The 123,439-nt window shown below is 39.7% G+C and overlaps 2 protein-coding genes across 2 annotated transcripts; both read right to left on the bottom strand.

Moving 5' to 3' along the window:
* Positions 1 to 15,402: 15,402 nt before the first annotated feature.
* On the bottom strand, positions 15,403 to 69,631 carry mindy4b (MINDY family member 4B). The gene is made up of 13 exons (XM_039757991.1): positions 69,463 to 69,631; positions 51,426 to 51,560; positions 50,348 to 50,375; positions 49,131 to 49,310; positions 47,760 to 47,879; positions 46,710 to 46,807; positions 41,584 to 41,749; positions 40,662 to 40,727; positions 39,327 to 39,397; positions 34,105 to 34,177; positions 33,836 to 34,012; positions 29,018 to 29,198; positions 15,403 to 15,819 (listed from the first exon to the last, which is right to left on the bottom strand). The coding sequence occupies exons 2-13, from the start codon at positions 51,536 to 51,538 to the stop codon at positions 15,677 to 15,679; spliced, it is 1,416 nt and encodes a 471-aa protein (XP_039613925.1). The 5' UTR covers positions 51,539 to 51,560; positions 69,463 to 69,631; the 3' UTR covers positions 15,403 to 15,676.
* Positions 69,632 to 92,774: 23,143 nt separating this feature from the next.
* On the bottom strand, positions 92,775 to 107,043 carry clrn1 (clarin 1). Its single transcript, XM_039758006.1, has 3 exons — positions 106,428 to 107,043; positions 95,662 to 95,841; positions 92,775 to 95,175 (listed from the first exon to the last, which is right to left on the bottom strand). The coding sequence occupies exons 1-3, from the start codon at positions 106,678 to 106,680 to the stop codon at positions 94,910 to 94,912; spliced, it is 699 nt and encodes a 232-aa protein (XP_039613940.1). The 5' UTR covers positions 106,681 to 107,043; the 3' UTR covers positions 92,775 to 94,909.
* Positions 107,044 to 123,439: the final 16,396 nt, after the last annotated feature.

Raw genomic sequence — 123,439 nt, 5'->3', positions numbered from 1 at the left:
GGAGGATATTCCAGGAGACAGGCAGTTACTCTAGGAGAGCTGGACAGAGCTATAGAATGTCCATGTCCTTCACCCATCAGCAGGACCGGTATCTGCTCCTTTGAGCAAGGAGGAACAGGATGAGCACTGCCAGAGCCCTACAAAATGGTCGTGCATCAGTGATGGTCTGGGGAGGCATATCCATGGAGGGACGCACAGACCTCTACAGGCTAGACAACGACACCTTGAGTGCCATTAGGTATCGGGATGAAATCCTTGGACTCATTGTCAGACCCTATGCTGGTGCAGTGGGTCCTGGGTTCCTCCTGGTGCACGACAATGTCCGGTCTCATGTGGCGAGAGTATGCAGGCAGTTCCTAGAGGATGAAGGAACTTATACCACTGACTGGCCCCCACGCTCGCCTGACTTAAATCCAATTGAACACCTCTGGGACATTATGTTTCAGTCCATCCGACGCTGCCAGGCTGCACCTCAAACTGTCCAGGAGCTCAGTGATGCCCTGGTCCAGATCTGGCAGGAGATCCCCCACGACATCATCCATAGTCTCATTAGGAGCATTCCCCGACCGTCGTCAGACATGCATACAAGCACGTGGGGGCCATACAAATTACTGAGTACAATTTGGAGTTGCTGCAATGAAATTTCGTCAAAATGGATTAGCCTGCTGCATCATTTCTTCATTTTGGATTCAGCCCTCTGTAGGTTGATAATTATCATTTCCATCAAACAATATGGCATCCTTTCATTCCTATCAATATGGAAATTCAGCATGATTTTATTTTCCCATTGAGATCTGATGTGTTTTCAAAGAATTCCTTCATATTTGACAGAACAGGTGAAGAGGAAATACTAAAAGATATTGATGAAAAAACCAGAACATTTAGACTCATACCCTCTTTTAAAAGGCAATTAAGATGGCAGTGTCCCCTAAGTCTAGAAGAGTAAGTCCTTCTAATTCTGAAATTCTGTATTAGTGTTTTTCTTTTTAGAATGTTCTACGAGACTCAACACTCAGTACTTCCTCAGTAAGCAGTTTAGTTATCAACATGTGCAATGCAGTTTATAACATGGCCCACATGCAGTAAAGCACTTTGAGCTACATTGTTTTTATGAAAATGTGCTATATAAATAAATGTTATTGTTATTGTTTTCAAAGGTTTTCATGCAACTGTGAATTTTCAAATGGGATTGCTGCTATTAACATATACTCATTAGGATTAAGTCTTCCAGTGATAAGCCTCAGAACTATTTTTGTACAAAAGGATCCAGTTTCTTAAATGTACAAATCATTTTTGACTCCAAGCTTATTAAAAGTGTAATGATTTTCTGTGTTTTGTGGTTTTGCGCTTTATGTTGCATCTTTGTGTCTTGCTATATGAAGTTATATCGTTTTCCTTTCCTTAAAAATCTCTAACATTATTTAAATTTTTTATACCATTTTATGTTTTTGATGAGGCTGACAGCCATATTGTTAACAGCAGTGCATTCATTTGCTGACATGTAAAGGCCAGAAGTTGTGTATTGTGATATCATTGCTAGAGTCCACGTTTTATTCAAAAAACTAAAAACATCATGATCAGGCTCAAGAGAGGCCATTTCACCAAGACAGCTCTACTTCAGGCTCTGACTGTCCTCTACCTTTGATGGTTAACCTCCAGATTCTCCTTGCGACTCTCTGACATTTGGTATCACTGAAACAACCCTCAGGTAGTTTGAGTCCTACATCTTTTGCAAATCCTACATATGTCCTGGTGAGGAGGGATGTCAGGGGTACACCAAGTAAGTGTGAGGGTGCTCCAAGGATTGTTGCAGGGCCCTCTCCTCTTCTCTCTATACTCCATCTAATTAGGTCCGATTATCATGTAGCATGAGTTTGCTCATCGGTGCTATGCTAATGATACACAGTTGTCAGAGGGCCACACAATATCAGTCAGAATCTCTGTATTTCTTACGGATATTGCAACCTGGATGAAGGAACACGATTTCCTTTTCAATCTGGCAAAGATTTAATTTCTTGTTATCCCAGCTCTGTTCAGCTCAACTTATCATTAGTAACACTCACCAAGTCTTGCACATCCTTGGTGTAGTGATCAATGACCAACTGTCCTTCAAGGACCGTGTTGCTATGGATTCCCGGTCTTCCAGACATCCACAAGATCAAAACATATCTGATGGAATATGCACAAAAACTTTTGGTCCAGGCTTTGGTCTTATCACATCTGGATTACTGCAACTCTCTCTTGCCAAGAGTACCAGCATGTGTCACCAAGCTTTTGCACATGATTTCAAAATGTAGCGGCACTTCTGGTGTTCAACCTGTTGAGGAAGGTACATGTGACTCCTCTTTTTAAATAGGTACATTGGGTCCCTGTAGTGGTATGTATTAATTTCAAATAAGTGATGCTTGCCAACAGTGTAGTCAACGGTTCAGCCCCTATATACAATATATGGAGGTAATTATCAAGCCTTATACTCTTTCTTGACCACTCAGGTCTACTGATGAATGGTGTCTGGTAATGTCACCTTTGCATTTTCAAACCTCAATCCAGGCTTTTTTTTATGTGTAGCTCCTTGCTGGTGAAACAAGCTGTGCAACTTCATTCGGGCTTCTGAGTCCCTCAATATGTTCAAGAAGTGTTTGCAGACTTTTATTAGGTGTTAGGCTTTTGTAACCTAGGAGTTGTACCTAGCTTCTATTTCACTCTGAGCTCTTTTCTTTTGCTGACCAATTTTGTACTCTTGCCCCGTAACACTTGTTCCCAAACAATCCCTCAGATTGACGTTTATTCAAGTATATTGATGTCTTTTGTGAGTCGCTTTGGGCAAAAGCATCTACTAAGCAAATAATGCAAACAGTGCCAGTAAGTGGTTCCTGTAGGGCTTCAGGGTAGCAACTTTCTATTTTAAGTATTTTGACTTTGATTTATGGTTTACATTTGGGTTTTTGTGGTTTTTGCTCGTTGGTTTTTCTGGTTTCTGACTACTGCCTGATTATAGGTTGATTGTGATTTCCTGTCATTTTCTTAGTGTGGCCTTTCCCTACTCAGGCAGTAAAGAAAGGAACAAAATCAAAAGAAAAACTCTGGGTGTAGAAAAGTACACAATCTGTAAGATATTTTACCAAAGTTTTAATGACTAAACCAAAAACTTGAAAGCTGAAACAAAGCAAAAGTCAATACTAGATAGTTTACCTTAAGTGATTTGTTAGTTTATTCAAGCTGAAGCTTCTCACAAGGTTAGAAATATTTTAAAGTTTGAATGTTGTGCAGTGTGCATTGTCAGCTTTATGTCATCTGTGCCATGATATCACAGATCCGATGTTCTGAAACATTCCTTATAGACAAAGCAGCTTGGCAAAAGAAAAATGCATCTCAAGTGAGTTCTGTAATTTTGTCTCAGGTTTTGCTCACTGGGTTTTTCCACACAACTCCCATACATCTTTTTTTTTTTTTTTTTTATTTTGCTTTAGCACTTTTAAAAATGAAGGTGTTAATCTTACATCATACATATTTTAAGGATATTTCTTAAAATTAACTGTATGTTAACCAAAAAAAAACTGTCTAATTTCTAAGCAATAATCTGGCTTAATTGAAATCCTTGATAAGGGATTCTGGAAAAAGGAGAACTGTGAAGTGGGCTTATGCAGGCTATGTTGTCACTCTGTTATTATCCTTGCTCTTGTATTTTTGTAACTGTTGGTTCAGCATCTTGTTTAGAAGTAAATGCAATTTTGAAACAGCAAATGCACAGGATACATTATAGATATAATTGCATTATCCAGATTATGAAGACAGTAAAAGGTTTTAAGTAATGTGAAGACCCAGGGCCGCAAAGCTCCCCAAACATCTGACACAACAGTCACGGGCACCAATCTCTGCAACACAAACGTTTATTTCTGTCTGGAAGCACTTTCCCTTACTCCCCGCTGTAGCCCAGTACAAACAGTACATAAGAATAAGGCACCAATTTACAGTCCTTTTTTTTATCCTCCGATTCCAGCTTACTTCTGCGAAGTAGATGGCTCCTTTTGAGCCGCACCCAGGAAAACTCCAGGTGGCTCATTAGGGAGGTCTGGAATTGTTCCCAGGTGTTGCAGAAACCCAAAGTAGGGCTCTGCAGCTCCCCTAATGGCATCCCTGGAACCCAGCATGGCTGACCAACCAATACCAAGTCCCATATAGCCCTGAGGCACTGTGAGGGGCCGCTACACCCCAGGGGGTCTGCCAAATAGCAGTTTGGGGGAGACAGCACCCTTCATAAGTCCTCTTTCCCTGTCCTTCCATTACGGAGGTATCCCGGTCGGGTAATGCTGCCGCTGCCATCTGTCACAGTAATCTTTGAAAATTTATTGTGTGCTTAATTATTGCCGATCGTACACTACCAGATTGTGTCCTAATGCATCCATAATCATCAGAGAGCAATTGCAGTAAGTCATGTATATAGGGACATTTTTGCTTTGTGAAATCTTTGAATTTGTACTGTAATGATAATCAAATATTCAAGTTAACGGCCCCTGCTCGAGGTTTTCGCACCTTTCTAGTGGAATATTTCTTCTAAAAATAACTCAGCTATCGCTTGATGCCAGTAAATCAGCTGAATATGCTGCTGTTAATGTAACCCCAGCATCAAAGTTTATTAAACCTCCTGGTTGTAAACCAACAATGTCTAAGGGTTTATACATATACTGTATTTTTTTTTTTTTTTGTCAACCACAAAAACCCGACCTGTACCTCACAGTGGTGTGGGGGTGTAACGTCAAGTAAGGGATAGCTCTTTGAGGCTATGCCATCAGTGGGGAAGGCCTTGGCTGAAGTACCGCTTAAGGCGTTACGCGAGGTGGACAGGTTCAACGAGAACCCTGAAAATGGCAGCTAACACTGGCAACGGTGAAGTAAATACAGACAGCTTTGACAGAATACATGATCAGAAGGGTGGTTCGGCACGTCGACTCGACTGCAGTTTTGGTCAGCCTGCTGCGGGCACACTCGATTTTCGTGCCTGTGGACATTGGTTCATGTGCCAAGAAAGAGTGGGATTTGTTGCACAAGCATCTCTCACTATAATCCACTCCAAGTGAAGGTATATTATTGGTGGTGTGGTGTTTCTTTTCCAAGTTCTGTGGCGATGGGAGAGTGGCGACAGGCACAGGTGGAGGACACCACTGGGAGTGTCTAGTCGCAAACCTGCACGTAGGTGGCTGAAGTGTGATGGCCGCTCGTTGTAGACCTGGAGCTACTGCAATGTCCGTGTCCTGCTTGAGTGGCAGAGCAGCCCTATTTAGGGATAGCACTGCTCTCTTCGAGAAGAAGGCGAGGATAGAAAAGATTCCTCAAACAAATGCTAGTTCTATCTTCTCCTACTGGTGGACTGCGACCAGTTGGATATCCAGTTTGCGGACGAAACCTGAGAAAGAGTACAAATAATCACCAAGAGCGGCCAACACTTTGTTTGGCCACATGGAATTTCCGTACCCTTCTCGACAGCACAGATAGTCATGAGCAAAGGACAGCAATAATTGCCAGAGAGCTATCTCGATACAATTTCGATATTGCTGCACTCAGCGAAACACATATTTCTGGTTACTCACAGTTCACAGAAGCTGGAGGTGGATATACCTTTTATTGCATTGGGCAACCAGAAGGCATACCTAGACAGGGTGGAGTTGATTTTGCTATTAAACAGTCCATAGCTACGAAGCTGTCTGTTTACCAGTTGCCATCTCAACTCGCCTGATGTCCATCACAATCGATCTGCCTCAAACGGGGCAAGCCACATTGTTGTCCATTTATGCACCAACAATGACAGCAGTTAATGAAGGCAAAGAAGTATTCTACGCAGAGCTGACCAAAACCATTTCTTCTCCATTTAAGGACAAGCTGTTTGTGCTTGGAGACTTCAATGCACGTGTAGGCCGTGACTATAAGACCTGGAAAAGAGTACTTGGGCACCATGGTGTTGGTAACGAGAACTCAAATGGCATCCTGTTACTGGAGTTGTGTGCCAGAAATGAACTGGTGGTTACGAACAGCCTTCCAGCAAGCAAACAAGCATAAAACAACATGGATGAACCCTCTCTCGAAACACTGGCACATACTTGATTATGTATTAGTACGGAATTATGGTGCTAGAGAAGTTCGTTTGACACGGGTCATGTGTGGTACATCATGCTGGTCAGACCATAGACTAGTACGCTCACAACAGCAAACATTGCACTGACAAAAGACAGGCATATGCTGCTTCAAGAAAAGAGGTCCAAGCCCAGCTTCATGCAATGAAGGAATGGTGGTGGGCAGCTAAAGCTATGGAACTTCAAGCAGCAGCAAATCGTCATGACATGAAGGCATTCTACAATGGCCTGAAAGCCGTGTATGGACCACGTGACTTTGGCAGTGTACCTGTGCGATCCAAAGATGACAGTTCACTGATCACGGATCGGAACAAGATCTTGTAACTTTGGGCCGAATACTTTCAATCAGTATTAAACCAAGAATCCTTGTATGATGAGAGTGTGCTAGCTGACATACCACAGTGGTAGATAGCTGACAACCTTGATATACCCCCATCTGAGCATGAAGACAGTACCACAAGATTTCAAGGATGCAGAAGATAGTTCACATATTCAAACGTAAAGGGGATCGCTCAGTATGTGATGATCATCGAGGCATAGCCCTATTATCTATCCCTGGCAAAATACTTGCATGCGTGATCATGAACAGATTACACACGCACGTGTACGAAAATGGCATACTACCTGAGAGTCAGTGCGGCTTCCATCCTGGGCATAGCACCATGGACATGATATTTGCTGCAAGACAGCTTCAGGAGAAGTGCTGCGAACAAAACAAAGATCTGATGGCTGAGTTTATTGATCTCACCAAAGCCTTTGATTCTGTAAATAGAAAAGGACTTTGGCTCATTCTGCATAAAATTGGCTGTCCCACAAATCTGGTGAATATTGTCTCTTCATTTCATGATGGCATGAAAGCTTGCGTCACTGATGGTGGCAAAATGTCACAGCAATTCATGGTCTCCAATGGCATGAAGCAGGGCTGCGTGCTTGCCCCACTCCTGTTCAGCATCTTCTTCTCATTTATGCTGTATATAGCTTTCAAAGATTGCAACATTGGTATTCCAGTACAGTTCAGGACAGACGGTGACATTTTCAATCTTAGCCACTTACGGGCCAAGTCCAAGGTCCATAATGGTATCATATGTGATCTCCTATTTGCCAATAATTGTGCTCTAATGGCTCATTCTCTGGATTACCTACAGGGCTAAATGAATTGCTTTGCCAGTGCGGCCAAACGTTTTGGTCTCACTGTCAGTCTCCAGAAGACAGATGTCATGGTTCAGGCATCTTCCAGTAGTCACCTCCAACAACAAGCAGTGACTGTTGATGGGACAGCACTTGTATATGTAGACAAGTTTACTTACCTAGGCAGTGTCCTGAGTAGTTTTGCAGGCAATGACCACGATATTTCTGCAAGACTCGCCAAAGCCAGTGCATCTTTTGGTAAACCAGAATCACCTCTGGAATGAACATGGACTTGCACTGTCCATGAAACTGGCAATATATAGAGCCATTGTCCTAGTGACTTTATTATATGGATGTGAAACGTGGACACTGTGTCGCTGCAATCTGAAGAAGCTAGACCAGTTCCATCTACGCTGTCTCCGCAGAATCATTCATGTGAAGTGGCAAGACATGGTCCCAAATACAGAGGTGCTGCGTAAAAGTGGTATGCATGGCACTGAGGCAGTCATCAAAGCTGCACAGCTGCAGTGGGCAGGACATGTGGCGTGCATGGCAGATACTCGGATCCTAAAACAAATCTTCTTTGGACAGTTATCAAATAGCCATTGCTCAGTCGGGTGTTCTTTACTCCAATATAAGGACACTCTCAAAGCCAACCTGAAGACGTGTGGTCTTACAATACAATTTTTCAACTTGCTCTGAACCAGTCCACATGGCGACAAATCTGTCATGAAGGTGTCCAGCACTTTGAGATGAGCAGACTTGCACAGCTGGAAGCAAGGAGGATGCAAAGGAAAGAAGCAGCAGGACAGCTAGCCAGTGGTGTATTTAGCTGTGATGTCTGTAGCAAAACCTGCAGATCCCGAATTGGCCTACACTCCCACAAAACTACACACCAATGACGAGATCCGTTGTATGGATGGCTCAGTTCATATGTACATATGGTTTTTGTGATCTCTGTGTGATGGTCTGGGTTAGCTCCACACTCCCTGTTGTATCCAGAGGGCCTCTTGAACCTTATTTTGTGGATTGTTAGTTGTAACCAAGATGAGCTAGGCATATGAGAACACATACATCCAGACAAGGAGTAGGTGCAAAAGTGAACAGCGCTTTTATTAAAATCAGTCAAAAACAGAAGTGTCAAACAGTGCAGTGCATTCAAAATTTTCAATAAGTAATTAATCCATTAAAATTGTGATTGTGTAGGTTAAATCAATGAATAATCCATTGAAAGCGAGGTTAAAAAACGCAGGTATGAATCTTTTCTTCAAAATGCAGTTCCTGGTGCATCCCTTTAAAACTGATGTCTCCTCTACTCACCCCAAATGCAATCCTGCAGACAAAGGAGACACATAACTGACAGTTACAGTCAATATTCTCTGCCAGGTTTGGCACTGCTGCCCATGGCTTCCAGGAGGGTGCTCCAGTGAACTTCATTGCTCCTGGGTTGTCTGTGGCCCCAGCAGGACGTCGTGCCATGCCTCCCCAACTCCTGCTGCCAGGCTTGTGTCCCTGCAATCAATGGCTCCCCTGCAGGGTGCAGTGCTGAGCTTTTCATTATGCCTGCAGCTCCCACTGCCTCTCCTGGACTTACACAGCGAGTCGCTCTGACGAGCACTGCCTCACTCCATCTCGCTGAGGTGCTTAGCTGTACTGATCCACTTCAGCAGCCCTGAGCATCAGTCTCAAATTTCCCAAAGTGCTCTCCTCCTGGCTGCCTGCTTCATCTCTCCTTTCCTTTTACTTTTTTCGTCCTTTCTTTAACCTCCTTCCCCGGTCTTTCTTTCTCTTCTCTGTTTTTCATCTGTTTTTTGTCTTTTCTGTTCTTTTCCCTTCCATCTTGTTTTCTCCCTCTCTGCTGTCGGGGCTCCTATTACAGCCAGGTTTTGTAATTGGGTACAGGTGTAATGCACTGCTCCCTCCTCCCTTGTACGTGCAATCAGCCAGGCACCCCATTTTTCTCTGGAGCAAAGCCGCAGTACCAGTCCTACATGATAATGAAATGTGAGATCTTCAATTTTTCTTACCAGTAAGTGTCCAATTGTCACTCATGACAAGATAAAATAACCTTACCAAATACCATACTTCAAAGTATTCCTTGACTATAAGGGTACAGTGTTATACAAATCATTTGTAAATTTTAAAAAGCAAAATCATTGATTTTAGTATTATAATTTAACTAGGGGGTTTCCCACATTCGCCAGCCCCCCGGCCTGCACTACGCACCAGCCACTTCGTGTCTTTGCCGTTTGCGTTGTGAAGAGGGGGGCTGAACGCACCCCAAAGAGACGTGGTTGATTCTCTGAAACCCCATCTTAAACGGTGATACAATGGGAAACAAATACAGTTTTTTTTTTACCTCCTCTTTGCTTGATCAGCTGTTGGCTTGCTGTTGCTGCTGTGCCGTGTGATCTGCATCTCGCGCAGCTCTTCGAACATTTAAAAGTCTGCGCAGCAGCTGTCCTACTCTTTGTCTTTTATTTCCATCCCTGGGTGTGGTTAAATCTTTTGGTACAAAGTCTCGTCTCACAGGACGTACGGTCTTGATATTTTTTAGTTTATAATTTAAAAATGGAATAAGAATCTGAAAATCTAACAACATCACATTAAAGTTCGATAAATTCTGAAAAGAGTGATACCAAACATATATATGTACGTTTTAAAATAAGCCCGATTTAAAGCATGACAAAAAACATCACATAAAATTGTGACACAAAACCGTTGCACTTTTAGGCTTAGGATTTTATGTAGAGAGAGTAGATAAGTAGATAGAGATGGTGTTTTAAGACATTTACAATAAATTGCAGTTAGTGATTCATAAAAAAAAATGGAAAAAATAAGTTCTAGAAATTTTAATGTAGCAATGAATCAAGAAACATATTTTAATTTTTAATAAAAATAGTATGATGTTTGTTAGGACAGAGGGACAGGTCTGTTTTATTATTATGGCTTAGTATAATTTAATTCTTATTGCTGTTAGGTGTAAATCACATGAGGATTTCCCATATATAAAGCAGGAAAGGAATTATCTTCTAGTTAGGGTGAGGAAAAAGACAAAATAAGCCCCCCATCAAACTTATGTATCCATTTTTTAAACTGATCTATCCTTCTTAGAAATCAGTCCTGGGCAGAGATGCCATCTTTTGAAAGGCACAGTCATGCTCATCACGATAGAGCCAACTATATCCACCTACTAAAATGCATGTCTTTGAAAGGAATCTGGAATCCCATGTAAACATGGCAAATACATGAAAGCAGCCTCAGTGATCCACCATGACCATGAATTGGATGGAGCAAAGTTGAAAATATTATGTTTTATAAATTGTTACAACGGGAGTCTGTAAGGGTGCTCCAATTATCTCTGCCACAACCACATATGGCCAGAAGAGGGTAACAGAGTGCCATGGAAGGGTGTCAGGGATAGACAATATGAAGATAATAAAACAGAAACATTCAAGTATGTTTTCATAATTATCAGGTTTTTTTATCAATGGGTTCAATCCTAGAAAATAGTGCCATCTCTATAAGCAGGTGTGGTTTTAACTTCATCTGTCTGGATTATATAATGGAGTACAGTCGGTGGACCAACCATCAAAATACACATCTATACATCTTCTAACCCACATATCCAGTTTAGGATTGTGAATAGTGGCTTCATATCTCATGCAGTATTGGGCACAAGTTGGGAACCAACACTGGATCAGGTGTTATACTATTGCAGGCTGTAATCATGCATACATCTTCACCCACTCACACAGGAACAATTTCTAGTTAGCGATTAAATTTATCATAGATGTCTTTGGGATATGGGAGGAAAATTGGACTTCCTGGGAAGAGCTCATGCTGAAACAAGCAGAATGTGTAGAATGTGCAGCGACTGTACAGTATTAGATACCAGAACTCTAAAGCTATTAAATGGCAAGAATAATTACTCTCCCATCCTGCCACACCAGCCTCTAAATGTATATGTGTTTTTTGTGAAATTGTACAGCAAAATGCATGAAAATTGTTTAGCTAAATAATTTGCATTTGTTAATGGTATTTTTCCATTCCACCATTTGCCTGTAAACTTGGGAGCAGTCTAATGTGTTAACAATTTCAGGTGATGTCTTCTCATCTTCCTCCCTGAGTGCTGATTGTTTCTTTTTGTGAAACCTGCTGACTGTACCCAAAAGTGTAAACTTATCAAAGGAATAGTTTTTTAGACAAGGGAACTTTGAGGCCCTAGGCACGTCAGTGGCACACTAGCATAACTTCTAGTTGGAGAGCAGTTAACAACTTCAAGTTCTGGATGACGTTGCCTTGAGGTTGTCAGATTACACCACTAGGAATTGCAGGAGATGACAAATTTCTGAACTACTGAGAGCTTGACACATTTTGACAGCTAATTAATTTCCTGTCTGACAATGGCATTGCCATTACAAATGCTTTCCTAGTACGTTGAGTTCAGTGGCTTGCTTTTACCTTTCTCCATTCTGTTGTGGTATGGCAAGCTCAGGACATCATATAGATAAGCTTGTCTTCTGTCTGCATATTACAGAACACCCATTTTTTTCTTTATTTGTGGACGCATTGTGTGGATAATTGGTTTGGGTGAATGCTCATTGCTTGTTAGCTCTCACAAGCACACAAACCACCCCATAACCTAAGACAAAATAAAATCTGTTTTATTTTGTTGGAACAAGTCACAGACCTCTGTGGTTGAGTTTTCGGAAATGTTAGACTACACAACTGGCGCTCAGAGGAGCAAGCTGTAACTGCCCTGACTTGTTAAGATTAAATGAAGTCTACAACTGAAAATAATTGGAGACGTTGTGTTATGTGATGGCGGTTTACCTTATGTTCTCCAATTTTCAAAACAAAAGCAAAAAAAAAATCTGCAAGTAATTGTACTGTGTCCTGCTTTAGTAAAACTCCTCATATATATATTGTCTTCCCAATATATTTTGACAATAATTAAAGAGATTTGAAGTGCTGTATAATATGCAGAGCCTGGAAGACACTCATTAATGTATACATGGGTTTGCTTTTAAACTGTATTTTGTAAAAATATTCCAGCCCTTTCTTTGGTTCTGGGTATGACATTAGTCTGCATCCAGCCCTACGAGTAGGCCCTCCAACCTGCAGGGAAAAACCTGGGGGTTGGCGGCAGAATTGGCACTCCAGCCACCATAAGAAACCTCACACAGTTCCATTCCATTTGAACTAGTGTGGTGCTGAGGTGCCACCCATTGCATGGCTGCACTTGGGTCCTAATCTGGGATTCTGATTTGGTTTGTCATGTGGTGAGTGCAGCAATGCGCTGTATCAGCATGTGCTCCTCTTCTCCTCTCTCTCCTTTCTTTGGTGGCACGTTGGGGGGAAAAGAGGAGTGAAGTTAAAGTCAGATAAACATCATTGATCTGAACACAACACAGTCTAATGTGTAAGTGATGCTTCACAGCCAAAGAGTAGAATACAGTCAGGTGATCTTCCAAAAAATGGTGTTTAGGCATTTGATGTGTCACAAAGCCAGATGAGATCTGTAAGAGAGAAGTCAACATAAACATATTTATCTTTTAGACACAACAACCAGGTAAATTTTAGCAAGGGACCATTTCCTAAAGGATTTATTTTTATTGAGAGTTTGGATGTCCACCATTTTCTTGCACTCTATAATTATGATTTCTGTCTCAACTTTTAAAGACAGTCATTGCACATTGGATTTTTAAAATGTTCACAGCTAGTTTCACAGGTAAGCTGGTTTCTGTTTTTCTATTACATTATATCATGTTGTGTATTTTAGTACAATTGGCGTGAAGGGTGACTTGGTGCAGATCAATCCATAAATTAATTAGTAACTTTCCTTTTGAAGATATCTTCAAACAGTGAGACATTTTGATAAAGCTCACAGTTTATTTTCTTACTCTTCTCTGTGAGTTGCGACTCCTGGCTATTTTTTCCCCTTAATGTCTGTTTTAATAGTTAGCTGTTTGTTTCCCCTTTTCTCTTAAACTAGAGGCAAAGTAGACAGGATCTCCCAGTACAGACTACATATTGTTACTATCGATTACTCAGATGCACTGCTGCATTGTCCTAGTAAGGGGCTGTCTTCGTCACAGTTCTAGGGTGAGGCATTCAATGGCTTTACAGTCTTCCTTGTGTTGAATGGGATTCCCAACATTTAGATTGCGCTATTGCTAATCCAGGTGTTAAATTTTACATTCTTTATAGTTTCTGGCGTCATTTTGATTTCTCCCCTTGGGTCAAAGTCTTAGCTCTAAAACAGTAAAAGTAAAGAATCAAGTGCTTTTTTTCTGGGCTTTGATCGTTCTTTTATTTTGCCAGGTTTAAAGACCCCAAAAGGGTCTTAATTTGGATTTTGTTAACTAATAATTTTTACTAAGCAATCTGTAATTATTGTTTATTTCCTTTCTTCCATTTTCTCAGTGTAATTTTATTTATTTAATTAATCTCGATTGTTATAATATATATTAACTTGTAACTGCTAAATTTGTCTTTATAGTATGATTTATTAGTTTAATTATTTTGGCTGAATTATTGTTTAATTGTTCAACAAATATAATTAGTTAATTATTTCCTTGTTTTTCAAGGAGATTTTGTTTTATGGCTTTGGCTTTCCATTTTCCTGAAATTTATTACACTGGATGCATTGAAGGTAATCAAATCATTAAGTACCAGTGTAATATTTATTTGATAAAGATTAGAGGTTTTGATAAATTTCAGAGGTGTCTTGATTTTTCAAAGCTTTTTTGTTTATTTTTTTTTCTTATGGGATATTCAAGTTATTCTACAATCAGGTTAGGCTTTTTTGCTGTAATACAGTACAATGGTTTAGTGAGGGATTTAATGTAATGCTAAGACTTGCTGTGATTTTGGAGAGTGTCCAGACCCAAGAGCTCCAAAGACAAGCAACTTTTAACCTACCAGTAGAGACAGAGAGACAAAGATGTCACTTCATCTTTTACTAACATCACTGGTATTCAGAAAAAAATAACAAGGCACATGTGTGGGCTACAAGTAAGACTGCAGACGAATCTTCATTCTGCTTACCAACTTAGTCAAGTCCCCATGTGGCTTGCTGGAGTGGGACATCATTGTAACAAAAACGATGATAACCACTTCATACAATATTCATTCTCCTAGCAAACCTATACTGGTCAGGATTTTAGCATTCAGAGTCCATTACAGCAGTACACAGAATAAAGGCAGAGCTAAAGGCTGCCAGTACAATTTATTCAGGTGGTCTTGAAAGTGTGTAGGTCATCTTGGGACTTTATACTGGATTTGCTAAAAGGCAGGCAACAATTTGAAAAATAATCAAGAACGATATTTTATATGCTAATGCAATATATCTGAGGTTCTACTGATGTGAAGTAGCCTTGTAATAAGATGCTGCCATGAGTAACCAGTAGAGGATAACATTCAACTGGTGTTGGTGGTGTTGGATTTAGCCCAGATGTAGTCAAACAGTCTCAAACCACTTCATCCAATTCAAGATCGCAGAAAGCTACAGCCTATTCCAAAAACTCTGAGGAAAGTGAGGAAATAACCCAGTACAGCATACTGGTGCATTGCAGGGCTGACTAATGACTTGTATCATTTTAGAGTCACCAGTTAACTTAAACTGCAGGTCTTTGGAGAAGTGGGAGGAAAATCCACACAGACATTCAGACACCAAATAAGCTGAGACTTGATCACAGATTTTTGGATCCATTAAGCAGTAATACTAATCATTGCAAAATCAGGCTGCCCTTTGTCTTGACACATGGCTGTAAATGTTTTGTTTAAACGTTTTAGGTTTTCTGCAGTAAAAGTCTAGTCGTGTGGAGTACTTCCCATGTTGAGGACACCAGGCATTTGTTGTTTCCAACACATCTACTTTAGTTTCTCAATACTTCAGTTCCACCTTTAGTCTCTTAGAGGCGAGTATCCAGCTTATCGAGCAATATAGTCTAATCAAAGTGGGTTCTGAGCATCACGATTTTGGAGATTCTGGGTGCATGCTGGCCAAACAAAATAATGGCAAGGAACTGATGAATTTTCAAAATGGCATAAGATCATGAAACATAAAACATCACTTTAATAGTAGCCAATAAACACACAAATTCATACATACTCAAAGATATACACTATCATCAAAGACTGGTATTAATTAAAATTTTATTCATTTTTTGAAAAAATAGCATTTAACAGAAAAAGAATTCTTTGCATATAGTCATTTTTATAAGAAGGTAAATTCAATATTTGTCAGATTAATGGAGTGGCTGACAGCTCACAAGTCTAAATTCAGCTCTAGAGCCGTGGAGTTTTTTGTAACACTTGTATGATTCTATTGACTGGAGGACAAATAAAAGGAAATGATTCCAATCAAAAAGAGAAAAATTAAAACCTCCAAGAAAAACACCTTGTTTAGTAGATTAAAAAAAGGGCACAGTTCCATTCCAGTCTATAGCTGCTCCTTCCCATTTGGTTCGAATTGTCATCTCCACAGAGGGAAATCTTTTCTCAATGTCTCCTTCCCCTTCATGATGACCTTCCTCCCAATGGTGAGAATGGGTGTCTGTAAATATATAAATCAATAAATACATAGACAACACAGAGAAAGGCTAGATGAAATAGTTTCAAAACATTTATTTGAGTGCAATATTCTCCCTTCATGATCTGGCATGGTGATTCAAATGGGTCCTTATATGAACTTATGAGTGCCAAGCCAGCAGCAGTAAGACAAGAGTTTTAAAAAAATCAATATAGTGGGACTGGCATAAACATGGTCTACTCATAAGACCTTTTATAGAGAACTTATACTAGTGACTGAAAGAAACATCTGTGAGTAGCTTGGGGTACTAGTCATTAGTTACTGTGTCATTTATCTGGATCTGAGTAGAAGCATAGTATCGGTACAAATCCCTCTTTCTTTTCAGGCAGGCTGAAACATCCAAGCAGGTAGTATTGAGTCCTATTCTGCCCAGGATTGGTTCCTGCCTTGTGCCCTGTGTTGGCTGGGATTGGCTCCAGCAGACCCCCGTAACCCTGTATTCGGATTCAGCGGGTTTGAAAATGGATGGATGGATGGATGATGATAAGATAAGGGAAGGATATGAAAGGGATTACCTAGATACCACCTGATCATTTGAATGGAACAAACATTTGACAGAAGCGAGTCATGGAGGCCTGAAGTAATTTTGGAATAAACCACAATTCTATCACAAAAGTTACTAGTGAGCCATATAAAAATGACCTTAGAACAGAAAATAAATCTGTATTACAGAAGTTAAAAGGGAGCATGATCAGAATGTTTGATGACAGATGTTGTGCTGAGAATGGGAGAGGCCACTCTATCCCCTGTGTTATTAGGTCCAGTGTTGCAGCTCCTTTTCTTAAACATATGTTCCTTTGTCACTATCTATGTTCACCCTTTCCTTACATTTATATTAAAAAGGTGTTTTTTCCAAGTATGTAGTTCCCTATAGAATCAATAATTCAATTTCTTAATTATCTTAATTAAACAAAAGTTCTCAGTGAGCCTAAGACAATTGAAGAAGTATTAGAGACAAAGCACTAACCATCCCACATTGAGATGCCAGTCTGTTGCAAGATATGGTGATTCATGTTAAGCTATTTTACAATTAACCTGACACGGCTGACTTTGAGAAGTGGTAGGAGACAGGATTACTTGAACAAAAAACAACATAGATAGGAATAGAATGTGTTAATTTCACAGATACTGTATATTCTCTAGCCTGGAAATCAAAGTTAGGTTTGCAGCTGTATTGCATCAACACTCATTACTATATATATGTGTGTGTGTGTGTGTGTGATGCAGTATCTTCCAAATAATACGAACAGTACACAACAAGTGTTTCACCCTTATTAGGATTTGTCAGGTGTACGCACCTTTGAGCAAACCTCGGTTGTCAGCACCTGAGTTAAAGCCTCTGATACTGTGACACAGTTGCTGGTTTACTTATTTGGCAGGGTGATGATCAGAGTATTAGATTCTCAGACTGCAATTCAGATTAAAAAATTATATATATATATATACAAGGGGGCTGTGCCCCCTACTCGCTTTGCTCGAACACCCCTCAACCCCCACCCCCTTCGCGTTTCTGCCGCTCACGTTGTGAAGGGGGGCCTGAACACAGCTAAGGAGATGCAGATGGATAAGCTGCTGGCTGTCTGCTAGCTGCTACCGAGATGCGTGATCTGCATGTTGCGCTGTGTGTCGATCATTTAAAAGCCTGTACAGCAGCTGTCCTATTGTCTCACTTCCTTGTCTCATGGGATGTTAAAGTGTCTCATAGAAATTGTTTGTAAGTAGGGCGTGATGTGCAAGAAGTCTCACAGGACTTCAATGTGTCTCTCCGAGATGATTACGTCTCAACTCAAGATTTTTTTATATTATATATATATATATACTGTATATATACAGTACAGACCAAAAGTTTGGACACACCTTCTTATTCAATGTGTTTTCTTTATTTTCACGACCATTTACATTGGTAGATTCTCACTGAAGGCATCAAAACTATGAATGAACACATGTGGAGTTATGTCCTTAAAAAAAAGGTGAAATAACTGAAAACATGTTTTATATTCTAGTTTCTTCAAAATAGCAGAGTGAAGGCAAAGGGGCCAACAAGTGCTAAACACCTCTGGGAACTCCTTCAAGACTGTTGGAAAACCATTTCAGGTGACTACCTGTTGAAGCTCATCGAGAGAATGCCAAGAGTGTGCAAAGCAGTAATCAGAGCAAAGGGTGGCTATTTTGAAGAAACTAGAATATAAAACATGTTTTCAGTTATTTCACCTTTTTTTGTTAAGTACATAACTCCACATGTGTTCATTCATAGTTTTGATGTCTTCAGTGAGAATCTACCAATGTAAATGGTCATGAAAATAAAGAAAACATATTGAATGAGGAGGTGTCTCCAAACCTTTGGCCTGTACTGTATATATATACCTGTATATATATATACAGGATGAGTCAAAATAATGTAAACATTTGAATGGCGGAAGCATTTTGTTCACAAAACATATTTCATATGTGCAAGATGATTTACAGGAATGTGTCAAGCTGTTCGCCATCATGTTCAACACATGTACCATATGTGGCACATAAACTGTCCACAAAAATTGTATATAAGTATATACATTGCAGTACCATTAGTGTTAACATAATTTTGACTCACATTGTATATATATTCGGCAAACATCACATGCTTTACCTGGTAGGTAACCACCCATACAATCAGGTCGGGACTCAGACTACGAATGAAATTAATATAATTACTCCGATCTACAGGCCGTCAAATAAATGAGCCACATGCCATGGCGCAGCGTAAAGGGACTTTGTCTCTGACGTCCAAGGTTTGATCCCTGCAAGGGGAGCAGTGAGTGTGTACGCCTGATAAGCCCAAATAAGGGCGAAACACGTGTTACATACTGTTTGCATTATTTGACAATAAACTATGCTATATATATATATATATATATATATATATAAACAAACTGCTCAAAAAAATTAAAGGAACACTTTGAAAACACATCAGATCTCAATGGGAAAATGAAATCCTCATGGATATCTATAATGATATAGACTGGGTAATGTGCTAGGAACGAAAGGATGCCACATCGTTTGATGGAAATGAAAATGATCAACCTACAGAGCCCTGAATTCAAAGACGCCCCAAAAATCAGAGTGAAAAATTATGTGGCAGGCTAGTCCATTTTGCCAAAATTTAATTGCAGCAACTCAAAATTGTACGCAGCACTTTGTATGGCCCCTGTGTTCTTGTATACATGCCTGACAACATCGGTGCATGCTTCTAATGAGATGACAGATGGTGTTGTGGGGGATCTCCTCCCAGATCTTGACCAGGGCATCACTGAGCTCCTGGACAGTCTGAGGTGCAACCTGGTGGCATTGGATGGACCAAAACATAATGTCCCAGAGGTGTTCTATTGGATTTAGGTCAGGAAAGTGTGGTGGCCAGTCAATGGTATCAATTCCTTCATCCTCCAGGAACTGCCTGCATACTCTCACCACATGAGGCCAGGAATTGTCATGCACCAGGAGCCACTGTACCAGCATAGGGTCTGACAATGGGTCCAAGGATTTCATCCTGATACCTAATGGCAGCCAAGGTGCCTTTGTCAAGCCTGTAGCGGTCTGTGTGACCCTCCATGGATATGCCTCCCCAGACAATCATTAACCCACCACCAAATGCTACCAGTAGTGACACTGACTGTAGCCAAATGCAAAACTAGTGACGAAACAGTCAGAAAAGATGGGGAGGGAAAAATGTCAGTGGCCTCCACCTGTTAAACCATTCCTGTTTTGGGGGTCATCTCATTGTTGCCCCTCTAGTGCATCTGTTGTTAATTTCATTAACACCACAGCAGCTGAAACTATTAACAACCCCCTCTGCTACTTAACTGACCAGATTAATATCCCATAAGTTTCATTGACTTTATGCTATACTCTGATTAAAAGTGTTCCTTTAATTCTTTTGAGCAGTATATATATATATATATTTTTTTTTTTTTTTTGTGACAGCAGCTATGGCCATTACACGGATGGGATGCCAGCTGGATGGAAGGCTCCTCCAGGACATTAGAGGATAGACCTCCTGGGCACCCGTGGCACCATGGATTCCCTCAGGGCACACTGGGAGTTGGAGTTTGGCACAGCTGTGTTGGGTTCTGTGGAGGTTGCCAGGGGGAGCTGCAGACTCCTACTTTGTGCTTTCACCACACCTGGGAGTGATTCCAGATTCAACTGATGAGCCACCTGGAACACTCCCAGGGCCTCACTCCATTCAGAGAGCCAGAGTCAAGAGGAGGAAGGACAAAGCTTGTGAGGGAGGACTGGAGGTGGAAGGACTGTGAATTGGGCTGTGGTGCTGTATGTACTGTGCTGTGCTTTTGGGAGCAAGGTACAAGCACTAACACAGCTGTAAAAAAACGTGTGCTGTGCTAAATTTATGTGCCTGCCTGTCGGTGTCAGGTTAGGGTGGCTGTATGCGCCCTGGTGGTCCACAACTTGCATTTAAGTTTTTAAGGATGGACTTTATTAACATTCTCAGTTAATTTGTATGTTGTATAATGGATTGCTCAGATGTCAGAATTTCTAGTTGTCCTGTGAAGAAATGAAAAAGAAGGAGCCAGTCCAGTGTGTACAAGGCAGAAACTGCTGCAGCTGTAGAAACCTCCAAAGAAAATGGATATGGGTTGCCAGCAGGTTGCAGAAGAGAAATTCCATCTGACACTGGTTCAGCTGTGTTGCCCAATACAGAAGGAAGGAGACTGCTAACATCTTTACATCTCATGTAATTTATACTGCAAGAGTGGACTCAAAGATAATTCAAGGGATTACCAGAAGGAACCGTAACCTGTCTTTGCTGCAAATTTATGTGGCAATCCTGAGATCAATTTCAAAGGTTACTAAGAATGAGAAGTTAAACTCATGCTAAAATTTAACACATTACACCATGGTTTCAATAGAGACAAGAGTTTTATGGCCAGATATGAGGGTTGTTTGCATCTCTAGGGCTGACAGAGACAACCTGACTACAAACCCACAATGTATTGAAAAACTCATCAGAAACTTCAAAAGACTTTGTTGGACAGTTATCTTATCCAAAGATCATGACCATACATTGTTCTCCTCTCTTGCTAATATGAATCTTAGCCTGAAGAGGTCTACTATTTTTTTACATTTAAGATGTGTCACTTAAAGGTTTTCAAATGTTGTATCTGTCCTGGTGTTTATATAAACACAGGGAACTCCAGTTTCTGTATTAAATCTTCCCTGAAGAAGGGGCTTGAGTTGCCTTGAAAGCCTGCATATTGTACTCTTTTTTAGCCAATAAAAGGTGTCATTTTACTTGACTTCTCATTACTGACAAGGAAATAATTTTGCCTGCATATGATAGGGACAGAAAACAGGAGGTGTAAGGAAGATTACATCTTATATATTGTAGTGTTCTGGGGACTGGGCAAGTGGGGTTAAATAATCTTATGAAGACAATGAATAATTTACTGCATAGCAAGACACAGTGACACATGAACACTTAACACTTTTGTCTCCCTCTACTTATACCTACTTTGTGTTTTCATTTAATAAATTGTGATTCTTAAGCAATATGAAACATATTCATCTTTTATCCCAAGCAAGGGTTACACACAGAGGAACCCTGATAAAGTTGTGAACCACCTTTCTTAGTGAACAGTGTTCAAATTATTTTTCTAGGCATTTACTAGTAATGCAGAGTTGACAGATATAGGGAGCTTGCAAATGTTGGGACCACTCCAACAGAATAAAAGATAGAGCATATCAGTGACAATAAAATACAGTAGGTGTGATTTTAGATGTTTTTTTAAAGGTTTAGTGATTATGATGGCTCATCATGCTAGCTTTTTATTAGCAATAATGTGGAAGGAGATTTTGATTTGAACCTTGGAGAGAAGAACATTATCAGTAAATTAACCTGTACTTGGCAAAGACAAGTACTAGCCCTAGAGGCTTAATTCACTTCAGAAAAATGGGAGCATTCAAGTGCGTGAAGACCGTGTCCAGGTTTAAGACACCTGGTCAAGGATGGAGAGAAAAAAATAAATGAAGCCTGACAAAGAACTCCAGCTGAATGTACACTCTTAATAATACCATTGAAAAATGAAAAAAATGAGTTGAGTCATGGCAAGCCAATCTAAACAAAAATGATCAAATCAGTAAATTTGATTTTGCCTGCCATAACCAGACAAATCTATCTATAAAAAAGATCTATAAATGTATACAGATGAAAAGATTTCAGAGGCAGTTTATTTCATTGCTAGCCAAATCACAGAAACTTCTCCTGTAAGGTGGTCAAAAATGATGGACCTTCTTGTATGTCATATCCTGAAATGCTTAACATGTCTAATAGGAAGATTTGTCACACATATGTTTAATGTTCCCTATCACACAAGTTTATATACTGAAGTACACGAACCAGGCAACCATCTTAAAATGCCAACACTTGCAAGTGAGCTAATATTGATAGAAAGCAAAATAAAAGCAAAAGAGTAATACATTTATTTTCACATTACGTATAGGTAGAAAATTAAAACAACTTTGCAAAACCATACCTAACGATGACCTAATCTTGATGGACTGCTATATGGTCAGTTTTTCAGGGAAACAGTTTTGTTGTTAGACATAAAGTTCTTTTGGATCAAAGCCGTGGTCTTTCTTCATCTGTATTGGTTTTTAGCTTAACTGAAATTAATTTGAACCTGGTGATTTGCCTGCAGCTTTCAGATTTTTTGTTTGTTGTCAACAACTGAATTATTTTGACTGTTAACATATTAAACATGTCCAGAACAACGTCTATTTAAGTAGCACCTGATACTTTTGTTAAAGCTTTATATTGAAAAAGGAGACTTGAAAATGTCCACAGCAAATTGTTCAGTAGCAACTTTCTTCAGGTAATTGATATTTCTATGAAGATATGTGTCCTCCTTAACTCTGGGATTTCCAGGCAATGGCCGTTACACACAATAGTGAACAGGTTTGATGGGTCTGAAAGCCTCACCTTGAGGGGAGGGCACTGAAACACATTACACTTTACCATGTCCTTGGCTGTACCCTCTCCTTGCCATTGATTTGTGTTTGAAGTTTCTTGGCCATTACATGAAGATGTTTGAGCCTCATTAGTACGATTATTTCACATGGTTTCTGGCTTATAGTGCTTGTGCAGACATTGACTAGGCATCCCTAGTTACTTGGGGGTTTCAGATTTTTATTTATCTGTAGTGTGTTTTGATATTGGAATGCTTTTTATTAACTGATCTTTGTCCTGATCATTGCCTGTCAGGGCCTGTCCTGGAAGATAAAAACCATATATTTTTTTAAACTGCTGACTGCCTATATTAAGTTTATAATTTTGCTCAAATGAACTGTGATGAACAATAAATGACCTAACTTATTAACAAAGGCAATTCACCTTGAAAGTAAATGATCTAACTACATTTACGTTCTTTCTTTCGTGTGGCAAATAATTAACCAATTTATAACCTTAATGTATCAGTCTTGTTATCTAAATAATTGATGGTGCTTTTAGCTTTAAAATGTATGTGTAATAATAAAAAATAATTTTAAAATAGTAAAAAAATGGAGACAAATATAATTTCATCTGGATATAGGAGTAACCAATTCATGCATCAGCCTGCCAGCTGCATCTAAAAGCCGCCCAGGACAACATCCACACCTGACATTGGTACCAATTTCACCAGCAAGCTTTCTAGGACAATTTACATCTAGACTTTAGCTATCCATTTATGTTTTTATTATACTTTCTTCTATTGGCATTATTCTACTTCAATAAATACCTTTTTGCTTTTGCATTTCTGTACTTTGTCTTTATATCTAGAATGATATGGTTTTCAGGCTGAGGGGAGCAACTCATGAATAGAGGAGCAGTGCAGTAGAAATAAGACATTTTTGGTTGGCTAGTGGCACATAACTAAAAGTGTGGCTGTGTATCAGCCTTCACTTGTCTAAGATATTTCTGAGGGCCAAAGTAACATTTAGGTCTGAGTTATATTTGGGGACACCTACATGTTGTTCCCACCAAAGGTAATGGAGTACTGAAGAGTGACTGGCAGTGGAGGACTTACTTGTACCTACTTTTGTGGACAGGATCCCTGTGTGTGTTAAGCTTTAGGTGCTAGAGTAGACCAATCTAATAACAAACTTGGTGAGTCGCACTCATCTTACAGTAGTATAGGGTCATAACCAGATTTTTGATATGTGTATTTTACCATAAATGTGACAATAAATGTGGTGCTGTCCGGTATGAAGAATCATTTCTGCATGCATGCAGGCAAGAGACCAATATTTAGAAATAATGCTATTTAAAAGTATCTACTGTAAACTAAAACAGTTGATCAACTTCAATGTGTCGTAGCAAGTTTCACAGTGTAGGATGAGAACAGGTGTCCCAGCTGGGAAGGAGGATGGTTTCTTACCCGGATGGGAGGCCAGAGTCGAATGACAGATGTAGTGGCTGGTGGGACAGAAAAATAACTTTATGTCTGGCCGGCGTGATATAATGGATGGACTAGAAGAAGCCAAGAGTCTGGACCGGTTTCATCCACCATACACCAGGTGGCAGTGGTCCCCATATGGCAACCCAGTCAGGACACCTGCTGGTGCTTGGGTGCTGGAGTCTAGAAGTGCAGCCCTGTCACGATCCCTGGGTACCAATAGAGGATGCCGTCGCAGGAGGACCTCCCTACTTTCCCGGAAGTGCTTCCAGGAAGACACAGCATAGCATCAGAAATATTTCTGGATCTTGCTTAAAAGGGAGCCTGTTGCCTTATATCAATGAGTCAGAGTCAGGAGGCAGCAGGCAAAACTCATCGAAATTAGAGAGGAAGAAGAATTTTATGGTTTTTGTATAATTATTGTGGCTGATCCTGGAGAGGAGATTGTGAAGAAGTGTTTGGGAGAATAAAAATCCTTTATTTTATTCCAGTAACATATGGTGTATTACTGTGTGGGCGGCATGGTGGCGCAGTGGTAGCGCTGCTGCCTCACTGTAAGGAGACCGGGGTTTGCTTCCTGGGTCCTCCCTGCATGGAGTTTGCATGTTCTCCCTGTGTCTGCATGGGTTTCCACCGGGTGCTCCGGTTTCCTCCCATAGTCCAACAACATGCAGATTAGGTGCATTGGAAATCCTAAATTGTCTCTAGTGTGTGCTTGGTGTGTGTGTGTGTGTGTGTGTGCACTGTGGTGGGCTGGGATTGGCTTCAGCAGACCCCGTGACTCTGTGTTAGGATACAGCGAGTTGGATAATGGGTGTTTATTACTGTGTTTTGGGCTTGGGGCTCAGTGGTGCCTCCTTGTGGTCACAAGAGATATAAAATCTTACAGTCTATCTTAAATGTGGAAAGCAAAATGATTAATAAAATAAATGCATTTGTACTGTACTTTCAGTGCCAGGAAGTGAGCTATACGTAGATGGGGTCCTAAACACCTGTGGTCACTAGGGAGTACTACCTTCTGGATGCCCCCTGCAGCCCCTGTGTTTTGTGTATTACCAGTGTGTTTAATAAGATTACAGTTATTGCAGATTCCTATTTATAGTAGTCAGTCTCCTTCTTCTTACACCAGACAACATTGGAGAGTAGCTTTGGTTGATCTAATTCCTCTCTCTGCTTGTTTGCGTTTTCCTCCCTTGTGATCAGAAATACATGCTTGCTAGATTTCTTGGATAATTATTACAAGCCACACTAGACATTAAGCGGTTCCTTTCATCATATTTTTAAATTCATTTGAAGTTTACACTGGGTGGTGACTTAAGTGCATGTTGCCTGTGACAGACTAATCAGAGTTCGAAATAAGGACACCAAAGTCATATTGTTAATGATCCAACTCTTCTAAGCTTCCCTGACCTCAATATTATGTTAACTTCAAGTCATAAATAATAATAATAATAATACATTTTATTTATATAGCACCTTTCCCATGCTCAAGGCACTTACAGAATATAAGAAAGAACGGCAGAGTATACTGTATATAGCATAGTACAAACCAAATAAATAAATAAAGAAGATTAAGACAGTAAATTCAGAGAAAGCCTAACAGACAACATAATTGATGGTCTAGCACACACACACAGGTTACATGAGCATCTTGACAGAGGTAAACTGAAAGAAGGGTAATAAAGTCAAGTAGAGCTAAAAGCCTTCCTGAACAGATGAGTTTTGAGTTGTTTTTTAAAAGAATTCATGGAGTCAGCTGATCTGATTAATTTCGGTAGGTCATTCCAGAGTCTGGGCACTATACAGCTGAAGGCCCTGTCACCTATGGAGTGTAGATTAGTGTGGGGCACAACAAGATTGCCAGAATCAGAGGACTTTAGTGGGCAGCAGGCACATAGTGATGGAGAAGGTCACAGATGTAGTTTGGCGTGAGGTTATTTAAGGCTTTGTAGGTTATTAGTAGGATTTTATATTCGATTCTGTAAGACACAGGGAGCCAGTGAAGACGGAGCAGGATGGGTGTGATGTGCTCGCTGCTGCTGGTTCGAGTAAGGACTCTTGCAGCTGAGTTTTGAATAAGCTGGAGCTGTGATATAAGATTAGAAGGGGCACCTGCCAGCAGTGAGTTACAATAATCTATGCGGGATGTGATAAAAGCATGGACAAGTTTCGCAGCATTAGAAAAGGAGAGAAAGGAGCGAACACGGGATATGTTATGGAGGTGGATGTAAGAAAGTATCTTAATGTGATTTATGTGGGTAAAATAAGAGGGAGGAATCAAAATGACACCAAGATTCTTTGCAGTAGAGGCAGGTCTGATGAGATCACCACCAAGATGGACTGGGAAGGAGCTCATTTTATTAAGTTGCATTTTAGTCCCAATTTGCAGGAGTTCAGTTTTGTTGCAATTTAATTTTAAAGAGTTCTGCTCCATCCAGGTTTTAATTTCACTAAGGCAGGTTGTGAGCTGAGAAAGCTCTGATGAAGTTCCACTTTTAACATTGAAGTAGAGTTGAGTATCATCTGCATAAAATGATAGCCCAGTCCATAGCTACGAATAATATGGCCAAGGGGAAGCATATAAATACAGAAGAGAGAGGGCCAGGACAGAGCCCTGAGGAACTCCTTGTGTGACTGGCCTGAGCTGGATCTGCTGTTGCCAAGACTAACAAACTCTTGCCTATCAGTCAGATAGGACTTGAACCACTGGAGGGCAGTGCCAGAGATACCCAGCATGTTCTCCATTCTGGACAGTAGAATGTCATGTCTGACAGTGTCAAATGCTGCACTGAGGTCTAACAGAATTAATATGCTGGTTTGTCCAGAGTCTGCTGCCATAAGCAAATCATTGGTTACCCATAGCAGAGCAGTTTCACAGCTGTGCTGCACCCTGAAACCAGACTGAAAGGGTTCCATCAAATTATTAGTGGTTAAGTAATTGGTGAGCTGGGAAGGCTACAACACGCTCAAGCGCTTTTGACAGAAAAGGTAAGTAGGAAATAGGCCGGAAATTGTTAAGTTTGTCAGCATCAAGACCAGACTTTTTTAACATTTGGGTTACAGAAGCGATTTTAAAGAGCCAGTGTAAAGGGATGAGTTTATTATTGCTGTAGCATTCGGGATTATGGCATGAAGGCAGGATTTAAGTAGTGTGCTGGGGATGGGGTCCAGTACACAAGTAGTCGGTGTCATCTTACAAAGCAGGTCATTAACAAAAGCAGATGTGATTGGTGAGAACTTAGAGAAGGAGCTGGATGGAGTGGGAAAACAGGGAGAGATATAAACAGATGATGTATTTATGTTAGTTGAATTATTTAGATCTTTAATTTTGTTACGGAAAAAGTGGAGGAATCCTCACAGACTTCAGTAGAAGAGGTAGTTGGGCCAGATGCAGGTTGAGTAGTTTATTAACTACAGAAAACAAAACCCTTGGGTTATCGTGGCCACTTTCTATTATTCTGCCATAGTGGGTGTTCTTAGCAGCAGTTAGTGCTTCTCTTTAAGCTCTTTGGTGGTCAGAGAAAGCCTGGATGTGCACGGTGAGGCCAGTCTTACGTGACATTCTCTCAAGGCGTTGGCCAGCTGCTTTCATAGATCGCAATTCTGAATTATACCAAGGAGCTGAACATTTAAAGGAAACCTCCTTATGTTTTAAAGGAGCTGTTTTATCTAATGCTGAATGAAGGGCTGAGTTATAGTGGTCAACAAGACTATCTAGTGTTGACGGAATAGGTGCAGACAGTAAAAGATCAGAAATGGATCCAGAAAGGATAGAGGGACAGATATTTTTAAGGTTTCTGTAAGAAATTTGTCGTTTACAGGTAAGAGGAAGGAAAGGGAGTGAGACAGTGAAAAATATTGCTTTATTTTTAGAGAGTCCCAAATCAATGCTGTAAATGTTGGCAACAGATAGTCCAAAAGTGCAGATCAGATCCAATATATGACCACCAGAGTGGGTGGGAAAATCAACATGTTGTGTCAAGTCAAAATAGTCCAGTAAGGATAGAATTCATTTCTCAGTTTAGATGTAGTAGTGTCAATATGGATGTTGAAATCAGCGAGAAGGATAATTCTCTGAGAGTAAGAGCTTAGGTGGGTTAAAAGTTCAATCAGATCAGATAAGAAGGATGCATTGTATTTTGGGGGACGATAAAGAACAATGAGTGAGACAGGACCTGTTTCCGTTATTAGTTTAAGAGCCAGGCACTCAAAAGACAGTGGACAGTCAATTGGGATTTGTTTGATATTTAAGTCTGCTCTGATAATTACCGCTAGCCCACCTCCTTGTCTAGAGCTGCGAGGTTCTGTATGGAAAGTGGAACCAGGTGAAGTCGCCTCCGTGAGAGACGTCAATTCGTTTGGTTTTTGCCAAACCTTTCATTCTTGCAACTACATCATGTCATGAAGTCTAGCACTGTGGTAATGGGGATATGAATAAGCTCAACTACTGGATGAAAATTCTTCACTCCAATATGGATGTTTAAATAATTCCAGCAAAATTATTACTCCATTAAAAAACTGTTTGATTGTTAATACATGTGAATGAAAACCAGCAGACAAAAGGGGCAGGATTTGCTGCCTTCATCCCTTAAAACCAAACTTCAGTGTCATTTGTAATGAATTCTTATTGTTATTGTTGTTTTTTAACATGACAGTGCTATGTATTCAGTTCAGTAACCTTTGAGAAGAAAGAAGCAACACAATTTCACAGTATAGAGTATCTCTGAATTTACCTATGGTGAGAACAACTGTTTTCTTCTGCGAAGGTTGCCCATTGTAAAAGTAAAGTTCAAACAAGTGCTCCATCTTCCAGTCAGACAGGAGGGAACGGTTGCTGCTGAAGAGGACGCTGTAGGTGCCATTGATATTACACAGCCAGATGGGTAGCTTAGGTGTCTTCAGCATGCTGCCAACCTGAAGAGAAACCACAGAACAGAACAAGGGTAAAGAAGACATTGCGGTGGATTACTGGAGTTTCTAGCATGAGCTGCTTTGTGTAAAAGGCAACTCAAAGTGTTTGTTTGTTGAATTTTAAACAGAACAGAGTCATTTCCCTTTACATCTGGATCCTTTTAATACCTTTGATGGCTTATTTATCTCTGTGGGGAGTTTTATCTATCTATCTACACATGTGTGTAAATGAGAGGGAGGTCAGTGGAATGGTGAGGATGCAGGGGGTAGAGTTGGCGAAGGATGAGTTAAAATACTTGGGATCAACAGCACAGAGTAATGGGGATTGTGAAAGCAGGAGACAGAGCTGGAGGTAACAGAGTTAAAGATATTAAGATTTGCATTGGGTGTGACAAGGATAGACAGGATTAGAAATGAGTACATTAGAGGGTCAGCTCAAGTGGGATGGTTGGGAGACAGTCAGAGAGGTGAGATTGCTTTGGTTTGGACATGTGCAGAGGTGAGATACTGGGTATATTTAGAGAAGGATGCTAAGGATAGAGCTGCCAGGGAAGAGGAAAAGAGGAAGGCCTAAGCAAAGGTTTATGGATGTGGTAGAGAGGACATGCAGGTGATGGGTGTGAAAGAACAAGATACAGAGGACAGAAAGATATGGAAGAAGATGATCCACTGTGGTAACCCCTAAAGGGAGCAGCTGAAAGAAGAAGATTGTGAATTACAGGAAAAAATAGATACAGTACATATTGCAATTCACCCATCCATTTTGTAAACCAGCATTGGAGCACACTTTTGAAGTTCACTTTCCACCTTGTACGGGTCATCTTCGAACCTGTTTTATTAAGTTCAGGGTTGTTGGGGTCATAGCCTTTCCTGACAACACCATGCAGGCACCAACCCTAAATGGGGTGTGATCACAGTCCACCTTATACAAAAAACCACATCTGCTGCACCTAATAATCCAGTTCAGTACTACAGGGAGCTAAAGCCCATCCTAGCAGCATCAGGTACAAGATAGGAACCAACACTGGATAATGCCAATCTTATGCAGGGCACACTCACTCACACACAGAAGGCCAATTTAGAGTTGTCAATCAACCAAATTGGCACATCATTAGGATATGGAAGGAAAAAAGCAAATGAAAACACAGAGGGACATGCAAACTCCTCACAGACAACCCAAATTTGTACACTGTATTCTAAAGCTGTGTAGCAGCCATATGTAAAAATAGGATACAGCCATTGTAAATCTTATTTTGCATAATGTATATGATAAACATCTGTTCTTCCACACTTTTCTTTTCTGGTCATTCCCTAAATACAGATGTTACCAAAGTGGGTCACCATTCTCCAAGAAGTTATGTCAAGCACATCTGTTTTTTTCAAAATGTAATTCTCTACATCTCCTCCATTTTTTTTTAGCCTTACTCTTAATCTGTCTCCTGGTCCACCAATCTTCTGCCTCCATAGTCTGTCTCACTTCTTGTAACATCTTCAAACCAGCAACCCCTTGATTCTAGCACGTTTCTTGAGATTTTTTACCATGCATGCAAGAAGGATGGGCAAGACTGAAGATGTTTAGTGGCATGGTTATGTGCATGGTTATGGTGTCAGAGGTTAGTGTATGAATGTATCAAAGAATACAAACCCTGCTAGTGTTAATGGTACCAGGGGTGTCCACATCCAACCAATAACAGCCCTAAAGCTGAAAATAGATGATTGATGAAAGGAAGCAATGGAGACTGCCATCACCAAGTAGAATAATACGCGGGTTAAATTCATTCATGACAAAGTACCATAATAGTGTTGTTGTTAAAAAGACACATCAGAATGCACAGTTCATCAGAGCTTCTCGCATATTGAGTAAAAAACAAGAAGGCTTGCTTGCAATTAGAGAAGAAACACAAACTCTAGACACTAGAGAAAAACCTTTGGTTTGATTCATCACTGCTACTGTTAATTTATGAGATACGCAACATAAGGAAAATCTCCATAGGTATGGTAGCAATACAAAGTTGTGGTGGACAAGTACTAATTAAGTTGCATGTTCCATAAACTAAAAGAATACTTTGGCACAAAACACTCCAGAAACAAAGTTAACGCTTTAGTTGCCAATACAGTACAGTTTTTCTTGAATGTCATACATGGCCACTAGGTGGTACCCAAGCACTGTTTAGGATAAGTTGGCTAATGATTAACAGTTTTTATTACTTGTTTTCAGTCTTTTTTGTCAATTGTTTGTGTTTGCTTTGTTTGTGCTTCTCACCTAGGAGAATATGGATTCACATTATGACCTTTAAAATGATATTCCTATTGGCTTTTTGTCACAAAAGTAAACTGGATGGTATACGTGACAAACCTTAATTGTAAACTTCTAAATATTATATAGTCTAATAATGTAGCTTTCTGTGCCAGTTTGTTAATTTTTATATGATATTTGCATTCTATCCTAGCATGTATATGGAGTAGTAGACCTATTGGGAAAGAGGTTTACAATTCATAGTTTATTACTTTGATAAATGTATGATATTGTATTATTAAGCTAAAATACTGGCAGAAGTACAATGCTGAATTGGATTCCTAAAAACATTATAAAACCTAATTGTATTGACATTATGGTTCTCTTTGTTCATTTGTAAACAGTTATGTTATAATTTCCTGCAGACTAAGAAATACAAGAGTACATATTTAAAATACGAGGACATATCTCTCAGTACAGTACATGATTTTTATCGGTCTTAGTGTACAGCGGAAAATTCACTCTGTTGCCTGCATTGATAAAATGCAAAGATATATATAAAAAAAATGCATCTTTGTTGGTGAAGTGAAGTCCATCTGTTCTTGTTTTTCCTTACAAGCTGAATTGAGTAAGTGAATTGAGTTCTCCACATTATATTGATACTGCAGTTATTTCACATACTAGTTCACTAATAAACTAGTGTGACAGACTTTCCTATTATCTCAGCTTGTCCGTCTATTCAGAAACCCACCATTGTTCAGCTCAGCTCATTATCACTAGTACCTACCAAGTCTGTTTGCAACCTTGGGGTGGTGCTGTCCTTCACTGTTCATGTTGCTCTGGTCTCTTGGCTTTGCAGATCTATTGTATACGGCATCAGCAAGATCAGACCATATCTGACTGAATATGCAGCACATTTCCCAGTCCAGGCTCTGTTATTATCACGTCTTGATTACTGCAACTCTCTTCTGCCAGTAGTACTGACATGTGTAACCAAGCAACTGCAAAGGATTCAAAATGCAGCGACATGTCTGGTGTTCAACTAGCCTAGGCAGGCACATGTTACTCCTCTTTTCAGATCACTATATTTCCTCCCAGTAGTAGTATGCATTAAGTTCATATCATTGATGCCTGTCAACAGAGCAGTCAGTGGGTCACCACTCAGGTCTGCTAATGAACGGCGTTTTGTGATGCTACCTTCTTGTGGCATTAAATCTCAATTCAGATTCTTTTCATTTGTAGCTGCTATCTGGTGGAATGAGCTGCTCATCCCCCAGGCTGATGCTTACTTGATTATGTTGATCTCTTTTGTAAGTCACTTTGGGTAAACGTGTGTGTTAAGCAGATAGATGCATATGTAATAGTGAAAGGTTCTACACATGCTGACATGCAGAAATTGCATATTGAGGATACTCTGTGATGCTACCAGGTTAGCTGAGAAATCATTTTGCCTGAGTCTGTTGCTACATTTCATTACAGAGGATAATGCCCAGCATCCAGTAAGCATTCTCAGTAAAGGTCCAAATGACCCAAATTGGGTATTCTCAATTCATGGCTCCCTGTTTGGACTGTTGAATTGTCAAACTTCTCTCTGTCTCATTCTCCTTGTTCCTAAGGATGTACCTTATTTTGATCATTTCCATCTCACTTTTTAGTGTTCTACCCAAAACCTATGGCTAGTCAAGGTTTGCTTTTCTTCACTAATGCTGAGCACATGCTGGACAGGGTTCCGACTTTTCAAACATTGACAAAACATTTGAAATAGTTTGCCACAACTATTATGAGGCTACTCGAATATCATTCTCCATGCATTCTCTTAACTCACCCAAACTTGGGGCTATTTTGGCCTGCTTGTACCTCTCAGTCCAGTCTGGAAAACCTTTCTCCAGATAATGTTCAAAGGAAGAAATACTTCTTTGACTTGGTGGCTTTCCTTACCCTTAATGACAGCATTCAACCATCTTTAGGCCATTTCTCCTTACCTGCACTAATATGGCCTTTGGAACAAGGTGCTCAGTTATCTGGAGCTCTGTCTTTTGCAAGGTATGTTGGTAGAATAATGTTGGTAGAACATATATTTTTGTTCCAATTATAACAAATTAAAAGTTAAACTGAATAACTAATCAGTACACGACATAGTAGAGTTCTTAAAATAAAAATGTCAACTAAATTGAAGAGCATAACATTAAGACAGAAATACTTATGGGGGCATTTACCTAAAGAAGCCTTTACAATGCTAATTTACCTATGAACGTTTGTAAAGATTGTGGAGTTCTCACCAGCATATAGAAAGTTAAATATTGTCACGTGTCACGGCTCGTAGTATCAACCATAGGAAAGACAGTGTCACATTAGCTAGCTCATGCTTGCTAATAATAATCTTTATGAAGAATGCTTGATTTACCCTTGGAAGTCTATCTTGCTCAAGCTGATCCCGATTCCAATGAAGATAACCAACATCACATCGAGTTAGGACTCCATGTAGAGGATGGGGCAACTGATTGCCTTGGTCATCATATAACAAGTTACCATTGAAGACATTAGGACTTGCTTTGCCGGTCATCATGAGGTTGAGTAGGGCCTGGAAAAAAAGGTATAGAAGAAGGAATATTGTAAGAATTTTGGAAAGCCAAATACTCAGTGTAAAATTCAGAAAACTGAGTTTGGCCCCACCTGTCTGCACACAAAATTTCCCAAACTTAAAGTTAGGAGGTGTGGTGTCGTAAAGTCAAGGTCTTCTTTTAACCTTTCGGAAGAAGAAAAACATTTCACATACAAGTACTGCTGGTCAAAAATAGATAAAGATGACAAAATTCCTTAAAATTACATCATACAAAAATACTCCTAGGAAAGATGTTATTTGCAGTTTGACATTTCAGTTGACTGAATCTGCACAATAATTAACTCACAAATATTATTCCAAAGTGAACCTTCTGTATAAGCAACAAATATGCACATAACCAAGGAATTTTCCTACTATAGTGGTTGTAATAGGGATAAAAATTTAAGTTTGGTTTGTTAAAAAAACTCATAATATTTTACCTGTGTGTTTTTATTTTAGGACAATTTAAATAAGGTGTACCTTTTAAGTGAATAAACTGTGTGATGAAGACTTTATTATAGAGAGCTCATAAGGAAAAACTACTAATACTTGTGATTTTGTGTATTTTAACAGCAGTTTAGCAAATCTTTTTGGGGAAAAGCAAATTTAGGGCACATGACAGCTTGTCACTGACAACATACTGTCAGGGGCTCTGACAGCAGGGGAATAGGGTGATAAGGTGCTGAGGCTGAGACAGAGAGGATGGACTCCAAGGTTTAAAGGCTAGCAAGAAAGGCTGACTTTGTGGGCCAAGTCTGAGACCACTTTAGAAAAGGGGGGCTTTAGATCTGTTCTTTTGAACTAGCAGCTAAATAGATTAACAGGAATAACAATATGGGTAAAAGTATGAAAAAGTTAAGAACAAGTATTTCTGTCAGATTATTTATGTTTAAATTGGGATTAACTCACCGGTGTGCATATGCTCGTAAAGAGATGTAAAATGAGGGCTTTTGTTGTTTAACCTGTATCTCATATTTAGCTTAAAGTAACTTACAGCTGACAAGTGGCAAGTCCAAGGAAAATTCTCAGTCATTCGATTTTTTGACCGATATCATTTACTAAAAGTAGTCATCAAGCCTCATTATAAAAGAAAGCACATCTCTTGTCATGTAGCAGACAGAGAAGCAGATGCCATACAAATTTTAATATGGAGAGATAACCCACAGCTTTTAAGAGAAGAAATGTGAAACTTGATGTTTGGTATAAAAAAGAAAAAGGGCATAGGCAATTCTGAAGATGCACCTTAAAACCTTGCTGTCGGTGGATGAAAGTACAGTGACACCTACAGAATGGAGATGCAACCCAACAAAGAAGAGGACAAAGGATATGCCATGAAGGCGCGTACTTTTAAAGAACACCTTAGTTGGATTAAGAAGATTGAACTTTAGAATTTACATGGACATCTCTCTCTTGATTATATTGAAGTGAAACTCTCTGGTTGTATTGGATTCTTCTACTTTTGACCTCAATATCTGATGCCTGGTTTCTGCACAAATAGATGCAAGTAGTGATTAAATTAAAGTTTGAATATTATCTCACTGAAATGGCCATGTTTATTGATATCATCTGCCCCAAGTGAAGAGTGGATAATTGTGAGCTGTGCTTGTAAGTCCATCCAGCCAACCATTATCCATCCTGCTATATCCTAACTACAGGGTCACGGGGGTCTGCTGGAGCCAATCCCAGCCAACACAGGGCGCAAGGCAGGAAACAAACCCCGGGCAGGGCGCCAGCCCACCGCAGGTGCTTGTAAATGATTTGTTATTTGTTTGGCCCTTTCAAATGTAACATTGTGGGAGTCAAAGGATATACTGTAGGTATCCCAGCAGCAGTGCAGATCTTGAAGTGGCTCTTGACCTTTGCTAAGCTAGATTGAAAATGTTGCTCTTTCTGGGGTAACGATTTCGGTACCGAAGGATATAATCTTACCGACAGGAGTGCAGCTTACGAGCAGAGAGACCTTGCTAAGGAACTGATGCTGAGATAGTCAGTCTCAGCCAATGCTGAGGTTGCCAGCCATGGCCATTGGCCATCTGTGATGAGAATGAGTGATGAGTGAATATTAAGAGGTTTTATGGGGTGTATATGTAAATCATCCATCCATCCCTCCTCTTCCACTTATCTGAGGTCAGGTCGCGGGGGCAGCAGCTTGAGCAGAGAGGCCCAGACTTCCCTCTCCCTGGCCACTTCTTCTAGCTCTTACAGGAGAATCCCAAGGCCAGCCAGGAGACATAGTCCCTCCAGCGTGTCCTGGGTCTTCCCTGAGGCCTCCTCCCGGTTGGACATGCCCAGAACACCTCGCCAGGGAGGCGTCCAGGAGGGATCCTGATCAAATGCCCGAGCCACCTCATCTGACTCCTCTCAATGCGGAAGAGCAGCGGCTCTACTCTGAGCCCGTCCAGGAAGACTGATCTTCTCACCCTATCTTTAAGGGAAAGCCCAGACACCCTGCGGAGGAAACTCATTTCAGCCGCTTGTATTCGTGATCTTGTTCTTTCGGTCACTACCCATAGCTCATTACCTTAATTCAGGGTAGGAACGTAGGTCGACTGGTAAATTGAGAGGTTTGTCTTACGGCTCTGCTCCTTTTTCACCACGACAGACCGATGCAGAGCCCGCATCACTGTGGATGCCACACCGATCCACCTGTCGATCTTACTCTCAATTCTTCCTTCACTCGTGAACAAGACTCCGAGATACTTGAACTCCTCCACTTGGGGCAGGATCTCTCCCCCAACCCTGAGAGGGCACTCCACCCATTTCTGGATGAGGACCATGGTCTCGGATTTGGAGGTGCTGATTCCCATCCCAGCCGCTTCACACTCAGCTGCGGACCGATTCAGAGAGGGCTGGAGATCATGGCCTGATGAAGCAAACAGGACAACATCATCTGCAAAAAACAGTGACTCAATCCTGAGCCCACCAAACCAGACCCCCTCAACACCCTGGCTGCGCCTAGAAATTCTGTCCATAAAAGTTATGAACAGAATCGGTGACAAAGGGCAGCCCTGGCGGAGTCCAACTCTCACTGGGAACGGGTTCGACTTACTGCCGGCAATGCAGACCAAGCTCTGACACTGGTTGTACAGGCACTGAACAGCTCTTATCAGGGGGTCCGGTACCCCATGCTCCTGGAGCACCCTCCACAGGAAGACACGGTCGAATGCCTTTTCCAAGTCCACAAAACACATGTAGAGTGGTTGGGCAAACTCCTATGCACCCTTCAGGATTCTGCTAAGGATGTAGAGCTGGACCAGGACGAAAACCACACTGCTCCTCCTGAATCCGAGGTTCGACTATCGGACGGCCCCTTCTCTCCAGAACCCCAGAATAGACTTTTCCAGGGAGGCTGAGGAGTGTGATCCCTCTGTAGTTGGAACACACCCTCTGGTCCCCCTTTTAAAAAAAGAGGGTGACCAGCACCCTGGACTGCCAATCCAGAGGCACTGTCCCCGATGTCCATGCGATGTTGCAGAGACGTGTTAACCAAGACAGTCCTACAACATCCAGAGCTTTGAGGAACTCCGGGCGTATCTCATCCACCCCTGCGGCCCTGCCACCAAGGAGTTTTTTGATCACCTCGGTGACCTCAGCCCCAGAGATGGGGAAGCCCACTTCTGAGTCCCCAGGCTCTGCTTCCTCATTGGAAGGCATGTTAGTGGGATTGAGGAGTTCTTCGAAAGTACTCACCCCACTGACCCACAACATCCCGAGTCGCGATCAGCAGCGCACCATCCCCACCATATACGGTGTTGACACTGCACTGCTTCCCCCTCCTGAGATGCCGGACGGTGGACCAGAATCTCCTCGAAGCCGTCCAAAAGTCGTTCTCCATGGTCTCTCCAAACTCCTCCCATGCCCGAGTTTTTGCCTCAGCAACCAACAAAGCCGCATTCCGCTTGGCCTGTTGGTATCTATCAGCTGCCTCCAGAGTCCCACAGGACAAAATGGTCAGGTAGGAATCCTTCTTCAACTTGACGGCATCTCTCACCGATGGTGTCCACCAACGGGTTCGGGGATTGCCGCCACGACAGGCACCGACCACCTTACGGCCACAGCTCCGGCCAGCCGCCTCAATAATAGAGGCACGGAACATAGCCCATTCGGACTCAATGTCCCCCACCTCCCTCGGGACATGCTAGAAGTTCTGCTGGAGGTGGGAGTTGAAGCTACTTCTGACAGGGGACTCTGCCAGACGTTCCTAGCAGACCCTCACAACACATTTCGGCCTACCAGGCCTAACCGGCATCCTCCCCCACCATCGAATCCAACTCACCACCAGTTGGTGATCAGTTGACAGCTCCGCCCCTCTCTTCAACCGAGTGTCCAAGACATGTGGCCGCAAGTCCGACGACACAACCACAAAGTAGATCATCGAACTGAGGCCTAGGGTGTCCTGGTGCCAAGTGCACATATGAACACCCTTATGCTTGAACATGGTGTTCGTTATGGACAATCTGTGACGAGCACAGAAGTCCAATAACAAAACACCGCTCGGGTTCAGATCGGGGGGGCCATTCCTCCCAATCACGCCCTTCCAGGTCTCACTGTCATTGCCCACGTGAGCATTGAAGTCTCCCAGCACTACGAGGGAGTCCCCAGAAGGTATGCCCTCTAGCACCCCCTCTAGTGACTCCAAAAAGGGTGGGTACTCCAAACTGCCGTTGGCATACGCACAAACAACAGCCAGGAGCCGTCCCCTCACCCGAAGGCGGAGGGAGGCTACCCTCTCTTCCACCGGGGTAAACCCCAATGCACAGGCTCCAAGTTGGGGGGCAAGAAGTATGCCCACATCCGCTCAGGGGCCTCTCACCGGTGGCAACTCCAGAGTGGTAGAGAGTCCAGCGCCTCACAAGGAGATTGGTTCCAGAGTCCAAGCTGTGCGTTGAGGTGAGTCTGACTATATCTAGCCGGAACCTCTCGACCTCGCGCACTAGCTCAGGTTCCTTCCCCTTCAAAGAGGTGACATTCCACGTTCCAAGAGCCAGCTTCTGTAGCCAAGGATCGGACCGCCAAGGTGAATTGTGCTTCTTAAAAAAAAAAAATAAATTGGTAAGACTACTTTCAGTTATTCATGTTAAGCTTTTCATGACAAGTGAAAGAAACACCTTCAATAGAGCTAAATATAAGTTATTTGCTGCTCTGTAATGTAAGATATTGATAAAAAATAGTAAAATAAATTATGCAATCTCAGCAAATTGACTTTTTCTTTTCTCTATTCTTACTTTGTAGATCACTTCAAGCTTATGGACTACTTGAGATTAGTTACAGAACAGAAGTAGATGCGACTTACCTGTCTATAGTCCTTGAGAAAATGAGACTGTACAGAAATAAAATCACTCCATGGCTTCCCTCGTCTTTAAACTGATTGAAAGATATAATAATTTTTTAGGCAGATCTGTACTTTAAGAATTTTTCCATACATCAATTTTTAAATCCTCTTACATTTAGCTGTAAACATTGTATTTTATAGTATACTCCAATACTGCAACAGAGGTGGTGTGGTGGTAATACCATAACTTAATCAACTGTAATATGCCAAATGAGGGCAAAATTCGTTGAGGGGTGAGATAATACAAATATCAGCATAGAGAATCAGTAGTGTCTTCCTAAAATGGCAAATAAAACAGAACTAAAGACAGCAAAATATGCATTACTTAAATGTTGATTTGCCTTTTCCACAATAAATTCTTATTTGCCAGACACCGTTCATTAGATGATTGACCCTGTTGATTCGTGATGGTAACTTGTTGCTTCCATTACCAGCATTCACGTGCACTCCACCCTTATATGTTAAGTTCATTTTAGTTTATTTTTACATGCATAAAGATATTCACTCAGTACATAAGCCTATAAAAGGTTCAGAGAGGCTGTTCTACATATTCCTAAACACACTTAATGGCAACTACCTCAGAAAATAAGGCTTTTAAATAAAATGTAATTAAAATATCTCTCTTCAGCATTACACAAACAATAAATAGAGTTAAAATGTAAATCTAGAAGAAGGGGCCTTGAGCTTGCATACTGTAATCTTTTTAGTTAGCCAATAAAATGTGTCATTTGCTTGACTTTTCTCTAAATGTAAATCTAGAAATTTAACTGCTAAACAGTTCAAGGGAGTCATGATCATGATAATCACACTGTTCTTTATTAATGGCTTAGCTGCAGCTTTTTAAGCTACATGTAGATTCACCAATTAATGGCAAAAATTGTCCTGGGAATCTTCACCTTGCAACTTTGCGCCAGTGATCCTTAGAACTTGCTTAAGGTAATGAGATTAGGCTACTGACCAGGAAAAACAAAATCAAGAGCTGTAGAAATGAGATTTCTATTCAGAGCTGCCAGGCTCACTCCACTTGACAGGTTAAGGAGCTCATTTCTCAGCATACACAGAAGGCTCAGAGACATTACAATGTCTTTCTTTTTCTCTCATTACCTGTAGTTTCCAACTTTCATTTGCAAGAAAGACTGCTATGAAACAAGCCGGTATGTGGTAAATTGATAATTTCTTGTTTTTTTTCTTGATATTTCAAATAAAATATTTGAAATCTTTCAATGACCTCATTTTAAAATATTTGTACACTCCATACTTTGCTGTTTCAAAGTCAGGTTTGGTTTATTTACTTACACATTGTATGTTTCCATAAATGAATTTCCATGTATCCTCTTTGTCTTGAAATGTAAACAGCTGAATCTGAAAAAGACAAATCCATCCAAGTTATTTCAGCATTTGTGCAATTTATTATAAAGGCCTTCCTTAAAGTACTATGAACAGCAATATTTCTGCAGGGGACTGAATGCAGTGAAATGCATAACTATTATAGGGTGTTTGCTGGATGAGGGAGCAGAACTTTTCTTGTAATGTTTGAAAAGTGGACTTGTACAAGATGCTTTATTCCTTTCTATGCTGAAACAGCCTTTTATGCTAAGAAAGCTTAGTGCTTTTCTACTGAAAATCGTCTTTGGTCAGTTAATGCTTTTGTGTTTGCTTTAGAATTATGTGAATATTTTGATAATTATTTTAAGTAGAAAGTGTAGTAAGCTCTGCTATATTAAAGCTAAGGTATTGATTGGCTATGTATGTATTTCTTGGTAGACCCTGTGTAAATCAAATGTATAAAGCAGACCCACTACCATAATGCACATATGTCGGAGGTTTCTGGTGTGCCCCCCTTATTTGCTGAGATACTTACTGCGCTACTGTCCTCTGTGAACCAGGCAACTATGCAGCTCAACTACCATTTCTTCTCTTTTTCTATCGTGTGACCATCTGTTAGAATACTGTAAATACCGTACACATGCTCAGTTCATATTGGGCAGAATAAGTTATAATGGAGAAGGCAAGTTTAGATTAAGAGGAATTGTAGAACTAGAAAACAAATCGTAGTTCAAAGTAAAGAGGTTTCCCCACTTTGCTATGGTCAGTGGGTTCCACACTTTGAATGCAGGTGTCTTCAAGGCAATTGCTTTATACAGCTTTTGTAAAAAATATAATAACAGCAAGATCAGAAGTATAGAAGTGGCACTGAATTACAGGTGACTGGTCTTACTCGTTCCGTGAAATTATCTGTTTTGTAGTCTTTGTTTGGACTGAAGTAGGAGTCATTGGTCACAAGGCAGATGATTGCTTGTTGGCATTCCCCTGCTGCCCACAGAATATCAGTCAGTGCTGAAGCCAAAGACTTTTCTTGATCTTTCTGGCTTATCTCACATAATCTGTAACAAAGCATTAAATTAATCTCAAAACATTTGGATCTAATGGCAGCAGAGTCAACACAACATAATAAGGTACTGAAACTAGGCAATAGGTCCCTGATAGGAGCTACTGTTTAAATTTCACTCATGCATAGGTACAAAAAATTGATTAAACCAATATGGGGATGTACCACACTCAAGAAAAATAAAAATATCTTCCTGAGTCAGTAGTTACTAAATAATTCCGAAGATGTATACAAATAATATTTGAAAACTTACAAAATGCAGAAATTAAGTGCAAGACTAAATGACAAATGTAGTTATTCATGCCATTGGAAAAAAGATATTTCCTTTATAAATTTAGCTAAGAGCACAAAATGGCAGAGGTCTATTGTTTAATTATTAAAAAAATTATATGGTATGCTTGATCAAATGTAGAAGAACTGCAGTGAAAGGTCAGGACCACAGTAACTCTTTGAGGGCTGAATATTCTTTCCAAAAAGCATAGTTTCTGAAAAAGCAATGGTTTCACAAAGAAATCAATATAAAATGTCTGTTGCTGCATGCTGCGGCTGCCACTTTGGGCTTGCTGCCAGGCTGTCTTCGCGTCACGGTCGCAGTGCATTGCAATCTGATTTCTACCTCTTATCATTGTTAAGTGGCAGTCCTCCTGGCGAATATGGCTGTAGGCGTATCAGCTACATGAATCCGTTCAGCACCACGATTAGCTGGGGACCAGTCAGCTGAAGCTGGAACCTCACATTCGTTTTTAATCACTTGTATCAAAATCGGAGTCCGGTAAGTCATAGTCCCAGTTCAGAGATAATAGGCAAAATGTCATCCATGGGGTATTTTGCTTTATGTATTCGCTTTGATCTCTCGCCATTATGTCATTGCCATTTTTTCTCTTGCCTGTGCCTTACTAATCGGAAATCTCAGTCAAACCAATCAGCCCTGAAAAAGTTAAGATTTGATTATGCCACATATTCACTGTGATATTGTTTCAATAAGCTTATACAATTTCAAAACTTTTATTTCCCTCTAAGTATCAATGTTAAACAAGCCTAGTGCATGTTGTTAAATGCCTATAGGTACTCCACCACTAAATTAATACATTTAGGTGTTCCACTGCCCCCTTCCCTTGTGGGTCTTCCTACCTCTAAACCTCTTTGTGTCTGAAATTCCTTGCCATCCCTTTATGCTTACATTAAGTTATTTACCTCTTCTGACTCAATGCTTTCTTTACCTGCATAAAGCAAACTTTCCTGAAGCTAAAATATTATTAGAAAGCAAGTCAGTGACTTCTGTGACTCAAAATTAAATTCAGTTGTCTGTGATCTTTCATTCCACTGAGTCTTTCAAAAGAATGTCTATTATCCAAAGAATGGCATTTGTGAGAGTGCCTAGCTACTGTTGTGATTCTGTACCTACAATGTACAAAAGCGGGCCAACGGTCTAAAAACTCCAAAAAGGCTGAAGACCTAAAAAAGCAAAACCCACAAAGGAGAGGGAGAACTGCCCAAAACACCTGGATCTAATAAAAACAAGAGTAAAAGTAACTAAATATCCAGCAAAGTAAAGTCTAAATTTCAACAAAAGTCAACATATCCACAAAGAATATATGTGAAATAAAAAAATTAAATATCAAAACTAAATACTAAATAAACAAGCAGAACTGCATGTGAATCATAATTCTACTATTTCACTCATCACTAGTGCTGATTAAAAAAAATATCCTAACAAGAAAACAACTGTCAAGCTCAAAGAAAACTAAAAATCCAAACAAAAATATTTTAAAGACAAAAAGTCTTTAAAGAGGAAAACTGGAAAAGGGAAATCAAATAACATAAGTGTGACGGTCCAGGTTGGCTGTAGCTGCCATACTTTCTTGAAGACTCGATAATCATAACAGAGATGAGCTGGGTAATGATAACACGGACAGCCAAGAGTATGACGCAAAAACTGCTTACTGCTTTTGTTATTCCAGTGTTATAAAAATAAAGTGCAGAGCAGTCATACATATCTAAATAATCCCAATAAAAACACTGTTCATTATGAAGGCTAAAATAAACTAGTTGAAAATATGAGGGTAAAATCACAGTCAGAAACCATTCATTAAATCGACAAGCCTCAGTGCATCTTTTTCAAACCATATTCCTGGTCTACTCCACAGCAGAAGATTCCCCCTGGCCTACTACAATCCTTGTTTGCCTCCCAATTTTACGTCATTTCCCTTTTTTATGTAACAGCCCAGCGTGTCTTTCACCTACTGTCCCACCTTCACATCCTGCAGCCGGGCTGAGACGCAGATAGCTGTGGACCCTTTTCCTGGATCTCATCCCAGCCACCTTAGACAGTCCCTCCATTGTCCTGTTACCTGACATCAGTCAAGCAGGACCACTGGAGATCTCCAATCCTCCGGCTACTTCGGAATGCTTAATGGAAACAACACACCCCAGAGCACTGTAACTCTCGCCCCTCTGCATGGCTATCAACCGCTCTGCCTTCCTTCCACCACATTGGCTTATGCTCCCAACACTTTCTCAAACATTTTACCCCCCGATCTAACCACTTCTGTCTTTTTAAACTATTTGGGAGTGCAGGTGCTTTGATTGTGCTCCATGGAGTGTCAATGGAGAAGCTGGACGAACCGACTGCATCTGCACATGAATGCAGTTAACCGATTCCACCATTAAACACCCTGGGGACACATGGCTACACTATCATGCCATCCACACCCACAGAACCTGAGCACACTGTTTTTATTTTAAAAACCAGACAATGCCATGAACACTTTTTCATCAGAGTGAGAAAAAGCTAACACCCACACACAGACCTGAGGAAAACAAATGACATATGCAGGCTATTTCAGGTTATTCCAGAAGACCCAAATTATAATTAAGGGGGAGAGGGACTGAGTAAAACTACAAATATTACAATAAACATAAAAAGAGAACAAAGAAGGGAGCGGGGGAAAATTACAACATTTACATAATGTGAAAAAAAAAAACAAATACTGTACATAATTATAATAGTTACCTGCTTATGAAAATTAGAGTTTTGGTGGTTTGGGTATTGATGAGAACTTATGAACATTAATAGTAAAAAAGAAAAAATCAGCCTCAACTCCTAATACTCACTTGAGTAGTTTATAAAGGATTAGTCTGAAAATCTGTGGAAACTGTCAGGTGTAGTTAGCTAGATCAGCAACATATTTGCAGTATGAACCAATGGATTAACAAACTATAGCTTTTACTGGGCAAATTGGTAAAAATGTCATGAGAGATTGACATTATTTAGTGTCAAAAGCAGGCTAGGGTTTGTCATTGCCTAAAACGTTTCATGATGTCTGAGGAATTTTTAAATATTCCTTTTTTAATTACTTTTTTTTTTAATTTTGAGTGTTGCAACTCCCCATGTGTTGATGTACTACATGTCTGCCATAGCGTATAGGCGTGCGTGTCTGTTGTTGATTCTATGTCAGCCCTTTTCAGTTTAAACACACTTTTTCCTTCAGAGACTTGTCTAAATTTCTTATTTTGTCCATTGTTCCAGACACTTAAGATAACACTGACATTGTACCTTTACACAGTAAATGTAGCTGCACACTTCAATGTTTGACGTCACAACAGTCATTTTTCACATGTGGACATTGCCCTTGTTGTGATTCCTTAGATCTTCTGATCTATTTTAGAAAATTAAACTTTGTAATTTTGTTGTTGTTACTTTATGATCTTTGCTGAATGGTGTTTCTTCATTTTGTTTTAGGGGATGGGAAGCTATTTTTGAAAAGGTTTGTTTATTTGTATTGTCATCTCTCTTGTTCCACCTCTGTGGGGTTTTGAGTGCTCTTTAAACACTACTGCAGCTAAGCAGGAACACTAGTGTGTTAGCATAAGAGCAGGTGAGCTAAGCAAAACCTTGTGGGTATGGATATGACATCCATCCATCATCCAACCCGCTATATCTTAACAACAGGTTCATGGGGGTCTGCTGGAGCCAATCCCAGCCAACACAGGGCCCAAGGCTGGAAACAAACCCCGTGCAGGGCACCAGCCCACCGCAGATGGATATAACATTTTTTTTAATTCTTTCATGGCTGGTGTTATTTGATGTAGGGATTTTTGCACCACATTCTGTTTTTTTCTTATCTTCCTTTCACAGCCTAAGTGATAAACAATTTACCTGAATTCTGTGTGTCCCCTTATTTTGCTATTTTTCCCATGCAACTGATTTGTGCCAGCAGTGCTCTAGAACAAATAAGTTGAAATAAAACTAATTAAGGCAGTATTTTTTGACAATGACTGTATTAAATATTTTGGCTTGGTGATCTTTTTGAATTTCACTTTGTAATGATCATTTGACCATACATTTGTCTAATATTAATCCATCCAGTCTTTGCCACTCTAATAATGAAATAAATATTGATATATCAAACATATTTGTTGGATACAGAATTTCATGAAAAAGCCATTTTTTTCATATTGAAGTCATCATCCACCTTAACTAAAAGGACAAGTGTCCGTGTGTTTGCCTGGTTTTCTCTGTTATATGTCATTTAGTCTAGAATTTGTAAAAGCAGTACTAATGTTTATGATGTACCATCCATTGGAATGAAAAATGCAAGGAATTTTATTACTACTTGCATTACAAGCTACATTCCAATAGATGGTGTACACAGCAAACGTTAACAATGAATACGCTGAGATTGTCTGTTGACCGGTAGCACAGCTAGTCTTGATTTATTTGACCAAATACTTTTCCCAAACAGCTCCCATTAGTTATATTTGCATCGTCTACTGGAAACATACCATTGTATTTATTATTAAATTTTATCAAAGTTTTATATACCAATTCTGAGCCAAGAGCTCCACTAGCTGCAGAATTTGAAGAATTGATTTGACTTTGCAGCAGAGTGTTTGTGTCAAAATACTACTCTGTATTGCCTCCTAGTGTCTCACACTATTAAAACATCCTGTACCTTTGCAAATTGGTGTTTTCCATGACATTGTTTCTGGTGAATAGCAGGTACTTGATAATATTTGCTTGTACAACCATCTGAATGGCACGAGATCCTCCCTTAAATTAAAAAAGAACATAGCCTTATTACACATTGATATCAGGATTTTCACAATGAATCTTGCAGAATATCCATCCATCCATTTTCTAACCCGCTGAATCTGAACACAGGGTCACGGGAGTCTGCTGGAGCCAATCCCAGCCAACACAGGGCACAAGGCAGGAACCAATCCCAGGCAGGGTGCCAACCCACCGCAGGACACACACAAACACACCCACACACCAAGCACACACTAGGGCCAATTTAGAATCACCAATCCACCTAACCTGCATGTCTTTGAACTGTGGGAGGAAACCAGAGTACCCGGATGAAACCCACACAGACATGGGGAGAACATGCAAACTCCACACAGGGAGGACCCGGGAAGCGAACCCAGGTTTCCTAACTGCGAGGCAGCAGCGCTATCACTGCGCCACCGTGCCGCCCTCTTGCAGAATATGCTTACATGAAATATCTTTCAGTAGTTCTCAAAGGTGCTGTGTTTTGAGTATGAATAATATAATGGATAGGTACATGATAGTAGGTAATAAGGTCTGTTTTTCACAATATCCTATTGGTGCAGACACTGCCAGGCTGTAGGATGAATTCTTTCATTGTAATAATTAGTTTATTGGGAATTACCATTCAGATAGTTGGAGTTTTCATAACTGTTGACTAACTGATGCTTGAAATCCTTTTTTTCTAATAACACATTTGGATTATTATCAATAAAGTTTAGTACAATCTGTATGGAGCTGCACTAATCCCAGTGAAGTTGCTATTATTATTAAATAAGTACATGGAAATGACACTACATGTAAGCAATTACAATATTTATTATTGCTAAGAGACTTTTTGAAATATTGTATAATTTGTTCTGCTTTTAAATTAACTTCTTCTGCTGAAAGGAGATGCAAGAAGAATTTCTCATTTTTTTATGCCCTTGCTCAAATTTTTAGGAGAAAGACTTACCCTTTCTGTCTCCAATGCATATGATAATTCAGAGTAAGGTTCCCGAAACTTGAAGTGTGATTTCTTCCATTCGAAATTAAAAATGTGGAATGTGCTTCCAAAAAGGATATTTCGTAGTTCCTGTAAAACAGGTATTTAAGTAATAAAGAAATGATAAAATGACAGAAAACTCCATTAAAATGTATGACATTCTCATTCATAATGATCATTACCTTTCATTGGGGGTTGAATATTCATTGTAGAGAGAAAGATAAATCTATGCAAATATTTAAAGTCCTCAAAACAAACCAGTTAATTTGCTTAAATATATAATGAAAGGGATCTTTTCTGTTATTAATAATCATTGCCAGATGTTTAACTTAACTGTGCTAACTGTTTACCTTTAACATATTCATATGCTAACCATTGAAATGACACAGAAGAAACAGTAATGTAGGTTCACTTGAGTTAAAATAAATTCAATGTCAAGTTTAAGTAAGAACTACTGCATCTGGCTGCAAAGCATTGCTTACAATCACAAGGGTGTAGTTCTAAAAAAATGCTTTCCCATATTGATAGATCATCCATTAATTTTTAAACCAGTACAGGGTCACGAGGGCTGGAGCCCATCTTGGAAGAATGGAAAATGCAGTAACCCCTGGGCAGGCGTTTATCAGTTGAGACACTCACTTACAAAACTTAACTCATTTGGGGTCAATTGAGAGTTGTCAGTTAAACTAAACACACATCTTTAGAATGTGGGGAAACACAAAAGTGAAAAATTCATTCATTCATTTGTGAATTTCCCCTGGGGATTAATAAAGTATCTATCTATCTATCTATCTATCTATCTATCTATCTATCTATCTATCTATCTATCTATCTATCTATCTATCTATCTATCTATCTATCTATCTATCTATCTATCTATCTATCTATCTATCTATCTATCATTCCAAAATGGGAAGAATATGCAAACAGACACAGTGATGTGGCTGGTTTTTGAACCCAGTATCCTGGAGCTATGAGCTAGAAAAGCTAACCACAGAGCCACCATATCACACACTTAACATTCTACTAAAATGTTTGTTATTTAATTCATGGCTGTAATGTAGTAACCAAGCAGTTATTGAGTTAAATAAAACTTTAGTGTTTCCATGCATCAGATTAAATATCCTTCTGCCCCCTACACTGTGTGTTTCTTGAATTACAAGCAGTGCTCTGCTAAAGAATTCCATGAATAAATTATATTTCCGACGTGCGAGCATTGTTTTAACAAGACATGCAGCCAACATTCAACCCAGCAATACAGGGCTCAAGTAGCACCCTTTGTTTTCTTGGCACAAGCAGGTCAGGTTATGGTTTATTTGCCTACTGACAAGCCACACTTACCACTGCCATGCCCATTGTGATAGGCACACCGCCCAAATTTGAAGGTGCAACAAGGTACTTGGGAATTGCGTAAGGGACATTGTAGAAGGAAGCCTGCCCACGAGACTTGTTGACAGATGGCTGAGGTCCTCCCACCCCTTCTTCACTGTCTTCGTCACCCTTGCGGCTCTCTTGGTGTTTCTATAGTAAAAGAAGGGAAGAGTATCAGTCGTTACGATGGTGCCTTTCTGTGGATAAATATGAGAGGTATTGAAGGACTTATTTTTTACATTCATAACTTATCTTGTATTGCTCACATGTCCGGTTTAAGAAAGAAGAAAAGTTTTCTGTGCTTTATAGCAGCGGCCATTAAAAAATGAGCAGAAATAATAATTACTTGTACAAAATGTACATGCTTTCTTTATACAAAATTAGCCATTTTTCCTTGAAAACAAAACATACTTGTTATTGTAAAGAAAGAGAGGTGTGAGTGTGCAAAGATCTGCCTGCCTCTTAGCTACCATTCAGCACCTACTCACATCTTGGCTCTTTTTCACTTCTTCCTGCAGTATTTCAATGTAGCTGAGCTTTGACTGTTCCAGTCTCCTCTTTGTCTGTAGCACCTCGTGACACAGGTCCATGTCTGATGTGGGTGTCAAAGTCAGAGGCTAGTAAAAGCTTGGGGAAGGTTATGTGACGACCCAGGAGGCTATCCTAGTATTACTGTCTCTTCCTGCCTCCCAGCTATATAGCATGTCATTGCCATGGGCAATTAAGAGAAGATTGCATTTTGTGGCCAACAAAATTAAAAGCCAGTGCATGTGACTAATATAGCGAAATGAATACCAGTGAACTGATACACACTTTCATGTTGGGATTGACTTCTCCGAAGAGACCAGTTAATTATTTTTATTGTGTGGTTTATATATGTAGATGCGCCTTTGTTTTAATTTTAAACTCTGAGTGTGTTCATCACGTAGCCTTTATCTGGGAGATTTGTGAAGCTGGACAAAAGAACTTGTAAAACTAAACCATGGCTATAATAGGTGTGTCCATCTGCATTTTTAAAAAGCGTGTCTTAATTTAAATGCTTTTTTGGAAATTATATTACATCTTATTACATGGTAAGGCTCTGCTTTTCCACATTTTATCAGGAACTCACGGTAAAAGTGATTTAGTTCTATCAGTCACCAGGTTGGGAACACAGAAGAAATGATTCTAGAATTCAAGGAAAATACCTGGTTGTTGATGTCTGTTAATTCAAACCTGTAAAATCAAGAAAAAGAAATATTTAATGATAGCAAAATCTTTTTTTAAATACTTAGATATACATGTATATACATCCTTGCAAAAATAGTACAGTATATAATATAAATCAATATTTATTTAGTCATTTTCATAATGCATAGCAACACAAAGCAAAACAGATTATAACAGAAACCGTTACTTCAGTGCTCTGCAATGGGCTAGCACCCTGTCCATTTTGAGGCCATCACTGTTAGAATAGGGTCCAGTTCTGTGTGACACTGAACTGGATAAGTGGGTCTAAAAATGGGTGGATAATGTGATCAGTTAAGCTATGCACTACATGTTAATATATGTGACACACAATGTGTATTCAGCATGTGCATGTAGATGTATATACAGTATGCTCTATATGTGCAGTATATGTATATAGTTTTACTAAATTCAAATCATTATTTAATCTGGTTTACAAATGTTTTTTATATGAGAGCTCTTTAATTGAATATAAAATTAATAAAGAATATCCAAAGCTTTTCCTGAAACTCTTAGCCCCAGGACCACCCCTCACAAAAAAGCACCCTTTCAAAAAAAAAGTACTTACAAATAAACAATGAATATCAAATTTATAACCCAAGTCATAAGGCAGAAATATATATTTTTTATTTTGATTGATGAGAATTATGTCATTTAAAACCTTTTATTCAGCCCTAAAAAAACATAGGAAAAATAATTTCCACAGAAATGAAACATTGCATTGAAGACAGGCTTTATTATATGTAGATGCTCTATGGTATCTATAGCATATCTACTGTATAATATATTTATATCCAATATATAAATGCTTTCCTTATGAGCTCATGCTAATCAAGATGTAAGTAACTCTCAGAATGAATAATTTAATGTACAGCAACAAAGGTTTAGTTTACATCAGCCAGCAGCTTAGACTTGCCTCTCTGGTGTTTCATCAACACAGACAATTAAATATTTTTTTTCTTCAATTACCACAACACTACACTTAGGGGACAGCTTTTAATGAATTTCCTAAAACATTAACTGTTATATGCTTCTTACCCCCGACTGCTGAAAATGTCTCTCCATTTGTCCAGGTCTGTAATCTTGTTGGCAATCTCTTCTAATTCCATATTATTAAGTCCTTGTGTGCTGCTGCCAATTTCCTGCTCCATTTGTTAATGGTGCTAAGTGGTCCTAGTAAAAAAATATAAATTATCATTTGCATTTGTTAAAAATACTAATGTGAGAGTGATGGGCCTTTTCTTTTGAAAAGAAGTCATTCAGACAGCCTTGCAGACTTGCAGTAGCCTGAGATGGGGACATTGATCACTCGCAGCATCAATCACAGGCTGACAACTCTGAGCTCCCAGAGCCCAGTCATTCTATCAGGCAGTGATAAATGTTTTATTAGTGTGAAATGCTGGATGAGTTTGTAGACCTCAGGCAGAGGCATTGCCAGTGTATGAAGGAGAGTAAATACACTTTACCATTTAAACTCAGCTATGTGGGGCTTCACTATAAACTACTACAGACAAGCTTTGCAGTATAAAAGAAATGCAAATAATCATTGCATCTTATGCATTTCACTTGTTGGGCAATAGCAGCAATAAAAGATTAGTGCTTTATCATTGTTTGCTGGTGGGCCAAATAAAATTCTTTTTGGCAGTGTAATGTCTTAAGATTATCTATCTATCTATCTATCTATCTATCTATCTATCTATCTATCTATCTATCTATCTATCTATCTATCTGTCTGTCTGTCTGTCTGTCTGTCTGTCTGTCTGTCTGTCTGTCTGTCTAACTTATTAAGTAACAGGGCTTTGAGATCTAACTGCAATCCCTAATTTTTGTGTCTCCTACTTATCACTCTTATCTTCATTTCTTGGGCTGATATTGTGGCTTTTCTTCAGGACACATACTACAATTCTACTTTCTCTACTGTTCTTTTTCCGGTTTTCTTTGGTGACGATTTGCGCCACCACCACCATATGATCAAAGCCCTGTGGAGTCCTTATATTGATGGATTGAAGGCCAGAGGTCCACATGACCATTATCATCTAATTCTTCCATGTTAACCCTGAAAACCATGAGGACTGATTGAGATTATTTATGTTGGGCAGAATGCCTAGTGGGGTCTAGGCGGTCTCACGGCCTTAGAACCCCTGCAGATTTTGTTTTCTCCTCCAGCCCTCTGGAGTGTTTTTTTTTTGTTTCTGTCCTCCCTGGCCATCAGACCTTACTTTATTCTTTATTAATTAGTATTCCCTATTTTTATATTTTTCTTTTTTTCTTTCTGCATCTTGTACAGCACTTTGAGCTACATTAGTTGTATGAAAACATGCTATACAAATAAATGTTGTTTTTGCTGTTCTCACAGTTTCGAGAGTCTTTTCTTATGCTAGAATGTATCATACCTGACCTAACTGCCTTGGCTTAATAGTCATCTCATTTTAAAACTGTCCTTTCTGTCAAAAAGCTAAGTTAATCCTGCATGCCTCTAATTCAATGATATCAACAGAAATAAAGGGAAATACAGTATTTTAATATCACTGGATGAGCGAATAATTATTAGCTAATCAAAAAAGCCAGATGTACTAAATGATCTTCTCTTCTTTCTTAGGTGCTGATGTTTCCTGTCAGATAATGAGATGTATGAATCAAAACCCTCTCTTTGATTGCTTCCACTCTAAAAACTGTCTAGACCACAATCTAGAAATGTTTCACCACCAGAATATGGATGACCTTCTGAATGCTGATACTGAATCACACTCTGCAGTCGCTATCTATCCCAATATTATATCACATCCCATGTCAAAAATGGTACCTTGTTCAGGATATAAAATTACAACGTGAAGTAAGCCTCACATACATTAACACGCTTAAAACTTTAAATTATGAAAAAGTATCCAAATACCATTAACAATATTTAAATGGCAGAGAATGCTGCTTTTTAAAATTTCTTTGTCTACTTCTTGAAAAATAAGTACTTTCTTATTTTTTAGCTAGTTAAAAAATGTATGTATGGCATAATATTCCAATGTGTTTGGGGCAGTGTTTTCTGTTATTTATTTGCTTCATTTATGAGATAGATACAATATTTATGTGTGATGTATAACATAAACTTTCTCAGGCCACCACAATTCTATTTGTATAGGCAGGTACAGTATAAATGCCTGGCATATACACACTAATGTTTCAATTCTCTACTGATTACATGAAGATCTGTATGCCACCAGGAGTGGCTATCGAATGTAAGAAAGATTAAAGAACTGTCTCAAAAATATACAAGTCAAAATAACTTCTCTCAAGTTAATTTCTGAAATAGCAAACTAATCTGTAATTGAAATTGTACAGAATATTTTTCTGTCTGTTTTAAGGGTAGGTGACGAGTTGCTTGGGTCAGGGTTGATTTTCTTGTTTACTGATCCTTCCATTTTCTATACTTGCTTATCCAGGGTGGTGCCACGGGGCAGATGGAACCTATTCCAGCAAGCAACTGATGCAGGCAGGAACAATCCCTAGACAGGGCCCCTGCATGTGTTTGGGTTGTGTCAAGAAACTGGAGGAGACCCATGTAGAAACACATGTAAAGTCCACACGGGGAGCACCTTGGGGGAAATAAAAAAATGTAATATACAAATGTATAAAAGGATCAAGATACAAGACATGTTCTTTCAAATGTGTCACCTAGACATTTTATTTCACACATAAGAAACAATTCAATATTTATGTCAGTTTACCAATGCAAATCCAAATACTAATTTTCCTTAATTTAAACATAGTTTTGTGATATAGTACAAAGTTTAAGGAAAGCAATTTTGGATCTAGGAATAGCTTGATTTTACACAAACAGACTCTGACCCTGAATTAATGGGTTTTGATTATGAATGGATAATATTTTGCTTAGGTTTATGTTGAACTTGTAATGTCTGCCTACAGCAAATGGATGGATGCTGTTTAAAACCAAAGCACAAGCACTCAGTGGCAGAGTGGCAGGAGAATAAAGAATTTCAATTTATGTATGATAGATTTAAAATATATTACTACATAATATACCTACACAGTTTCTTGTGTAACAGATGAATGTTTTGTTGTTATCCATCCATCCATCCATCCATTATCCAACACGCTATATCCTAACTACAGGGTCACGGGGGTCTGCTGGAGCCAATCCCAGCCAACACAGGGCACAAGGCAGGAAACAAACCCTGGACAGGGCGCCAGCCCCCCACATTGCGTGCACACACACACACACACACACCAAGCACCCACTAGGGATAATTTAGGATTGCCAATGCACCTAACCTGCATGTCTTTGGACTGTGGGAGGAAACCAGAGCACCCGGAGGAAACCTTTGCAGACATGGGGAGAACATGCAAACTCCATGGGTCCAGGGAGGACCCAGGAAACAAACCGTGCTGCCCTTTTGTTGTTATGTGATTTTGATATTTACAGTATGGAATCTGTAGACCACTGATTTCCACTGAACTATAAACTTTGGTTACTCTTTCCCACCTCAATATTTTTTAAGGTATAAATATAGCTGATTTTTTTTTACTTTTTCAGAAACAATTGCTTAATGCAGGGGTCCCCAACTCTGGCCCTGGAGGGCTGCAGTGACTTCAGGTTTTCATTCTAACCCTTTTCTTAATTACTAACCTGTTTTTACTGATAATTAATTTCTTTTGAATTAGTTTTAATTTGCTTGGTCTTGAAGACTCAGACCCCTCAATTGTTTCTTTTTCCTAAATTAGCAGTCAAACAAAAATGAGATGTTCAGTAAAATGAGCCAAAACATTAACAGTGAACTGTGTCCATCACACAATATCTGAAATTAAAGAAAGATGAAGATCTCAGGAATGCTGATGTTGCTCAGGTCCACAAAACATTTTAACACTGCTCTTAGAAAAGAGAAAATCAATAATTTTCAAAATGTATGCTATTGTACAATAAGAGCAGCAACAAGCTTAAACATGGAATTAAAGAACGGGTTCAATTAACAACGAGAATAAGCTCCTAATTAAGCAATTGATGTGAGTGAAATTGGTTGGAGTTTGAGGCCCTGACTTATTTGGTCTTCTGTTGGCTCAATCACTTCACGTTTCATTTCTGTTTGGGTGCCATTTATGGAGAGAACAGAAATGAATCAATTTAGGGGAACAAATCTTTAAAAACCATATCAATTAAAATGAAAGTAAAAGGACTTAATTAGCAAGAAAAACTGGTCACCAATTAATAAGGGTTAGAATGAAAACCTGCAGCCACTGCGGCCCTCCAGGACTGGAGTCTGAGACCACTGGTTCAATGCTAACTGCTCTCTAACTTAACACTAACGTTTCCTGAACATAAAAATGAAGACCACTTCTAGTTGATTCAGAAATCAATGTGTAAAGACACATCAAATGTGTAAATCATGAGCCTGAATAAGCATCTTAGACTGAAGCATCAATTGTTTAAGGAATTACATAAACATACCCAACCCATCCAACTACTGAGTTCAGTTCTGTGTCTTAGGGAGCTGGAAAGCCAAAGCCTTTCTAGTCAACAGTGTACTCAAAAAAGCAATGTGTCCTAGTAGTGATGTCAGTGTCTATCAACACAAATACACTCAATGACCTGACAGAAAATTGTACCTATATGACTCTAACTATGAATTAATTCATGATTTTATCTATTGATCTTCACAATAATGCACAGATGCATTGAAGACCTTACAGTTTTTATCTGCAAAATATGACAAAAAGTAATAAATTCAGCTGGATATATGACAACTTGTGGCCTTTAAGAATTTCACTGCAGTCTGTGCACATGACAGTTTAGCAAAACTGCTGCTACTACTTATTACAACTGCTGCTACTGACCTTTTTAATGCAGTTCCATCCTTCCATCCATCCTCTTCTTGACCGTGCTTAATTCACATTCAGGACTAGGACTACATGAGGTCAAAACCTATCCTAACAACATTACCCTGCATGAGATGCCAGTCCATCAAAGGCTGCATCCTTACTTCAGAATTTCCTTTCAGGATCTGCTCAGGCTGGTTAGTTACTTGTTAGAAAAAACAACTTATAAAAGTGATGAGAATACATTGCCATGGATATCATTTGTCAAGGAAATATTTTGGAGTAATTGGTTTTTTTCAACACACCTTATAGATACAAAGCTTTATTGCTGTGATATGATATGATTTATTACTATGTTAATAATTGAACTTTCTGCTTTATGTTATTGTTTAAACTATTTTCTGATCTCACACAACTAAACAATCAAAGTCTTGCAGGGAGTTTTATATTTCCTTATTCTGCGGTGGTGTAAGTGACACTCACTGTGTTTTCACATGCATTCTTTTATGTACCAAATGTACAAAGGCTAACTGGATTTCAAACTGTATGTTTGCTTTATAAAGATGAAAGTGTTCAAACCGAAACAGAAAAAGTTACAGATAGCATAGTTACTTTCATAATGTCTTAAAGTAAATTTGAAAAAACAACATTGTAAGCAGTTTTTAATTTCGCAAGAATTATTTAGCTAGTCAGGTTAGTTACCTGGACACGACCAGGTTTATTATGCTGTAAAATTGATTCATTAGTGTGAAAGCTTCAATGCTGTCTTACTTGTACTTGAATAATGACATGCGCTCTTTGGGATGTGTGATACTTTGACTGAAATATGATCTTATTCAAACTGTATATTTTAGGGAGAGAACAACCTTTATATACATATCTATATATATTAAATGATTTTATGTTCATTTTAACCTCAGGTTTCTGGCAAAATGGCATAGTGGTACAGCAAGTAGTGCTCCAGCATTACAGTTCCTGTCACCCAGTTTTAACTCACATGCATTGTCCTCCCCATGTGTGTGTTTGAGTGGGCTTTCTCTGGATGCTAACATTTCCTCTCTCATCATAAAAAACTGGTGACTATCGAATTAATGAGTATAAATGAATGTGGATATGTGTAGTGATGTGCCCATCTATACTCTATGCTTATTCTTCCCTACAGCCATCCAAAGTTCGCTCACCCATCCATTAGTGTACCCATTTAACCCAATCCCAGGTTGGAAGGCCTAAATAAAACATTGGATGTAAGGCAAAAGATATCTCTGTGATGGGGTGCCAGCTGATTGTAAGACACACTCATTTAGCCAGGGGCAACTTTACAGTTGCCAGTTAATCTGTCATGATGATTTTGGAATGCAGGAGGAAAACTGAAATACATTGAGGGGAAACAAACATAGACATTGGAAAAAAGAATCAAGAAACTTCAGGATAGACACTAAATAGTGCAGGACTTGAACCCTGGACTCGGGAGCTGTAAAGCTGCAGAGCAAACCACTGTAATACTGCCCCTATAATGGCAAACTCTAGTCTTAAAATGGGTAAATGATGACTATTGCATTCCCTTTTTTGTAAATTGCCATCAATCATTCTTCAGTTTACAGTATATGGTATATTTTGAGCTGAGCAGCCCCACAAAGTACTTTAAATGTTTATTTCCTATCAAGTTACACATGCATGTCTGTATCCAAATTAAGTGACTTGTTCAGGATCAAATAGTGAAAGAGCAGTGACATTTAAACCTACCATCCTGCATATTTCATTCCACACCTCAGCGACTACAGGCAATTGTAATCACAATGTTTCTTTGATCCCATTTTGTATTGTGGAGAAAAACATAAATCACAATAAACAAAACGTCCAAATAGCATGGGATCCACTTACAGGTGCAATTTATTTTTAGCAGCCCCACTGTGGTTATGTCTAGGAAAAAGTCTGTTTGTAAAGTGAGGCATTATGGTCAGAGGTAGTTGTTGCCTTGCACAGTGATAATGAGATGGGGCCTCATTGTAGACTTGAAATCACTCCATAATTGTGGTAAATTAGATGCCTGATAATTACTACCATTTCTTCTAAAAGAAGTTCATTTGGATTGATATCTGGTGAATGGGTTTTCTGCATTAAGCTGAACTCATGGTCATGCTCCTGGAGTTCTTCCAGGCATATCTTAGCTTTGCAGCATGGAACAGTTTCCTGCTTTAAAGGCCATTTTCTAATGGAGCTCCTGTGACTATGACAATTGCCAATGCTATTTTATGTTGATACATTTTATACACTGACAGGTCACTTTGTTAGGTACAGCTAATTAATAGGAAATTGTTCCTCAATACAAACATTCTTCTACTTTAATCAAAGGACTCAGTGTGTGCCTAAAACATTTACCCAGCAGTATTATATCACCGGCCCTAGTTAATATTGTTAACACCATGCAGGCCCAGTGCATGAACACTAATTTTTTTTTTTCAGATCCTCTTCCTCACATTGGTTTAAACTATCAGGAATCATAATTTACCAGGCCAGCTAATGTTCTGCCATTGACCAGTGTTTGTGTTATTATTATTATTATTATTATTATTGTTATTTGCTAACAAAGCGGAACTAAGTTCTGCTGTCTGCCGCCATTCCGAAACAGTGAAAAGATGTGCTGAGTTATGTCATTTGGCACTGCTGTTGTTCTCATGCATGTAATGTCCACCTCCAATTGTTCCTTTCATCAATTGTTTGCTTCTGACCATAAGATGTCTGCTGGATGGAGGGTTTTTGGAGGTGACTCAGTCTCAATTCACCTTTCATGCTGGAATATGTGGAAAGCCCAATGTGGTTGCTATTCTTGGCACCAATCAAATCTTTCATTTTGGCAGCATTAGCTTTGTTCTCTAAATTACCCCAACAATCTGTTGGTATCTGCGTACTTGCTTTAAATAACATTGCCCACATATACTATGCTGTTCTCCCCGTGTCTGCGTGGGTTTCCTCTGGGCACTCCGGTTTCCTCCCACAGTCCAAAGACATGCAGGTTAGGTGGATTGGCAATTCTAAATTGGTCCTAGTGTGTGCTTGGTGTGTGGGTGTGTTTGTGTGTGTCCTGTGGTGGGTTGGCACCCTACCCAGGATTGGTTCCTGCCTTGTGCCCTGTGTTGGCTGGGATTGGCTCCAGCAGACCCCCGTGACCCTGTGTTCGGATTCAGCGGGTTGGAAAATGGATGGATGGATATATACTATGCTGATGCTGACTGAGCCGTCACTTATGTGGAGATGAGATGTATTCTGCCTGAAAAAATGACTGCTTTTGAAATAAATCAGTTGTATGTTTTGGAAATGTGAGTGTAAAAAACTCTGTACATACATTAGCTGTGTTACCTTGCTTCCCCCTGGAAATTTCCTATGACAATATGAATCAATTAAAGTACTGTCGGTTAATTGGATATATCAGAAGTAGTATGTAACTAACTAAGCTCTTTTCTAAATACAATATTTGTAGTTTATTTTACCCAGGGCTAATATTATTAGTTCACTGTACTCCTTCTTTTTAAAAATACTACACACAATCACAGATCTTGGTTGATCTTCAAGTGACATTTCCCCTCATTTCAAATGCGAAAAACCACTTGTAGACCTGTGTTTTACTTAACGCTTCCTCTTTAAAAGCAGTTTCAAGCATCACTGCACTTTCAGTAGCTGTTTTCTCTAAGAGAAAACAAAACTTAACACAGACACGCTGTTCTTTATGATCACAACATCACAAATAGAACATTTTTAATAAGCACCAAGAAAACTGACGAGGAATGGCATACGAAAAATACAGAGCAATGCCACATGGCAAACTGCCATAGAATGCCGTAAGTATGCTACACCTAGCGGCGAAATCCACAACTAAGTCCAGATTGCGCACCAGGTACAAATTCCGGTTATTTTTGGGTACCCCCTCATATATCATTAACTATGTATAGTGTCAATCAGTCCCTTCTATGTTCTGGCAATTTGGGACCTCTTTGCTGAGATGTACTAACATTTAAACTGACCAAGGGATTCTGTCACTCCTGGCTTGTCTTGGGCCTGAGGATTCCACTTCTTCCTCTACTTCTCTCTCCCTCCCTCTTTGATTCTAGTAAAGCAACACCTAAACTTACAGCCACAGCACCTTGCTCCTGGACTCGAGGTTTATAGCATGCTTGGTAACCACATCTTGCTTGAGCTTATCCAAATTTTTCTTGTACTCTTTGTAGCAATTTTTCATTATCTCTGTTTGTGCTTGTTCTTTCAGCTGACTTTTTTTTTACCAAGCAGTGGGGAATGGATGTGTCTTTGGTTTTTGGTTTTTAATAATGCATCTGCTCTTTTAAGTAATTTTAGATTTGTGTGTTGTTTATTAAAATATTTAAGCATGAAGTGAACTTGGTGGGTAGTTTGTTGGGTTGGCATAGGGCCCTTTACCTGCCTCTCTGAGATGGCTCCAATACAACCAATTGATAAAGACTTACCTCCCACTGAACACTGGCACCTTTAGTTTATTATGAATGCATTTTTTTGAAAAAGTACTTTTTTAAACAAAATTAAACTTATAAAGAGAAACTTAAAATGTAACCTAACAGAAAGCTTTCAAAAAACATTTTATTCTAAGACAGTGATAATCTTTGTACCATTAGAAGTGTCAATAACAGATTAAAGTAAAATTGAAATTCTTACTGCCTGTTATCACAAGATAAGATTTTGCTTTTGTTCTATATGAGATTGTTCTGTAATTATCATTTTTAAAAGTCTATTAAGTGTATTTCTGTTTAAACTATGTATTAAATATCTAACTCATTTTAATTTTTTTACTGAATTGGCAAATATCAAGGTCTTTGTGATTTTATTATTGAAACACTCCTCATACTGTGTGTACATATATATATATATATATATATATATATATATATATATATATATATATATATATATATATGTAGATATCTCTTTAAGTAATTTATGTACAGACAAACAAGAATTTGGTAGTGCAAGTGCTTAAAAATAATCAATCCAGCTACTCATTTTTAGCTAAAAGAATTCATTTAGATGTTAAGTACTTACTGGCAAATCTACAATGCTTTGTTTCCTCACTATGTGCCATAAGGCAGTTAGTTGTGTTTTAAATATTAAAAGTGGGTCTGTGAAAGTTTCATACAAATTATTATATGCATGATGTTTATTTGGGTGGTGCAGTGGTAGTGCTACTGTCTAATCACAAGCAGGCTGAGGTTCACATCCCGAGTACTGTCTGAGTGAAGTTTGCATGTTCTCCTCATATCCACGTTGGTTTTCCTGCCGGTGCTCCGGTTTCCTCCCACATTCCAAAGACCTGCGGATGAGGTGGTTTGGCAATGCTACATGGACCCCCATTGAATGTGTGTGCATTCACCCTGTGATGGGCTGGCACCCTGTCTATGGTTTTAGCTGTATTGCACCACGTGCCTTGTAGGATAGACTCCAGCTTCACTGCAACCATGCTCTGGATAAGCAGGTTTGAAAAAATGGATGGATATTTATTTACATTATATAAAATCTACACTCCGTCTTACCTCAGTTCCTTTCTTTGCATATATTGGCACTTCATCCTCCTCCTCCTACTTCTGCCACACAAGCCCTTTCCACTCACTCTTCTACTGACCCTAAGCTCTCTAAACAATCTTTTGGAAGCCTTTAAAGCTGATATTCAGAAGTAGTGCCAGGGGGTGCTATAATGTCTCTTTGAAGCACTCCTGTCAATGTAATTACAGTATAAAAGCATAAGAGCTTGAACAACAATAACAGCAAATGCCTACTGCCATCTTTCAGCTCATGACACTTCTTGGCACACCTATCTAATGCAGAAATAGTAACATGTTCATACCTTTCTTTTGAATTACTGTAATTCAACTTTTTAGTGGTCTTCTTACATCAGTATGACACGATTACAACAAGAATTCTTCTGCTTGCATCCTTACTTGGAGTATATTTAAAGAACACATCACCCCCTCAACTGCGCACAGAACTCTTTTACTGACTTACAGTACTGTAAATTCAAACATCTGAGATTACCTGTTGTTGCTACCTGCTTTATGTCAGCCTCCTAGACACCCGATATCTTTTGGGATTTGTGTTCTAACTTTCTCAGAGACTCATTATGCAACTCTTGGTGAATGCTTATTTATCTTTGTGGCTCTGACGCTCTGGAATTCTACTCTGTCTGTGGTGCTTTGCCATTGTTGACATTCAAACTGTACCTGTAGCTTGGATTGGTTGTTCCTGTGTTGTTGTATTTTTGAGCACACTCTTTTGCATTGTACTCTTCCATAGTTCTTCCTTTGTACATGCAGTTCATTTTTAGGCATTTATTTTCCTATAATTTATAATGCATTTCAGTTCTGTTTTATTGTACTGTTAACTTGCTGCTTTCTATTATTTTTTGTACTTTTGTTGGAGAGGTCTGTGAAAAGTGCTGTATAAAATAAGTATTGGTTAAGTAACTAGTAGCTGTCCATCCATTATCCAACCCGCTATATCCAACTACAGGGTCACTGGGGTCTGCTGGAGCCAATCCTAGCCAACACAGGGCGCAAGGCAGGAAACAAACCCTGGTCAGGGTGCCAGCCCACCGCGGGGCACACACCCACCCATACTGGGGACAATTTAGAATCGCCAATGCACCTAATCTGCATGTGTTTGGACTGTGGGAGGAAACTGGAGTACCCGGAGGAAACCCACGCAGACACGGGGAGAACATGTAAACTCCACACAGGGAGGACCCGGGAAGCAAACCTGGGTCTCCTTACTGCGAGGCGGCAGCGCTACCACTGCGCCACCATGCCGCCCACTAGTAGCTGTACATGTACAGGTATTTTATTGAATATAATGCATTTCACAAAATCTACCAAATAAATAGCTTTGAAATGCTAAATAACACATTTGGCTTTAGTGCATGAAGTTCTCCGTTAGTTGTGTAGTTTTCCTCTTTCCATTTTAGAACATCCCCCTTCCCTCTGATAAAGGCCCATTCTTACTCTGCAAAACTTCATCTTCCCTCCTCCCACTTCCAAAGAGGCATTCATTGTCCAACAAAAGTTCACCAGGGCAAAACTCCATCGCTCCTCCTGCCTCTTTCAAAGCAGCATTAGTCTTCTGACCTCCCACAAAATGTCATCCCCATTCCTCATCCAACAAAATGCCATGCTTCTGCTTGCCTCTCCCCTCCCTCCTACTTCAGATACCAAAATGAGAAAACACTCGAGCTGGAAGCATTGGAAGGGGGTTTGGTAGCCATTAATCATGTGTACAATGACAGCAGTTAGCCCGCCCAATTTTTGACTACATGCCAATGATTACAAATGGGTTGCACACCTTTTAATTTGTATTTCAGGCTACACATCTACATGTGTGGTAATACAGTTTCGACAGCCAGTTGCATTCACCCCTTTTGAAACACAATGCAGCTTTATTTCATGATATGCCATTTTGTAAATCTGCTTTTTGCATATCGTAAATGATTTCAGTTGTAAAATGCTGACTTCTATTTCCTTGGTGTTTACAATGTGGAGGCAGCATTTGTTTTCTTTTGTCTATAACAGGGACCCCCAACTCCGGTCTTGGAGGGCCCCAGTGGCTACAAGTTTTCATTCGAACCCTTTTTTTTAATTTAGTGCACTGTCACCGTTTTTGCTGCTGATTAACTTCTTTTGAATTAATTTTAATTGAATTGTTTTTTTAAGATTTGCTTCCCTGAATTTCTTCATCGTTCCTCTGAATTGCTTAATTTCTTTCCTTAAATGGCACCCAAACAGAAATGAAATGTGAAGTGAGTGAGCCGACAGAAGTCCAACTAAGTTAGGGCCTCAAACTCCAACCAATTTCACTCCAACCAGTTGCTTAATTAGGCTCTGATTCTCATTGTTAATTAAACCCGTACTTTAATTCCATGGCTTTTTGCTGTCTCTCATTGTGCAATAACATACATTTCTGAAATTGTTGATTTTTGTTGGCATGAGCAGATCAACACTCCTGAGACCTTCATCTTTCTTTATTTTCAGATACTGTATGATGGACACGTCATGTTTTGGCTCATTTTGTATCTCACTATTGTTTGGCAGGTAATTAAGCAAAAAGAAACAATTAAGGGGTCTGAGCCTTCAAGAGCAAGTCAAATAAAATTAATTCAAAAGAAGATAATTAGCAGCAAAAACAGGTTACTAAATTAAGAAAAGGGTTAGAATGAAAACCTGCAGCCATTGGGGCCCTCCAGGACTGGAGTTGGGGACCCCTGGGGCCTCATGTATAAACGGTGTGTACGCACAGAAATGTTGCGTAAGAACTTTTCCACGTTCAAATCGCAATGTATAAAACCTACACTTGGCGTAAAGCCACGCACTTTTCCACGGTCCATAATACCTTGTCGTATGCAAGTTCTCCGTTCGGTTTTGCAGACTGGCGACACCCAGCGTCAAAGCAGTGCTACTGTTCCTGAGTGGTTACTCTTTATTTTCCTGAGCCGGCTTTATAAATACACTGAAACTAACAGCATATTTTCTATTAGTGTAATACATCTGATTGTAATGAACTTGTAACAATATAATGGTCCAGGGAATTGCCATAGTATTCCAAATACCATAACTGCTTTAGCGTTGTTACTCTCACTGCACCTTCTTCTTCTTCTTCTTCTTTCAGCTGCTCCCGTTAGGAGTTGCCACAGCGGATCATCTTTTTCCATATTACTCTCACTGCACCACTCAGAGTATTTATATCACTGCATCTGAGTGGGGAATCACAGCAGCAGTTGATCGCAAAGAGAATTATCGGTATACAGCATCAAGCCCATGCTGCCTCAGTCACGGTAAAACGTTTGAAAGCCTTTCCTGTACGGACCTCGCGGTTCAGAAACAGTTTCATCCCAAGAACTTTAAATGCACTCAATCAATTGCTCCTTGTAGAACTGTTTGTACTTATAAGTACAATCACCTCACTGTAAATTTGCACTACAGTTATAATATTGCACAACCTGAGCCACTTTATAAAGCGCGTATTTACATGTGATAAAAATACTTTGTATCATTTTTAAGATGAAATGCAGCAAAATATGTTTATTATATTATACAGATAAAACTTTAACTTCATTTAAATAATCTGTATTCTTCACTGGGACTATCGTGAAGGATAGAGTAATTAAACATGTACTACAAAGATATTTCAATATTCCTTAAACGTTTTGAAGAATCGGCGCTCTAAGCTTACAGATGGCTTAACATCTATTACAGAGCTGATTGTGTGGCGATCGGTTACTTGGAGAAAGAAAAACAAGGACTGCAGGGGCGGCTACGCCAATATATATTGAATATAAAACAGAATTTTTCTGTGCGTAAGCACATTTTGGCTTTTGTGCTTACGCCATGTTATAGTGCGAGTTCTACGCACAGCGTTATACATGAGGCCCCTGGTCTTTGACTTAAAACTGAAGTAGCAGTAGTAGTAGTACATTGCACATTTAGGGCACTGACACATTTTCTTACTATTTTAATCTTTAAGATAAACAGTTCCCATATTTCAACAAAAAAAGTGCATACATACCGGGCAAGTTTTGAAATATATCCAAGCAAATACATTCTGTAACCAGATAAGTTTAATGTAGCTTCTTATATAGTAAACATGATCTTAAACAGCACTTCACAATGTGCTGCAATAACTTGTATTCATACAAGATAATGTAAAATGAGTAAAAGTCAACCTATCCATTCAGAGGACAGAATCCATTTTGACAGAGGTAGGATGAAGGATGGTAATTTTTTGAAGGATGGAGGATGTCCTAAAATGGACAGCATATTCTACAAGTTAATGTGCAAATGTGCAAAGCATTCAGTCATTCAACTTAAAATCTTTTATCAAGCATGTTTATCTTGTTTAAAATTATCCAAAATTTTTCCAGGGCAAGATTCAACCTGTGAACATTGCATTCTAGCTCCAGCCTCACTAGGCCATATGTGTTGGACGTGCATCAAATTAACATAATTCTGGACAAAAATCTTTGCCTATTAGACACCCTTGGTGTCACAATCCCTCCTAATCCATCAATAGATGTGTTTGGTGAATTCCCTTAAGTGGAGAAGGATAAACAAATTGCCTTTACTTTACTATAGGCACATAGACTTGTCTTACTCAACTGGAAGAATCCCACCCACCATTTTTAAGTCTGTGATTAACTGATGCTCTATACGACTTGAAATTGGAAAAAATCAAATTCTCACTTACAGGATCTGTTCAAAACTTTTTTTTTAAATATGGCAGGATCTAATCAGTAACATTTTACAACAAGCTTCCACTTTGGGGAAAAGGATACTGTTCTTTTCTTGCTCTTCAGTTGCTGATCCTCTCTCTTTCTCTTGGGCGAGGGTTGAATTTTGATTTGAACTGATAAATTTGACTTGACTCTATGGAATGTTATGTTTCTAATTAAAATAAATAAAAAAAAGAAACTCGAACATCAAAGTTGTAAGTTTAAATCATCCCTGTGGCTATCTTGGTCATACTGGACACATCATTTAAAATGGCCAGTGCTGTGACCTTGAAAAGATATGTGTTCTTATCTTAATTTGGCAGTGCTTTGAAATGGTGTTAGCCATAAATTGCACAGGAAAATACTGCTTGATTGGCAGACTGACTGAAATCTCACTGAATACACTGGCCATTGTTATAAGCTGTGACTAAATGTTGATCTGCTCAAGACAAGTGTGGCATTTTGTGAAGAGAAAAAATAGAAATCAGAATATTGTTGGTTTTAAAAATATCCATAAAAAAGAACTGGTGCCTCATTTAGGGTTTGTACCTGTCTTGCCATCTAATGTGCCTTTAGACACTTCAGTTTCATGGCCGTGAATAGAACAAGAGAATACTGATAATTAACAGATTGATACAGGTTTATTTCTAATAAAAAAATAGTTTTGATAATGCACTGAAGGATGTCTAAATGACTTTACCATAGTAATTTCAAACATTAGAACCAAAAGTTCTGGTTTGTAGAATAAATGTACTGTGTCACTCTGCTGACCTGAGTGAACTGCTAATGCTGAAAACATTTTGCTCACAGTTAGAAACCAAATATTGATTTTGAAGTTGTGAGTAAATTCTGAAATAGATGGGATGAGATAATGATCAGTTAGGTAAAGCGAGAGAATTGCCCTGCTTAAGGCCAGTAGCTGGCCATTTGGTGCATAGGACTTAATGGGGGAGAGTCATTTAAGGCAGTAATCATATTAAGCATGAGTGCAGTCTAGAGTGGAAGGAGACGTTTGGTCCAGCCCACCTTTCACATTGAGCCAAGTATTCAGGGCAGCTATTGAAAACCAGCGTTTCCTTGGTTGTCACAACAATGGTAGCTTGCAGAAGGAATGCTGTTTGTTTTACTCCTTTACACCAAGCACTCTAGCTAGTTACAGCAAGACTAGCTGCAAGGAAAGCTCAGTCTACACTGGGAAACTTATACAATATTTTTTTTCTGAAAGGGTAACATCTGAGAAGATCAAGGTGAATAACCCTGCTAAAATCAATTAAATTGCCCAGCCTTTATGGGAAATAAGAAGAAATACCATGACTGATAACTATACATTATAAGAGAGCAATAAGAATATAAAATGAATCGTGTTGTGCTTTTAATATTTGTTATAGTTGTAACAGATGCTGATTGCAGTGAGCTACAATAGGTTGTTCAAGAAGATCAATCAATGAATCAATCAGCAACTCCTTATATATTTCCATTGACTTAGTTTGCAAAGGAGTTTCTAGTAGTTTGTTGTATTTTGCATTTTGACATAGTGACATAGAATCCTGTATTCAAATCACAGTCTGTGTGGGATTTGCATGTTCTCCCTATATCTGTACTGCTTTTCTCCAGGTACTCTCGTTTTTTATGATGTTAGATTGATTTGTTAGCTCTAAACCAGCCCAGTGTAAGTGATTATATTTTGTGATGGACTGGTCTGTCTTCCGGTTTGTTTCCTGTAGTGTGCTTCATGAATGACTTTTGGCTCTGTTGTTGTCCTGTTATGGATTTAATGAGATTAGACAGTAGACGAATGGTGGACAAGCATTCTAGATCACTATTTCAGTCAATTGTTAAATACGATTTTGGCTTTTATAGTTTTAAAGTCTTTAAAGACTTTACATCATCTAAAATCTTTGTAGGTATAGAGGCTAAGATATATGACTATAAACCATATCATGAAGTGACCCTGTGTAACCGCTAAAATTATAAGAAAAATGAACTACATTTCATTACCTGTGTGGCACACTGTGTTTGCTTTAGAAGGATACTGTTTAAAATGAAATGTATACATTAATATACAATTGTAGCATTTATTTGTTTTTTATATTTGGAAGAATATTAGAGAACGTAGCAAGACATAACATGGCATAAAATGACATTCCTCAACCTGCATAGTCCTGTTCAGAGTTTCAGGAGGCTGGAGCCTATTCCAGCGGCATCAGACTCAAGGCAGGAACCAGCTTTGAACAGGATGCCAGGCCACTGCAGGGCATGTGACAAGACATTACTTTACACATTTCAAAGTGATATATCCTTTCTTTCATTTATTCTTTTATATTCTCCATTTCATGATGCTAAGAAGCCAGAGGCTCACCTGGCAACAACATGCTAAATACAGGATAGCTGCCATAGACGGGAGGTCTGTCATTCATTAATTGTAAAATATACTGTATATGCATATGATAAGAGCATATTCATAATAATATTCTTTGCTAATTAAAATTGTCCATCCATCCATTATCCAACCCGCTATATTCTAACTACAGGGGCCCAGGGGTCTGTTGGAGCCAATCTCAGCCAACACAGGGCACAAGGCAGGAAACAAACCCTGGGCAGGGCGGCAGCCCACCACAGAGCACACACACACACACACGCTAGGGACAATTTAGGATTGCCAATGCACCTAACCTGCATGTCTTTGAACTGTGGGAGGAAACCAACTGTGGGGGAGAACATGCAAACTCCACGCAGGGAGGACCCGGGAAGCGAACCCAGGTCTCCTAACTGTGAGGCAGCAGCGCTACCCACTGCGCCACCGTGTAGCCCTTCAAAATTGAAATAGATATTTTCAAATTTATTCAACACCTTTTACCATTCTAAATACATTTACTGTGATTCATTTAGGTAGGTTAGAATTTTTTTAGGTAGTGCTCAGGGAGAAGCACACAAGCAGCAACAGCATTCTTCTTATCATTTGAATGTTGTCTGACTTACCCTTTAGATGTAGTAAGTTGAAAGTGCCAAGGAGCTTCACAGCTAGAAGACAAGGCACCCCAAGCTGTTAATTGCCTGTCTACTTCGTCGACTTGCCAAGCCGGCGCTCTCAACTGCAATTGCTGCTGACACATAAACAGTGCAGCATAAGGTTGGTTATGTTAAGGAAGTAAACCTTTCCTTTCACTTGTCTTCAAATGGGCTGGCCTTTCTGGCAGAGTTTTTTTTTTTTGGATTTCAGAGCTGTGTGCTACTGCATACTGATACAGGGACCAAAGACAATAGCCAAGGACAAAAAAGTGAAATGCCATCTCTCGAAAGGAGGGAGACATAGAATAGCTGCTTTAATTAGCCCAGTGCTTCTGGTAATCCACAGTAACAGTTGGTAAAGTAATATATTGACTATTAGTGTACAGAAAAAATCCTCTACGGCTCACTGCTTGAGTGCATATTACTAATAAGAAATTCATTTCTCAGTACTTTTTATGCATGGAAAGCCTCACACATGTGCAGGATCTCTCTTGGCAGGTGGGAAAAGAAGAAGTGTAGTGTAGGAGGAGGCATGTTCTCAATGATTAGCAGGTTATCATAAGGCATGTTTATTGTATTCTGTAATAAACTCTCCTATGATTATGTTTAAACAGAATATAGATATTCTTTTTCTGGTCTCTTCTGCTCATTTAATTATGAAAAATCCAAACCATGATTTTTACAGTATATAAAGTCAAACAGGCAGATATATTATGCTAAATGGTTGTGTCACCTTTCCCTTTTTAAATAAAAATAAATTGAAAACAAGTTGTGCCTTGACATTCTGAAGTCTTAATAAAAAAAAAACAAAAAGACACACAAGTAAGTGTGTTGAACAGTTTTTAGCATTTTATTTTATTCACAAGCTCCCAGATTGTCACATTTCATGACTTCTACTCACTGCCCTTGTCATATTTACCAACTGATTGCCAATCTTCCAGGGTGGCGTTCTCAAATCCTTTTTGCGACTGTCAATAGAATGGTACCAAAACATTGGCAACTGGACGACAGTCAACTTGGCGAAAAGACAACTCGGCTTAAAGACAAACTGGCAAAAGACAACCCGGTGAAAAGACAAGTCGGCGAAAGACAATTCGGCGAAGAAACAACTTGGCGAAATACAACTTGGCGACATCCTTTACCAGTTAGGTAATAGTTAGGTTCAAAGAGATTTTTTAATTATATTTAAATGACAACGTGATTTAAAATGTGGAAAATAAATTTATATAATTGACGAACAAACTTTTATCTGCAGATGGAACAAACTCTATCATACATTATCTTCTGCAACCAAAATTGCTAATCCATTATATAAATTATATTGATTGTAATCATATGATAACATTATTTAGAATACAAAAGGTGACCTGCAAGTATGGCTTAAAGAATATTTTTACTCTCAATGTATTGGGACTCTCATAAAGCAGGTGATTCTGTGGATTTTCATTTAAATATCATTAAAAAATCTCTTTGAACCTATTACCTAACTGGTAAAGAATGCTGCCCAGTTGTCTTTTTGCCGAATTTTGTTTCGCCGAGTTGTCTTTTCGACGAGTTGTCTGTCACCCAGTTGTCTTTTCACTGAATTGTCTTTTGCCCAGTTGTCTTTTTGCCGAGTCTGTCACCCAGTTGCACCTGAACGCAAAAGATCCTCCAAGAGCAACTTTTCCCCACCATCCAAGAACAGTTTGGTGATGAACAATGCCTTTTCCAGCATGATGGAGCACCGTGCCATAAGACAAATGTGACAACAAAGTGGCTTGGGGAACAAAACATTTCAATTTTGGGTCCACAGCCAGGAAACTCCCCAGACCTTTATCCCATTGAGAACTTTTTGTCAATCCTCAAGAGTCGGGTGGACAAACAAAAACCCATAAATTCTGACAAACTCCAAGCATTGACTATGCAAGAATGGGCTGCCATCAGCCAAGATTTGGCCCAGAAGTTGATTGACAGCATGCCAGGGCGAACTGCAGTGGTCTTGAAAAAGAAGGGCCAGCACTGCAAATATCGACTCTGCAAAATCTTAATGTAATTATCAATAAAAGCCTTTGAAACTTTTGAAATGTTTGTAATTATACTTCAGTATACCATAGAAACATTTGACAAAAAGATCTAAAAACAGTGAAGCAGCAAACTTTGTGTAAACCAATACTTGTGTCATTCTCAAAACATTTGCTCACAACTGTACTTCTGGATGAGCATTCATTGGTTGCCAGCTCTCATGCACACAGCCCGCCACTGTCATGAAAGGCAAAATCAAACCTGTTGGATTTTATCAGAGTGAGTCGAAGACTAGTTAGACTGAGTTGTTGGGCATGTCACATTACACAGCTGCCTTAACAGGAACGTGCTGCCAACTGCCTCTGACTTGCTAAGATTATGTAAATGAAGGCAACAACTAGAAATTGCTGGAAAAGTCACATCATGTGACATAGACTTAACCTGTTTACTCTTCTACTTCTAAATGTGAAAACATTCTTTCTCCAATCCTACCACTCTTTCTTTCAAGAATATATTAAAGATGGTACTTTCACAACAGAAGGCAAGTCCTTTTTTTTGCAGTCATAATCAAGCATGTGAGATTCTGAAGCCTGGAGACAATCTTTTAAAAAGAGCGTGAAATGGTAAGTCGAGTTATCTGACGGTCACAGATTGATCTGTGAGTTCCTTGCCATCTTCTATGACCCTCTCCTTTGCTTAGTCCCACTATGCATGTGTGAATCATCACACCCTTAACAACTCCTATAACCCGTGATCATGTCCATCCCTGACATCAATTTAATTCTGCTGTTATGTGTAAGTGAGCAAAATGTTGAGTGGTACAGCAGTGGTTAGTGCTGCTTTTTTATGCGACCGGATTCAAATCTGAGGTCAGACTCTGTCTGCTGGTGGCAGTGTCTCGATTCGTATAGTGGAAAGCAGCTGTACCCGCCAGTGAAGTTCTGCAGTATTGTAACTGAATATCTGTGATACTGAGTAGCACGGTCCAAAGAGTGTTCAAAGTGCAATTATGTATGCACATTTACAATGTGATTGTGATTTATTAAGGTAATTTACCCAGAAATGTGCATACTCCGATGTATTGGCTTTTACTGTTTTTTTGGTGTGCACATATTGAATCCACACAAAGTTTTACAAATGAGGCCACATCTGAGTCTGATGTCTGTGTCTGATATGTCTTTCTTGAAGTAACTCCACCACGCCTTATAATTAGGGCAAATTTGCTCCAAACTGATTAATTTCAACTACTATTCTCATGTATGAACAAAAAAAAAAGAATTTTGGAAATTTGGTTTTTATATATAAGGTACTGTATGTTTCAGGTGAGACTCTGATTAATGCTGCTGACTCATATGGTCTGGACTTAGTATGTTCTCCCAGTGTCTGGGGTGTTTCACGAAAACGTTAGTTTTTAAGGGAGGAAAAACTCCATGCAAAGACTTATGTGATAGGTTAATAGACAGCCCTAACTGGAAGTGAAGTGAGTAAGTGTTGGTGTATATACTAGCATGGCACGTGGTGAATTGGCACTCCTTTTGTAGAATTGCTACCTTTCTTGCACCCAGCACAGCCAGGATAATCTCGTCCCCCTTTGGCAAGAGAACTGAAATAAATGCATTTATGAATGGATCTATAGCTGACTTAAAGTATCTTAGTGTGTGTATGAATTTATGTGTTGTAACTGCAAAGGAAAACCATGAAACATGACTTTTTATTTCTTGAGCTGCAACATTCTGACTTAAAAAAACAAATTAAACCAAGCTCCCTTTTTCCTCTATCCTTGTGGATTTTGTTTTTTTATTTTCCCTCAGGAATACCAGGAGTTGTCCCTTAGGCAGAGTTTCTGGCTTTAAGATGAGGTCAAGTGAGCTGGTCTCCACTTTGGCCTTTGGCCTTTCAAATTGCCCTGCAGAAGAGTAACCAAAAGGGTTAGTCGTAATAAAGGCCTATGTCTTCATGGGAAAGGCTTTCTGAGTTTAGTATCTCCCTTCTTAGGTTTGTTATGGCTCTTGCACTTGTAGGGTCTTTCTGAAAAGGAAAGGCATTTGAATTTCTAAGTCCTACTATTATATTAGTAAATGCAAGAAGACAGAGCAAACTGTGAAAGTGTACATATAAATATTTATTAATTGTATTTACATATTTTGTGATAAATTACAGAAAAAAACATAATTGAGAAGACACACTGAGGGGTGGCTCTTCTATATTTCAAAATATTAATATAAAAACACGAATAAACATTATTTTTTTGGTGTTATGTGCTGTATGATTGCTTTTTTTATTATGGAGGATCCATTATGTGTAGTTTTGAGATCTTTTAGGTTTCTTCAGATAAATACAAAGATTTATTTTGCTGTCTTTTGTTTACGGGAGTATGGGGTACCGGACCCCCTGATAAGAGCTGTTCGGTCCATGTACAACCGGTGTCAGAGCTTGGTCCACATTGCCGGCAGTAAGTCGAGCCCGTTTCCAGTGAGACTTGGACTCCGCCAGGGCTGCCCTTTGTCACCAATTCTGTTCATAACTTTTATGGACAGAATTTCTAGGCACAGCCAGGGTGTTGAAGGGGTCCGGTTTGGTGGATTCAGGATTGGGTCACTGCTCTTTGCAGATGATGTTGTCCTGTTTGCTTCATCAGGCCGTGCTCTTCAGCTCTCTCTGGAATGGTTCGCAGCTGAGTGTGAAGCGGCTGGGATGAGAATTAGCACCTCCAAATCCGAGACCATGGTCCTCAGCCAGAAAAGGGTGGAGTGCCCTCTCAGGGTTGGGGGAGAGATCCTGCCCCAAGTGGAGGAGTTCAAGTATCTCTGGGGTCTTGTTCACGAGTGAGGGAAGAATGGACCGTGAGATCGACAGGCGGATCGGTGTGGCATCCGCAGTGATGCGGGCTCTGCATCAGTCTGTCACAGTGAAAAAAGAGCTGAGCTGTAAGGCAAAGCTCTCAATTTACCAGTCGATCTACGTTCCTACCCTCACCTATGGTCATGAGCTATGGGTAGTGACCGAAAGAACGAGTTTGCGAATACAAGCAGCTGAAATTAGTTTCCTCCGCAGGGTGTCTGGTCTTCCCTTAAAGATAGGGTGAGAAGCTCAGTCATCCAGGAGGGGCTCAGAGTAGAGCCGCTGCTCCTCCACATCGAGAGGAGTCAGATGAGGTGGCTCGGGCATCTGATCAGAATGCCTCCTGGACGCCTCCCTAGTGAGGTGTTCCGGGCACGTCTAACTTGGAGGAGGCCCCGTGGAAGACTCAGGACACTCTGGAGGGACTATATCTCCCGGCTGGCCTGGGAATGCCTCAGGATTCCCCCGGAAGAGCTAGAAGAAGTGGCCGGGGAGAGGGAAGTCTGGGCCTCTCTGCTCAAGCTGCTGCCCCCGCGACCCAACCCCAGATAAACAGAAGAGGATGGATGGATGGATGGATGGATGGATGGGTCTTTTGTTTATACAACACGAGTTATGAGATGCTTTGATTATGTTCATGGAAGTTGTCTTTTAAATTCTGTTGCCTAGCATCGTATTTTCATCCCTCAGTAAATAACTTCTGCATATTAAGTTGATCAACCACAACATTAAAACCATTGACAGGTGAAGTGAATAAAACTGGTTATCGCATTACTGTGAAACCTGTTAATTGGTGGGATGTCTTAGGCAATGTTGTGAAGCATGTTTAGGTCCATGGCTTTAGGTGGGTTTCTTTGAAAAACTGTGCAACTCTGGCTCTTTGGGTGCATGTGAGACTGAGGAGCTGGGCAGATGTGAAGTATTCAGTGTGGTGGTGAGATGATTGTTTAATTAGGTCAACAGCCCCCATCGGCACTTCACAGTTTGCAATTAGGGCAAAATCCCCTCAGGTTTTCAAGGGGAGAGCCCAAACAGAATGACAAGAAGAAAAAGAAAGAAGTCCTGAAAAGAAACCAGACAGAATGAAGGCAGAATCGGAGGAGTTTAAGCCATTGAAGTGATAGGAAGCAGGTGGTCAGTGGGCCCATGGAGGAGCGAGTGATCAGTGCCCCAGAGCTGGATTGACACTCCAGGGACAAATTGTCCCCACTGAGCTCTACAAGGAGTGCAGATCTAGTAGGTACTAGAAAGGCGTGAGGAAGACAGAGGGTCTGACTCAGAGCATCACGGCAAATGCCAACCAAGACAGTTGTGGCGTGAGTCAGAGGTTGTAACCATGGCTGCTGGCATCTCCATGAGCTGCAAGGCCCAAGCAGGATGAGTTAGAAACGCAGAGTTGAAGATGCAGGGTGAGACAGAGAATCCTGGTGTCTGCACGGTTTAAAATAACAGCAATTTTATAATTTATTTCAACTTTCACGAAAGAGCATCCTTTTTTTATGGAAGCACTTTACACCACCTCCTGCTTGTTCTTGTATCCTCATTTGTCCGATTCATCCATTATGAATATCAATGGCTCCTCTTCTATGCTACCAAAGGATGTGGTGAAAATCCAGACTGTCACAGGGAGCAAGTAAACAGTCATTTCTTGAAGGTGATGTACTGAAAACAGGAAAAATGGGCAAGCGTAAGGATCTGAGAGATTCTGACAAGAGCCAAATTGTAATGGTTTGATGACTGGGTCAGTGCTTCTCTAAAATGGCAGGTCTTGTGGGGTATTCGCAGTGGTTAGTACCTACCAAAAGTGGTCACAACCAAGGGCAGCCAATGAACTAGGGAAATGGTAATGGGTGCCCGAGGCTCATTGGTGACCATGGTGAGCAAAGCCTAGCTTGTCTCATTCAGTCCCACAGAAGAGTTACTGTAGCACAAATTGCAGAAAAATGGAATGCTGGCCATGAGAGAAAGGTGTCAGAACACACAGTATGGGGGTCCTGCAGAACTTTCTGCATAGCCACAGATGAAAGCACCTATAATGGGCACAGAAGCATCAGAAATTGACCATGGAACAGTGGAAGAAAGTAGCCTGGTCTGATTTATCACATTTTCTTTCAGGTTATGTGGATGGCTGGGTGAGTGTGCATCGTTTACTTTGGAAAGTGATGGCAGCAGGATGCGCTATGGAAATAAGGCAAGCTGGCAGACGGTTGTTCTGCTGAAAAACTTTGGGTCCTGGCCTTTATGCGTATATTACTTTGACACATACCACCAACCTAAAGATTGTTACAGACCCTGTACACCCATACATGGCCATGGCATTCCCTGATGGCAGTGGCCTCTTTCAGGAGAAGAATGCGCCCTGCCACACTGTAAAAGTAGCTCAGGTATGCATGGAGGAACATGACAGACTTCAAGATATTGGTTTGGTCTCCAAATTCACCAAATCTCAGTTTGATTGGACATCTATGGGATGAACTGGAAAAGCATGTCTGATCCATGGAGGCCCCACCTCACAACTTACAGAATCTTCTGCTAAAGTCTTGGTGTCAGATACCACAGGACACATTCAGTGGTCTTGTGAAGTTAATGCCAAGTAAACCCTTCACAGATAATAAGCTTTAAAAAGTTTCTTGGGTGATTAAAGGCAGTACTGTAGGCAGCACAGTGGCTCAGTCGTTAGCGTTGTCAGATCTCATGTCCTCAGCCTGAATTCTGTGCCTGTTCATTAACTGTGGGAAGTGTGTATTTGTTCCCAATGTGTGTGCATGTGAGATTTCTTTGGATACTTTGCTTGTTAGCTTAATGTCCGTTTCCATGGTGATTCCAGGCACAGGTGAGTTTGTGTCTGAGTGAGCCATGTGACGGACTGCCACTCCTGTCACAGTCGGTTCCTGGCTAGTGTCTGATGGTGTTGGGCAGGTGATGTTCCACTGCGCCTCTGAATTAAGTTAAGAAGGTTTGACATTTTTTATTTTATAATGGTCTTGTCTCTAAGATTAGTTTTTCAAGTAAATACAGCACCCTCAGAAACATTGGATTCTTGAAATCAAAACTTTTTTTTGTAGTCTTAAACAATCTAATTTTGATGTGAATCTGGTGAAAAAAGCTACAGAATGCTACCTTTTATTTATGAACTTATATGTTTTATTGTTTTAGAGTAATATAACTCTCTAAACTCTAACAACAGATTCTAAGTGAGTATAAGGTGTCTGCCAGATATTTTTTATTGCTCAGCAGCTTTCATTTTGTAAAGGTATTCTGCCCTCTGGTGGTATTGTCTAGATTTCATGCTTATGTTTTATAATATGTTCCAAGGTATGTTAAATAAATGAGTCCTTATTTATCCTCTGCCTAAAGGTGACATTTACCAGAACTCCTCAGACACAACTGTGGTTGGCTCAGACTGTGTCATTAGCAAATGCCAACTTGCACTTTTTAAGTAGGTTTATTGCTAGGAGGTAATTGCTCCTTTGGTCTTATCACTGACCAGATTTACTTCTCCTGTTATCAATGTTCTGCAATGAATCTACTTCAATCTCTCTGTTGCTAGTGTGCACCTAAATAATATCATATTATAATTTTCTTGGATCAATGGAGCATCTGCTCCCTACATTGATAATAGGTCAGACATGATCCATTTAGTCCATGTGTGGTCGCCCTTGGTCTTTGCCTGACTGTTACCTTTTGACCTCCTTGGCGGGGATGGTGCACTGCTGTTCCTTACTTGTCTGTCCATTTGGTCTCCTATATTGATGCGTTTTACATTATTGAACCCTGCAGGGCTGCTTTGGTGTTATGGGTAGGGTGGGTGCCATGCTAAGAGATATTTGTTTCTCTAAAATGTTGTCTTTTTGTGTTTATTAATAAAGATTTGAATAAAAAAATGTAAATAATATGTTGTACCAATTTTTTGATATCATTGACATTAACATTCCTTATTAGGCCTATAAGTGAACTATGTATATACTTAACATTGGAATTCTTAAACCTTCTTAATGTAAAAGTGAAGGCAGAAACCATTTTTGGATAAACAATGGTCCATGGTAGGGCCTTCTCAGATGTAGATCCAACTTTTGAAAATTTGGGAGAAAAAACTAAATATTCAGAGAAAGAACCATGAAGACATGGGGGCATTGTGCAAACTCCAATCAGTTTTTGACTTAACATGGTGGAATTTAACCCAGAGCAATAGATCCATGAGATACCAATGCTCAATAATTTGCAATGATATATAATTATAGTTATGAGTGCCAAGTCAATTAAGGTTTATTGTCATAAATAGTACAATGAATTTCTTATTTGTATGTCTCCTTAGAATAGTTGACCATACAAAAATACAATAAATAAAAATATACTTAGCATACAACATCTATATTCATGTTTAAAATATACCATATGTACTATATTTCCAAGTATATGTATCTAATATTATATCTACAGTGTTTATTCGATATTTAACTGCATAGACCCTCTGGTTATCAACTCTGACGTGTCTGATAATCCCTAGCTATGACTGAATGCTTCCTGACCTGTCTCCAATCCTGTTATGATACTCTAGGCTCTAGGTTTTTGTGAGTTAGTTGGTTGGATAATGCAGTAAAGTGGATGGGAGTGAAGTGGGTTAAGAGATCTCCTAATCTACCTGCCCCATTCACATAGCATAATATAACTATACAGTATATATATAGTACTGTATCACAAGGAAATATTAAGTACACCCTGCTGATCCATTAACTCATCTTAGCAGTTACAGTGCATGCTTTTCAGGGCCAGTTTTCTAAAAATGAATGATCCAATCAGTGTGTATGTGTTTATATATATATATAGTGGAGAGCAGCCTGAACACAAACAGGCAGACACCAATGGTTCAAAACCACACACACATTTATTATACATATTTACAAGTGATCCAAAGCACACAACCCAGTGCCCCTGCACCAAGCACTCTCAGTCCAGGCCTCTTCCAACAATGCTTTTCTCTTCGACCGCCTCCACTCCTTTCCGCTCTGCCGTTTTCCACCCGACTCCAGCCGACGAATGAAGGTGGGTGGCCCCTTTTATGTCCACCCGGACATGCTCCAGGTGCCTCCAGATGAGCTTCCTGCGGCACCTCCTGCCACACGAGCACCCAGAAGCACTCCGGCTGTCCCTAGTAATCCTTTCACCAGCACCTCTGGGTGTGGCGGAAGTGCTGATGTCCAGGGCTTTTCAGGCTTCTGGGCAAACCCAGGTGGTGACCATGGGTCCCTACAGGGTTGAGCTTCCATGCTCTGTTCCCGTGGTCCCCATACCAACCAGGGTGGCTGCCCTTTTGTGGTCTAGAGGATGCGTAGTCCTTCTCCAGGTCCTTCCAAGCGTCCCGGCTGGGTACCGCCCACAGCCGCTCGCCACAATATATATATAGTGTGACAAAAAAGCATTATATGAGTGCCGACCCGACACAGACAGACACGGGAGGCACACTTATAAACAAATAATTATTTTCTTCGTCTGTGGGCTACGTCTACTGTGACAGAACTGAAAGGGTCTGGAGAAGCCGTGGAGAACGTTATGCTGCCTGTAACATTGTTCAGCACGACTGGTTTGGTGGTGGGTCAGTGATGGTCTGGGGAGGCATATCCATGGAGGGACGCACAGACCTCTACAGGCCAGACAATGGCACCTTGACTGCCATTAGGTATTGGGATGAATTCCTTAGACCCATTGTCAGACCCTATGCTGGTGCAGTGGGTCCTGGGTTCCTCCTGGTGCATGCCTCATGTGGTGAGAGTATGCAGGCAGTTCCTGGAGGATGAATTAATTGATACTATTGACTGGCCTCCATGCTCACCTGACCTAAATCCAATAGAACACCCCTGGGACATTATGTTTCGGTCCATCTGATGCTACCAGGTTGCACCTCAAACTGACCAGGAGCTCAGTGATGCCCTGATCCAGATCTGGGAGGAGATCCCCCAGGACACCATCCATTGTCTCATTAGAAACATGCCCCAACCCCACGTTGTCAGGCATGCATACAAGCACGAGGGAGCCATACAAAATACTGAGTACGATTTGGAGTTTCTGCACTGAAATTTCGGCAAAATGGACTAGCCTGCCGTATCATTTTTTCAGTTTGATTTTCGGGTTGCCTTTGAATTCAGCCCTCTTTAGGTTGATAAATTTCATTTCCATCAAAGAATGTGGCATCCTTTCGTTCCTAACACATTACCCAGTCCATAACAGCACAGATATTCAGCATGATTTTTTTCCCATTGAGATCTGATGTGTTTTCAAAGTGTTCCTTTAATTTTTCGAGCAGTTTATATATATATATATATATATATATATATATATATACTAGCAGAATACCAGCTTAGCGGAGAAACAGTGTGTTAAAGAAGGTACGAAAAAGAAAAGGAAAAATTTTAAAAATAACGTAACATGATTGTTAATGTAATTGTTTTGTCAATGATATGAGTGTTGTTCTCATATCTATCTATCTATATATATATATATATATATCTATGTATCTATATATATATATATATATGTTTTTCTCATATCTATCTATATATATATATCTCTATCTATCTATATATATATATATATATATACCCGCGCTTGTCAGCGGAGAAGTAGTGTGTTAAAGAAGAAAAGAGAAAGAAAAGGAAACATTTTGAAAATAACGTAACATGATTGTCAATGTAATTGTTTTGTCACTGTTATGAGTGTCGCTGTGATATATATATAGCAAAATACCCGCGCTTCACAGCGATGTCATGTGTTAAAGAAGTTATGAAAAAGAAAAGGAAACATTTTAAAAATAATGTAACCTGATTGTCAAAGTAATTGTTTTGTGTATTTGGCGGCAGCGTCACAAAGTTGTTTTCGCAGCTGCATCAGAAAATGTACCACGACGTCTGACACGCCTCCTTTTTACTGTTTTCTCACAGCTTGGATTGCCGCTGTCATATATATACACACACACACACATATATATATACACATACAGACATATATATATATATATATAGACATATATATATATAGATATATATATATATATATAGATATATATATATACATATCTTCATATCTACATATCTATATACATATCTACATATACACACATATATATATATATATACATACATACCTATCTACATCATATATTCACACACATACATACATACACACACACAAAAATTATATATATGTGTGTATGTATATGTGTGTGTGTGTGTGTGTGTATATATATATACACATACATATACTTGTGTGTATGTTTGTATGTGTCTATATGTGTGTGTATAGGTTTGGTCACTGAGTGCAAGGGAAAAATAATAAATTATAGTCTATAAGTTATTAAACAGTAAAACATTAACGTTTTAAGAAGTACAGGTACATTGAAATTACATTTTCTATGTGAACGCTCAAATTTGTGCCTCGCCTACGCCTCGATTGTGAATCGCCTTAATATTATTTTGCCGTGGTGTAGAAAAGGGGTCCCGTGTTTGCACTTGTCTGGGCTATAGCACAGGGGGAGGATGAAAAAATTAAAAGTGCTCACTTTGACTTAAGGCAGAAGCGCAGTCAGCGTCTCAAAGGCCGGCACAGCTATGCATGCGCTGGCTGCTGGACTTTTGCTGGGCAGGAGACCCCAGTTTTTGCAGACACGTTCATGATATCAAAAGTCTCAGCGCTCTTTGGAGGTCATTCATATATTATATATATATAGCAAAATACCCGCCGAGTCGAGAAGTAGTGTGTTAAAGAAGTAATGAAAAAGAAAAGGAAACATTTTAATAATAACGTAATATGATTGACATTGTCATGAGTGTTGCTGTCATATATATGCCTGCCTAAATAAGTCACCCTCGCTTTGCTCTTACTTTTTTACCGTTCATTTAATCATGGCTAGTGGCGGAAAAATTATAAAATGGAAGGAGGATGGCTTTACCAAAACAATTATTGATGGCGAATCGATTATTCATAAAGCTTGAATTGGTGATCTGTTTTTCTGTGTTAACCTCATATTTTTCATACTTCTTCTCAAACTAAGGTGGTGCGAGGGTAAAATGAATCGGGATGCGCTGATCAATGTAATCCGTGTACCAGGAAATCATGCATTGACAAAAGCTCCCATTTGCTTGTAATGCAAAGTGTGATTAAATGCATTATTTTTAACGCGTTATGGAGCACATGCATCAAGCTTCTCGGCTGTGCTTGTGCTAAGAAAAGGAAAGATTTTAAAAATAACGTAACACGATTGTCAATGTGACCTTTTGTAAGTAGTGCCTGGAGGATTCAGTGTGGAGAAACTCTATAGAGACAGCGTGTGTATTAACTTGTGGATTTTTCTGTGAGTATTTGGTGGCAGTCTGAGGAAGTTGCTTCGAAGACAGCGTTAGCTGAGCTCAGCTCAGAGCAAAATGAGGTGAGAGGGAGATGATGACGTGACTCCCCACCCGCCTTAACTGTCAATCCCCACAAACACAGTCTCGAATTTGCATAAGCACACCCCTTCACCTACAATTTTAACTTAGTTACAAAGTGATCAAAACTCTCGTTTATATCCTGCGTCCTCTCATTAAACTTGTATCCCGCATTACCTGTGGGCATGTGAAACGCCAGCGGTAGCCTGTCTATGAACTTAATTTAAAGTTTAGGTTTACACCTTGCTTTCTTTCCGAGCTGGCAACACTCATGAATATGGTAGTATATGTCACTCGCTCACTTCTTATTGTTTTTCGCTGCCTTCTCAATTATATAATGCATGTTTTCTTAAGCGCTTTTTGGAGGTCTTCCTGGTTTTCTACGCACTGTGTTGACAGTCAGTTCACGTGATTACGTGGGAGGCGTGATGATGTCACACGAAACTCCGCCCCCCCACGTCATTCCAGCTCAACTCCATTACAGTTAATGGAGAAAAATACCTTCCAGTTATGACCATTAGGCATAGAATTTCGAAATGAAACCTGCCCAACTTTTGTAAGTAAGCTGTAAGGAATGAGCCTGCCAAATTTCAGCCTTCTACCTACACGGGAAGTTGGAGAATTAGTGATGAGTCAGTCAGTGAGTGAGTGAGGGCTTTGCCTTTTATTAGTATAGATATATATAGTGCTCTCCATAATGTATGGTACAGAGACAATTGTTTCTTGATATTACTTTCTGCTCCTCAGTTTAAAATTACCAGCAAGCAATTCAGACATGATTAAAGTACACATTGCAGACTTTCATTTAAGAGTATTTGCATACATTTTGGTTAAACCATGTTGAAATTACAACACATTTTAGCCACAAAAACAGGATTGCCAGATTACAGGGTGTGATGGCTTGGGCATGTATCGCTGTCACAGGTACTGGTACACTTCTCGTCTTTGATGGTGTAGCTGCTGATGGCAGTCGCACAAGGAATTCTGAGGTGTACACAAACATCTGCTCAAGTTCCAGCAAATGCCTCCAAACTCATTGGATGGTTCTTCATCCTACAACAAGATAACGATCCCAAAAATACTGCTAGGGCAACACTGGGGTTTATCAAAGCTAAACAATGGAAAATTCTTGAATTGCCAAGCCAGTCACCTGATTTAAATCCAAGTGAGCATGTTTTCCATATGCTGGAGAGAAACTTAAGGGGACTAGCCCCTGAAACAAGCAAGAACTAAAGATGGCTGCATTAGAATCTTGGCAGAGCATCACCAGAAAACATAGTCTGCACTTGGTGATGTCTATGAATCAGAGACATCAATCAATCATTGCATGCAAGGGTTATGCAACAAAGTACTAAATACGACTGCTTTAATATACCTACTATTATTATGTCCCAAGTGGTGTGGTATCCTGAAATGGGGGGGGCACATAAAAAAACTGTTGTCATTTCTACATGATGTGACTGAATTGTAGGCAAATAGATTTTATTTGAAGTCTGCAATGTGCACTTTAATCACATATGAATTATTTGATTTGTAATTTTAAACTGTGAAGCAGAGGAGTAAATCAAGGAAAAATATGTCTTTGTCCCAAACATTGGGCACTGTACCTTCCTAAATCACATTACATGACAGGATCAGCAAAATAGTCATCAAGTCATGGCTGATCCTGTCACTTGATGTACGTCAATTTACATGACTAAAAATCACTGTGGATGTCAGATTACATGACTGTGTGATGGCTTTCCAGTATAGTTTCACATTTCCGTAATATTGTAAGCTCACTCCTTTTTCTGATAGCCAGTTATATGCTTCCTGGCAGAGCTGGTGGTGTGCAAATGCTTTCCAGGTATGGTAAGATTATCTGCAACTTCTACTGTTTTTTCTTTTTTTTGTTCTGTTGTTGTACATAAAACATGGAACATCAGACAGGTGAGCTTCTCTTCTGTTTGTGAGGTCCAAAACACCCTTGTTCGTTATTTGTCGTTGCTGCATTATATGCATTGTACTTACAGATGAGAGTTCACTGGTTGTCAAGGCGAGTCACAGACTAGTCAGTCTGAGTCACTGGGTATTTCACACAACACCAATGGCGGCCACAGGAGTGTGCTATGTCTGTTGCTAACATCATGCAAATGAAGTCTGGAATAATTGAGTAATGTGACATTGGCTTTACATACTGATACAACTGAATATTTTCAGTACAGTAGAAAGATGGTAATGGTTAAAAAAGGACCATCTGTTTTTAGACAAGACAAGATCGGTTCTCTTCAAAGTTTTGCCCAGCATATTCTACGAAAGGGAATTAACTAATTTAAAAAGTAAAAATTCAAGTCATGATGCACTTGATATTGATTTTGTGAATGAACAGATTGCAAGAGTACCTAATTTTCTTTTAGAAAACAGTGAATGGAGACAGGACAGTGATCAGCACAGAGACCATAGCCGAGGAGATAGTTTAGGGACAAAGTCAGCAGGGGCTGTCAGAGACTAGCATTGTGGGTCCCTGTCTGGGAGAGTGTGATTATGTACCCCCTTTTAGCAAATGGGCATGATAGATAGATAGATAGATAGATAGATAGATAGATAGATAGATAGATAGATAGATAGATAGATAGATAGATAGATAGATAGATAGATAGATAGATAGAAGAAAGTCACTATGTAACATAGATAGCTAGAAGAGTTTTTCCATTTTTTAAGAAGGATGAAAAATAAGGAACATAGCTTTTTAAGCATTTGGCAACACAGTCCATTCCTTTTTGGACTCATAAATTTCTCAGGAAAGAGTTCAAATTACAATAAATAGGGTCAAAGAGTCTTTTAGAAATTTAAAATAGCTAAACATAACACCCAAAGAGACAAACTTACTCCAAGTCACAAAATGTAAACCTGAGAGGCAATGAAATTGTAATTCAAATTAGATGAAAAGAAAATGCATTACTTGTGGTCTTACATGAGATCCTTAATTTATTTTGGTGTTACAATTTCAACCTTGAGCATGTTGACCAAGATGTTCTCCCATCAGCCCCACCTCTGCTGCTTGATGGGCATTATAATCCCTGTGTAAACACTGCTACAAGGTTGCAGATGACATGAAAATATAGGCGGTGTGTTTATATAGACACTAAATGGTGACATGAACTTTACTGATCACTAAGCATTATTCTTGATTTCTTTTTATACAAAACAATGCTCAAAATTTCAATGTAAATCCAATTTTGGCAGAATTACTGGCTAATCACTAATAATAAGCTAAAATTAGCCTAGCCCTTGGCCCAAGGTTTCGAGGGCCCCTCAACCCACATCTAGGTATGGTGGCCTATTCACTGGCCCACCTAAAAGCATCTCAACACCAATACCTCCTGTGTCACTCTCTGACACATGTCCTCTCTGTCTCCAATCAGGTGAGTGCTGCCTCTTCTTTCTCTCCACTCAGCTTTATACTGAAAGGTGCCACCGGTAACCATGAACCTTTAACGCCATCCTCTGGTCTCTGCCAGGCAAGCACTGTCCTTCACTATAACTGCAAGAGTGACAACAGGCTAGAGGCCCACCTAGAGGCTCTTGGTGATCACCCACCCCAAGTGTTCCTTTGTCCTCTGGTGCCCTTTGTCCTCTGGTGCCCTTTGCAGAGCTGAAGGTGTTGGCACTTTTAGTTACCCTGCTTAACTTTACTCTCTCCCTGTCTTTAATAGTTTATTTCCCTTCCAAGGTACCGAGCACACACACATGCCACCCAGCAGCACCTAATATCCTGGGGCCTCGTGTATAAACGGTGCGTACGCAGAGAAATGTTGTGTAAGAACTTTCCATCCATCCATTTTCTAACCTGCTGAATCCGAATACAGGGTCACGGGGGTCTGCTGGAGCCAATCCCAGCCAGCTCAGGGCACAAGGCAGGAACCTATCCTGGGCAGGGTGCCAACCCACCGCAGGACACACACAAACACACCCACACACCAAGCACACACTAGGGCCAATTTAGAATCACCAATCCACCTAATCTGCATGTCTTTGGATTGTGGGAGGAAACCGGAGCGCCCGGAGGAAACCCACGCAGACACGGGGAGAACATGCAAACTCCACGCAGGGAGGACCTGGGAAGCGAACCCAGGTCTCCTAACTGCGATGCAGCAGCGCTACCACTGCGCCACCGTGCCGCCCGTTTAAGAACTTTTTCACGTTTAAATCGTGATGTGTAAAACCTACACTTGGCGTAAAGCCACGCACTTTTCCACGGTACCTCATGCCTTGTCGTACGCAAGTTCTCCGCTCGGTTTTGCAGACTGGCGGCACCCAGCGTCAAAGCAATGGTACTGTTCTTGTGTGGTTACTCATTATTTTCCTGATGCGGCTTTATAAATACACAGAAACTAACCGCATATTGTTTATTAGTGTAATGCATCTGATTGTAATTAACTTGTAACAATATAATGGTCCAGGGAACAGCCATAGTATTCCAAATACCATAACTGCTTTAGCGTTGTTACTCTCACTTCTTCTTCTTCTTCTTCTTCTTCTTCTTTCAGCTCCTCCCGTTAGGAGTTGCCACAGCGGATCATCTTTTTCCATATTTCTCTCACTGCACCACTCAGAGTATTTATATCACTGTATCTGAGTGTGAATCACAGCAGCAGCTGATCGGAAGAAATTATCGGTATACAGCTTCAAGGACACGCTGTCTCAGCCACTGCAAAACGTTTTAAAGCCTTTCCTGTACGGACCTCGCGGTTCAGAAACAGTTTCATCACAAGAACTTTAAATGCACTCAATCAATTGCTCCTTGTAGAACGGTTTGTACTTATAAGTACAATCACCCCACTGTAAACTTGCACTACAGTTATAATGTCACACAACCTGAGCCACTTTATAAAGCGCGTTATTTACATATGATGACAATATCATTTTTAAGGTGAAATGCAGCAAAATATGTTTATTAAATTATACAGATAAAACTTTAACTTCATTTAAATAATCTATATTCTTCACTGGGAGTGTCGTGAAGGATAGAATAATTAAACATGTACTACGAAGATATTTCAATGTTCCTTAAACGTTTTGAAGAATCGGCGCTAAGCTTACAGATGGCTTAACGTCTATTACAGAGCTGATTGTGTGGCGATCGGTTACTTGGGAAAGAAAAGCACTGACTGCAGTGGGCTACGCCAATATATATTGAATATAAAACAGAAAGAGAAAATAACAACACAGCTAAAAGCATGCGACAAATTTGGCAAAAGTTAAATGCTTGTGTCATGAGCACGAGGCGGCTATGCAGTGTCTGCAACGGACGTGGCCATCCACCGTGCATAAGCTACCTTACTGACATTGGCGGCGATGGAGCCACGATTCTTCCTCTGCCCAGTGCCACCACAAGCCTAGAGCCGCCCTGAGTACTGCTGCAATAAATTATTTCATCGAAGTGAAACACGTTTAATAACGTGCTTTAACTCCTATCATCATGAAAATGATATCACGTATACATCTCAGTATTTTAGTTATTCAGAGAGCTGTAATATCACGAATGTAATGGATTCTGTGTCCAGTTGGAGGAAGAGAGCGGTTTAAGAAGCAAGTAGTGATTCACACACATAGAGCACATAGAAGATCAAATACAAAACAAAGCATTTAACGTGCTACTTTAATTACGATGTGATTTGAGAAACTGGTTAATTAAACAATTTTAAGATGAAGTTTATGATGTTCTACTTTAATGACAAAATAAACTACATGATTAAAGTGGAAATGTCGAGACTGAAGTTGACATTTAGTGCTTTTTCCCCACTGTGTGCCTTTTTTCTCTGTACCCTAATAAGCTTTCATGTGACACTCAGACAGTGGGCTACAACTCGCCTTTTCACGGCGACTTTGATATGTGACTTCTTTTTATTTCCGGCACTGTGCGATTTTGTGAACGTTAGCTTTCATGTTTCTCCAACACGCTATGTCACTCGATCAACTTCCTTTTGTTGATTATACCACAGTTTATTTGAACAAATAGTATGTTTTTCCTTTGCTTCCACTTGGTATTCGCTGAAATTCTTATATTTTCCCCGTGCTTTTCCCATTGTCTTTTCACAGAAGGCTGAGCTTAAGGGCTATTTATATTGATTTGCATTTTCAAAGAGGCGTAATTATGGGAGGAGTTGGGGCGTTACATAATGCGCGTGCACGAGCGTTACTTTTCACGCTGATCGGGATTTATGTAGCAGAAGAACGTGGAAGTTGGGAGTACGCACAAATTCCTGCATCTGGACTTTTCTGCGCGTAAGCACATTTCGGCTTTTGTGCTTATGCCATGTTATAGTGCGAGTTCTACGCACGGCGTTATACATGAGGTTCCTGGACTGTCACTGAAATAGTTACATACACTCACCTAAAGGATTATTAGGAACACCTGTTCAATTTCTCATTAATGCAATTATCTAATCAACCAATCACATGGCAGTTGTTTTAATGCATTTAGGGGTGTGGTCCTGGTCAAGACAATCTCCTGAACTCCAAACTGAATGTCAGAATGGGAAAGAAAGGTGATTTAAGCAATTTTGAGCGTGGCATGGTTGTTGGTGCCAGACGGGCCGGTCTGAGTATTTCACAATCTGCTCAGTTACTGGGATTTTCACGCACAACCATTTCTAGGGTTTACAAGGAATGGTGTGAAAAGGGAAAAACATCCAGTATACGGCAGTCCTGTGGGCGAAAATGCCTTGTTGATGCTAGAGGTCAGAGGAGAATGGGCCGACTGATTCAAGCTGATAGAAGAGCAACTTTGACTGAAATAACCACTCGTTACAACCGAGGTATACAGCAAAGCATTTGTGAAGCCACAACACGCACAACCTTGAGGCGGATGGGCTACAACAGCAGAAGACCCCACCAGGTACCACTCATCTCCACTACAAATAGGAAAAAGTGGCTACAATTTGCACAAGCTCACCAAAATTGGACAGTTGAAGACTGGAAAAATGTTGCCTGGTCTAATGAGTCTCGATTTCTGTTGAGACATTCAAATGGTAGAGTCAGAATTTGGCGTAAACAGAATGAGAACATGGATCCATCATGCCTTGTTACCACTGTGCAGGCTGGTGGTGGTGGTGGTGTAATAATGTGGGGGATGTTTTCTTGGCACACTTTAGGCCCTTTAGTGCCAATTTGGCATCATTTAAATGCCACGGGCTACCTGAGCATTGTTTCTGATCATGTCCATCCCTTCATGACCACCATGTACCCATCCTCTGATGGCTACTTCCAGCAGGATAATGCACCATGTCACAAAGCTCGAATCATTTCAAATTGGTTTCTTGATCATGACAATGAGTTCATTGTACTAAAATGGCCCCCACAGTCACCAGATCTCAACCCAATAGAGCATCTTTGGGATGTGGTGGAACGGGAACTTCGTGCCCTGGATGTGCACAACTGCAAGATGCTATCCTATCAAGATGGGCCCACATTTCTAAAGAATGCTTTCAGCACCTTGTTGAATCAATGCCACGTAGAATTAAGGCAGTTCTGAAGGCGAAAGGGGGTCAAACACCGTATTAGTATGGTGTTCCTAATAATCCTTTAGGTGAGTGTATGTTGTCTATGTCAGTGTTTGCTTCTTTCTCAATGTCATGGCCGTTTATAGCCCTGTCTTATTCTTTGTACTTTATTTACCTGGAGTATTAACTGGCACCCCACTATAACTGAAAACAGTGAAAAGCCAGTTTGGAACCAATTGTATTTTTCTTTCTTTTTTTTATCCTTAAAACTGACTGCATTTAAAATGGTCAGTTCTTGAGTCTATCATTGTTGACAGAGAAACCAAAGTCTGACTTATTAAGCAGAGACCCATCAAACAGACACTACTGTATAAGCAGAGAATTTAGATTTACTAAGAAGAAAATATCATTTTTATTCAATGCAATCATAAAGTCCCATGTCTTGGTTTCTGCTTGGGGCTTCAGCTTTCATAATATCTGGTATAAAAGATGACAAGAAGCATGAAAAATCAGCTTCCTCCTATATATTCCATCATAAATTTCCAGATTCAAGTATAATAGGATCAAAATTCTGGATATTAAAAAAAAATAGAAGTACAATCTCCTGGAGAATTTAAATGGCCGTAGTTGTGCTTTAAGCCAATTTAGATCTTAATAAAAGTAATTGTTTTCCAGCAAAAAAAAATATATTGTAGTTTAACATTACTGCATGTACTCTTTGTCATAATATAGTACCAATAATATGCTTAAATTAAATGTATCCTGCCATGCTACATGCCATCCAAGATTGGTTTTACGCTCAGTGTTGCTTCCAGTCTCTTTTTACACAGCAATGGAATTAGAGGAATGAACAAATATTTCAAAAGTAAATTTCCTTTATCACATCTTCTTAACATGACACACAATACCCAATAGCTCTTTAAAATATTCTATGGTTTATTAATTACTGGTGATACTGTTAGTGATGCATTACACCCTACGCATGAAGTGCTTTGCGGTGGGTTTGAAATGAAAGGTATGACACCATGAAAGGTATTACATAAAATTATGAATTATAAGTTAAGATTAATTGTCTTTCACATTGAGCACCAAATCAGACAGTGATGTAGAAGATAGGAACCCAATATACAAAATTTTCTTGTAAAGAATCTTATAAAAGGTGTAACTTGATGCCATCTGGTATACCTAGGGGATGTGCTGCTCATGGTGGTTGGATGGTAACCCAAATAGGGAGGTTTAAAAACAGACCCATGAAGGATGAGAATTGTAATAGGACTGAAGAACCCTAGCAACTGGAGTGAGGTGAGAAGGATGTATTGATGGGGCTAATTCCATTATAATGACATGCCTTTGGCTAGAAATGATGATAGACAGATTGGAGCCTAGCTAGTGAATCATAGTCCAAATAAGTCCATCTGGGGGCTTTGGAGAGGACTCAGGCTGAACCTCACTACTTTAAAAATCAATATTGGATTCTGAAGTATGAAAATGCAAGAGATTTTATTGAAAGGGAAGAGCAAAAGAATGGAGAGACTACAAAGTATAATAAAAGGAAAACAGTAAAAGATCTTATGCCCCGGGGCCTTCCTAAACATTCATTCAATTTAACTCATTTCAATTCAGTATATTTTTAAATAGTGCACTTCATTAGCGCACTTCACTAACAAGTTTTCAGCTACAATGCAAATACTGTACAAACTTTACTTTTTACTAACTATATAATGATTACACATGAGGCACAGATTTGTTTAAAAGGAAAGAAAAACAAAGTAGTTGGAAACTAAATAACACTGATTGGCCCAACACTATCTGCTCATTAATGAATGGTTGAACTGTGGCCAGTTGACGACAAAGAAGAGGAAAACAAAAACTCCAGTCAGCAACAAACCTGGAGAATATAAAACTCTGGAGGGTCCACAGTCAATCATAACCGAGAAGGTCAAAGACAATGTCAGACACAACCACAGTCCTGAAGAGCTCGGCCAACTGGCCGCCCACCTCCCCTCCAACAGACCGCTGAGACGCTTAAACTGACAACAGAATCTTCCCATCAGGCCTCAGAAGCACTCCATGCACCACTCTACTACTCACCCCTCCTTTAACTCATGAATAAATACCTTCATCTGACTGACCCTGGACTGTCTTTCTGCTTTACTTCTTCTTGTCGGTCAAGCTCTGACAACATGTAATGACTCCAGATTCAGTTGTGCTGTGGCCTGGACTCTTGCTGCATCCAGGTGTGCCTTAGCAGTTACTCATGGGGGTCCCAGATGATATAAAGTTCTAAGATTATATGGACATAGGTTTCCTTGTAAGGCTCCAAATGCTGTACTATTAAGGCCAAGAAGGGCTGTCTTCTTCCATACCCTTCAAGAGCTACAACAAAGCATGCCTCAGATATTTATTGACCTCCAGCAACTGGTGGGATTCCACACATAGTGAATGTGGTTCCCATAAGTGAACTGGGATCCTGAATTCCACAATTATATATTATATATATTATATATTATATATATATAGTCTCCTGTTGGTCACAGAAGGTGTCACTGCTCATATTGTCCTTTTCAGTGTCTGAAATGCCACTGGAGGACTGTAGTCACAGTACCTTAAGGATGACCCCATCAGCAGAAGTGACTCTAGCAGGGAATGTAAAGGGATAGCCAACACCAGCAAACACACGGTGGGAGCAACAGCAGCTACAGATGGCAGTGAAGCAGAGGAGGGTGATGGAGTTTGTGCATAAACAGCCAAGTTACTCCACCTGCTAGTGAGAGGATAAAATCCTGCTTAGTAATGGCCAAGATAAAACCAGCCCTGCTCACTGATACTTTTGCTGCTCAGTTCAAATGTTCTGACTTAATCTTAGAAGACAAGCACCCAGTTTTTCTCAGTTGCAAACTGTGTTTATTGTTTCATTGTTCTTTTCTGAGTTAATTCTACTAAAGTGAATAAGATTCATGTTGTGGTCTAACTGATCCTATGAGTCTCCAAGCAAAGTTCCTTTATTCTGATATTATAGTCCTCTTTTAGAACTGAAAGGCCACTTTTTCATGCAGACTGAAATATGCTTAGCTATTAAAATAAACAGATGGAAGGCATTTCCTGTAGATCTAAATGTTTAACAAGGTTGAATTAATCTTAAAATGACAAAACTAATAAATAATATAAACATCAGTGAAGTAAGAACAAATACAAAATGATATTTCATTATCTAAAGTTCAGAACCAAAATGAAATATCCCCTCTACGTACATTTTGGCACAGTCTAATACAAAATCAGGCTATTTTAATAACCGCGCTCTTATTATTAGTTATAGAGGCTGCCTACAGCTAACCAGGGGCAGGAAAACGTTTGATTTTTCATCATGTGAAAATGGCCCAGAGTTTGTCTGCTTCTTTTCAGAACTTAATGCACACCACAGTCAAGGCGTTTGAGCTTTTGCCCACTGCTGCTCCTAAGTGATGATGTCTTTTCTTTCATCTTTCTTTCCATTATCACCTTTAGCCGCTCTTCATCATGAAACATCAGCAAACAGAGCAGTTTTTGTTAACCAAACCCCTGCCAAATACTCACTGGCAGTCCCCCTTACAGTCAGTTAATGCCAACTATTCTTTAAGCCATGGGTAGGCAGTGTAATGAAGAGATGGACCTGTCCAGCATTTTTGTACGTGTCGATGAACATGATGGGATGTTTATTATGTCAGTGACTGAACCTGTTTTGAAGCTATTGCTTTCATCAGAATCTCATTTGTTCTAGTGTTGCTTTATCTGTCAGTGAACTTTTTGTGAGTTATTTTCACATAAAGATAAACTTGGCAGTTGTGCCTATTCCAATGCCATTCTTGGGAATTCCAAAATACATAAATACTCCAGCACCCAATACTAAATTGTGCTATTTTAAGTTGCGAGAGAAACTGGTGTTATAATATATATGACTGATAAGCAACATGCAGCAGTTGGAGTTGAGTTTGATCCCAAACTGGCGCCTGTACATTCTTCCCTTGCTTGCATTGGCTTTCATTGTGGATTCCTGGGTCATCCTACAGTCTAAAGATTGACTGATCAGAGTATGGCTGTCTGTTTTTGTGAATGAGCCTTGCGATGGAATGGAGCCTCACCATAGTTGGTTCCTGCCTTGCTCCTTTTAACTTCTTGGAACAGCTTTGACTTTCACATGAACCATTACTGTTAAAGTAAATTCAGAATGTTGATAGGTGGATGGGAAATGTGTTTCAGGTTCTTGTTCCTTATTTTCCAGGATAACTTTATATAAACATTGCCATTATTTTTATCATTATTTAGGGTTGCAACTCTGTAACATAATGTGATTTTTGGTTTCCTCTTCTTGTTGGTGTTCATTATTTTTCATCCTTGTATCTACCAGCGTTTGAGCTAATGTGTCATTTATCTATTATTTGTTCAAATACACCGTTACACATTTCCTAGTGCTCAATTTTTCTGTTTCCCAGTTTAGGCTGGAAATGTCAATTTTATTTTGTTAGCTTCACTTCTGGCCAAGCTCTGTGGGACACAGTGGTGCCATTGTTATGTGGCAGTCTTATAACAGGCTGTTTACATGTAAAACCTTTGAAGTGTCTTCCATTTTATATTGATTATGGTCCTACTAATCCCACAACAGCCAGTAGGCTGAGAAGGAAGATCCCCAACCAGTTAATAGAGAAGGTCGGCTGCTCCAGTTCTTGCTTCTGATGCTTTTGCTTCCTGAAATGGAAACTGGATTCCAGCCACTCGGATGAGCAATATGTTTAGGAGGCTGGCAAAGAAGCAAAACACAATGATCCAGAATGACTTGTCATATTTTTCACTGTGAGTTTTATACAAAAAGCCATTTTCATTGTTGTTTGCAATTTTCTCAGAAAGGTGATTGATTTTAACCTCTGAAGCAAAGAGGATCATCACAAGGCAACCACAGGAACCTGTGAGACAGACAAAAAGAAATTTGAAATGGAAAAATTAAATGTATTCTTTTTATTTGAACATAATTTTTTATAGTTTGTGCCATTATCAATCTACAGCCTATTTCATATACAAAGAGTGTGAAGGTAGGACTAGCAGTCTGCACCAGGATACACAGAAATATAAGAAGATAAGAACACATGAATAGGCTTCTGCAGAAGCAGACCATTCAGCTCAGTGCAGCCTATGCATTTCTATTCACCTAAAGTTTACAGAATAGAGATTTAAAAGTCACCAAAACAGTGCTATTACCACATTTATACACACTCACATTGATTAACTTGTATCCTAATGATAGGTAGCTAGGGACTATAGAGGAAATTGCAGCAAACACCCGACAAAAAACATCCCAGCCAGGAATCAAGGCAACATCTGGGTACAGATATCCTTACCTGGGTTGAGTAAACAGAAGAAAAGATGACACAGAACAGAAACTCTATACTTACATGATATGAAGTTCCACAGATATAGGCCAAGGGGTCCATGAAGAGTCTCATAAGGCTTGCCAAATGCATTGAACATGAAAAAGCCGGTTGCAACTAATGAAAATACAATCATTGCCACGGAGAACAAAATGACAGTGACATGGAGGCTGGCCGGAATAGCACCCATTAGATCAGGAAAAACTGGAAAACAGAAGTAAGGCATTGACACGGTATACCCAACTGTACGCCAGTTCACCATTTACATTAAAAAAAAAAGTTGCAGAGGAATATCATTTATCAAAGTAAACTGCACCTTCTCTACCTTAAATATAAGCCAAAGGACATACAGTATCACACCTTTGTGATAAATGGAATGTGAATATAAAAAACTGCAAACTTAAACTTATTTAAATTTTTTTTCCCAAGAATATTCAAAGCCTAATTGCTTTTCAAACTAATTTAATATTCTCAAGCTCTCTTCATCTAATTCATGGTAATTGGGGACTGTGGCATATATTGTTTATACTGAGTATAAGTTGAGAACCATGGAAAAAGTGTCCGTCCATTGCACAGTTCAATCAAGCACACACCTTCTCACACTGGGTCAGTTTTAAACGATCTATTATCCTAAAATGTTTGTCCTGGGAATGTGTTAAGGAAACACAGAATATCTGCAGAAAAAATCCACATGAATCCATGCTCTGAGATAGCAACCAGGTGTCAGATGTCCACCCAGGAATAAGGATCTACGAAGCGTACCACTTGCTTCTTAAAATCATAATTTTATTAAAAAAATAAATAATAATAGGCAACTAAACTTCCTTATTTTAAATTTGTATCAGCTTATATTTTCTGTTGTATACTGTATAAACAGCAGATTGTAAGTTTGCAATTCTGCCTTTGCATTTTGTTTTTAATTAGGGTGTTACCCTGGCAGTTCAAAAATTAAGAAGACCTTGACTTATTGATAACCGACTATGCAATTGAAACTATTTTATTAGAAACTAGCAAAATACCCGCGCTTCGCAGCGGAGAAGTAGTGTGTTAAAGAAGTAATGAAAAAGAAGAGGAAACATTTTAATAATAACGTAACATGTTTGACAATGTAATTGTGTTGTCATTGTCATGAGTGTTGCCTGCATATATATATATATATATATATATATATACACACACATATATATATATATACGTATACATATATACATATACAAATATATACATATATACACATATATATACACACACACACACACACACATATATATGCATATACATATCTACATATATATATATTTAAAAATAACGTAACATGATTGTCAATGTAATAGTTTTGTGACCGTTATGAGTGTTGCTGTCATCAAGGATTTGATTATCATTATTTCTTTCAATCAGGTTCGTATTTGGACAGTTTGCACAAAACCACGCTTTTATCAAGGCTTCCGTCGGGTAGTCTTTTGAAATGAAATTTGCCTCCGATCAATCCTAGCAACACGCTTTCTTCCGACTCTTACATTTTTGTAGCTCTGATGTGTGCATCAATGTAATCGATGTACCAGGAAATCATGCATTGACAAAAGTTCCCCTTTGCTTGGAATGCAAAGTGTGATTAAATGCGTTATTTTTTTTAACGCGGAGTACATGCATCGAAGCTTCTCAGCTGTGCTTGTGCTAAGAAAAGGAAACATTTTAAAAATAACGTAACATGATTGTCAATGTAATAGTTTTCTGACTGTTATGAGTGTTGCTGTCATCAATGATTTGATTATCATTATTTCTTTTAATCAGGTTCGTATTTGGAGGATGTGTTGTGTTCAAGTTATATTCCGTGTTTGTCAGCCATTGTAAAGATGACAGGTTTCATTCATCGAAGTGTTCACCACCCAATTCGGTACTCGTGAATGTAAGATGTTCAACAGGCATTCCCGGTATTAAGTTGTGGAAATTGCCTGCGAATAATTTAGCAGTAGCGTGTGTATGAACTTTATTTAATCTTTTCCTGTCCTGAAAAGTCAGTTGACGTGAGCCGCTCGGAGTACATGCATCGAAACTTCTCAGCTGTGCTCGTGCGATCTCGCGATGTCAACAGCTTTATTTAATGTTAGCTAAGACCCGGCACTTAAAAGTTTCTTGCTACAGCAATTTTAATTCCGTTACAAAGTGATCCAAAGTCTCGTTTATACCTCGTGTCTTCTCATTAAACTTGTATCTCGCGAATACCATATTCGTCGTAGGCATGACAAACGGCAGCGGGAGTGTGTCTATAAACTTAATTTAAACTTACGGTTCACACCGTGCTTTGTTTCCGCAGTAGCTGCACTTATGAATATGCTTGTATGCATCACTTGATTCATAATCTTTTGCTGCCTTCTCAATTGTGAAATGGCGTTTTTTTTTCAGTGCTCTTTGGAGCTCTTCCTTGTTTTCTACGTACTGCGTTCACAGTCATTTCACGTGATTACGTGGGAGAGGTGATGATGTCACATGCACCTCCGTCCCCCACGGCCATCGAGCTGAACTGTCCATTACAGTATATGGAGAAAAATAGGTTCCAGTTATGACCATTACGCGTAGAATTTCAAAATGAAACCTGCCCATCTTTTGTAAGTAAGCTGTAAGGAAGGAGCCTGCCAAATTTCAGCCTTCTACCTACACGGAAAGTTGGAGAATTAGTGATGAGTCAGTGAGTGAGTGAGTGAGTGAGTGAGTGAGTGAGTGAGTGAGTCAGTGAGGGCTTTGCCTTTTATTAGTATAGATCCAAGCCTACTTACTGTATAAATTCAGGATGCTGCAGGTTTCCCACTTCGTCAGAACATCTTAAATAATACATTCATTTATTGAGCCTAGTAATTCCAGTTATTATTACTATGGGGTAGTTGAGGTCCACAGTCTATTTTAACAATATCGGGACAGAGCGACAAAGTGTAACAAGGTGCATTCATGCATGCCACCCAAGAATGTTCAGAGATAAGTCTCAAGCCCTCTATTGATAATACAGGAACAAAATGTCTGTGGTGGGCTGGTGCCCTGTCCGGGGTTTGTTCCCTGCCTTGTGCCCTGTGTTGGCTGGGATTGGCTCCAGCAGAACCCTATGACCCTGTAGATTGGATATAGCGGGTTGGATAATGGATTGATGGATGGATGGAAGAAAATGTCAGTACTAGACAGCAGTGATGACACCAAAGCATATCATTAGATGTCTCTTTTTTGTCCAATGTCTTTTATTTCCCTAGTGCATTTCAAGCAGCAATGTATTCTGACCCAGCCAGGGCATTATCCATCTTCCTCTAATCTGATTTTAAACCCAAAGATAGTAAACTAAATCCACTTGATCATAAAACATGCACACATGATATAAAAGGAGATCTAAAATGATTAAGGCACACATTATTTCACAGAGCATTTTCAATAATTATCCATCCATATTCATCACCCCTGTTTGGATCACCCTATTTAGACCTATCAGCCAACTCCCAATTCAAGTTTTGAAGTTGTGAGGGGAAACAGAGAGGGAAAGCACATTAAACACCTACAAATTCAGGAAGACATGGGAATTTCACATTTCGAGTCCAGCTCCTTAGCCCATATGTCACAATGCCTGTCCTGTACAGAATGGCGGGGCTTCTCCCCAAAACCTTACTAATAAGCTCCTACTGTGAATTAAAGGTTATAATGTGAAGAGACATACTGTAGATATTGGTTTTGATTTCATGAGAAGTTCGTTTTTCTTGAAATTCATTTTTGTTGGCTCTTGCCCTTACAACAGTGAACCATTCAGTGGAGAAGACAGGACAGCATTCCATCACAAAGCATGTTTTCAATGAGCCAAGGACAGTGACAGAATTCAAGGTAAATTTTGATTCCCACAAAGGCAGATTTCTGGACACTTAATATGGTCAGCCATTATGTTGTGTGACACTGATGTGAGGGGTATCCCTCTAGCAGCACGCATGTGGAACAAGGAGCCACTGAAGGTCTAAACTATAGTGTGATAAGGAGACCTGCTACTCCACTTAGTCCATTTGGAGGAATGGGGTCTAAAACCATGATTAACTAAATCCGCTGATAAGATCTAAAATTGCTGATGGGCTGTCCTACTTCTTCATGCTTTCATTTTAAGAAACAACATCAGCAGACAGTATAACACATAAAACAACGAACTGCATTAGGCAATAGGAATCTGTAAAAACTTGTGTTGGTAGTCATAGCGTTTAAAATAATTCCTTCCGTTAGTATGTGTTCCATGTTCAGTGCTTATTCCATTAGTTTAGATTGTCAATAAATAAATGTCTCTTCACTAATTAAAATGTAATTTGTACAGAAAGCAGCCTGTTAAGATGTCCCTCCAACCACAGTCCAGTGCTCTGAATGTCTACCCACTGAATTGTTTCTGCTGTCCAGGTTTGCTCTTTGTGAATTTATGGTGTGCATGCCAGTGCCAGAGCCCTAATGAACATGGGCTTAATTGAACAGCCTGCTCTCAAATGTGGAATGCAATTACTTGTTTGTGAAAGCTCCATTTTATTACAAAGAGGTGACCACCCTTAACCTCACCAGCCATTAAAGTACAAGCGACGATTTCATTCATCAGTCGGGGCTCATTAGGATACATAGATTTGTCTCATTTATGGGGGGCCCCATCTGGATTATCAGTAAAACAATTTGAAAAACTGTAGAATTGTAAGCATTTGGTCATTTGGAATAGAAAAACCAACATTTTGTCTTTATAGTATTGATTTATTTAGCCATTGGTTGTGTCTGAGTGTTTTAGTGTTTTTTTGTTTTTAATTTTATTGATTTTATTGAAGTCACACAACATTCCATACAAATAGATCAATTTTACTAGAATAGGATTGAAAACAAATCAACCCCCACCCCGAGACAAATTACATTCTGATTTGAGCCCAATGGTGCTGCGACAGACTCACAGCCCTCTATTGCACTAAATTAAGGGATGGATCAGTGGGTTTAGAAAATAGAGGGACAATATTCTTACTCTTACTATCTTGTTTACATGCCTTATTCTTAAAAATCAGTATTTCTTATTAGATGATAATTGTTTAGTTAAATATTCCTTGTTTCTTAAGATGTTTATATGCTATTGTGCTTTAAAATATTAACAGTCAATTTCAAGAGAAATCAAACTTCTTTTTAACAAATTATCAGCATAATTATGATTTTTTACTACACATTTTCTCCTGTAAACTACTTAAAATCCATTGTAACTCTTAAAAGGAAATAGTTACATCTGTGTTGTTATAGCTGTACAATGTATAAAGCCTTCCTATGAAAATAATCTAAGAGCCTTGAGGGTTACCCAGCTGAACAGACAATTTCTATTAAATCAATATTAGTAAATAATAATAATAATAAAAAAGTTTACATACATATTACAGTAAGACATTGGATAGTGTAAGAAAAAAAAGCGGAGTAACTTCTGAAAGAGCTCTCTTTGACCACTCAATACAGTGACAGTAAATTAAAGAGCGGGGTCTCTAGGGGGTCCCTTTGAAGTTTTGAACACCACAATACACTGACAGTCGATCAAACAGCCAGCTGGTATGTTCAAAAAAACACTGTTGGTATGCAACTGCTGAAAATTGAGTAGTACCAGTACTCAGTACCAGTGTGTTCTGGCCCACTTCAAGCCATGATCTGCTATATAAAGTTACAGTATGTACCTGCTTGTTTTAACTTGGTGGTCTATGCTGAGAGAGAACCTTGAACATGAATGTTGCAATTTAAATGTTATGATACCACAGACATCTCAAAAATATACAATATATAAGCATATTTCCTGAAATTTAGTGCTGTGGTATGTGCTACTGCCTCACAGCTCAGGTGGCAGTGACTTTCATATGTCCCAGGAAACTGAAATAGACACAGGATCATGGCACTCAAAAATTTGATTCATTGGAGGAACTTAATTCAATTACTTGCAAGAAATTCCACATAAATGAACTGGGTAATTCAAACTAAATCATTCTAAGTTAAGTGCCATCCATCCATTTTCTAACCCGCTGAATCCGAATACAGGGTCACAGGGGTCTGCTGGAGCCAATCCCAGCCAACACAGGGCACAAGGCAGGAACCAATCCTGGGCAGGGTGCCAACCCACTGCAGGACACACACAAACACACCCAGCACAATTTAGAATCGCCAATCCACCTAACCTGCATGTCTTTGGATTGTGGGAGGAAACCGAGCGCCCGGAGGAAACCCACGCAGACACGGGGAGAACATGCAAACTCCACGCAGGGAGGACCCGGGAAGCAAACCCAGGTCTCCTAACTGCGAGGCAGCAGCGCTACCACTGCGCCACTGCGCCACCGTGCCGCCCTCTAAGTTAAGTGGAAGGAAGTAAATGAACGTAACTTTTTTGAGTTACTCAGATTTATTTAAAGTAACAACTCCAAATTTAGAACAGTTTTGTTCCACTGAATTACTGAATTTTAACAAAACTGAAATTTTTGCTTTGCGCCCTGCCCCACCATAACCTATAATCTATGGGGGAGGAGTGAAAGCTTTAGATTTGCTTTAGATGGATCTCGTTGTTTTAGGGTCCCTTGATACTGAAAATACAGTTTACAATACTATTTATTTTTGTATAGCCCAAAATCACAAAAGGAGTGCCGCAATGGGCTTTAATAGACCCTGCTTTTTGACAGCCGCTAGCCTTGACTCTATAAGAAGACAAGGAAAAACTCCCAAAAAACCCTTGTAGGAGAAAAAATGGAAGAAACCTTGGGAAAGGCAGTTTAAAGATAAACCCCTTTCTAGGTAGGTTGGGCATGCAGTGGGTGTCAAAAAAGAGGGCAAATACAATACAATACATGGAACAAAACACAAGCAATCCTCAATGAAATAGTGCAATAGAAATATTACATGTACAGAGCAAAATTCAACAGTAGATATCACATAATTTGATTTGGATTTGTTCAGAAAACATCAATATCTCAATGATGGGTCTGTGTGTGTGTGTGTCTGTCTGTCTGTCACAGTTTCTGGAGGAAGGTCAAGAGCTAAAATGGCTGGATGGAAAAATACCAAACTCAAAACTTAAACCTGTTATGAGATGATGATGTAACTGATTAGTTTTTGAGCCAAATTGTGCAAGAGAAAGAGGTACTCTAGAGCAGAGGTCCCCAACTGGTGGGCTGCAGTGGCTGCAGGTTTTCATTCTAACCCCTTTCTTAATTTAGTGCACTGTTTTAATTTCTAATTAACTTCTTTTGAATTAATTTTAATTGACTTGTTTTTTTAAGATTCGTTTCCCTGAATTTCATCGTTCCTCTGCATAGCTTCATTTCTTTCCTTAAATGGCACCCAAACAGAAATGAAATGGGAAGTGAGTGAGCCGACAGAAGACCAACCAGTTGCTTAATTAGACGTCGATTCTCATTGTTCATTAAACCCTTTCTTTAATTCCATGGCTTGTTGCTGCTCTGATTGTGCAATAACATACATTTCTGAAATTATTGATTTTCTCTTGTTAAAATGTTTTGAGGACCTGAGCAGATCAGGTTTCCTGAGACCTTCACCTTTCTTTATCTCTTATATATATTTCCCTTCTGGTTCGTACTATTTCCGCTTCAAAACTGGTCCCGCCCACACGTAGCTGACATGGCATTTCTCGATTTCTATTCGTCTTCTTCCAAACCCTTCCCCATGCTGCCTGCAACTCCTCTTCAAAACCGGTCCCACCCACACGCAGCCAACATGCAGTCCACCAACGGAATCTCAGCAGACATACACGCAATCCTCTTCCCGTTACCAAAGGTACTTCTTCACCTCATTCCTGTCTTCCCGTCCAAGAGTACAACATTGGGTCTCCAGACCAGCAGTGTAAACACTGTCATGCACTATACTGGCCTGCTGAGCGTAATATATCCAAGAAGTACTCAAGGTGCTGCCACAACGGTAATGCAGCTTTACCACCTTTGCGGGAGCCACCTGTGTCTTTACAACAGCTTCTTACACAGCAAACATCAGAAGGTAAAAATGATCGTGAACACATTCGAGAATACAACTCTTCTCTAGCGTTTGCTTTCATGGGTGCACAGATAACTCAACCTCTTGGCCACGTACCATACTATTTCAAAACCAAATCTCTCCACTATACGCTAACACTTCTACCTTTCCAGGATATGGACAGTTGTATGTTTTTGACACAGCGCAAGCTACTGAAGTACACTTACAAAATAAAGCAAACTCTGCATGCAGCGAAAATTTACTTCTCCAGCTAGATTCCATGCTCAGAACCATCAACCCCTTCGCTAAATCATACAAACACATACATGAAATCACTCAGTCTAATCCAACAGCATCTGTACAAATGGTTTTCAAGGAAAACCCTGGGCAGGATTTACAATGATAGAATGCCCCGACATGTCACACCGAAGATGGCGAAAGGGACATTTGCATCTATCCCAGAGACAACTCCTGTAAACAGTTTTCCACCCTCAATATGAATTACGATTCTATGGTTTACCCACTTTTATTCCCTTACGGAGACATTGGGTGGCACAAAGATTTACAACATGTTCCCGATAAAAGAACTTAAAGAAATGAGGAATACATTTAGTATTTTGCACTCCAGCGGCAAACTATTCCAACAGTATGCTAAAGCAGAGGGCATGTGTCTCAACTATCTCAGATTACATCAACAAGATCTGCGTGTGGAACAATACAAAGGACTATCAGACGTACTGCAAGCAAAGGCTGAAAATAACAATGTACATGTAGGCAAAATGATCATATTACCGTCCACATTTCAAGGAAGTCCAAGATACATGCAACAAAACTATTGTTGTACGTGGCTTTTCTAGGGTTAGATCTTTCGACTCATTATCTGTCGTCTCCAGCAAAACATCTATTCACAACTGCGTCTTTCAAGAAATATTTCTTTCTTCTTGATTTCTGAATTCCTTTCTCACCCATTTCCGTTCCTATTCTTACACTGCCGTGTGCTATGGTGGGCGTCGGCTAGTTTTCAGATATTGTGTGATTGACAGAGTCTACTGGTCATGTTTTGATTCATTTTGTATCTCATTATTGTTTGGCAGCTAATTAAGGAAAAAGAAACAATTAAAGGGTCTGGGTCTTCAAGAACAAGTCAAATAAAATGAATTCAAAAGAAGTTAATTAAGAGAAAAAAACAGGTTACTAATTAAGAAAAGGGTTAGAATGAAAACCTGTGGCCACTGTGGTCCTCCAAGACCGGAGTTGGGAAGCCCTGCTCTACAGCAACCGTCAAATGCCATAATTCTGCAATTATTTATGAATTCTTCTCGTAATGCTATCGTAATGATGTATTTTGGGAACAGAAAAATCAGCATCAGAGCAATAACTAATTACTGAAGTGTTATAGAATAGTTCGGGTAACTTGGTTCCTATGGGCGCAAAGCCTACTAACACTCATGTCTGAATTTTTTGATGGCACTCCTGCATTGTATGATAATACACCCAAAACGTAGTTTTTAAAAATACAGTATACTTTCAAGTTTGAATTAAACTGGCAAGTTTACCACAAACCCCATTAAAACCACATCATTATTAAATGATATTGCCAAGTAACCACTTACACGAAGATTACAAACATATTAAAAATCAGAAACCAGGTTATCACAAGCAGAAGAAAAGCAAGCTTGTGTGGGGTAGGGCGTACAATGGTTTTGACAAATTTGCCCAAATTTACCCTCGTAATCGCACACATTTTGGTACTCATACTACTGTTACGTCTTTATCTTGCTCTGACATTAGATAAAGGGGTGGACCCTTAATGCAAATGAAATAAACCGATGCTAAAATTGCATCTTATTCCCAAAAATAATAACCCAAAACTTCTCAAACATTTTGGAAAACATGCGGCACTCTGTCCAATTCCCCCCTCCCCGCCACCATGAAAAAGTCACCTGATTTATCAACATTTCTGTGTGGCATCCTAACACGATTGGTGATTCTTTGCCGTGATATTCATTTGCTTTTTATAAACATAATTGTCCAAAGTTATTATGACATTCAAACAAATGATGTCAATTGTACTAGAAACAGACACTAAAGCCTATCTATACAAACACACACATTCTCATTTGAATCAACTTACCATTCCTATTAAATAATTTTCCCCAAAAATATTTTTTAAAGTTTAAAAACATTTTCAGTTTGGGTAAAGTCAGCCTAAGGTAATTGAGTAATGGCAATATAGCCAAAAAGTGACTTTTATAAGTGGTGTTATAAATTAAAGCAATGACATCCATTCAAATTCTTACTATGTAAAAGATACTTCTTAAGGAAGACATTTAAGTCACATGTAGTAGGCGATGGATATGTAAAGCCTAAAAACCTACTGATTTTGAGTACAGTCAACTTAAGCTCATTAAGTAACGGCACCTTGCTAGAAGAATCGTTTTGGAGTTTGTGCAAACTACACCCTCATAGCAGAGGGCTCGGTCGTGCTGGGGGACTCGGAGGTGTGAGGTGACAGTGTTAGAAACCGCGACATTTTTTAGAATTGTCATTTTTACCACGCGGGAGTGGCATGGCGCATGAAGTTACAACTTCATCGTGTTTAAGATACGTTACGTGTTTACAGTTTTATAAACAATTAAGTGGTACAACTAACTCCGTAGGAAAGATTTTAACAGCAGCCCTTACTGCTTTTAAACATACGGATGCACGGTTCATAAGTGAGATCATGTTTTCCGCTACCACCTGAAAATGAGCAAATGTAAAGTAGAAACGAAGAAAATGTTGAATATGTTCAGCAGTACTGTATTTATACTCACAAGAAAACTGAGCAAGTCTCTTCCCCAGACCGCACTGCTTGTCTCTTTGCCCACGGAAAAGCCCGTAGTTGATCTCGCCCACAAATTTCTCCAGGTCGGGTCCCGTTGCGTTAACTAGCTGTGCCCCTGTTGTGCACAGAATGGTGCCCGTCACCCAGGACTGCGTGCCGATGGCAGCGGCGATGCACAAAGCGCTGGCAAAACTCAACACGCCACCGGCACAAAAAATCACCTGCTTCTGACGACTTGGCATCTTACATGTCCCTTCAGGATTCTGGAGACCCTAGAAAAATGTTCTGGTAATGCTGCAGCGCTCTGCAAAGACAGGTCAAAGAAATGTAATCATCTGTATCGCTTTTCTCTGATTTCAGTGCTCTATTAAGTTTTTGCCTCCTTTAAAAAAGATGTGTTTTAGGAATATGTAGTCAATGATTAGAAAACCGCACTACGAAGTGTAACAATGTCCCTTTAGCAGAACGTAGCTCCTGTGGATTAGATTTCATCTCCTCCCGTATCTCCCTCGTTACCAGGTAACTGGCACTAAGGTTTAAATTTCTAACAGGACGACAACAGCTCCTCTCGCCGACCTTTCACCCGATTGGACGCTCAGGCGCATCGGTCCCCAATGTCCCCGGTGCTCAGATCACAAATGATAACGAGCGGCCACTCTTAACGGATATGCCGCGTCGGACTGTTACAGCCTGTAATGACTGGAGTGAGATGGTCTGCAATTACTTTCCCGGAAATTTCAGGACCATTAATTCAAAGAACATTTTAACAAAAGAAAGGCTACGCCGGCTGACAAGTGCTGTATAATTAGTGAAACTTTTCCTTGTTTTATTACCGATGTTGTTTTTGGATGAACAAAATATTTGCATATCATTTTTTCCACATTTTCCAAAATGGATTAAAGTCATTTTTTTCCTCGGAATTCTAAACACAACACCCCATAAGGACAACGACAAGTAAAAAAGTTTACTTGAGGTTTTTGAAAATTTATTAAAAATAAAAAAACGTAGAAATCACATGTACATACGTATTCACAGCCATTGCTCACTACTTTGTCGATGCACCTTTGGCAGCAATTACAGTCTCAAGTCTTTTTGAATATGATGCCACAAGCTTGGCACACCTATCCTTGTCCAGTTTCGCCCATTCCTCTTTGCAGCACCTCTCAAGCTCCATCAGGTTGGATGGGAAGCGTCGGTGCACAGCCATTTTAAGATCTCTCCAGAGATGTTCAATCAGATTCAAGTGTGGGCTCTGGCTGGGCCACTCAAGGACATTCACAGAGTTGTCCTGAAGCCACTCCTTTGATATCTTGGCTGTGTGCTTAGGGTCGTTGTCCTGCTGAAAGATGAACCGTCGCCCCAGTCTGAGGTCAAGAGCGCTCTGGAGCAGGTTTTCATCCAGGATGTCTCTGTGCATTGCTGCAGTCATCTTTCCCTTTATCCTGACTAGTCTCCCAGTTCCTGCCGCTGAAAAACATCCCCACAGCATGATGCTGCCACCACCATGCTTCACTGTAGGGATGGTATTGGCCTGGTGATGAGCGTTGTCTGGTTTCCTCCAAATGTGACACCTGGCATTCACACCAAAGAGTTCAATCTTTGTCTCATCAGGCCAGAGAATTTTGTTTCTCATGGTCTGAGAAGCCTTCAGGTGCCTTTTGGCAAACTCCAGGTGGGCTGCCATGTGCCTTTTACTAAGGAGTGGCTTCCGTCTGGCCACTCTACCATACAGACCTGATTGGTGGATTGCTGCAGAGATGGTTGTCCTTCTGTAAGGTTCTCCTCTCTGCACAGAGGACCTCTAAAGCTCTGACAGAGTGACCATTGGATTCTTGGTCACCTCCCCGACTAAGGCCCTTCTCCCCCGATCGCTCAGTTTAGATGGCCGGCCAGCTCTATGAAGAGTCCTGGTGGTTTCGAACTTCTTCCACTTACAGATGATGGAGGCCACTGTGCTCATTGGGGCCTTCAAAGCAACAGAATTTTTTCTGTAACCTTCCCCAGATTTGTGCCTCGAGACAATTCCTTTGACTTCATGCTTGGTTTGTGCTCTGACATGAACTGTCAACTGTGGGACCTTATATAGACAGGTGTGTGCCTTTCCAAATCATGTCCAATCAACTGAATTTACCACAGGTGGACTCTAATTAAGCTGCAGAAACATCTCAAGGATGATCAGGGGAAACAGGATGCACCTGAGCTCAATTTTGAGTCTCATGGCAAAAGCTGTGAATACTTATGTACATGTGATTTCTCAATTTTTTTATTTTTAATAAATTTGCAAAAATCTCAAGTAAACTTTTTTCACGTTGTCATTATGGGGTGTTGTGTGTAGAATTCTGAGGAAAAAATTAATTTAATCCATTTTGGAATAAGGCTGTAACATAACAAAATGTGGAAAAAGTGATGCGCTGTGAATACTTTCCGGGTTGCACTGTTTATATATATATATATAAACTGCTCAAAAAAATTAAAGGAACACTTTGAAAACACATCAGATCTCAATGGGAAAAAGAAATCCTCCTAGATATCTATACTGATATAGACTGGGTAATGTGTTAGGAATGAAAGGATGCCACATCATTTGATGGAAATGAAAATGATCAACCTACAGAGCCCTGAATTCAAAGACGCCCCAAAAATCAGAGTGAAAAAATTATGTGGCAGGCTAGTCCATTTTGCCAAAATTTAATTGCAGCAATTCAAAATTGTACGCAGCACTTTGTATAGCCCCTGTGTTCTTGTATACATGCCAGACAACATTGGTGCATGCTTCTAATGAGATGACAGATGGTGTTGTGGGGGATCTCCTCCCAGATCTGGACCAGGGCATCACTGAGCTCCTGGACAGTCTGAGGTGCAACCTGGTGGCATTGGATGGACCAAAACATAATGTCCCAGAGGTGTTCTATTGGATTTAGGTCGGGAAAGTGTGGTGGCCAGTCAATGGTATTAATTCCTTCATCCTCCAGGAACTGCCTGCATACTCTCACCACATGAGGCCAGGAATTGTCGTTCACCAGGAGCCACTGTACCAGCATAGGGTCTGACAATGCGTCCAAGGATTTCATCCTGTTACCTAATGGCAGCCAAGGTGCCTTTGTCAAGCCTGTAGCGGTCTGTGTGACCCTCCATGGATATGCCTCCCCAGACAATCATTAACCCACCACCAAACTGCTCATGCTGAATGATGTTACAGGCAGCATAATGTTCTCCATGGCTTCTCCGGACCCTTTCACTTCTGTCACGTGCTCAGGGTGAACCTGCTCTCATCTGTAAAAAGCACAGGGCACCAGTGGTGCATCTGCCAATTCTAGTATTCTATGGCGAATGCCAATCGAGCTGCATGCTGCTGGGCAGTGAGCTCAGGGCCCATTAAAGGACATGGGGCCCTTGGGTCACCCTCATGAAGTCTTTCTGGTTGTTTGGTCAGAGACATTCACACCAGTGGCCTGCTGGAGGTCATTTTGTAGGGCTCTGGCAGTGCTCATCCTGTTCCTACTTGCCCAAAGGAGCAGATACTGGTCCTGCTGATGGGTTATGGACCTTCTATGGCCCTCTCCAGCTCTCCTAGAGTAACTGCTTGTCTCCTAGAATCTCCTCCATGCCCTTGAGACTGTGCAGGGAGATACAGCAAACCTTCTGGCAATGACACATATTGATGTGCCATCCTGGAGAAGTTGGACTACCTGTGCAACCTCTGTAGGGTCCAGGTATCGCCTCATGCTAAAGTTTCTCAAACGTTTTGCTTGAACAGTCAATAACAAAATGCCGACCTTGAAAACCCCGAAAACACAATCTTCTAGCACCCTCTCTAACCTTTCCACTCCTCCCGGGTCCTGCCCCCCCTCCCCTTACCGCATCAATCAATACCCCGCTGTCAATCTTCCTTGCTGTACTCCACGCTCCCTGAGTCAGACCTAACAGTCCACACACAAAAAAAAAGAAAAGGCTTCAACCTGGCTGGGACGCTACAATATACAGTAAGTAACACAAACGACTACTAAAAATGTGTGCTTTATTTTACAATCTTCTCTTCCAGGAATACTCCCACTACAAGCGTCATCTTAGCTATAAAACCCACTCCTGAATGCTTTTACCAAGATAGTGCAGCTTTCTCTGTATCTGCTGCTTCCACTTGGTTAATCTTACAAAGTGATTGAGCATTTCAAAGCATCAATGGGGGCAAAGAGGGAACCCGCACTAGATAAGATGCCAGTGTTCTTTAGACACTGTTGTCACACCAGGCCAGTTCAGAGTCACAGATAAACATCACAGCATCTCTTTCTTATAGTGAATAACAGAAAAAAAGCCAAGAAGCTGCTGACCATCCACAACCCTAACATTTACATTTGTTTATTTAGCAATGCAAGGTGCAATCTTTACTTAAGTAGCTTAATCCTCCAAGTCCTGGTATCAGCCTAGTCGCTCTCCTCTGACTTTATCTAGCACTGCTATGTCTCTTTTGTGATATGGAGACCAAAACTGCACGCAATACTCAAAGTGCAGCCTCAATTGTTAGTTATACAGTGTCACAGATGTACGGTGACACTGCCCGGCCGGGACGCCTGGACAGTCCCCAACAGGGACAATACTTCTCCTCGGCCACGAGAGGGCAGCCGCCCGGGTCTATTTGGGGGCCACAGAGACGGAGCTGGGATGCCCGTGAGAGGACGTGGCCACCGCCAGGGGGCGCCCGGTCAGTTGGGGAGTCCTGGATGGCAGCATTTCTGCCACACCAGGAAGTGCTCCCGGAAACAGTTCCAAGACGACCCGGAGTGCTTCCAGGGGCTTTCCTGACACTTCCGCCACACCAGGAAGTGACGTCAAGGGGAGCACCTGGGACTCATCCGGGTCCTGATAAAAGGGGCCGCCTCCTTCCAGACAGAGAGCCAGAGTTGGGAGGAAGGAGACGAAGCTTGTGAGGAGGAGGAGGAGGAGGTCCAAGAGAAAGAGAGAGAAAGAAAGAGGGAAAGAAGAAAAGAAAGAAGAAGAAGAAAGGAAAGAGTTGGTGAAAGAAGAGGAGAAAGAAGAAGAAGAAAGGAAAGAGTTGGTGAAAGAAGAAGAAAGGAAAGAGTTGATGAGAGAAGGCATTGTGGTGCAGTAAAGGAAAAATAAATAGCGTGTTTCATACATCCTGGTGTCGGTCTGTCTGTGTTGGGGGTACGGTTTCCACAACAGCTAAAGCAGACCCTCCCTTGACTTGTACTCCACACACCTGGCTGAACCCGCATGCTTACTGTTCACTCATACAACTGTTGTTACTATGGGATGGTTGGTCTTGCTATTAACAACTGCTTCCATTAAATTTAACTGTAATACATGTTAAAGTGTGTAACACATTTCTTGTTTTAGGCAGTACACATGTTAAAGCCACACTAGCCTGTAAGTGCCCAGGAACCACAGAATCATTATTAAAATCTGAGTTATCTTTTTTTACAGATCAACTACATAGTGAAGTTTGTTGTCTATTTAACAGTTGTATTTTAATATTTTGTTGATGTTATTTAGTACTTAACTCTCAATGAAATTGTTTATCAGGTTTGTAGCCAAACCTTTATATGAATTTCATTTTCATCATTTTTAAACACCAATGCCTACTGATGGGCAATCTGTACCAGAAATGATCCTAAGTTTTATTTGCACAAGCTGTTGGAGAAAGGTTAATAATGGATATTTACAACAGGAGCCATTCTCAAGGGATTCTCCATCTCTCCTCATTTCAATTTCAATTCAGTAATTCAGTTTATGTTTCATATAGTGCTCTTCACTGAGTACAGGCTCAGAGCATTTGCTCATATTTCCAGCTATAAAGCAATGACAAAGCTAATGAAACAATATACTGTATATGTGCCCATATTTCTCAAGTGTCTCAGAGTAGGAAAATCGTCGTAACTGGCTCAAAAATCTGAGTAATGCAAAATTTGCTCTACCCTTAGGGGTATTTTATTAATATTCCTGTAGTTTAGTACTCCTAACTTGACCAGGATTTAGGAGAGCTCATGAGATGTCCTAACTGGCTAGGAGCTGCCAGAGGGTAGCGCTCAGGCAGATATTGCCACACACATCTCTACATACCGGGAAAGGCGGAATGCTGTAGAAATGCTGGGCAACACTGAACTGATAAAAGATATCGATTTGACAGAGATGGTATAATATTTGTAACAATACTTGTTGGTTATGCGATCAGTTCATCTACACAGAGAAGCCATGAACTGTCAAACAAAATTAAAGTGTTGGGAACTTTGCGTTTTTTTTGGCCACAGGGAAAATGCAGCTTTGCGATTGTAATGATTTGAGTAAGTCACAACCAACCATTTCTTGAATTTTGCACCAAAGTTTGAATATCCTTACAACACATGAGGTAATGCACAGATTTCAACACTTCCTCCCAACTCCATGTGAGTTAATGTTAAAGTAAGGTATAGTCATGCAAATCGGCACACATGTAAAGGTCATTGCACCAAGTGGGGATGAGCACACAGATGTGAAATACAAGCAATATCACAGCATCAGCACACAGTCATAGATGCAACCTGTATTGTAGAATCAGCATATTACCCAGAAGATAATTGGGGCTGGATGGGTGGTCAACAGCGAAATGTCACACAGATAGGCTGAGCTTTGTATTCCATGGACACTTTACAAGTCTGGGAATATTCAAGAAGGTAGACAGAGACTCCCAGGGCATTAGATAAATAGAGCCATGCAGAAAGTAAGGAAGAATCATGGGGGGGACACAGCAGGAGCAAACAGGAATACTGAAAGAGTTAATGCGATTTCAGAAACAGCGCAAGAATAGTGTTTCCCGTGGCCATAGCAACGGGAAATTAATTCTTCTGGAAGTAACCTTGTGGATCATTAATTGTTAAATAAACATGCCTGTTATCGGGCTAAACCCTCATTCAGTGTGTGTGTATCTCGGCCTTTCAATTTCAGCGCTCATTTCTGTATTATTCTTGATGATGTTACATGCAGCTTAGCACAATATCCTACCTTATTATGTTTTCCTTCTTCTTCTCCTTCTGCTTTGAATGTCATTATTTTTATTATTTATCTTTGTGGTGAAATTTTAACATTAGTATCAGAAAACTACAAAACATTATCATCAGTGCAAATTTGTGGCTTGAGGGTTCATAAAATCGAACTTTTGTCTCAAATGTTGCCTCCTACTCCTTGCTGGTAGAGGGAGTAGGACACTTCATAGGACAAATTCTTATCCTAGTTATACTTATATATATCTACTGACAGACAGAAGAGATCATTCCTCCCGCACACTATGCAACTGTTCAATTCCACCCAGGGGGTAAACGTTAACATTATACAAAGTTATTGTCTGTTTTTACCTTCTTTGTTATCATTCTTTAATTTAATATTGTTTTTTATCAGTATGCTGCTGCTGAAGTATGTGAATTTCACCTTGGGGTTAATAAAGTATCATTCTATCTATCTATCTATTGTCACACACGTGCGAGTAGGAGGCAGCTAAAGGGCTCAGTTAATTGTAATAAAACATTCGACCAGGGGGCTGCGGAGTGCGCTGACTGTCTTTCTCAGTTCCCTACAGACCTTTCCCGGGAAATCCTGCAAGGTTCCGGTGCCTCTGAAGACGTCACTTCTGAAGCCTGTCCCTTTGATGACGTCACTTCAGAAGCCGGCCCCTTTGATGACATCACTTCTGAAGCCGGCCCCTTTGATGATGTCACTTCCATCTTAGGCCACTATAGCCAGTTCTGTTTTGGACTCTGTGATATGCACATCGTTTGTTTGATAAAGAAAACCCTTTTGCATGATTCAGCTTCAATATACAGTATGTCGTGATATAGCGTTATATGTCTTGGGTTTGTTTATAAGTAATATCCCTTAGATATTGTTGGGTTGTGCGCTCTGTGTTGTACAAATAATCTGGAGATGCACCATCTTTTTAAACCACGCTTTACTCCAGCATCGTGACAAGCATTGCAGAGCTTTTCAAAACAACACAAGAGAGTTTGGTATAATTAGGTTGAGTTGGCTCTGCTCTTGTTTTGTCAGATTCAATGAAATTCAAAGACATTTTTGGCCATACATCCCTGTTGCAGCTTGACAGGCACACAGCCTTCTGGGAGGACCTGAATGAGAGAAGAACCACTGCCAAGGAAAAAAAAATCCTTAATAGAAACAGACTCCTATAAATTTATGTGAACTATGAAACGTGCATGTCGCTGTATTTCTGTTTTTGAGAAAGTGTTTTCTTGTGGTAAAATCATCCTAAGACAGTGAAACTGGTACCTCTCCCATCATAATACAGCCTGTGGAAAACTTCATAAGTTTATCTACCATGTTCAAGTCTTGTTTAAAGCTGCATCCTTTCTGTCTTAAACTTTAGATCATCCATTCCAGTGTTTAGTTCACATAAATGACAGACACCATAATGAAGCTACATCTCCTTTGGTATTAAATTAACTAGATTTTTTGTTCCCACTCTGCTGTGTTTTTTGCATGCTTTTTTTAGCACTATTTTGGTTATTGTTTTGATGCTACTCAGAACAGGGGTGCATATCTGTAGGGGCATGACATGTATTTGTGACATGGCTAAATTGCCCATCATGGCCTTGTCCAGTCTTGCCCTCTAATCATCCCCTGTCCCTTACTGACTAACTATCTCTCTAACCCCTTCACCACTTGGTAGCTAATGTGTGGTGAGCATACTGGCACAAGAATGGATGCCATTGCATCATACAGGTGGATGCTGCACATGAGTGGTGGTCGAAGTGACTCCCTACTGTCTATGTAAAGCACTTTGAGTGTCTAGAAAAGTGCTTTGTAAATGTAATTAAGTATTATTATTATCATCATCATCATGGTGACCATCTTTATGAGGCTGAGCTGCATGCACTTCAGTCTATGAACTTTGCCTTCGATAAAACAAAGACCCAGCACAAGAAGTTTAGATTTTCAAGGAATTTCTTTTCTGCTTTTCTGTTCACAGGATTGTTTCATCACATTGGTTTTAGTAACTGATTTGAGACTGTTCTATTTAGTTTGCCCTTCAGGAAATACTTACCATTGTATTCAGACTCTTTCCTGGGTGGGGATGTGATCTTAATGGAAACAACACACTGTTGTTCTATCATTTACCTTTTACCAACTTATTGACCCCTAACTCCATTCAGTTCTTTGGTTCATATTCTGAACTTCATGTCACAGCATTTGCATCCTTTACCCAGAGTTCCAATATTTCCATGTCATTTTCTGTGAGCTGTTTTAGAACTTTCTTGGGGATTTACAGTTATCTAGTGATACTTTGTATTCTCGTCTACCTTCCAGAGCACCACCTTGACAGTGATCAATACCTTGTTGAATTCTAAATGCTATTTAGAAAGATATGATTTTGTTCACTAAACTATGATGTGTCTCCTGATTTATTAACTTTTTCTGCATTTGTTTCTAGTACCTTTATATCATTTTATACATTTGTATCCGTTGACTTTATTTTCTTTGTATCAAAATAGATAATGATATGTCTAATTTTTCTTTGGGCTAATTGCTGTTCTTTATTATGTTATGGATTATTTTTATTATTTATGACATATTTTAGAATTAGCCTGGCATTATGGGAAATTGAAACTGTGGTATTCTAAAGCAATAGTCTTCCTACTTTAAAATTGATTGTTGATATGCACCCTGTGTTGGCTGGGATTGGCTCCAGCAGACCCTTGTGACCCTGTAGTTAGGATACAGCAGGTTGGATAATGGATGGATAGATGGATGTATATACTAGGGGGTTCCTCCCTGCTCGCTTCTCTTGCCAACCCCCCCTAGTCTGTGCTACATGCCAGGCACTTCACATCTCTGCTGCTAGCATTGCAAAAAAGGGGGCTGAATGCACCCCAAGGAGATGCGGTCGCTCCTCCGAAATCCCCTCTTAAACGGTGATAAAATGGGTAACAAATACAGTTTTTTTTTTACCTCCTCTTTGCTCGTTCAGCTGTCTTTTATTTCTGGCCCCAGTTGTGGTTAAATCTTCTTGATATTTTTCTAAATAATATCTTTTTGATATTTTTTAGTTTATAATTTAAAAACGGAATAAGAATCTGAAAACCTAACAACATCACATTAAAGTTCGATAAATTCTGAAAAGAATGATACCAAACATATATATGTAGGTTTTAAAATAAGCCTGATTTAAAGCGTGACAAAAAACGTCCATCCATCCATCCATTATCCAACCCGCTATATCCTAACTACAGGGTCACGGAGTCTGCTGGAGCCAATCCCAGCCAGCACCGGGCGCTTATATATTTATTTTTGCACTTTCAGCTGTTGCCACTAGATGGCAGCATCATTCCAGCAGTTTTTTGTTCTTCTGAGCCAAGCTCTGTTTTTCTGCTGACATTAATCCCTCCTTGGTGTTAGATTGTTGCATTTTGCTGTACTTTTTGCCTATGTGTCATCATATTTTGTGGATTTAAAAATATCAACTGCTTCCCTTGTTATGCGTACAAATTTACAAAGTACAGTTAACTGCTCATAGCTTTCAAAAGTGTCCATAACATGATAACATTTAAAGCCAGCTGAGGTATTTTAAATTGCTAGGTCAAAAGCAAAAATGATCCCTATAAATACAAAAGTGTGGGAATAATAAAAAAAAGTTTGGTAAACTGGATGCAGAGTTAATATGTGAATATTGCATAGAAGCAGCTTCATAACAGAAACAAGGCAATTTTTTAATTTGACCAAATCATTTATCCAAGGCATCTTTTAATTTTAATTTGTAGCATTTGGAGCACAGGAAGACTGAGTGAGCTGCACAGGGCTATGCTGTGAGTCAAAGGGGAAGAATTAAAATGGATAGATAGATCATGAATGGCGCTATATAATACATATATTTATATAGATGTATATAATAACAAGAATTTTTTTTTTAATCGTATATTTCTCAGAATATTTCCAAAATTTAATCACCCTCAAAATACTTTCCCTGAGACGCAATACACTTGTCCCACCACTTATTCCATTACTCCAAATTGTTCTGAAATTCTTACAAAGTGATAGCCTTCAGTGTCTCCGTTGTTTGCTTCTTGACCTCCTCTACATCCTGAAAACGATTTCTTTTAAGGTCCGTCTTTATTCTTATAAGAAATAATCACAGGGTGCAAGGTCTGGGGAGTGGAGATGGGTGGTGGAAAGACCGTTGTCATCCTACGTTTTGTGCGAAAGTGTGTGGGCGAGAGTGTTGTGGTGATGCAGAAGCCACTCAGTTGATCACCGCTATTCGGGTTGTTTTCTCTGCACTGTACCGCATCACGCAATCTCTTGAGCACTTCAAGGATGCCGATTGGCCAAATGATGCAGAGGGCAGTCTAGTACACGCACCTAGCGGCAAACGTCGGAACTAATGCCTCTCCAGCCTCCAGAGAAAAATTTTTTTTTATGTTTGGGTCCCCCTTGTATATTTATGAAATGTAATGTAAGAAGTAATAAAGTCAAATTTTTAAATTACTTTTAAAATTCAACGCCTTAGTCGTGCACTGCACCGCAGTGTAATGTTAGTTGATGACTGAGCAGCACATCAAGGGGCACTAGATGAGTGTTTACCCAGTTGGCGCTGTGTTAAACTGTGTAACTGTGTATTTGTGTAAATTGCATTGTACTTCTCCCCCAGGATTTAGTATGGTTTTCTGCATTATTAAACAGTGTCAAAATGAAGATGGTTCACACCAGTGTATTTTTCTCAAGCATTTACTATATTCACCACAGAGTTTGACCATGCTCTCTTTCACTGATGACTGTTTTCTTCTGCTACAGTCATTAAAGTGACTTCTAAGAAAGACTCTGTGTGCCTTTTATTGCAGGTCTAAAAAGAGCTGTCAGTTTCTGCTAAACTATCACCAGAAGAAAAGCAACAATGTAGGAACTTTTAAGGAACAGGCTAGATCTGGAATCATGGTGTGGGGCTTCTGGCTTCTGTTATGAGCAGCAGCGTGAGTCAAATTTAAATTACAGACTACTGCCTCAGCTTGTTTGCATGCAGGATGTGGTCATGTGTGTATAGTGTTTTAAAGTAGCTGCTAAAACAATGGTGCCCAAAGCATTTTTGATGAAATTAACAATGTTTAAAAGAACAGTGGCAGTCTAAATAAAACACATGCAGGCCTCAAGGTTTTGTTTAATCTACTGTACCCATTTGCAGACTCTTTTAATTTTGTGTCCCATATTCTAAGATTAATAATTCTGTTGTACATTTTAAATTGTTGCAAATAGAGAAATTTGACATCTTTGTACTGAGTAGACATACATAATGAAAGCAGCTGTTACTGTGAACTGTTCATGACTGTGGCTCCAGCTGTGCCCTTTGTTGTCAAATAATGGAAAGGTAGAAGGTCTTGATTTAATACTTCAATTTTGTTTTATTTGTTTTGATGAAATTCACAGATTATAGCTGTCGTTTCTTTAAATAGATGAAAATGTCCACATTGTACTCCCCGTTCTAAAGCACTGGCTATGCTACCCATCTAAGACTGGTTGAAATCGAAGTAATCAATGTAGACCTTATGTTTGTTTTATTTGATACATTTGGTTTGGTATAATAACATGCACCTGATCCCTTTCTCTCTCAGTCGCCTTTTCCTCTTCAGATAAAGACATCTGTTTGTACAACTTTCTCTTGTCATTGCTCCCTGAGCTGTCCACTCTCATAGTTTAAGGGTTTTGCAGGGAAAATGTGTCATTTGGTAACTACTGTGTTGGCCTGGTTTAACAATTCTAGCTTAGTTGTATGAGGGCTTTGGTTCCCTAATTTGCTTTATGTTGATTTATCACTCATTTATTGCTCATCACACAAAGTTATCAGTCATTAGCATTAGAGCTATAACTTCATTCATGTGACTTGAGCTGCTGCTGTTGTCTGCTTATAGCCAGAACAAGTCAATAAGACCAATTTTATTTTTTAGACCCTTATTTGGTATTTGGTACTTTGACCCCTTTTTTGGTATTTTGATTATCATATTTGATTTTTGTACCTTTTGTGTACATGTTTTGCCTATTTTTTCATTTTTCTGCCTAACCTAGTAACTGGATGGACACACAGATATGCAGACACACACAGAGACACGCGTTCTTTTATTAAGATGGATAAGCTAATTTCTGTCTGTCTGACAGTTACAGTTTCAGCGATAATGTTTGTAGTGCGCCATCTATTGGAATGTATTTTATATTGCATGTAGTAATGCAATGTATTGCATTTTTCATTCCAACAGATGGCCCATCACAAATATTAGCACCTATACTAAATGGTGTATAACAGAGAGATAGCAACTGGACTGACACACACTCACAGACACTTGTCCTTTTATTAAAATGAACAGCTGTTGTGATGACATGTCAACACATGTATGCATGAATGCAACAATATGGGACTCTGAAATGCTAAGAGAAAACAAATAATTAAAGTAGTCAATATTACAATGATCACAAATACTGTACAAAATGGTGCTTGGTGTTCTGCCAAGGTGAAAAGAAGTGAAAATCAAAGTAAAAAAACTTGGAGAAGTCAAAACCTGTAATGGAACAGGCAGGAGAGGCTCAGAATTCAGCAGGATGGAGCCGTGCATGCTGAAGGGGCTAGAAAGGAGGCTTGAAGAACAGTGTGGAAGTCGGACTGGCAAGGGGAAGAAGGGAGCCTGTGTAGTGTGAACACTCAACAGGACAGCGATCCTCCTTGGAAGACGAAGACTGGCATTCCCTGGAAGAGCTGATTTGGGGTCCTTTTCTTAAAGAGCAAATAAAGGAGCCTTTCAAGGACCATTAAACTGCCGCTTGTGTCTATGTGTCCATCCTTCCTCTGTTATATCTTCTATTGTTAGAGTATCAAAAGAAACCAAATGTTCAAGCCCAAAATGTACAACCCAAGAATGTATTCCCACACCTGAGAAATGTGCACGAGCTACTGTCACAACATTAGTTTCAATTTTCATCAATCTTGCACATCAGAAACAGTGTGATTCTGGTTTCAGTATTGTCAACCACAATGAGTCATGTCTAGCACTTTAAGATGGCACAATCCTAGCAAAAGATGAATATACTGTATTTAGGAATGACAAGGCCAAAAAACTATCATCCACAGGAAAACCAGAATGTGTCATGCAAAAATAAAATAAAAAAAACAAAAATTCACTGGACAAATGAAGATTTAAAAATGAATGTGAAATTTAAATCAACAATGCCCAAAATCTTAGAAAAAAAGCACAACCTCTGAGAAAAAATAATAAAGCCTCATTAAAATCATAATACTCAGAGTCTATTAGATCCTCTCACTGAAGCATTTGTAATGGTGAAGTTTACAGGATGACAACGGTTAGCACATTTGAAATGTGGCATGTGCCATAACAATGCATGCATGTACCAACGGTGAATGTCACAGAGGCCACTTAATAGATAAAGCATTTGGGGAGTAGAGCTTATTTGTTTTTTGTTGTTTGTAAGGAGTAGAAATGTTTGCATCTTCTAGCAAATTAGAGAAAAGAGAGAAATGAAAAAGTAAAGATAAAGAAGAATGAAAACTTTAAGGTTTACAAAGAAAAACGGAATGTGAAGAAATAAAAAAATACTGTGAGGTAAAACAGAACATCTTATTGTTTAAGAAAAAACAAAAAAAACAAAAAAGCCATTGAGCTTGGTCTTAGTATTCTGGTTTCCAATCTTAGATTCTCCCTTTAGTTTGGACACTCTGGTCTGCATTTTCTTCTGGCTCTTCACTTTATGTTGAATTTTGACCTTGAGTTTTCCCAATGGGGTGGCACGGTGGCGCAGTGGTAGCGCTGCTGCCTCGCAGTTAGGAGACCCGGGTCCTCCCTGCGTGGAGTTTGCATGTTCTCCCGTGTCTCGTGGGTTTCCTCCGGGCGCTCCGGTTTCCTCCCACAATCCAAAGACATGTAGGTTAGGTGGATTGGCGATTCTAAATTGGCCCTAGTGTGTGCTTGGTGTGTGGGTGTGTTTGTGTGTGTCCTGCGGTGGGTTGGCACCCTGCCCAGGATTGGTTCCTGCCTTGTGCCCTGTGTTGGCTGGGATTGGCTCCAGCAGACCCCCGTGACCCTGTATTCGGATTCAGCGGGTTAGAAAATGGATGGATGGATGGTTTTCCCAATGGATAGGTTTAATACCCTCTACCACTTACTTCGTAATCTGAATAAGATGACAAAATTTTTCTGTTGAAGATATTCTGTTATTTTCTGTATAAGCGTGGACTGTTGGAAAGGTTTAGTGTTATGGGGATCTTTATGGGCCATGAATCGATAAAGTATATAATGAAACAAGCACCAAGGTGAAAAGACAGGCACACACAGAACTGAAGTTAAGCCCAAGAATGGCTGCATTTATCCATCCATCCATTTTCCAACCCGTTGAATCCAAACACAGGGTCACGGAGGTTTGCTGGAGCCAATCCCAGCCAACACAGGGCACAAGGCAGGAACCAATCCTGGGTAGGGCGTCAACCCACTGCAGTGGCTGCATTTATTTAACAACAAATGATTCACAGTTATGCTTCAGATTTACTTTCCCTCTGTTAAAGCTGTGGGAAATGCCTCATAAAAAGACAGCCACTTAAACTGGACAGGCTATTCCACTCATTTAGTGTCCCTAATCGTCGTCAAACATCGTGTAGGTGTCCCTCTCCATCTTCTTGCTATTATCAGCAAGGTTGTTTTTATAATGTCGTGGGAGTCTCTACCTCCCTTTTCAAGCCTTCCTGGGCTTGTAAGGTGCAATGAGAAAGTTCCAGCGGTTTCTGGAATGCAGAGCTCAGCACACCTGTGAACGTTTTGCTGACAATCACCTGCCCAGCCCCGCCCCGCCTATCTTTTGAGTGATATTCTGGCTACTGCAAAAATATTCAAGGCACTGTATAACAGGATTTGACAATGAACAGAGTTTCTAAATGCACTTGGCTCTAGGCTTACATGCACCGTAAACAAACATTTACTGTTGAAGCTATTCTACTTTGGGGTCCATATGCTCTGTTTAGGTAATGTATGAATTCACAGTATTATACACAACAACAGAAATAAATCAGGTGAGTGTGTGCATGTGTGTCTCCAATCCAGGGCCTGCTCCTCTTGAAACTCCATACTGTATAGATAGGCTTTGTCAGTTGGTGATCCTGTAATGGAGAAAGAGGGCTCAGAAAATGATTAGAAGGCTGCACAAGGAAAGTAAAGAAATTAACTTTTCTTTTGTAAAAAAAATAAAAATATAGATCTACTGTATATGAAAAAATGAGCCTGTGATTAGATAACAACCATTTACAGTGTTATTACATCTTCAATCAATTATAGCTTACAAAGCCATTTATTCTCCCCATGACCCTTAATTGGGGTAAGTGGGTTTAATAATGTATGGAAGTATTTTGTTCTTCAACTAACATATAAAATAGATAAAGAGAATACAATCAAGCAAATAAGGCAGAGGACGTGTAACTTTTTTGTTTCCTTGTGCTAATCCACTGTTTACATTGTTGTTGGAAGTAAATGTCCAACCATTCAACCATCCAATTTGGAATCCATGAAGTTCATAATTAAGTAACTGATAGCACTTGTATTAATAGTGAAGGCTTCAACCAGATATTTTCTGTAGGTGTTTATCAATTTTTTGGAAATGTTATCATTTATTTGTATTAGATGTATCAGCTCAATACACTTTCAAAAGGTAAGAAACTTTAATAGTTAGCTAAGCTATGAGACATGTGTTTTTCAAATACAGAATTTTTTTTACATCATTAAACTAGAAGTTCAGCCTTTTTGATAAATGGGCTTATCATACACACACCAGGCTTGTACTGATAACCCTAACTATTTTAATATTTTTAACTGAATTTGTTTTTTTTGGAAATGAACAGTTTTGAAATGATCCATGGTACTTTAAAGGTTTTGTCAATTGGTCATGTTATTAGGAGTGTATTGAGTACCAACATGACATTTTATAAAGTCTTTCTGGCAGACACCAACAGCTAAACTCAAAGCC

Source organism: Polypterus senegalus, chromosome 1 (genome assembly GCF_016835505.1).
Source record: "Polypterus senegalus isolate Bchr_013 chromosome 1, ASM1683550v1, whole genome shotgun sequence".
In the NCBI taxonomy this organism is placed as follows: Eukaryota; Metazoa; Chordata; class Cladistia; order Polypteriformes; family Polypteridae; genus Polypterus; species Polypterus senegalus.
The sequence above is the reverse complement of the archived record's forward strand: the minus strand, read 5'-3'. Positions and strand labels throughout refer to the sequence as shown.

What these genes read in the sequence shown, in the direction of transcription:
- clrn1 (XM_039758006.1), bottom strand. Translation starts at nt 106,680, where the DNA reads ATGCCAAGTCGTCAGAAGCAGGTGATTTTTTGTGCCGGTGGCGTGTTG. An exon ending in GAGACTTGCTCAGTTTTCTT is followed by an intron (nt 95,842 to 106,427) that starts GTGAGTATAAAT and finishes TCTGTTTTCCAG; the next exon opens with TTTTTCCTGATCTAATGGGT. An exon ending in TCTGTGGAACTTCATATCAT is followed by an intron (nt 95,176 to 95,661) that starts GTAAGTATAGAG and finishes TCTGTCTCACAG; the next exon opens with GTTCCTGTGGTTGCCTTGTG.
- mindy4b (XM_039757991.1), bottom strand. Translation starts at nt 51,538, where the DNA reads ATGGAGCAGGAAATTGGCAGCAGCACACAAGGACTTAATAATATGGAA. An exon ending in CAGATAATTTCACGGAACGA is followed by an intron (nt 40,728 to 41,583) that starts GTAAGACCAGTC and finishes TGTCTTTTTCAG; the next exon opens with ATTCAGCTGTTTACATTTCA. An exon ending in TTTATGGAAACATACAATGT is followed by an intron (nt 39,398 to 40,661) that starts GTAAGTAAATAA and finishes TCTTTCAATCAG; the next exon opens with TTTAAAGACGAGGGAAGCCA.